Below are 143,343 nucleotides of genomic sequence, written 5' to 3' on the forward strand. Positions count from 1 at the left end.
TACCCAGGTGACAAATGTTATGCAAAACCATGAAGCAATGTGATAAATGGTTTTTCACTAAGTAAATGAACATGTATCCTGATCCAGCAATTACAACTTAAAATAAGAATTGATCATTAAGATTATGAATAAGAGAAAGTACACAAAGCAAGGCATGTGTAAACTTATCTTGTGTTATATGAATCATTCTTGACATACAACTGTAACGGCAGCGTTCATTAGAAAGGGGAACAGTGAAAACTTCTAAGAAATGAAGTAGGAATGCTTCCTAACGTTCAGCGGTTTGGCATTCTTTGTTAACAAGGTGCAAAAAGCGTAAACAGAGCCTGCAGTCATTTCATGAGTCACTTTAGAAATTCAAAGCTTTGCATATGAAGCCATGTCACTTGGAAAAGAGGATGTGATATGTGTGTGGTGGGCATGAAAATACTTAGTACATGTCTTGTTGTTAGATGTAGGCTCTGCTTTTAAAAATAATCATCTTTTACAGGGTGAAATGTCAGAGAAGCATTAATATTTATACATAAAGGTTTTCTCTTTATGACAGGGTATAGCTATTTCCTATAGAAAAGATGTCCTCATTGAAGGTTTAAAGACTCCAGAAGTAAGTGTGTGTAAGAGAGAGAGAGTGTGTGTGTAACCTTGTATGCCTTCTTGCATCAGAAAGTAATTTCCAAATCTACTGGTCCTCCATCTGACATATTGTCTTTGCTGAATATCATTTATCCATATGTTTGGTATTCTGAGGAGTGCCCATATGGCATGCAGTTCTCTGATGGTCTGCTGCAAACATTGCACTGGGAAGGGGGGGAAAGGCAGGGATGCATCTAAACACATATGCACACTTATAATGAGCTCATTTGAAACTTCAAGTGGCAGACGGAGCTCCTTAATAGCAAAAAGTGGAAATGGGCTGTTATCTGCAACCAGCATCTAACTTCTATCCAGTTGATGGATTTTACAGATACTAGTCTGTCATGTCTCCAGCAAATGTATCCCTTTTCATCTCATCAGCACTGCTTTCAAAGCAAACTTTCTGTCCAGATGATAACGCGCTGTGCACAAATGAAAACCCAGAAAAATATCAACTGGTCTTTCAGTTTCTCAGATACTAGTTCCAGATCCCCTAAGACAAGATAGCATCATTTAAAAATGGCTGCTTCCATTGAGAAACTTTTTTTTTTTGTTTGTTTGTTTAATTTAATTTCAATTCTGGGACATTGACTGATTATTCATGTTAATAAATCTCTTTGTGAGCATCGCCTACATTGTTGTTTAAAATAGATTTAAAGACACTGAAGTGAATACTTCCCTCCTAAGCCTCACTCAGTGCTGAGCTGCCAACCACTGCACAAAGCTAAAGTAACAGAGAGAAATATTTTGGCTCTTACTAAATCTTCCTTGTCATCTGTTCTCTCTGCAGGATTGGAGAATGCAGGCAAAGGAGGGACAAAGATCAAATGAAGAATAAAGATGTGCAGTAGCTGCGTTTTGCTGAGCAGATCATGGGCCTGATGTGTTGGGAAATAAAGAGATCACAGAATTGTAGAAGTTGGAAGGCATCTCTTTAGAACTTCTAGATCAAACCCCTGCTAAAGCAGGTTCACTTAAAAACAAAAGCATCCAGGAGATTTTTCAACATCTCTTGAGAAGGAGACTCCATCAATTCTTTGGGCAGCCTGTTTCAGTGCTCTGTCAGCTTCAAAGTAAAGGAAATCTTTCTTATGTTCATAGGGAGCTTCCTGTGTTCAATTTTATACCCATTCCCCTTTGTCCTCTTTCTGGTCACTATCGAAATGAGGCTGCCCCCTCCTCTTGACACCATCCCCTTAGATATTTATGAGCATTGGTAAGATCCCTTTTCAGTCTTCTCCAGGATGAATAGTCCCAGGTCTTTCAGCCTTTCTTCATAAGGAAAATACTCTAGGCCCCTAATCATCTTTATAGCTTTCCACTGGACTCTCTCCAGAAGTTCCCTGTCATTTGGATACAGAACTCCAGAAGTGGCCTCACTAGAACAGAGTAGAAGGGGAGGATAGCCTCCTTCAATCTGCTCTTTTTAATGCACTCCAGGATACCATGGGCCTTCTTGGTCACAAGGGCACACTGCTGGCTCATGGCCAACCTGTTGTCCACCAGGACACCCAGATCCTTCCCCACAGAGCTCCTTTCCCACAGGTCATCCCCTAATCTGTACCAATGCATGCAGTTATTCCTCCCCAGTTGTAAGACTCAGGACTCTTGTTGAATCTCATCAGGTTCTTCTCTGCCCAACTGTCCAGTCTGTCCAGGTCTTGCTGAATGGCAGCACAGCCTTCTGGCTTGTCAGCCACTCCTCCCGGCTTTGTATCATCAGCAAATTTCCTGAAGGTGGTGGACTCTGTCCCTTCATCCAAGTCTCTGATGAAGATAGTGAACAACACCGGACTCAGCACCAACCTCTGGGGAGCACTGCTAGTTACAGGCCTCCAACCAGACTCTGTGCTGCCAGTCACAACCCTCTGAGCTCTGCCAGTCAGCCAGTTCTCAGTCCACCTCACTGTCCACTCATCTATCCTGCACTTTCTAAGTTTCATTACAAGGATGTTGTGAGAGAGTGTCAAATTCCTTGCTAACATCAAAGTATGCAACATCCACTGCTCTTCTTTCATTTGCTCAGACAGACATTCAGCAGCAGGGCCACATTTTCCCTACTCTTCTTTTTGCTATTTATATAATTAAAGAAATCCTTCTTCTTGTCCTCGCTCTTCCTCTGCAGATTTAATTCCAAGTAGGCCTTAACCTTGGAAGAAGTGGTGCTTAAATGTAAAATAACTCTCTTGGAACTCCTCAGTGCTTCAATCCATGGGACACCTCCAAGTAGGAACTTGAAGAGGTCAAAGTTGTCTCTTCTGAAGTCCATAGCTGCAATTCTACTTATTGCCCTACTTGTAATATTCATGACCCCAAACTGCCCCAAACCTTGATATCCCCAACGAGTTCTTTGCTTGTAAGAACAAGGTCTAGCAGCACAAACCTCCTCACTGGATCTTCCACTATCTGTGTCAGGAGGTTACCTTCCATACGCTGAAAGAACTTGCTGGACTGTGTGCGCTTGGCTGAGTTGCTTTTCCAGCAAATGTCAGGGTGATTGAAGTTCCCTAAGAGAAACAGTGGCTGTGATTGTGAGGCTACTACCAGCTGTGCGTAGAAGGCCTCATCAGCTTAATTCTCCTGATCACGCAGCCTGTACCACACTCACAGTGGTATCACCCATATTAGCATGCCCCTTAATTCTTATCCATAAACTCTCCACTTGTTCATCATTCATCCCTAGGCAGTTGCTCTCTCACAGAAAGAACAGCTCCACAACCTCACCTTGCTGGCCTGTCTATCCTTCTATCCTCAAAATTACATAGTTAGGGGTTTCCCTTAACAAGCTCAAGAATCTGGCAGTAGCATCAGATTTCCAGCTTTCACTCTGGGTATTTTGTAAGTCCTCACAGTTGCACAAGCATATTTAATACATGGTCCCAAGGTGCAGAGAACCTGAAGTAACATGAAAGAATGTGTTTCACCACTTCTAAATCAATGTATTGATATTTTGCTTCTGACTTCAGTGCACAGGGAAACATCTTCTGGAGTTGGTAAAGGGTTGTGCACCATAATGCAATTTTATGATGACTATAAGCATCATGGAAACATTTCTGCTTCAGAAGGCTTTCTCAAGCTCATCTCTGTGCTGGGACATCCACTCTGTGAGGCTTCTAGCCCCACAGCTCCACATCTCTCCCAGTAAGAGCACCTCAGGGCCATACCACATCTATGCCTTGGTATAAACTCCGTCAGTTCTGGAAAGCAGAAGAACCTTGGTCACAGAATTTTCCCAGCTGCTAAGAGATGTATTGAGTTTTTGCTGAAAATGAAGTTTCTCTGGCTCCTGGGCTTTGAAATTGATAGCAGAAAATTGCCCTGGGGGACTTTCCAGCCACCCCTGTTTGCCAGGGACATGCTGGGAACCCAGATCCCTTCCCTGGAGAAGCTGCCAAGGGGCCATACCTAGCCATCAACAAGGAGGATTAGCCCAGACCATCAGTGACATTGCTCTGTGAATCTCACCTTCAGCTGTGCAGAGGGGTCATCATGCATCAGACATGCTCAGGCTGACAAGTTAGCTTAAACATGTAACAGATCATTCACAGGAAAGAGATCTGCATGGATACAGATGTACCATGCAGAGTTGTCACACTGCTAGACTGTTTATTAACTGTAATGCTTCTTCCCTGATCCTGTGTTTGACACTAAGTCATGTTCTGGTTTAGGGTTTGGTTTTTTTTCTGCTTTTCTCCTGTTTCAGAAATGTAGCAGAAATAAATGGTTCAGATCCTACAGCTGATAGACACAATTATAATCTTATTTAACTTAACAGGATGGGTTATTTGAGGGTGTACTCCATACCTGGGTAAAACCACAATATATCCGGCCCTCATCTGCTGATAGCACAGAGCACATTGTTTCAAATATAGCTGTAATTCTTTTTTTGGTCCGGGGCTCTGTTACTGTTATTTGAACAAAATAGGTATTCCTTTTTCATTCCCCCTCCGGAAGAAGAAGTTGGGTCTGTGACTCAAAGTTAAACTTGGCCCCATTGAAGACCACAGCCTCTCTTATGAAGACCATGTTGGATGTGACTCAATAACATGACTTTTAGCACATAATTACTGGTTGGTTTCTCAAGGTAGCCTGATGCTGGTAACACATGCTGTCACACTCTCAAGACTTACTTACTCTAATTCTCCTGATGCCACTTGCATAATGTTGAGAGTGGGAGCCCTAGACCTCCTCTTGGCACTGAACCGTCCTTCCTATGTAGCCTTGCTTGCAGCTGTTAGGTTGGAAGCCTGAAAAATGGTAGATTTCATTTTTTTCTTCTCTTCTCTTCTCTTCTCTTTTCTTCTCTTCTCTTCTCTTCTCTTCTCTTCTCTTCTCTTCTCTTCTCTTCTCTTCTCTTCTCTTCTCTTCTCTTCTCTTCTCTACTCTTCTCTCTAAAATTTCAACAGGAATACGATTGCAGTCACAAACATATCGGTTACAATGACGTTGTCTCAACCTGATGCAACTCCAAAAGACACCTTACTTTAAGGCGGCAGTCCCCTGCCCTTCTCAGAGATCTACAACCTCGCTGAGACCAGCCCACTCCCACTTCAGCTGTCTTTATTTACGTATTATTTTTGTATTACATACCTATTCAGACATTTCTTGAATGGAGAGTTCTTGTAAATTAATGAAACTTTTAATGAGTACGGGCTCAGTAAGAGTTATGGTGGAAATAATTTGTTACGTGTACTGGCTTGCTGGCTGCTGTTAATAAACCTTATTGATGATTTAGAGGAAAAAATGCATACCAACGTTTATAATATGCTTTATCTAAGAAATGGAATTCAGTTTCCTGCAACTGACCAATCTGAAGAACACAAGGATGACAATCCAGTCGATGAGTTTGTGTTTCGAGTCGCTCCCCTGTCGATGACATAAAGAACGTATGAACCAATACACCACAATCTTTTTATCTACGTCTTTCTTTTTTCTTTTCTTTCTTTTTCTTTCTTCTTTCTTTCTTTTCTTCTTTCTTTCTTTTCTTTTCTTTTCTTTCTTCTTGATTCTTTTTCTTTCTTTCTTTCTTTCTTCTTCTTCTTCTGTTTCTTTCTTTCTTTTCTTTCTTCTTTTCTTTTCCTTTTCTCTCTTTCTTCTCTTTTCTTCTCTTTCCTTTCCTTTCCTTTCCTTTCCTTTCCTTTCCTTTCCTTTCCTTTCCTTTCCTTTCCTTTCCTTTCCTTTCCTTTCCTTTCTTTTTGTTTGGTTTGTTTTGGTTTTTTGTTGTGTTTTTTTTTTAATCCCATGCCTCTGTAGCAACAACCAGCGCTGTCATTAAGTGGATTCTGGGAGGGAAATATTCATCACTGAACAAAGTACAAAATCCCGTGTACTTTACAGAAACAAAGATCACTGACTGGACATTGACTTCTGCAGAAATTTCTGAACTTGTGTGTAGCTTGTAAAACTTCCCCACCCACATTGCTGTCTTTGAAGCACAGTCTCACAGATCAGCTCCTTCCATTTCTTGCCATAAAACTGTCAGCTGAGTGTTTCATGTTGTGATACAGCTCTCTGTGTTACAGGAAATTGACCGAAGTAGCTTTCCTGTGAGTACAAGTGAAGCAGATAAAATCCATTAACCCTTTCAGTACATGACGTATTGCATCAGTCTCAATGGGAAATAGTAGTGCTTGGAGGGAGATTTTTTCAAGACCCTTTTTTTTTCCACTTATTTGATCATTTCTTTATTTTTCATATACCTGCAAAAGATACATGTGGATGTTTTCATGACAGGCCCTTCTTTATAATATTGCTGTCTCTAACATCTGGAAAATAATTGTTCTCATACTGAACATTAAAATACTCTCTCATCCTGGGGAACAAACATCTGTTTTGCTCCTTGATTTGACAGCCCAGTATGTTGTTGAAATAGAACTGTTTTGTGAACTCAGATTTGGCTCTAAATTTTCCACAGTTGGTAGGCATTTCCAATTTAGTTCTCAGTGAAACCTCTGCTAGATTGTAAGAGTGATATAGAGACTGCAGCAAACTGAGAGCTTTGAATATGGCTAGATGAATGTATAGTTCTTATCTAAATTCCCCTGGACATCAAGGCAAAGTGAAATCCTGGACATCTTTCACTGTGAAATTCTTACTAATTCTTACAGTCCTGCAGATGATGGTTTTTCAAAATACTCACTTCAAAAATATCCTGGTACTTAAGATGAATAAAATATACTTTGCAGTCCAAAATAGATAAAACAGCATGGAGATCTTTAGATTAAACCATAACAGGTGAGCAAGAATCTGAGCCTTTAGACCCCAAGCCCCAGATGATGCAGTTAACTCAATTTATCAAACGTTTTTAGCTACATTCTTCACCAAGAAATCTTCAGTCGGCGCAACATTCTACAGTGAGCAGAATTCCACTGTAAGAGCCACTGAATGATATGCCATAGGAAGAAATCTTATGCTTTGTGCCTTATCTCACTGCATGCGACTACCGTGCAAAATGATTGAACCTTATTTAGCAGGTATTCAGATGCAGCTGACAAAGGAACAGCATGAGAACCACCCTCAGAAGCAAAATATGTTAAATTTTGGGGAAAGGTCTTTTAAGTGGTACTCACAGGTAGCTCTAAATCATGTGACGCATTGCCAGTTCTTCTATTCTGAGGAAATTTCAAGCTAGGCTCACTTTTCTTTTGCTTTGTAATCAGTCTTCTATTTTCCTAAAATCTATGTTGTAACTACTCCTCAGCTCTCCCCTTTCTTCCTGAGGATGTATCCTCCTGCATCTCTTTATTATTATTTATTATTATTGTAACAAGTTCAAACAGTTAGTGGCAATTGTTTCAGTTAACTGTTCCTTAATGCACCTTCACCACCCACCAGCTCAGGCCGCCCAGGGCCCCATCCAACCTGGCCTTGAGCACCTCCAAGGATGGGGCACTACAGCTTCCATGGGCAGCTGTGCCAGCGCCTCACTGCTGTGAAGAATTTCTTCCTAACATTTAACCTTAATCTACCCTCTTTATTGTCTTTTCTTTATAGCATTAAAGTTGGCAAAGCATGGATGATACAGATAACCACAAATAAAGGACTGCTAGAAATTCAGATTACTGCAAGTTGGGGAATAAAAGATGTGAGTTCTACCTCAAGAAAAAAGAGATATCATAATGAACAAATCCAAAAATTACAGGAGCTGCGACTGTAAGCTAAGAACAGTGTTAGAGGAAATGCCATTAGGATACAAATGCAAACTTTATTCTTTGATGTCTAGATACATATGATATAAAGCCCTGAAAAATTACATCCTTAATTTGATATTATTTATACATTTTAATTATATCTGAGTTCAATTCAGTCACACTTGGACTTCTCCAGTATGCATTAAAATGTGTATTCATCTGAACATAGTCCATTCCACCATAAAAAGTTAATCCTAAAGGAGTTCATGATAACATTTGTTCTTTTCTTGAACTGGAGTTCTCCTTCCTAGTTCCAGTTTTCACTGCTGTCCAGGAACACGCCTTTTCATTTCCTTAAATAAGTAGAAGGAACCTGTTTTACCTAGGATGTGGCTTTTTAAGCAACCTTCTCCATCAGTGCTGTCTCCTTCTTCAGCTTTGAGCAAAGGAGCTTTGAGGCTCATGTTCAAAGCCATTCCTTCATCCCTTTTGCTGGCACTGCCTCCAAGCTGCCCTCCAAGGTCTGTGAAGCCTGTTGCTTTGTCAACATCCTCATGAATTCCACGCTGACAGTTTTGACATGGGTGGGAGAGAACCACAAGGAGCTCAGCTGCTGTCTTGTGCTCCTTCAGCTCTGGAGGTTCTGGATCTACTTCCTCAAATCCCTCTGGAAAGTTGGTCACCCAGAACACCCTCATTGTGCAGCAGCTTCAGAAGGCAGAATCCCTACCTCATAGACCAGAGATACTGTGACGAAAGGGAGGGCACTGTTTATCAGTGCTTGAAGCTGTTGCTAGAGCTTAATGACCTTTGAATCAGAAAAGGCAGACGGAGCTGAGCAATCATGTTCTAGCTCCTCTGTGGCTTGCCAATAGGATTTCAGTATCACGGGTGATTGGCACTATGAGAGGCTTACTTAAAGAGTAATTTGAGCAAAAGTTTGGTGCCCCCAAGAAAAAAACTGATTTCCTCTAAATGCAAATCAGTTGCCATTAGGATCCAGAACTGGACAGGTTGCCATGCCATAGGCTGCTGTGGAGGGTTGGAGGAGGAAAAGAGAGTTCATAAAATCTTTGAACGTTCATCTCAAATTATGCTTCAGCATTTCTGTGGCAGTGTGACAAGAACTGATAAACTATAGGATGCCTTTTGGTAATTGAAACATTATGTTTTAAAGAACTTTTATTCAAAACTAATTTATCGAATCAATGTCACAATTTCTGTAGAAGTATTAGAAGTGTATTAAGAATAAAAGTTTACAGTTGCCTTTTATTGAAAAGCCTAATTAAAGCAGTCTTGGAATTTTCAGCTCAGAGAACTCATTAGACAAGAAAATAAACAGTTTATATCAAAGAGTAGAAGAAGATGAGTGTGGAAAGTCTGAAGAGAACTGCAGCTAATTAAAAGAGGATTGTGCTGCATCTAGACTGTTTTTCCCTTTTCCAGCGACCTACACATTAAACTCCCATAGTTACTCATAAACAGACTCTTTTTGAAGATAATACTTCTGTCACTGAACAGCTATAATTAAATCTGCTGTTTCCACCTCTCTCATTGTCTGTTTATTTTCTAATAGAGACCAAATTTTGACTCACTGCTGTCTCTGATAGATATCATTAAGAGTTTTAACCACTATCTCCAATAAAATTGGGAATGTTATGGTTCTGATTGGTGTTAGACTAAGCTCACTCTCTCTTTGATGTCCACAGGTTTGGATCAGAATCTTTTGCTTGTATGAACATAATGCCCTCTTTCAGCCAGGCATATCTCAGATTGTATCACAGAAGTCAGGAAAACTGACCATCAATGTCAATTTGGATATTTATGTTCCTGCATGTGCTAGAGAACTAGAAGACCTTGGGGAATTTAAAAAATACCTGGCATACTTTACAAGACTGAATGTTTTTTAATTACTTTAAAGGTCTTTTTTTTCATATTCTTGCAGGGTATCAGAGCTTTGTCTAAAGACAAGAGGCATTTGTCTCCCCACATTCTATCATTCTGTGCTATACTTGAGTTCATAACCACAGCAACAACTGTTTCAAGATGCAAAAACAAGTTTGGGAGTTTAGAGGAGCAAGGAGTGAGCAAGGCAGAGCAGGCAGAACAGGCAAAGCCTTGATGGGGGGCCCTGGACCATGGCAATGGCACCAGACTGCCTCACAGTCATCATCAGTCTGGGCATGCCTTCAAACACAGATGTGCATACAGAGCCCTAATCAGGAATCAAAGCCTAATTGACAGCTTTCTTGCTAAATTATCCAAGCATATTGTTCATAGTGACTTTAGAACTGTATTTGTTCTTCAAGCTAAAATCGTGTAATGACTGGTGCTTTCATGAACTTAATGTAATCCCTTACAAACCAGGTCATTTTGTGAGTAGCAAAATGAGCATAATCTGGTTGCCTACAGATTTGTAATAGACTTCCCATGTGACCCTGTAATATTTAATAAGAGCAGAAATCCAATTACCATCCTATCCACAAGTGGGAATTTGAATTAGGGCTTTCTTAATCTTCTCATTGTTTTCACAAAAATGATAGGAGCTTCCTATTCTTGAGATATCCCACTGTCAGTGTGGATTCAAAGAGATCCATGACTTCAAATCAACAGAGAAGAGACCAGCAGATAATAAGCACACAGACATGCACGTTTCCAGTGTGGTTGTACATGCCTCATCTTAGGAATTTAAGTTCCCAATTTATAGTCAAATCAAGTAAAAATGCATTTTAAAAAAAAAAAAAAGTGTGGTAAAAATTAAGATTTTCAGGCCAGAAACAATCTCAGGGTCTAACCTGACTGACACAGAGCCTCCCTACTCTTTCCCATGGAAGCTGTCTTCCACAGTGGACTGACACCAAAAAGCACCAATTAACAGGTGCTTTTTTTAATAGCATCGTATTTTTTCCTTTCCCAGGTGAGAGCCTAAGACCACACTCCTGGACAACAGGCATAGAAATGAAATGGCAAGGACAGCTGCCTCTCCCTACCCACTGTCTTCTTTGCCAGAAGCGCACACAGCTTGTCTGACTTAATGGCAACACCGCCGGAGTAAGGCACCTCAGAGGTAAAAATAACCAAGGATCCAACACCCACAGAAATTTGTTTTTCTCAGAACTGCTTTTGCTGAGGTGCTCCAGTGGCAGTTTCAATCTTCTCCTTACAGCCACAGGCAAAACTGATCACTTTGTTAATGAGGCATGAGGGCCTGTTCTAGTCATGTGAGCACAGAATGTGTGGACAAGCACCCAAAGCTTACATAGGTTCAATGGGGTAAATGAAGACATTTCCGATTACACATCTGCAACAAAGAGAAGACCAGTATGTGGAAGATGGACTCCGTCAGAATTTCTTATTTCATTTCAGTGGTTGGCACAAAGAATAATTGGCTTTCAGCTGTCTTAATGAATGCTTAAATGAAAACATTTCTGGAAAAAAAGCATTGAACTTTCATATATGAGACAAAAGGAATTCCATTATTTATAGTGAAAATGGGAAATTTGAGAGCACATAACCCTCAGTGTCTGAGGAAAATATGTTTGAACCAACATATCTTTCCAGCAGTCATCTGCAAATAACGTTAAACACAATGTATAATTTTAATATCCGTGATCCACTATCCCATTTAAAGTCTTGCATATATACCCTAATTTGGCTAGAACCTGTCCTTACTTTTAGATTTCTGCAACTGCTCCACTGCAGCTGAGTCTACAGGAGTTAACTGTGATATAGAAAGTCTGTGAAGAACAGTTGTGGATGAAAAAGTAATGTGGAGAAGAGTAAGTAAAAAGTAGCTCACCACAGTGAACTCCCTCTCCAGTTTAGATCTGTGAAGATACCAGCGTGAGCTCTGTCTCACACGACATACCCTTAACTCCTGTAAGTGTACTGTCGCTACTAAACAGTTGTTTGCATTTATTATTATTACTCAGTTCAAAACCTGATGCCAAGCTGTCCGAGGGAAGGAAAGTACATGGTTGGTGGTTTTTTTTAATCCTCAGTTTGATCGGACTTTTCTGTTTTCGCTGGTTTTTCTCTCCCTCTCTCTCTCTCTATTTTTTTTTATTTTTTTTTTTTAAGCTCTGTTCTAAGAAAAAGAAAGCAGGGGATTTACTCGAGACGGTTAGTTATGAGTCACCTTCATGACTTATAAAGGGTCTCAAGTTGTTTGGAACGGGCTTTCTTCACCTAACTCATGCTGCAGGGATATCGGGCGACCAGCCAGACCAGCAGAATTCTGTGGCAAACGCTGTTGCCTCGGTGGCTTTTTTTTTTTGTTCATTTTTGTTTGCCTTATTTCTCTCTTTCTCTCTCAGAAAAAGAAAAAAAAAAAATACAGCCCAGGCTAAGTGATCATGGTTAACTTGTGAGATGGAACAAAGGAAGTCTGCGGCCTTCTTGCTGCATTGGTTTTGCTTGCATCTCTGTGTAAAGAAACTGCCTCATAGCAGGTAGGTTTTTCAGTTTGGTTCTTTGGCTTCTCTGTTTATTTTTGTGTGTGCTTTTTTTTTTTTTTTTAATGAGAAGATCATATGTTACAGGAGACAGGAGCAGACCAAGGGAAGGGGCCCTAGGACGAGGTTTAGAGACAGCTAAACTTCAAATGTTTACACTCATACAGAAATACTCAGACAGACATCCTTACAGAGATACGCCTTTGGCCATCCAGAATCACACACGGAAAGTCAGTCTTCAGTGAATACAGAACAGTCCCCTTGCTGTCTATGAACTTTGGCAGGCAGCTACACCTCACGTAGCTCAGAGCACATGAGAGAAGTGTCTGCAGACAGCCAGGAGACCATGGGGAATGCATGCTGCCTTTTAATTCCTGCACTCCTCCTTTATTCCTTTTGAGATGGATAGTTTGAAGATCAGGCAATGGGGAATACCACTTCTACAGTGTTTCAGTTAACTCTTGGAATGAGTTTTATGGCTAACCTGCAGATATTCTCTTGCCTACAGCTTTCCAGAGAGATGTTGAAGTGGGAAATAGTGACTGTACTGACCGCTTTGACTTACTTTATTTTGGCCACACTGATACTTTTGGACACAGTCCCCCTTTCATAAATAAGTGACAGAGAAATGCTGTCTTTAAAATGCACCTTTAGACTTGCATCATTTAGGTATGATTTGTTTTCATTCTGTTTAAAATGAAAATATAACTGTGGGCTTTTCTATAACTTTCCTGAAATGCATAACCGTAGTGACACAGCAGCACTCTGTGCCGAGCATTAATACCTGCCTGGTGGAAACTCCGAGATTTAATTTAGTCATACCAATTTGCTCTGCACTCAAATTTGGCAGCTGGTATCTAACATTAATCATTTATTTTATGACTTTTCAACATGGCAATCTTTAATTTATTGAAGAACCAACAAAAACAGCTGAAGTGTATTTCAAAATTTTCCAGCTACTAAGACCACAATGTGAAATAAATCTAATGGGGACATTTTAATTTGGAGGTATATTTTCAGCAATGAAATGCCCCTTCTACCTACATATACATCTTTGTTGCTCTTCTTCCAGTATCTTCTGTAAGAGGTTTATTTCCTGTATTTTTCTGACTGTTTTAAAAAGTATTGTTCTTATTTTCTGACAAGTTAGAGATGACGTACTTCTAAAAATGCATATAGAATACTTGAAAATGGATGTGTGGTGTACTGTTTATTTGTAATGGCCATTGGAAGGTAATCGAAAGAATTAGAGTATGTGCTAATGATATTAGTTGCCAAACCTGATTTTTCCTATTCAGGGGCAACACCTTTCCTGAAACAGGTACATTTCATTTTGATTGTGTTTTGTTGTTTTTTTTTTACAAAAGGTGGTTTTCTCATGGCTGAAAAGAAAAACATTCAAACTCACCCTTTTCTACCATATCAAATTTTAGTTCTAAGAAATTAAAGGAAATAAATACCTCCAGAGGGAAATTTGTCATGCCCTAAGAAAGGTGTAATACAGGTGAATCATGCTGCCCTCTGGCCAATGCCCACTTCTCTCTGTTTCTTTGCTAAATGTTAAGATGATACATAGACAGATAGCACAGGCCAAAGACTAATTTTTATGTAGTTGAAGCCAAGTAGCGTCAGACTTATCCCATGTACCCTACAAAGTTGTTCACATGATCTCAAAACTCAAGTTTCTTTTTCTTACAGAATCAGTCCTTTTGTTACTTTTCAGTAGGTAATCTGGTATTGTGTTTGCTTGCTATATCTGGTATGTATGGAGCGGAATTTAACTAACATACCAGGGCTCACCAGGACTGTTTTAAAGCCTGTTGTCATCAGTGTTGGTATCTATTCTCCAACTTCAAAGCATTAGAAGAGTCTATCATAGTTTGATTCCTCCAACAGGGCTGTGAATATACACACTCGTGTGCATGTTCATGGCAGATCTCTGGCCTTGGTGAATAGCCTTTTGTTCCCCATATCCTCGCACTAAATGGAGGTGACTGCACAACCTAAGCACCTCCACATGAGGCTTCCCACAAGATAGACTTCTAAATTCTTTTTTGTTGTTTTGAGAATGCTTTTATCCTTTCAGAAATGGCCATCAAACACTGCAGAGCTCGAGTTACTTTCCTAATCCTGTTTGTACAAATACTTTATATTGGGAAGTACAACCAAAGATTGCATGTACTCTTGCTGCCAGTCCAGAAACAAAAGGTTGTTTTACTACATATTCATGCTAAAGGATCCCCTTTAGCTGGCTGGTAGATAAATACAAATTTGGTCACTTGGGTTTGTGTGTCAAAGTTGGCTAGCAATCATATAGTCTGACTTAAAGACTAGATGTTTGTAGTCCATCAGTGACCCAGTGCTAGCCCATTCAATCCCTTGAGGTAAAAGTGATGTTCAAGTGGAAAGTTGTGGAAATGAACACTGCCAGAACTTATATGAAGTAGGTTGAACTGTATTTGTGATAGTTCTGAAAAGAATCTGCACTGATTAACTACATGAAATTTACTGATGAAAGCAATGCATCAATTACAGAACAGTGAGCTACGTACATTTGAGTGGACATTTAAGTGCCTCAATAACTCATAGATTAAAAGATATATATACATGAAAATGAAAAGAAACCTATGAATGTGATGTCCATTATCACACATTCTGGAAGATACTGAAAAAGGTTGTTTTATGCCTGAAGGGAAGTGGGGGGAGAATCAAGAAAGGACAAGCCCAAAAAGGTAAGATGGAACACTTTTACATGTCTCCAATTGTCAAACAAGAATAAAATAATCAAGGAGTAGAACATCTAACCTAAGAGATCCATTTTGATATGGACAGAATCTGTGGAGTCAGTAGCAGTGTGAGGCTTGAAAATGAAATTAAAACACATTTATTGTTCCAAGGTCACTAGAGCAGATGAACAAACAGAAAAGTAGATGAGTAGATGGGAGCTGATGACCAAAGAGATCAGCAGATGTGATAAAGAAGAATGTACATGTTACTTTAGTGCTAATAACTGAAGAAAAAGAGAGTGCTGGAGAGAAGGGAGGAAAAAACAGTAGATCTCATGAACTTTTTCTACTTTTTTTTATGAAAGCAAGGTTAGCTAAAGGGAATTTTGTTTAATTGCACTGAAGCATGAGTAGACAATCATCATCCCTTCCAATGACAGTACAGCCACATTTTTAGAAGACAGGTAGCAATATATACGTATTTGTTCATGTAATGGAAATCAGACAGCTATACAAAAGGCTGTTACAAAGGTTCAGCAAGAGGAAACACATGTCATTTCTCACCACTTCCTGATAAAGCATGATTCTTTTTTTTTTTTTTCCTTTAGCACATAGAAGCAGAACAGTTTGCAGCTTTAGAGAAGCTATGCAGCTTTTAAATCCAAAATTAAAATGCTTCGGTGCCAGCTTAGGCAAAACTGTTGCATTACTTAAATTCAGGACCTCGGAGTTGGAAAGCACCAAAGACAAAGGCTTGGCAGTGGCTATGGCAAACCACTTACCCACCTTTCCTAGAAGAGCAGGCTCTCAAGAGTAACACTAAAATGTATTGCTCTCTGAAGTCTCTTGCTTCCCTCACTACTCAACAGTGATGTTAGAAGTAAGCAAGTGCAAATACATTACTCCTTCAGCTTCTTTAGAGAAACAACATATCTATTGAAGTGATAAATTTCAAAAATACTCCTTCTCCAAGACTGAATGTGGTAAAAAGCAGAATGAAGAGGAAAGTGCCATCAACCACAAAGAGATGCTGCAAACCACAGATAATATATTCTCTCTTTTTAGCAAAATCTGTAAGAATTTCTAGTAAAGCCTAAAGAGATATGTAAGAATTAGGTTTTGGAAAGTGTGGTGTAAATAACAGTAATGTGGAATAGTTTTAGGATAATGCATATTTCAGTCATGATAAGTAGTCTTTCGGCAATAGACTTTGAAGTCATAGAAACTTCATGTAGCAAAGTTTCTGTCCATTCAGTGAAGTCAAATGCAGTGTTCCCACTAGAGAAACAGGCATTTTGCATTATGCCTTTCATAAAGATGCATAACCACAAGGTGAATAAGAAGTCTGGGACTTAGAGACATTGAAAGTGAAATAATTGAATGAGAACAGCTTAGGTTGGAAAGGATCTCTAAAGTTCATCACATCCAAAATACTGCTTTAACAGGTTCAATCCACAAAGAATTCAGATAAGCCAATGACTTTATTGACAGAATTAGATTGCTTTCTTCAACAAGAAGAAAGAAAGAAAGAAAGAAAGAAAGAAAGAAAGAAAGAAAGAAAGAAAGAAAGAAAGAAAGAAAGAAAGAAAGAAAGAAATGAAGAAGGAAAAAGGAAAAGAAAAAAAAAAAAAGAAAAAAAAGAAAAAAGATTTCACATTGGATTCCATAGCTTGTATCTCCCATCCTCCTCCTTGACCTGCACCCTTACACTCATAGTTCTCATGCACATGCACCATATATGACTATTGATTTATGGGTTTAGATACAATACTCTTCATTGCCCACAAATGCAAATGCAATCCCACAGGTATCAGTGTCTAATTTCAGTAGAGTTTAGCCTCAATACTCAACAGAGCTCTGAATCATCATTTTAAACTTAAGGTCTGGAAATTTCTAAACCACTTTTTCATGCCTACCAAAATTTTACATTCATCTTGGAATTTTTATTTGCCACTTAACATATCACAACTCTGTACTTCACTGGTTTCATTTAGAGTGGTACAAAGATAGTGGTAATTTCCCTAAAATCTCTAAATTAGATCACAGTCTTACTATGACATTTTAACTTCCTCTTAAAACATGTGTTAGTAAGAGTAGGGAAGTTATAATTATACATAAGTTTCTTTGAATTTACATGCCAAAAAAGTCTCCTAAATTATATATCCTGTCTCATTTCCTATGCATGTTCTCATATCACTTGTTGCTTAAACAATACTAAATAGTTCTTTAAGTGATTACTGGGAGAAGAGAAAGTAGAAAGCACATAAGATTCAACTACACCTGACCTCTGCACCACTGATAATATTTTAGGAGTATAGGAAAAGGAACATATATTTCAATGAAGACAGATTTAGCAGAGGACTAACTGGACTTTACTTAGGCCTTTTAAAATGTGCTTGGAATGACTATCTCAACTATTCAACCCATAATACTGATGTAAGTAACTGAAAACTGTAAAAATTCAGAGTTAGCTATGCAGTGAGGATCCTCTAACCTTTGTTCTGTTGAGTGTATTTCTACCTCATTATGTGATTTCTTTGCAGATTTTAAAAATATTTTATAGTATTAGTAATGTATTTTACTCTTTAGTTCTTAAGAGAGAGCTCATAATATGCTGAAAAGTAAAAAATGTTCAACTTCTGTCAAAAAATATCAGTACTTGTTAATCTTACGGCCAAAGGATCAGATGAAGAAGAGATCAGCAAACAGTGTACATTTGTGGTTATTTATCTTATTGTAGCCTCCTGTAACAAGGTAGAAGCCCTGCCTAAGGATCCTACAGGAGAACTGAATGCATCCAACAGGTCTTCTGTTTTCTCTCCGCAGACTACTCACTTTTCCATAATCCAAAGGAACACTTGCTGGATAATCACAAACTCTGCATACTGAGGAAACAATGCTTATTTCTTAGCAGTGTTTCTCATATCATGTTTAAAAGTCATCTCTTCTGATCATTATTTTGTCTAATTTAGGAAAAATAAAGTCCAGCAATTTGTGTTTGTTTGCACATTTATTTGGAGTTCTTAATATTTTGAGTATCTTAGATTATATGAACTGGGACACAAAGGGATACACAACTGGGTTAGACTGTGCTACAGTATATATTATATATAAATAAAGAAGAAAAAAATGTATTTAAGAGAAGGATGGAAATAAAAGTCCTTAAGTCCTTCAAGAAAAACAGTACTACTACCTCTCTTACAAAAATAACTTGAAATGAATTGCAGGCTTGAAGTTTTCTAAATATACAGCAGATGGTTCTTTTGCAGTTAACTAACTACAGATTTTATCATTTTCCTCTGATGTCTGTACTCTTTATGACATAATTTTTAGATAAATTCCTTTTTCTCTTTTTTTATTCTGTAGGTATCTCAAGGGGGAAAAAACCTGAGGTTTCGGTTCTGTATGTCTCAGACTCCAGTCTCTAGAGTTCTTCTGTAGGCTGTATGTTGTTAATGCTAATCGTGATAGGGGTTTTTACCTCTGAATGACTCCTACACGTTAGCATTAACACTGTATCATGCCTCTCACCAGAACTCATAAGGAACAAACTGCTGCTGTGGGAGGAGAACAAAAGTCATGAATCAGTCAGTACTACACTGAGAAGACCTTCATTCGACATGCACAAAGATGGGTTGTTCAGCAAACAGACACACTTGGTAGAACGTGGTCTAAGTCAAGGGCACTGGAAAAAAAGCAGCTTTATGTATCAATAAATCCTCAGTAGGACATTGAATATGTAATATTCTGAGATCAGCAACTTGGTTCTCTTCTTTTTTTCTAACTTCTTTTCAGGTCTTCTGGTTTCTTGCACAAATGTTTCATTACATTATTTCCTTTCAGAGAGAGATTAATTAAAATTTTGGCATGTGTAAGTGTGCGTTCTTTTCTATAATTTAAATATATTTAAGACAAAAACTAACAAGAAATGTTTCTCTGGGATTGTTACTTTAGTTAAAACACCTTTCATTAAGAGAAAATGAGAATATATTAATTTTACTCTGAAACTCCCAGCACTATCCAAAATTTTACAAAAATCTCAGGAAATGCCCAAGAGATAGGAAAATAGTGAGAACTGTTTTGTGGAAGGTCAAAATAGATAGATAGATAGATAGATAGATAGATAGATAGATAGATAGATAGATAGATAGATAGAATAGATGGATAGATAGATACTCACAAAAACTGAGACAGCGTGGCTTTGAAATATTCTATCTTATGCTCTAATTAAATCTGCTTAATGAGTAGTCACGGGGGAACATAAGGGGAAAATAAAGACCCAAAGGATAGATTATTAAATAAGAAAAGAAACAAGGTCAACGTCTGTGCTCTGTCAATATGTAATATCCTGTCTATGGTGTTTTGACCATAAACCTCCATCATACAGTAGTTACAGAGCACCTTGAGACCACAAACACTTATGAATCAATGGCCTCACCTATAGAATAGTCTCACATATAAACAGTCTCACTGAATACCACTTTTCCACTCAGGTAGGACTGCTGAAGGGCATGACTCTTCCAAAACAGGCTGTGAGATCTGAAGCTCCTCGAGAACACAAGCAGTGAGAGGTAGGTTGTGCCTACCTGAACACAAGAGCCAGCTCACTCCTTCCAAAGTCAAAGCCAAAAAAAGAAAAAAAAAGAAAAAAAATTCTATTAATTTCACTGGATAGTTAACTCTGAAACTGGGAAGAAAATTGTGGTGGGAGAGAACAGTCATTGGAAATTCTCATTTTTTGAGACTAGGGTGAAACAGTGCAGCACAGCCTGATTCCACTGCCAACTTGAGACAAGGTTCAGAGGTATCAGTTCTCTTCATGAAGTCAAGGTGGTCCTGACATACTAGAAGTGGGCAGCCAGCCCCATGTTAGTAGTTCACTGCTGCCCTCCTTGGCCATGCTGTTGCCAGAGAGTTGGCAGCAGGTCCCAAGGCCTGGTACAGCTGCACCACGCGGTGGCAAAGAGGAGTCCTGGCTGTACCATGGGCTTGGGCAGTCTCTTTTAACACAAAGACTTCTGTGAAAGGCAGAAATCTGAAGATAGTACTGAGTTTATCCCCGTAAGTTAAATTCTCACATGGGATGTACAGATTAAAAAGGAGCATTAATTAAGTGGTGATGTTTATTATGTACTCCCAAAAGGAAAATAATACTTGATACACTCCTTGGATCCTCACTCTATTCAATAAGTCTCACTTACTGTGTGGCATCAGTAAGGGATTTTTATCTCCTCTCCCGAGCCTTAAAGCAACAACAGAGCTCTGTACATGGCATACAGTACTTAACTGAGTGATCATGGGTGGCATGCTACTCAAACAATGACATCTTCATTTCACCCTATGTCTCCACTCCCCAACCTGTATTCCCCATTTCTGACCTATATACATTCATGTCAATAGAAGTTACACTTCCAAGGAAGAGAATGGGTCCCAGTCTTCATTGTCATGCTGTAAAAATCATGTGGATGTTCTCATACACTTTGGCTCTTTAAAATATAAATGAAAAGTGATCTGTGAACCTAAGAAATAAATAGCACATAAAAATATTGTTACTTTACCATTTATATGTTTTTTTCTGCATAGCTAATTCCCCATAAAAATGGATGCATTAATCTGTAGGCATAATTTTAGCACATATAAAAATATAGACATGCTTCATACTCTGAAAAAATGTTAATGCTGTCCGTGACTGGGGCTAAATCTTTCCAAATACTACAGCATGACAGCATTACCATTTTCACATGATTGGTGTTCTTCAAGAAATATCAACTGCCAATTCTTCCCATTGAATGTCTCTTTGATATTGAATTCCTGTGTCTGGAATTCTGAAAAATGCCTGAAAATAAAAAGAAAATAAAAGAAAAAAGGGGGGAAAAAAGATAATAATAATGATAATAAAATAAATATAGCTACACTTGCAAGTTCAGATATTAAAAAGGATTGTGACAAACTGAATGGTATAGCAGTAGCTCAGTTACCAAACAGCAGTAGGAGATTACCACTTGCTAGTATCATCTTTTGCACATCTATGTTGGCCTAAATCTCCCTGCCTGCCCCTTTCTCTAAAATCTGTACTTTGCATTATGCTGTCTTCCTAGAGTCGTTTGTACCTCTAGATCAGAAAGAATCATAGAAGCATTAAGGTTGGGAAGAACTTCTACCATCATCAAGTCCAACCATCAAGTCCATCTCCACCACGCCCACTAACCACATCTCTCAGTTCCTGAGCATCTCTAGGGACAGTGACTCCCCCATCTCCCTGGCCAGCCTGTTCCAGTGCCTCACTGCCCTTTCTAGAAGAAATTTTTCATAAAACCTGACCCAAACCACTCCTGACACAACTTAAAGCCATTTCTTATTGTCTAATTGCTGTTACCTGGGAAATGAGGTTGACCCCCAACACACTCAAACCTCTTTTGAGGTGGTTGTGTAACCCTGAGCCTCCTCTCCTCCAGACTGAACAATCCCAGTACCCCCAGATGCTCCCTATGCTGACTTGTGCTCCAGACCCTTCACAGCTTTGTTGCCCCTCTCTGGACACGCTGCAGGGCCTCAACGTCTTTCTTGTAGACAGAACCAGTTTTCTTTTGCAAAATGAAAATATAAAGAACTATCACTTTAAACCCGATAAAAATTTAATAAAAGGGAGAAAGATATCAGGAGGGGATTTTGCTTAATCTTGTAGTCTCTTCTGTCCATATACTCACCTCCAACCCCTGTAGTTTCTAGAAATTGTAGCATTCAGTAAAGGAAAACAATAGTTTGTACTTTTCTTGTCTCTTTCTGAACAGACCTACTGTGGTCTCTTTGGGTTACTTCCAATGTAACCCAAAGTGTCATGGAGAATGTGATCCAGTGTGATGAAGAAGACCTTCACAGCATGCAGGACAGATCTAAGATCTACCCTCAGCTAGAGCTCTCCAAGATCTAACCTCATTTTGTTGTTTTACATTACCAATACTTATATACTACAACCTTTACTTCCTGAAAAGTGCTGTCATTGTGGGAAGTGCTGGGAACATTTAAGTTGTAGGATTACAGAATGACTTAGACTGGAAGGAAGCTAAAAGCCCACGCTGCCCCAGCCCCTGTCTTGGGCAGAACTGCTGCCCACCAGCTCAGGCTGCCCAGGGTCCCATCCAACCCGGCCTTGAGCACCTCCAGGGATGGGGCACCACAGCTTCTCTAGGCAGCTGTGCTAGCTCCTCACCGCCCTCTGAGGAGAGAATTTCCACCTAACACCTTACCTAAACCTCTCCTAACCGCATGTAAAGCTCAGCTGGTAGCCCTCAACAGCTCTTTCCATTATAGTTCCGTACTTCCCTCTCCTTCCCCCCAGAGGGTGCCCCCACATTCCCAGAGCGTGATCTGTTTTCCCGCACCACTACTGCCACCTCGCGGCATGAGCTCTGCGAGCAGCGCAGAATATATATAGAAAGTGGGTATGTATACTTGAAATAAACCTTACATGAGAATGTCATTAAAAAACAAAACCAAAAACAAACAAACAACAAAAAAAAAATAACCTACTACCGTGATAAACAATCATCTGCAATACTAACGTGAGTGGAGGAAGCACACAAAGGTTTTTAGAACAGGGGCTATACATCAAAGATGTGCTGCAGTTGGCAAGAAATGCTATGAGGCCACAATCTGTTAGCATACACACAGACTTCACACCTCACTGTAACCCAGCTAAAAATGGCCCTGGGCACAGAAATGCATAGGAACAACAATGTTTTAATACATTTCTTAGAGTTCTGCAATTTCGAGAGAAGCTACTTTCATCATAGTATCATAGAATGGCCTGGTTTGCAAAGGACCACAATGATCATCCAGTTTCAACACCCCTGCTACATGCAGGGTCACCAACCACCAGCCCAGGCTGCCCAGAGCCACATCCAGCCTGGCCTTGAATGCCTGCAGGGATGGGGCATCCACAGCCTTGGGCAACCTGCTCCAGTCCATCACCCTCCTCTGAGTGAAAAACTTCCTCCCCATATCTAACCTAAACCTCCCATCTCACTTTAAAACCATTCATTCTTCCATCACTATTCACCCCTCATTCATCACTTGCCTTTCTTCTACCTTCTGTCACATTTAGCATTTACTTACTTATTAGTTATTGCAGTTTCATTAGTCAAGGTAAAACTGCCTTACTTAAATGTGTTTTACTGAACTGTTATCCTGTTATGCAAAACTGCATACCAATTGCTGGGCAGGACATGCAGTTAACAGTGAAATAAGTGGGATGAAATTCAGTGAAAATATTTGCACTTCAAATAGTAATAAAATCTCTTCTGGTATAATGAGAGAAGCTCTAATGAGCTATGGATGAAAACACAAAATGTCAGAAACTATCATCCAACAAAAACCGCCTGAGACGTTTAATTGAAGCCACCTTATTTAAATTTCAAAGAATGAAAATGCATAATAAATTTTACTGCACTGGGGATGGAACTAATATACTACATTGCTGGTACTGTTCTGGAAAATGATCTTTAGAAGTGATATTAACTGCTCTTGTATGGCTGACAATTAATAACCACAAAGAACTTTTCAGTACTTACATTCTGCTATTCTTGTACTGGTAAAGCAATGTTAATTATTCAGTGAGATGTTGAATGGAGAGTCTTTTGAACAGTAAAGCCAAAAGATAATCCAATTCCAGTTCTGACAGAAAATCAAAATTAGAAAGTAAGAATCTTTTGTAAGCCTTTATGGGCTTCTGAGAGGTTTTTTTTTGTGGATTTTGTTTGTTTTTAAGACATTTGTCTCAACTTTGTAATGCAGTAGGTAAAGAAGTCAGAGGAATTTAATCAAGAAGCTCCAGCAAGAAACACTCCATGTCAGCAGTTATAAGTTCTTTCTTCATATGAGACTGAACAAGGAGTCCTGAAATTATATCACAGGTGGCCAAACTGTACAAATCAGAGAGGACAACATCTGGATCCATAAAATTGTTATTGAGATAAGAACAAAGGTAATGTGCTTTATTTTTTTGTAAAATTAAAGCCTAACAGTAGCAGAAAACTGAAATTCAAGCAGACTAAAATGTGAATTACTGGCTGTCTAAATCATGTACCCGTGACTCAGCTCCACAGAACTCAAATGAATTAAACCAAAACATTTTTACACGAAACACAAACAAGCCAAAAAAACAACAAAAAACCCACACTATTTTATTGTGTACATTTAGAGGCTAAATTACGTTGATAGAGCTTTTCCTTCTTCAGTTTCATCTTTTGCCTCATGATTTTCTGCTGCTGTTTCCACACTTTTTTCCTCGGTGACCTGCAAGAAATATAACAACTTTGTTACTGATTTTCAATCATGATCTAAGTCTGGATCCTGCAAATCCTCCCCTCACACTGCCAGTCTAAAGAGGAAGGACAGCACACACAGGCAAATGCTGTCTCCAAAATTAAACAATCTGAAAAAGAAGCATCTTCAAACTAATTTCATTAAAAAAATTCATGGGTTAGGCCCTGAGCACCTTCTTGGCTAACAAATTTCAGTAGGTAGACAGTATTTTTTCTTTCTTTTGTAATAAAAGTAAATAAAATAATTGTTCTGAAGGTTCAAAAACTTCTGCTATTTAATTCTTCTGGTGGTTTCCTAGGCTTAACCATGCTTTGAAAGTCAATCTCTGGTTATATGCAAACTTAGATTTCATTGTTCCATTTATCCTAAAAAAACTGCCTAGTACAGAGCAGCTAGATTTTATGTGCATTCAATTTTTCTTCACCCATTAACATTTCCATTCTTAAAGATACATTCCTGACAATATTACTCATCTCCAATCATACAAACATCACAGCATATTATCATGCTTGGAAAGACGAATTTCACCAATGAGACTTACCAGCCTCTTTGATCTTTCCAGCAGTCTGTGCCACACAGTGTGATGAGCCTGCATTAAATGTTATTAAATGTTACCAGAGGCAGAAATAGAATCTTACTATAGATTAGATTCTGACAAGTATATAGAATTTATGGCATAAAAACATCTCAGTCCCTCATCCACACATTACAGCTTATTATTTCAGTGTCCAATTTGCCCATATTGCTCTGATGAAAGAGGACTTATATCAGTTGTCCCTTACAAACTTTCCCAGTGGAGACAATAGCACATGCTCTAGACCATAGGCCAATGTAACAGAAGTCAATAGGAGGGGGAAGAAGGACTCCTGTCTCTAGCTATATTTTTGCAGAGCCCATCCTTAAAACAGATTAGTGCTAGGATTTGCTGTTTCAAGTCCTACACTGCTATAAGACTTAGATGTGGTACCCTTCATCATGAGAGCAAATTCAAAGTTCTGTTATTTCCTGAATCTCAAATGCTGTGAGCTCACAACAATAAACAATTTGCAAAGCTATTGAAATAGCCATGCAGCAATTGCACAAGTGAAACAAAACTTTGAATACTGAAAGATAACATTAAGAGTATGCTCTTGTCAACTTTTCCAATTGATTCCACATTCACAATAGTTCCAAAGAATTTAACCTCAAACATCCACTGTCATCATCATCCTGAGCCACAGCTTTCTGCTACTCAATCTCCTCTTGTCTCTGAATTATCACCAGTATAAAATGAAGATCAGAAAATACAACAAATGCCCTAACTTTAAAAAGAGAAGTAAAAATGTAGAAAATGAAGGGAAAAAAAGAAAAAATATAGTTACCCTCAAATGGATTGGCAGGGATACACCCTGGAACCTCCTTATCAATTCAGATTGACTAGTCTGAAGATTGTGGGCTGCTGTTATCTCATACTGGAAACAGAAACTTGTCCTTGGAATGTGAGGTCCTTCACTAACATCAACAAAGTCACCAAACCTGGTGGAAACCAAAGAAGAAAGAAAATCTGTTATGACAAAAAATATAATCAAGGAGAATTACAATCCTACTTGGTTTTGAATTGCAAAATCCCCTCTACAGAACACAACAAAGAGAATGAAAGAAAATCCACAAAAATCCCAAACCAAATCTAAATACATCCCCAGTTTAGTGTTTCTAAGTTTCCTGAAGCAAAACTACAGGTCACCCAGTTTCCTAAAATGAATTTAGACCTCAAGTCCAAAAGGTAGTCCTGGGTTTATCAAATTTTTGAAGCCATGCTGCCTTCAACAGCGAGTTAAATCTGTCATCAGACCAGAGAAAGGAAGGATACAATAAAAAACCTTGACAAGAGTACAGGCAGCAGTTAAGAGTGATTTTTAAATTAAAATCTGTAAGTAACTTCTTTTTCTCACTTGCAGATATTACTTGCAATATAATTACATATTTCAGTGAAATGTTACAGAAGAATTTAGTCTTACTCACCTATGTAATACTACAATTCCTTCCATGTTCTGAGAAGCTTTCTGTTCTATTACCTCCATTTTATACCTGAACAAGAAAAAAAAAATCTTACCGTTAACACTGAGTTCTTAAAAGATTTGTTCAAGGAACCACTTCTTTTTATCGTGTTTGCATTTATGAGAGCTTTAAACAAGGTTTAAAGCCTTAATTTTATATGCCAATGTGAACTGGCATGTTTTATAAAGCATATATATGTTTTAAGAAATCCACGCTCTCCCAAAAATTTTATTCAGAAAGATAAAATGAATCTACTACTTCACATGAAAGTTTTTCAAGATACTTAAAACCAGCAGACAGTACCAGGTCACACAGACAGGTCATACTCAACATGAGGTCCTATCAGGGGAAAGTCCTTTACTAAGAGAGTGGTGAGGTGCTGGCACAGGCTGCCCAGAGAGGTTGTGGATGCCCCGTCCCTGGAGGTGTTCAAGGCCAGGTTGGATGGGGCCCTGGGCAGCCTGGTCTAGTACCAGATCTGGAGGTTAGTGGCCCTGCCTGTGGCACAGGGGTTGGAACCTGATGATCCCTGAGGTCCCTTCCAACACAAGCCATTCCATGATTCTATGATTTGCAAGACAGCAAAGCGGTCTCTCCTCATACAAGGAAGATATACAGTGTCTAATGCCATTATCAGAAGTCAGCTCCTACCAGCTCTAACTGCTTAGAAGCCAACCTATTAAAGAGATACTTGTCTGTACATCACATTAGTATAATTAAGCTAAAAATACTGTTTATTTTAGCAATAACTTTAGCTTTGAGCAAAATTTCAGTTCACAGAATGACAAATTATTTATCATTTTCCCTACTTCTCCCCAGCCACCGAAAAGATGAGGACCAGGTAATTTTTTCCCAAATAGCAAGCAGTCTGTCAGCTAAAAAAGGTCCATTAGACAGGCTTTCTTTTGTAGCACAGCCCAAAGTATTTTGCCCATTTTCCCCCCCGTAGAGCTCAAAAAACTGCATTTCATCAAATATTCATTTGAAGATACTGAGATATGAAAAATCTACATTTCATTAAACATGAAAGCCTTTCAGCAAAAGATTAAAGCAACAAGCAAACAAGAAGTCTAGTCACCAGAGTTCCAGTTCAAAAATCCTGAAGCTCAATATCAAACTTAGAATCACAGAATCACAGAATTGTAGGGGTTGGAAGGGACCTCTAGAGATCATCGAGTCCAACCCCCCTGCCAAAGCAGGTTCCCTACACCACGTCACACAGGTAGGCGTCCAAGCGGGACTTGAATATCTCCAGAGAAGGAGACCAGTATTCCCATGTCTCACAAAACTATGTCCAGCAAACAGGCTGCCCTCTGGAGAGAACACTAACAATGCAATGAGCAAATGGGACAAAGACAATAGAAGCACGTTCACATGCTTTCACAATAGTGAAAGATGTACCATCTTACTTGAGCTGTCACACCTTATTTTAGGTTTATAAAAGCACACAGGGATTTAAGTGAATTAAGGCAAATTCATACACTTACTTGTTATGCTGAAACATTTCACGTGCTACTTTTGCTTCAACATGCAGTGTTTCAAATGGCAGGTCTTTATCAATTAGCTTACTGGCATCCCTTGTAAGGGAATGGAAATTGTCCTAAAAAGTAATTGATACATATAAATCTGTCACCAATATTCCATGGCTGTAGTGAATAAAGCATAAGAAATGCTAAATATTAGTCAAAACAAGTAACTAGATCCTAAGTGTAAGACTGTTGCTATAGGATTGTAATCCTTACTAATTATCAGCAACTTAATGCTAGAGAACAAATCAATAGGCATTGTTCTACCAGACAAAAATATATATTTGTTGGGAGATGAACTTCTCAGGTTTTCCTAATACAATGTATTTATACGCAGTCTTGACAACATTCGAGATTTATCTGTGTACTCTGATTCCCAGAGTCACGATTCCAATTATTAATATATATGTAAATATCTCCACTCTAGTGGAATCAAAATACTGAATAAGTTAGCATTTCATCACCGAAGGTTTGCATGCTCAGATTTGTTGATAAATGAATAAATAGCTTTTAAGAGAAACTGCATTTATTACATCATTTACAAAGTATTTCAGACTGTTATTTTAACTAAAAGGCCATAACAAAGCACTGTACTAACACTTCTTTGTTAGCCACAAACTCATCTGCTGGTATTTTGGCAAGCAGACAGAATAGAGAAGTAAAACACTTGTGACAACACTGTCTACCAACGTTTGTAGATGATTAGGTTTACTGAAGTGCACGAAATACAAGCTGTTAAGAAGCGTTTTAGCTGAATGTGCTCACAGTTCTTTTACAACAATAAACTGATTATGCTGTACAGCAGCAGGTGAAAATACGCTTATTACAGACACTTTTACTGTCAGAGGGTTTTACTCACACAAATGCTGTAAGCGTACCATAGCACCTACACTACCAGACGAGGTTAGTTATGTAGGAGTGGAGCTGTACAGTAACAAAGACAGCACTGAGGTCCCAACAGCCACCCAAACTGCTTTTGGCATTGTATTTCAGATTGAAGCTGAAAGTTCAAAGTATCTGCAGGACAGCTCCAGATTTAAACACATCTTGAAAGAAACCCAGTTTGTGCACTGAGAGCGCACTTCAGCAAGAGCCAGTATACAACAAATGCAGAGATGTAGTTTTCGAGGCATATTCCTGATGTAAAATAAAATGACCTATGAAAACACATAGCCTCTTCCCCACCAATGAACCACCGGACAACAATGCAAGCTACAAAACATTTTGGGCAAATTATTGCACTTACTTTTGTTGGTTTCCAGTCATTCAGTCTATTGTCCAAGATTACATCATAACAGAAAGCTCCAGAGATCACTGCAGTTTCAAAGAGAAAATATTCATGTTTGTAATTAAGTATGCATTTCATTGCCATACTATACTCATACAAATATAGCAAAATGAGTAAGGAAAACAGAAGAGCAGCCACATAACTTAGCTATTATGTAAAGGTCACTGAGTCAATACAGTTTAAAGCCCAACTACTTAACATAACCAAATACGAATTCTGGATTGCCTCAATATAACCATCATACCAAATACAAAGGCTATAACAACTCCATAACATATACAGATGCTAAGTACGTTCAGTCATTGGAAATGGAGCCTCTGATTTTCTTTTGTAACATTATTAGAACTCATTTAAGCAGGAAAAGACAAGACAACCAACTACAAAGCATTTACACTACCTGGCACTTCTGGATTTTTAACCAGAGTCACAGAGTACTCATCTTTGAACGCCCGCTTTAACACACTTGCCATCATCATAGCACAGGAACGCCAGTAGGCCTAACAGGAGAATATCAGAACACAGCATTATTACTCAGAAAGCAACAGCCTTTGCTATGTTAATGTCAACTGTTTACATCAAAGAACACCAGCATTTCACTGTATTAGGCAAAAACCTCCATGTCAACCCAAGCATTACTTTCATTAGAATTCAAACTTCTGTTTTGTGATGATAAGAACAGACATCAAGAGAATCAAAATTTAAAAAAAAATCAGGAATCTGATTGATGTTTATAAACATTTAAAGGAAGGTGAAAGGCAAATGCATGAGGCCAGGCTTTTCTTGGTGGTGCACAGAAATGGGACCCATCTGGAAACGCCTACCTGTGCAACCTAATGTAGGTAAACTCCTATAGCAGTGGGGTTGGACCCAATGAGCTCCTGAGGTCCCTCCCAGCCTCTGCCAATTCTGTGAAAAACACAAGCTAGCCATTTCTCTGGAGATATTCAAATCTCAAACTGTAAAATCATACAACACAGATTGAAAGGCATATATCACCTTCATATCACCTAGCCCACACTGCGCTCTAAATAACAATAACCACTATATGCCAACCATTAAAAATATCTATAAACTTTCATGACAACAAAGTTCAAGGAACTAAAATAGGCAAACAGAATCAAACGGTTGTGATCAAGGCAATCTGTTATCAGTTAAGATGCAGACTTACTTTGTTTACTTCCTCTGGATCTTCATCTTTGAAGGTGAGGAACTGTATTTCACAAGATTTCATCAGGGGTCTATACATATCCCAGACTTCGCCATCCACAAGAGCTAGAACGGATTTCTTGCAATGCCATTCACTTAAATCTAAAGAAAGTAAAAAACACAGTTATTAACATCATTCCTCAGAGCTGGCAGTTCAGACCTCTGTACTTCTAACACCACACTGCAAGTTTAACTACTCTAAAGTAACTTGGAAAGATGAGCTAATAACAGAACATACAAAAAAATCAACTCAATTTCTACTGATATATTCTGCATCAGTAAAATATATTTCACACAATGAACCATAAAATCACTTTAATTGGAAAGGGCCTTTAAAGGTCACCTAGTCATATATACATAGAATCATAGAATCCTTAGAATCTGAAAGGACCCTTAGAGATCATCTAGTCTAACTCCCCTACATGTAGTCATCTAGTTTAATGTAAACCTTGAGTTTACATTAAAATATATTGTAAAGTTAACACAAATATTCTGAATACACATCCCTTACCAACATCATTAAAACACCACTAACATTAACGTTTCAAGTTTGGATTGTAAATACTTCTTTTGGCAACTCATTTTCACTATCAGCGACATCAGCAAAGAGTTCAAGTCTTATGAAGAGCAGATGAGGGAACTGGGATTGTTGAGTCTGGAAAAGAAGAGGCTCAGGGGAGACCTTACTGCTCTCTACAACCACCTGAAAGGAGGTTTAGGTTGCATTTGAGGAAAAAAATCGTCTCACAAAGTGGTGAGGTAGTGGCACAGGCTGACCAGGGAGGTGGTGCAGTCACTGTCCCTGGAGGTGTTCAAGAGCTGTGTGAATGTGGCACTGAGGGACATGGGCAGTGAGCATGGTGGGGGTGGGCTGATGGTTGCACTGGGTGATCTTAGAGGTCTTTTCCAACCTTATGATTCTATAATTCATGCAGTTTATGAGTCCACTACAGAGTCCATTCACTTACGCATGGCACAATTGTATGGCGTAGACAAAGCTTTGTTCATTACAAACACACTGCCAGGGTGAGATTTTCCAGTGTATTTCACTTCAATTTTCTCAATTCGTGGGTAAAGAGATAACTGCCTCTCCTTCTCTTTGGTAAAGAGTTCATTACGCATCCGAATAACTTCATCTGATGTCAGCCGAGAAGCAGAGCGTGTAGAGCTGAACCCTGGTAATAAAAGACATGATCTAAAATTAGCACAGAATCACAGAATGACCCGGGTTGGAAGGGACCTCAAGGATCATGTAGTTCCAACCCCCCTGCCTGGCAGGGCCACCAAACATACACCTTTACTAGATCAGGTTGCCCAGGGCCCCATCCAACCTGGCCTTGAACACCTCCAAGGACGGGGCATCCACAACCTCCCTGGGCAGCCTGTTCCAGGACCTAACCACTCTCCTAGTAAAGAACTTCCCCCGAACATCCAACCTAAATCTTCCCTCTTTTAACTTAAAACCATTTCCCCGTGTCCTGCTATTGTCAGCCCTTTCGAAGAGTTTACTCCCCTCCTGGGAGTAAGTTCCCTTCAGGTATTGAAAGGCTGTCTTCTCTCAGACACACCAACCGTGCAGACAGCACCTGCCCCTAAGCCAGCACCCGCTCCCCGCTAACACCCCAACAACCACCCCCAGGGCCCAGCCTGCAGATCACCACCCGCTACTCTCCTCAGGCTCGGCCGCTGGAAGCAAAGGCCAAAGGAAAGGCCTGCAGCAAACCAGCCGTCCCACCACCCCGCGACTCCCCAGCCCCCATCCCGCCGCCACTCACGGCGCCCTTCCCGCCCGCCCCGCAGGCAGCAGCGGGCCCAGCACGCCGCCATGCTCCGACTCAGCCCTTGTGCATTCCCCGTCCGGCTCCGCTGGAAACAACGGCAGCGGCAGCCTGGTTCCACACGCCGCTCCGCTACCTGCCGCCAGGCGGCTCCGTGGGATCTCATCAGTCTCGGGCCCTCTGGGCTCGTTTTAGTCCATCTGCCATCTCCGCCGTGCGCAAACGTCCGTACACCAGGAACTTACACCGCCCCCTAAACGGCAGATTGAGGATCCTGTGGAACAGATTGAAACGACTCTCTGCTGTGTTTGCAGGGTTAATAGTTGAGGCCCAGCCCTCGGTTGGAAACGTCTGGTGAACTGTTCACTGCGCTGAGTAACAGCAAGAGGCCAACAGTGTGCAAAAGCAGCCAGGCTTATTTCTCCCAACTTCATGCAGCTAAGCACAAGCCAGCTACAACCCATGGAGTAAAACCATTCAGCAAAGTTAAGAGCGTGAAGCAACTCAGGATCTGTACCCATGTTTTACATTTCAGCTGGCAGCAGTTGTGAGCCAGGTCCCCCAGTAGCAAAGACACAACAGTCACCAAGAATGTCAGTGTTAAAACAGTAACACTCAAATAGTTTCTGTAAAAGCAAGAGGCTGTATCTGAACTCAGCAACACAAAGAAACTGAATGTGTTAATACTGGCCACAGCCAGTAATGGACAGAATTTTCCACTGCGGCTGCAGTCAGCCATGTCTAGATGAGCTGAGGGCTCCTGCTGATGCAACACCTGGCACTGGAGCCCTGCTTACCTGGGCTGCCATCCAGAAACCCAGATGTGAGACCACGGGAGCTGTTCCTGTTCTTCGTCACATTCTTTGATAGACCAAGAATGTTGGCATGTTTTAGTTATTCTTCTTCGTCACACTTTAAAACCTCTTGGAAACTTTGTTAAGGCACATGTAAGACAAGAAAGTGATCCAAGAGAGCCAGCACAGCTTCACCAAGAGCAAATCACACCTGTCCAGTCTTCAATGGAGTGATGGCATCAACAGACAGAGGAAGAACAACTGATGTCATCTACATAGACTTCTGCAAGGTCTTTGACATGGTTCCACACCACATTCTCATCTCCAGATTTGAGAGATGTGGATTTTAAGAGATGACTATTTGGTGGATAAGGAATTGGTTGGATGGTCTCAGCCAGAGGGTTGTTGTCAATGGCTCTATGTCCAGATGGAAGCCGGTGATGAGTGGTGTCACCCAGAGGTCTCGCTTGGGACCTGTGCTCTTCAACATCTTTATCAATGTCATAGATAGTGGGAGCAAGTGCATCCTCAGCAAGTTTGCTGGTGACACCAAGCTGAGTGGTGCAGTTGATACAACAGAAGTAAGGGATGCCATCCAGAGGAATCTGGATGCCCATCCAAATCTTCAAATTGGGCCCTTGAGAAAAAGGCCACATGCAATGTGTTTCACTTGGGTCATGACAATCCCAGATATACTTGCAGATATACAGAAGGAAGTCCATCTGTTTACATGGCCAGATAGTGACGGGACAGGTGGAAATGGGAGCAACATTGCTGTCAGTCTGAGGTTAGTTACAAAGTTCAGTCTTCAAGCTTATTTGTTGTATGTGATGCTACAGCTGGTCCACAACTAGAACATTGTTTATCTCTGTATATTTACTTGAGGCTTCTGTGTTAGAAGTAAAAAGAAAACTGGGCCTACAGCATTAGGGCCTGAGCTGAGGTCAGGCTGAGGATTATGTTCTGCTGCCTGGTGTAGCCCCACCAGCAGTCAACAGGGTCTAACAGGCCTGCTTTAATCCTCAGACTACTGATCTGCCTGTCAGTGCTCAAAAACCAAGACCTTCTGACTGAAACGTACACTGGAAGGGATTTGGATGGAGTCATGACACTGAGAGTTTCTGTAGTACAGAGGAGAAACAGGTAATAAAGGTGGAGAAAAACTGGCCACAGTTAATTGCAAAGTGCAAGTTTTCATAAAGCTGGTTGAATTTCAGGGAAACCATGGATGGTATTTTACAATGATCAGAAAATGATGGGAGATTGCCCAACAAGGCAGCAGGAACCCCAACTCTTCCACAATCATATAAGATGCATTCACAATGTGTACATGAGCAACCATGGCTTCCTATGGCCACGTGGCTCCTAGGCCAGCCCTGGGCTTGCCATTAAATCACTGCAACATCAGCACAGAACTAAAAATGTCTGCTCCTCCCATTGCCCTTCTTCCTCATGTCTCACCACTCACCCTCCAGGAAGACCACTGTAATAAAACCCTACAGTGCACTGAAGATGAGATAAGACACTACAGGATAAATATCTCTGAGGGATTTTGTTTTTATCTGCATTATTTCCATGGCCTTAAAGTTCAGCTTCATACATACCTTATTCTCAGCAACAGAAGTGGTAGCAGTAATCCATGGCCAGCGGCAGTAATTTCTTTGTATGAACACAGTTCTGAATCTACCACCATCAACGCTCCTGGCTATCATACTGTCCACTGTTGCTTACGTTGAATCAGGAAGCATCTGACAATGCTGTCTACTTTGGTGCATTCTTTTCAGCAATTTACTTTTGATTGCTACTGAGCTGTCTGCTTTAAAAGACAGTAATCTTTCAAATTCAGCTAAAAAAAAATAGGATTAGTATGAATCAAAGCTAAAAGCATACAACAGATTGGGGGGATATTCACGGAAAAATCCTGCTGAAAACAATTAATTTGTATTAGTGTTGACTTCTTTCACCTTGATATTTTCTCTTTCCTTATTCTGGTTTGGCAGCCACATTAGATATGCTGTATTTTGATAGTCTCATAGAGATATTATGTTCTATTGCAGCGCACTATTCCACTTCATGATATTAAGGCAACTAATTTATGGCGCATCTTTGTAGGCAACATGGACATTGGGATCAAATGCACCCTGAGCATGTCTGCAGAATACACCAAGCTGAGAGGTGCAGCAGACACACCAGGACAGGTTTCAGAGGTGGGCCCATGCTGACATCATGAGGTTCAACAAAACCCAGAGCAACATCCTGCAATCCCAAGCACAGCTACAGGTTGAATGGAGAATGGCTTGAGAGCAGCCCTGGAGAGAGGGGTTTGGGAGTGTTGGTTGATGAAAGACTCGACTTGGGATGGCAGTGTGCACTTGCAGCTCAGATGAATGGACAGCTGTTAGAGCAATACTCAGAACACCAGGAAAGCGAGGTGCGGTGACAATGAAAATTGCAAAAGAAAGAATGTATTCCTTCAAGTGTAGCTCTCAATGTCTCCGCACACTTACACAGGGCTGTTAACAGCTCCGCTCAAAGGCAAGGCTGCACATCTGATTGATACAGTGTAGTCCAAGCTGAAGGTCTGTCCAGAACCTGAAATACACAGCGAGCTGATAAACGAGTTTCACAAAGAAAGTTTGTGACAGAGAGCAAAATGTGCGCTTTGGTGATTAAGTTGCTTAATTATATGGAATCTATTTTAGCAAATTTATAAATAGATTTCTGTGCCCGTGACCACACCAGAACAGTCCCTCTACAGCTGTTTGCTCCAGTCTTCAGTCCTTAGAAGAACATACAATAGACAACAGCTTGGTGCACTTTGAAAAACAAAGATGCGTATATGGATTCAACTCTCAAGTGGCTTCTTTGACCAACTCAAACATAGCATTTCTCTTTTGGGAAGGAATATAAAAAAAGCTGTTTCTTTCCTTCTAAATATGGAAAAGTATTCAAACATCTTTGTTATTCTTGATCAAAATGTAAGCAGTGTAAGCAGCAATAACAATCAGCCCTACTGCTCTCCTTGTATATGCACAGATATACTTTTGCACAAGACTGGGTTTTTTTTACATGCCTTTCCCTTTGTTCCTCAGTGGTGCTGTATCCTAAATCTTTTCCTTTAGTACTTCTAGTAATCTCTCTGGCCTACCTAAATAAGCTCACACACACACACACACACAAGTTTAAAGAAAACACAGGGAAATTGAAAGAATGCAGAATTATAGTCCTCTAGACTTTACCTGATGCTTCATTCCGTATCCAAGAGATGGCCAGCTCACAGACACAGCAATACTACTTACTCATCAACAGGTTACAAATACATTCCTTCTGGAATGAAACTATCTGGCTGCTCTACTTCAGTTCCACAAGTAGGCTTGAGGCATGTCAGGCTTATGCCTGAATGGGATGCAGCTGGGAAGCGTGGCTTTAAACTTCTTTTCATTTTTTGATGGCAGTGAGAAGATGACTATTCATTAGCTCTTCCATTCATGTCTTCTAGTTTGGTATTTGTAAACTGTGATATATGAGTGATTACAAAGGAATTAAATCTTCCACTTTTAACCATTAACCAGACAGCCAGTTCTCATGGAGCGGTACTTTTCCCCCTGCATTACATGCTTGTAAGTGGAATCATAGGCATCTTCCTCTCTTACCTATCACTGACATGATTATTTGCATTGATTATTGCATATGTACGTGTGTGTATGTATATACATATATACATACATAAATGTGGTGTTGTTTTTTGTTTTTTTGGGTTTTTTTAGCAGAAATATTGCTTGTATTCTACATACATTTTTGCACTTGATTGATAGACTCAGATTTTGATGTGAAGAGTTTCATCCTAATCCTCTGGTTGCTACTAAAAGAGCTGCCGGATACTTCATTTATAAATAATCTTTCCCCATTTTGCTACAGTCTAAAAATGCAGCCAGTGTTGCTGCACTGATCATCAGAAATACTTGTAAAACTTTTCCTGTTACAGAACCATATCACATCACTAGTGTATTTTAAGATGTCATTAGAAACGACTCGGATGCAGAATTGGTTGTGATGAGTTGTTTTCCCCGATTCCTAAATTTAAAAGGCCACTGCACCTCCTGCATATTTAATGAACAACTTTACAAGCCAAGTATAAAGAGCCAAGACAGGAGGCTGCAGAGGTGACCGTGCTGCCCTGCTGTGCTGGCGTACACACGCACACAGCATCCTGCCCTGCACGGGTGTGATGGATGGCTGTGACTGAGCTTTGTGTCTGAAGGTGCTCCCTGCTGTCACCTTGCTCCCTTTTTGCCCAGAGCATCCACCTGCACTTCTATTTCACCATTCACACTGTGACACCCGTTTTCATCCCGCTCCTCTCCATCCTGGATGGGTGTGAGAGCAGAAGCGAACACAAGCAGTGACGGTGAGCTTCTCGAGGGAGAAGTTTAAGCTTTTTGTAATCGAAGCCAAAGTTTATTCTGCCGCTGCCAACGCCCGTGAACTCACACGTAAACACGAACATACGGTCACGGAGAGCTGACAAGTGGGCACGGCTACGAGCCCTGAAGGACGACTCGGGGCCCGGGGTCGCCCCGTACAGCCCGGGGACGCGAAGGACCTGACAGCCGCAAACTTCGGCGCCCACCGCCCGCTCCCCACCTGCTGCCCCGGCGCCGCCTGGATCTGCCCTATCGGCCGGCACCGCCCCTTCGGGTCCCGCTCCGCAGGGGAGCTCCGGGGCGAGCGCAGAGCCCCGCAGCCCTGCGGGGGCCGCCTGAGGCGAGGCCGGGCCGGGCCGCCCCCTCTCTCCCCTACGCTCCGTTCCGTTCCATTCCGCGCCGGCCGGGCCGCGCCCCACGCCCCGCCGCAGCCGGCGTCGCCCCGCGGTGATTATCCGCTGCCGCCCGCGGGAAGCGGCCGCTGCCGGGAAGATGGCGAGCCGCCGCCTCCGCCTGCTGCTCCTCGGGTACTTGGGGGTCCTCTACTGTAAGTTGCCGCGCCTCTTCCCTGGGAGCACGTTCGGTGCCGCGTCTGTCTGTGTGCACGTGTGGGTGTGCGTATACAGTTGTCCCTGCCTCAGGGAGCGCTCCCGCAGCCCCCGGGCCGCCTGCTGTGTTCGGGCTACGCGGGGCGCGGAGGCGGGTGGCGGCCAGGAGCTGCCCCGCGGGCAGTAGAGGGCGCCGCGGGGGGAGCCCGGCTGGGGCGCGGGTCCCTGCATCGCCCTGGGGGGCAGCGACCGCGGGGCTGGCGCGGATGTTGAGTCGCTCCAGCCTTAAGGCGAGCTGACCGCTCTGTGCGGCGCTGCGAGTGTTAGGATGCGGGCTGCGCCGCGTGCCCTACGGGGAAGGGATCCTAAGAGATGAACGGGCAAGTGGCAGAAACGTGCTTTCTGCGGGTAGCGCTGCTTTGGAGCAGACTGATGTTACCAGAGCGTTTACGGTCCCGTTTAACTCGTTGAAAAACCAGGCGGAGAGATGTGAAGTTGGCAAAAGCTGACCCACCCAGAAAGCACATGGAAATAAGTGAAAACAGAGCACGGGGCCGAGTAGCTGCAGAGAAGCAGTGAATGAATATGTGGTGTTCATAGTGCCAGTCATCTGAAGAGGCTGGTGCTTTTGGATCACATCTGACTTTGCTCTTGTGTGCTCTGTGTCTCATTGCTGCCTTTGGGAAAGAGACAATATGTGGAAAGGATGCCCTGGAAAAAGAATTGTATAGGTCATGTTATCTTGCTAACAAAGTGAGAACCTGAGACCTGCCTGTTCCAGCTGCTCAGTAGGGCACTCTTGCATTTAACTTTAATTCCTGCTCATCTAACATAAATTTGTGTGTGGAAGACCTTTTTTAGAGGAGGGCAGACTCAAAGTGACTCTGCTAGTTCTTTGGCTTGGTGGTTGGTTTTCTTTTCCTCTGTCTTCACCAAACTGTTTTCAGTTTTGCCCCCTCCTCCCCAAGAAGGCCCTGGAGTGTGTACAGGGCAATAGAGCTGTGAGGGGTCTGGAGCACAAGTCTGATGGGAAGCAGCTGAGGGAGGGTGGGTTTGTTCAATCTAGAGAAGAGGAGGCTCAGAGGAGAGCTCATCGCTCTCTACAACCACCTGAAAGGATGTTGTGGTGAGGTGGGAGTTGGCCTCTTTTCCCAGATAACAGTGATAGGATGGGAGGGAATGGCCTCAAGTTGTACCTTGAGAGGTTCAGGTTGGAATATTAGGAAAAGATTGTTCTCAGAAGGAGTGGTGAGGTGCAGGCACTGTCTGTGGAGATGTTTAAGAGCTGTGTGGATGTGGCACTGAGGGATGTGGGCGTGGTGACAGTTGGACTTAATGATCTTTTCCATACGTTAATGATTGTTAATGTTCTGAGAGGACAGACCTTCAAGTGATGTACACTATGCTTGTTCTCTGGTTTGGTAGCAGTTTTCCTTTGTTTTTACCTGTACAAGACCTTATGAAGAACCTGGGTTGTTAGGTGGGTGGCTTCCTCTATCACACAGTGAATTTAAGACAAAAAAGGGTTCTTTGATCTTTTTTCTTTATTTGTTGTTAGTTTCGTGGGCATATCTAATTAAATAAGGCTACTGTGTTTTATTTATTTAGTGAGTAAGTGAGTGGGTTTAGCATTTTCAGGCTGCTCATTGTTGGGTTTTGTGTGTTGATACTGCTGGCTGTGGTCAGCATGGAAATGCCACAGGGTGGGTTGAAGGCAGTTCATTAGGTCTGCTGACTGAATTGTTGGCATACACTTATTTTTCTCTCTTCCTGTCACTGTTCCCAAAAAAAAAAATGCCAGGTGGAGAGAACTCAGTTTACCAGCAGTGTGCTAAGATGGAGTTTTTTTGCATGAAGAAAGTGGCTGCAGGTGGGTGTGCAAATGCTGATTGTTTCTGTGAGCTGGAGGAAATCCAGACAGAGAAAGCTGTCGGGAGTCTGCTGCTGTTCCTGGAGCTCCAGTGTGCTCATGCTGACAATAAGTCTGAGTAATGCTGGCTTTCGTGTCAGATGTATGTGTTGAGTTGTTTCTAGTGTGGGTCCGGATCCCAACATGCTGCAGAGTTAGCGGGGAATGGGCAAAAGCTAATGAGGAAAAGAAAGAATTAGATTAATGCTAGAAGAGCATGAGGGTTATGCTGTAGTGCAACTGTACAGAACTTGCTTGGTAATTCAGCTGCATGAGTTAAGAGCTGGATAATCTGGCCATAGGAAGTCAGCATAGCCAAGAACAGTGCTGAGGTCTTTTCAGTGAGAGCCTAGTAAGAAATGCTAATGTTCCAAAGAAGGAGTGGTTTCTCCGAGTTAAAGCCTCTCTCATCTTTAATTTAGGAGAAAGTAAGGGGAGTTAGAGACCGTCAGTCATACAGTCTCAATCTGTGTGAGCTCCATAAAATGATGCTGCCTGTGAATGTTTTCAGAGGTGAGCAGGCTAAGATTTGTGAGCTCTGTTGGTGTGAGTTAGGAAACGTACAGAAGTTGTTGCTATTAATAGTCATGGCAGCAGCTGGGGAGGTGGTACGTACTGATGAACTAGCTCTTCTGTGGAGCTTCCAGGTGTGGGGTTTTTGGTTTTTTTAATTTCTTTGCATTACTGTAAGTTAGAATTAAAATTTAAGCTTATGATGCTGAAAACAAATGCAGTGCAATGTGTCGGGGCGAGGACAATGCGGAGGCAATAAATAGTGATCTTACATAAACATTTTGTGGAGCTCCCTGGGGTAGTTTGATTCAGCAATAAATAAGGCTAGGATGTAGTTTTCTTAGTATTGGCTTTAAAACAAACACTCTTTAGTGCTTGGGGATCTTAGAATCATAGGTTGGAAAAGACCTTGAAGATCATCAAGTCCAACTGCAGCCTAACCATACTACCCTAGAATCTTTCAGACAGATACAGAGGTTCTTGGTCAAAAAAGTCACATCTCCATTCCTCAAAGAACTCAGAGAACATGACTGCATTAGCTGTACAAAATAGCATTGTTTGGAAGTCTTTTAAACTATGTTTTCCCTGTTATATATGATGATATTCTTCAAGTTGACCCCCCGTCTCCTGTCAAGCCCTCTGTGTTTGCTGGATTAGCTTAATAAGGACTTACTCTAATTTCTAAATTAGAGTCCATTTTAAGGTGAGATGGAGTTTCTTAAATTTGCAAGGCTCTGTTCACAGTTCCCTTTTTCTGTTGAAGGTGATTGTATTCGAGTTGGAGTACTTGTTTTTACTGTTTCTTGGCCTCTAAGGTCCTGTTCTCTCAGCTTCAGTGCTGCAGTTATTTGTTCACGTAATAGGACGTGTATTTCTGGTAACTGTGACTACAATAGGGCATATGGCATTGATAATGAGAGCTAAAATTACCTCTGTTAATAGCAGATCTAATTGAGCCTCGATGAGGTCTTCATGTTGGCTATTTAACTGAATTACACCAAGTTTGTTGTTGTTGTTTTTTTTAGTGATAATATAATATTTGTATTTCCTGCTGCAGACTATCTTGGCAGCAGCACGCTGGCAGCTGGATTCTGCTACAGAAATTGGCTGATTGTGTCACAAATGAGTAAGAATGTGTGCTTGAACTTTGACTTCACATCTTCTCTTCAGCTGACTGACTTAAAATCTGCAGGATCATCTTTCACAGCTTAGAGCTACCAAGCTTTTCAGAGGCCGCTGTCTAACTCCAGATATTATTGGGAAAGCACGTGTGCAAACCTGTTTCTAAAGAAGTGAGGTGAAGTTGTTAAAGACAGCTTTTACATATGGCTTCCTCAGGGGGTACCCCCAAGTGCTGGTAGTCATGAGCAAGACAACTCTTTTTAAGTAAGGAAAAATCATCTTGTGTGGCTAATATACAGGAAAATCAGCTCTCATTCCATTTCACGTGAGTAAATAGTAGTGATGCTCTTTCATTAGAGACAGTGACATGCATGTAAATCTTCTGCAGTAGCAGTAAGCAAGCTTTCCTTGTTAGGTGGGGAGGTGAAAGTTTGGACTGTCTGCATTTGGAGAATCAGTAACTAGTAACATAACTCTGAAATTGGAATCTAAATGTTTGTTACGATTCAGTCAGTTTCCATCAGCACTGTAAAATGTCATCTTTCTCTCAGAACATTTCTAAAGATGATCTCTTTCTAATTGATTCCTTGCGACTGGCGTTCTCATTTAACAGTTCTCTCAGAGAAAGAAGGATTTGGTGTCGTGCTTTCTCCTAGCAATAACAGAGGTCAGTTCAGCGTAAAAGCTTACATAAAGGAAGGTTATTAAGCATCCACTCATCAGTTAAATTGTATTTATATCAAAACAATTAAATTTGTATTTGCCATTGCAAGCTTTTGCCAGGGCTTTACAGAATGGCTGAATTAAGGTTTCCCTGAAGCTACAAACCAATATCAAGCACAACCACTTGCCACAGACTATCTTTCTGCTGAAGTTGGTTGACTGAGATTTTTTCCTTGCTGTGAGAACTTAGTAAGTTATCTTAGTTATCTTATCCCTTTCCAATTAAGTTATCCCTTTCCAATTTGGTGGCTAATATCTAGCCAGGTGGTTGCTTTAATGGAAACTTAGGGAAATGTTATGTGGAAACTGAAAGTTTCTGAAACAACTGAAAGTTGTACTGGCAATTTTCTTATTGCTAGTTCACCTTTTCTTCCCAAGAAAAGCTAATTTTATAAGACTGTTTTTTTACTTTCTGGCATGTCTTTTTCCATCCTGATCAATTCTCAGAGAACTATCACTTTTAACATAACACTTCTGCAGAAAAGCCTGCCACATCTTCCTCAAAGTGTTGTACGTTACTTTGCTGTAATTCTACCACAGGAAGCTTTAAGCAAATATTATGGTGTCTTGTAATCCAGACAAATGATATGTTTCCTGAATGCTAGTGTTTGGGAAAGGAGAATGGGATAGAAAATGAAGCTGGAGCAACGCTTGGATGATCATGTGTGCTTGTGTTCACCTGTATTTCCAAAGCCACGCTTTCTTCTGGAAGTCTCCAGTGGCTTACAGAATCACAGAATTATCAAGGTTGGAAAAGACCTAGAAGATCATCTAGTCCAACCATTACCAATACTTCCCGGCTAAATCATATTCCTCAACACCACATCCAAACGTTTCTTGAACACTCCCGTGGTCGGTGACTCCACCACCTCCCAATGCCTGACTACCCTTTCTGAGAAGTAATACTTCCTAATGTCCAGCCTGAATCTCCACTGGCACAGCTTAAAACCATTCCCTCTAGTTCTATCACTGATTACAGGAGAGAAGAGGCCAACCCCCAGCTCACTACAACCTCCCTTCAGGAAGTTATAGAGAGCAATAAGGTCTCCCCTGAGCCTCCTCTTCTCCAGGCTGAACAATCCTAGCTCCCTCAGCCTCTCCTCATAAGGCCTCCTCATAAGGCTTAAGTCACCTTAGTGCTCACAGGATATCGTTGAGCACTTGAGTGCTTATTTTGTAATACTGGCAGAAGGTAAGCTTGGCAGCTGAACATCTGGTCCCGTTCACTTGTCACTTCCTAGCATGCACTGTGAGGTGAAGGAGATTTTGGAGATGCAAGAAGGAAAAAATAGCCATTTCTGAGCAACAGCAAGCAGTGTAACAACAGGAGTAGTTGTTGAACCACTGGTGAGACTGTAGCACCTGTTGGCTAACAGGAATCAAAGGAGGCATCCAGTTTCTTTCAGAATCTTTCTGGATTACAGAATTGCTTTGTTACCAGGTAATGATTAGGTAAGTTATCCCAGAATGCTCAATATGAACTGGGAGAAATTCCTGGGAAGCCCTGGTTTATAACTCAAGCTCTCTAGTAGCTCTGCTGGTGCAAATAAAAAAGCAAAACTACATCATCTTGAACAATACATTTTAGACTGTGTAGATGTGTTTAGGTTTATGTTATGGGCTGTTTTGTGATTCAGTACCCCGTTTCTGTGAAATGGCTTGCAGAAGTAAATATTGGCTGTTGACCATCGAGACTGATTTTTCTGCCCCTTCTCCCAGTCTGTAAGCTGGTCAGTCATGAGGATGAGAATATCTCCCTTAAATTCGTGACTCTTGTTTGTAGGTCTTGTTTCATGAACTGACAGATTTTTGAGAGCATGACAAGGCATCGGGGCACCTTTGGTACTGCTTGGACTGCTGGTGGTGAGCAGCTCCAAAACTGGGCTTCAAGCAGGCTGTCCTGGGTATTTAATAACAATGGGTAGCGTGTCTGTATTTGGGAAGGCAGCTTGGCCCAGTAGTAATAGAGAAGTTTCTCTGAGAGTGCTCGGTGGCACTCTAAGTCAGAAACATGCTTTCTAGCAGTGACTCTTTAAATGCTGCTAAATTAAACAGATGTTAAATAAACACTAAATGCCAGTAAATATTTGTATGTGAATGAATTAATGAAATGTTTTATTTTCAGTCAGTATTTGAGGTTTTCTTTGTATCTTACAGTGAATGCCCCTGCTACTTGCAGCTGACCAAGTTAATGTTCCTCCCAGGTGTAATGTGGTCTACGAATACAAATATATGTTGTAATCACTTGAAAAGGTCCTGAAGGTAAATAAGCGCTGAAATAAATCAGTGTTTGTATATTGAATAGAGCAGTTGAAAATGTAGAAGAGGAAGAGGGAGATTGGGACAGCCTGGTAGTTGTAAGAGCTCAGAAGGTTTTTAAGATGCTGTTTTTGTAGTATTGGATTGACTAGTAAAGATGACAAATTCAGGGACTCCAGTTTTGCTGGTAACATCAGAAGTTTCTGCCTGGAATAGGAGGTATGGAGTAATAAGCAGATGCCTACCACAGCGTATGCTTACACATTGAGAAGCAGTGCTTGAGGTTGCGTTAGCGTAAGCTTTTCCCTCTTGTCATACAGTCTTAAGAAGCCTTCACGTAATTCCATTTTAAGTCAACTACATTTGTTTGTGGGTTTTTTTCCCCTTTTTTGTAGAACATTGACATCCTGGACATTGATTGATTCAAACAGTGCTACTTGATAAAGAAGTCTCCCTAAATGTATTAAGTATAAGAAGCAGATGCAATTCTTCTCTGCATGTTCAGTTCAAGCGCTGTTGAAGGGACGGCTCTGGGGTCCTTCCAGAACTTAATGTACTTCATTTTGAGCCTTTCAGTAAATAATGTTCTGGGGCATAGGAGTCATCTGGAAAAGCTGTTTTTCTACATGGAATCAGCAGCATATATGGAGATAGTGATTAAAAACTGTTTCCAGCTCCTGTTGCTATGACTCTTAATATGAGTTCCAGTTGTATCTCTAGCTGAGTCCTCAGCTCTCTAACAATGCATTGCAGTTGCTCTTCACTTCAGATCTTTATCTCCCCCTTTTGAGTGGGGGGGAAGCAAAAGCATTGCTTCTGAGGCCATGTCCAGATTTTGCAATATGTTACTGGCTTTCTAACACAAATAGCTGCTGGGAGAACATGCTGACTTCTGTGAGGGAGTAAGGAAGTGATATCTGTTTATAAGCATTCAGACTTATTTAAAGCTCGTGCAAACCTCTTCCAAGTTATGTAAATAGAGAAATGGGTCTGGCAGATTCTCATATATACAGCTGAGAGACTTGCAGGTGCAGAATGCTTGTATTGAGTTAAAGCAAACTCCGTGCCTTTCAGGGAACAATAAAGCAGTGCAGAGTTGTTTTTGGTTTTTTTTTCTCTTACCTTATAGGATAGTCTTCAATCCAAGAAAGAAATCCCAGAAAACTTGTGTTTTCTTCCAAAAATATCATAAATGTTTAAGGCAGATACTTCATTTACTGTTAATGAGCTTGAACTAAATATCTATGCAACAAAGTCTACTTTAAAACGTTGTTTTACACTACTTTGGAAAGCTGAGAGCAGTCTTTATGACTAGCCAAACATTTAATAAAATGATTTTTAATTTCATCCAGTTAGTTGGGAAAATGTGAATCTTACTGTCACTTGTAACAGTTGTATGTCAGTGTGTGCTTTATTTTATTCAAATCAAAAGAGCAGTGTGTGGGAGAGTAGGCTGGGTAGTGAGCATATCTGCTGACCATTACTGAAGCAATGTGTGGCTTCCAGCAGAGATTAGAAGCTAAAAGCATTGAACAAAATACAGCAGGAGGGATAGGGAGGGATTTGTCTTTCTTTTGAAACTGAATTGTTTCATGTTGCATGAATACAAGGAGAATAAGACAATATTAATAATAGTAGAACTATGTGTCATTTGTGTGCAATATGTGCATATATAAGTAGACTTGATTTCTGGTAGCCCTGCTTACAGGCATAGTACTTGTAATTGTGTCTCCAGTGTTAACAGGTTAGTGACCTAAGATTTACACTTCAGTTTTGGGATGGGGCTAACCACGTGAAAATCAGAAGAAGAAAAACAAAATAACAGCGTCATTTTGCTGTGGAATGCTGCATTTGAATCCCTGTAGTTTTTTGGAGCCATATCTGTGCGGACAAAGTCTTAAAAGCAGAAATGTGGTATAAATCTGATTGTTTTGGATTCTGAATTCATGACCTATAGCTGTCTCTGCTTTGGGATGGGAAGCGTAAAAAGGTGGGCAGATGGTATAAAAAAAAACCCAACTCCTATAGCTAAATGTGTCATGGGGCTTGGCTAACTGGTTAAATGGAAGGTATATGTAGACTTGGCTATAAGGAGTTGCATATCTGTCAGCCCTAAAGTGGGTACTCTTTATGTGTGTGTGTGCACTTGTGAAAGAGTAATTCATTTTGCCTTGTAAGGTACCTGGTCCTTAGCTGCCATAAAACATAACTTGGCACTCAAACATAAAGCATAATAGCTTATGGGCTTCTTGTAACAAGTGTGCTTTCAGCTAAACTTAGATGGCAATGAGTTCCTCTTATAGGAGAGAAATGCAGGTAACTATCTATTATTCAACAGACCATCTTGTTCCCTTTCTTGGTTTCTTGACCATTCCTAACTGCTGATGCTAGCTGGTACCATGTAGTCTCAATGCAAGCTGAGCAGGCCTGCAACAGCAGTGGAAATAAATATGTAAATATGTCAGATCATCTTCATCTTAACATAGACTGTTATGTGGCTTTAGAAATCATTAATTTTTTTTTTTTTTTTTTTAATTTTAAAATTATCTGATGGCTTAAAAATAATAATGACTACCAGGAGCACATTGAGATAGGAATTAGTTTTGTTTCTAAGTTATGTCAAGATTATTTGTCTTCCATGCAGTTGTTCTCTCCCCAAGAGTGGGGTGGTTTTTTCTGTTACAGAATTGGTGACTTTTTTTTTTTGTGACAGTGAAACAGCTGGTGCTTTCTTAGTTTAGATATCTGCTGACAAGATAGTCAAATCATGTTACGTGAAGCTTCAAACTAGTGAATTGGGAATGTTAGGTTGCTTCCCAAGCTTGCCTTACTGACACAAAGCAGCTGAACTGCTTGTTAGCTAACCTTTCCCAGATATTCTCAAGGATGTGGCTCCCGACACATCTCTTCTGTAGAGAAGCTGTGATGATCACTGAGTTAACATGCGTGCTTGATTTTAAAAATAAATACAGAACAGAGCTGCTCTGTTTATTCCTGTTTCCTGTGTAACATTACAGAGTTGTTCTTCTAATGTTTTCTAATCTGAATACACATATGTTTTTTTGCTTGTGTTGCTTTTAATGGGATGAAGACTTTACGGTGGTTATTATTATTATTACCCTCTTCATTCCCTTTGAGGAAAATTTGGCACCTACTATACTGTGACCTATTGTTCTTAGCTCTACTTTCCGGCGGATTTCTTCTAATCACCCTCCATCTTCCAGCATGCAAAACATCTTATTTTTTTTCTTGCTCTTCTTGACACATTATATGCACGTATTTGTATTGTAAACCACAATATTGATTGAAAGTAATAGCCATCAAACGTAACTGTTAGCTGCTCCTGGCAGGAAGAGACTGTTGAGCAAACTTGGCAGTATTATGGGATCATGTGTGAATGAAAGTTGGATGAGCTAATTTGGCAAACTGCATGCAGATGATTTGGAAGAGATCACCATATTCTTTGGCTGGGAGAGAAGTGGTCGTTGTACTTGCAGCTTGTATTAGCAAAGAAACTGTTCTATAGCGTTGTGAGGAAAAAAGCTGCTGCATAGTCCAGTGCTCCTGATCACTAACAAGATGCAATCCTAGAATTCACGATTCAAGTGGAATTCAGTCAAGTGACACCTCACCCTCAGCTGCTGAAAATGTCTCCTCACAAATCCTAAATTCACAAAGCATCACACAAATCTGACATTTCCATTTAAAGAGTATCCTACTGTTTTTGGAAAGATTCTTATGTATATACACTTTGTTTAATGGACATGCTAGCTAGAATGAAGTCATAGTTTATTCCAAAGTCAGCATAAGTTGAATGGAAGGAGGCCTGTGCAAAGCCCTCTTTAAAAGCTTGCCGTGAGGAGCTGTTCTTGCACCCAATCCACATTAGTACAGAAGTATATTTTAGGTGAAAGTCTGCTTCTGAGACAGTAACACATTTTTTTTAAGCTACAGATTATCATTTCCTTCAGTGGAAGATATAAGGTGACAATGCTGGCTTGATTTTTATTATTAATTTTTTTCTGAAAATGAGATGTTTGGATGTGGTTGGTTTAATTAGCCATTCTACCTGTTACTGTGAATCTCTTTGTAGTGCCTAATTGTGGCTAGTTTGGTACTCATTAAAGTCTGTCTTCTAAAGATAAATAGGTCCTCATCTCCTGCAGTGAAAGTGCTTTGTAGAAATGCTTAGATTATACAAAAAGGGATTGAAAAGCCCTATGTGGAGGGGGGAAAAAAAGCTTTAAACCTGAGGAAGGACAGAGGATGCTTAGGAAATTCCAGCACAAATGGATGATACTACTTATGGAAGGAAACATTCCTTTACTAGAACAGTGTATTTGCTTCCAAGATTTGAAATCCTTGAGACCTGATATTTTTCCTAGGATCTGGAAATATGACCTTTCCATAAGGGAGTTCATTTTCTCCTCTGGTTCTGAGCAAGCGGGAATTCCAATTCTACATGGTGTTTACAGGAGTCATGACTGGTTGGTGCAGCTGGAAAGTAAACTGAATCTGTTTTCCGGCTTTTTTTAGATGTGTATTTGTGGGTTTATATACGACCCAGCTTCTTTAAAGCATTTGTCCTTTTGAAATTGCTTGGCAGCCCCAGCAAAAGTCACTTGAGTGCTGTGCAGACCTCTGAAATCAAGTGTGGAACTTATGTCTTGAACTGAGAGCCCAAATGGTTGTGTGGCTCCTTTGAGGGAGTTGTTTTCTCTTGTTTCCCAGCTCCCTTGTGTTTCAGTGCTGATTTTACGGTTGATGTAAATCAGCCCGGTACTATTGACTTCAGAGGGACATGCCAGTTTGCTGTGGGGGCTCGGCTTTGTTCTGTGAACTCAGTAATTGCACTATGAGATTTTCTCTAGGTATTTGAACAGACAAGCATTTTGGTGAACTGTTAGACCTGTTTCTTCAGCTCACTGCTGCTGAGTGCTACATGAGGTGCATGGGACAGCAGCAGACAAGAAGCTGTGGGAGTGGACGTCCCTCCTACCGGTCTTTTGAAACACAATGGCATAGGACACAAGCCTTCAGCATCCTGATGCCTGCCGTAATAGGGCAGCAGTGGGTGCAGCACCGGCCCTTCCCGTGCCTGCAGGCTGCCTTAAGCCGCCGCCTCGTTGCTGTGGCAACCCGAGAGCGCAGCCCGGCGGGCTCTGGGCAGCAGGCCTTGGAGTCGGGTCTCGGTGGGGCCGCTGTGAAAACGAGAACCATAAATAGTCACTTGGTTAATAACGTATCTCTAAAAGCATATACATTCTTATTTCCCACACCTTGTCACACCAGTAATCAGTGTTGGGACTACTGAAAGCAATTTGGGGGCTGTTTGGTATTCTCTGGAATTCATTTACTTCGGTGTTCAGTTTCTTCATAAAGGCTGACCTATATAATCCCTTCCTGTCTTGTCCCATGCCATTTGTTGTTTTTATTCCCTGCTTTCTCTTCTACAGGCGCTTCCAGTTCTGCCTTGCCAGCCTGCTGTCCTTGGGGCTGTGCTCCAAAGTGATCATGAATGTGATCCTAAACTCTCAGGACTGCTGCTGCTAACTAAAGATAATTGAAAACTGTACTCTTGTTATTCCTGACCTTCAAGTTAAGCAAAAAAAAATATCTTGAGAGTAAAAGCAAAGGCAACGTCAGCTGGTGTGCTGGCCTTTCAGATTTCACTGAACAGCACACACACAAAGCCGAGCATTAAACCGTCCCTAGGCTGGCATCCTGAATGAGAACTGCATTTCTAGTCTGCTCTGTAATTGAGGCAATACAATAAAAGAGCTTTTTCACCCCTGCGAGACTGAGAGCTCTTCAGACCATCTAACACTAGCTTTCAATACAGGTAGAAATCCTGCTCTTAGTGGTACTGACAAAGCTTCTGGTCCCCTATGGAGCAGCTCCCAGCTGGATGTAGTATGATTCTCCGTGCTGCTTCTCACATGATTTCCATCACAAAGGCAGGGCTGCTGACTGATTAAAAACATACTTTCTCTAACAGATGAGTGCAAAGAACTGCTGTAATTTTTGTTTGTATGCTACATCTAATTAAAATAGCACTTCTTATGTTTTTGGATTTTTTTTTTCTTTAGACCTCCAGATCTGCAATAAGTAGTAAATCCAAGAGAAACTTTGAAGTTTCTCTTGAACTTTGAGTGGTGAGGCCATTTAAATGCTTTAACCTAAGTTTTCATTTGAAACTGCCTACTACTCTGTCATGCTTTGAGAACCAGCCTAAAGTACACCTTCCTTTGATGTAAAAGTGGTTTTATAGGTAGGGTACTTTAAAGTCCAGTTGTTATGTCTTGCTTGGGTATCTGTAGAAATGTATGTGTGTATGTACATACATACATGCAGAATTTGACTACCTTTGCTCTTTAAGATCTTTTAATGAAAAAGGATAAAAAGAGTGCCTGATGACTAACTCGGCAAGACATGTAATGCATGTGCATGTTGGATTTCTAACTACCCTACCATCTGGATGCTGGCCTTGTTAGAAGCTTCAAATGAATGGCTCAGGAGAGCAGGCAGAGGAGAGGACTAATTACTGTGTGTGACTCTGAACCTGGTCTCTAACAGGGGAAAATGCCTTTGGGTTTGGGGGAACAGGGGGAAGGTCAGTTTTTGCATGTAAGATTACTACTCAGCTGTAGAGTTGGAATTGTAATTTTGTAATAGCTTCTCTTCCAAAAGGGAAGCCAAACCAGATGTTGGGTTTAGCTGGCTTTTTTTTGTTGTTGTTGTTGTTGTTGTTTTGTTTTGTTTTTTTTCCATTCCCATATTTTGTAAAACTAGTCTGTTTCTCTGTGAATATGAGATTTGTCAGGCATTAGGAAAGGGCTTACAGGAAAGTGGTCAGGGAGAATGAGGGAAAGCAAACAGGTATCTGTATGCACAAATGTAAGTACCTTACAAGGTTCTTCTTGGAATTGTTGATCTAGTAACAGAAAAGACACTGCCTGTAGGAATTCACAGCCTGTGCTAAAGCATAGAAGTTAGGCTGTATTACTCTGCCTATTTTTGTTCCCCCCCCCAGTCTTCTTATCCTTTGTTTCTTCTGAGTATCTAAAAGGTTGCTGCTTTTTATGTACCGGCCATTCCCAAGAGTGAAGATCAAGATACTGCATTCCTAGTACTGTTTATTGAAAATAAGTAGCCGTATGTTTTTCCTTCACCTTGAGACTGTAGCAGCACAGATACAACTTCAGTGACATCTTTGTAGAGCCAGGGAACAAGCACTGTGTCTTACTGAGGAGCAGTTTTTCTTAACAGTTACAGAAGTATTAAAAATTTAACCTAGTAAAGGCCATTTATTTCAAGCTAGTTGAGAAATATCTCATTTGCCTCTGAAGCATAGATAACACGTGTACATGGTATGGGATCTCTAGGTTTTTTTCTTGATTAGAAACATCTGTATGGACTGTGTCCTAATTAGCCAAGAAGAGTGTTTGAAATCTTGCCACATATTTCATGGAGTGTTAAGATACTCTCGGGCACTGTATGTATTACCCACTGGCTCTGGTGCCTGGATGACTAGAACTTACTGTGGTTAAGTCCAGCATTTTCCAAAACATTATAAAATCTGCTGACAGCTACCACCACATAAGCGAAGGGATGGCTAAGAAACCCCTTGAGTTCTTCTGGTGTTTTATACCTTGTTAGTTCACCAGCCCCAGAAGATTCATTATTCCTTGGACTGCTGTGCTTTGCATAGTTGCATCATGCCTAGTAAGATACAAACTTGCTGCATGCATGTGGATTTAGATGGATTCTACAGTCTCCTCTGCAAATGAGACTACTCATGTTTGTTTTCTGTGGTAGAAAAGGTATGCAGGGTGGTTTCTGGTTGTTTGTTTCTTTGTTTTATTGTAAAACAGATAAGCATTCCTAAAGTAAATCCTGTTCTATTATTACAGTTCAAGAATATTCAAGATAAATAAGAGATATAAGTTGAGCTTTTTCTTTTTTCTTTCTTTTTTCACAATGCATGTTATTTTCTTCTAGCCCTTGTCTAAAGTTTGAACTCTTTATGCTATGTTTGTTATATTTCCTAAATGGGGCTGTTTGTGTTCAGCCCAGGCTACATTTTGGTTAATAAATCACTGGTTTCTGGAATTGGCTGGAGGTTCTGGCAAACACTGTGGAGATTCCTGCAGTTGCAATGTCAGCTAATAGTCCCTAGCTCTTTCCAGCATGTTTATTGGAGGCTAGCATTTACCATGTGAACTGATGGAAGACAAAAGCTGCTTAAACACTCATCTGGTGACATAAATGTGTCTAGGAATAGTGGTGGGCCTCAACCCTGGCGCACTGCAGTTAACATTGCCAGCACTACCATGAGCAAGATGATAGTTAACCTATTGGTTGTGGTGACCACATAGAATCATAGAATAGACGATCATTTCAATCCAGGCCAGTTCCAACCCCCTGCTATGTGCAGGGTCACCAACCACCAGACCAGACTGCCCAGAAGCCACATCCCACCTGGCCTTGAATGCTTCCAGAGATGGGGCATCCACAGCCTCTCTGGGCAACCTGTTCCAGTGCATCACTACCCTCTGTGTGGAAAAACTTGCTCCTAATATCTAACCTAAACCTCTCTTGTCTCAATTTAAAACCATTCCCCCTTGTCCTATCACTATCCACCCTTGTAAACAGCCACTCCCCCTCCTGCTTATACTCTCCCTTCAAGTATTGAAAGGCCACAATGAGGTTTTCCTGGAGCCTTTTCTTTTTCCAAGCTAAACAAGCCCAGTTCCTTTGACCTTTCCTGATAGGAGAGGTGTTCCAGCCCTCTGATCGTCTTAGTGGACCCTCCTCTGGACCCTCTCTAATAGATCCATGTCCTTCCATGTATTGAGGGCCCCAGGCCTGGATGTGGTACTGCAGATGGTCCCTCACAAGAGCTGAGTAGAGGGGGACAATCACCTCCCCCTCCCTGCTGGCCACCCCTTTTTTTAATGCAGCCCAGAACACACAGTTGGCCTTCCAGGCTGCAAGCACACACTGCCAGCTCATGTCCAGCTTCTTGTCTACCTGGACCCCCAAGTCTTTCTCTGCAGAGGTGATAAATTTATCTGAAGTGATAAATTCTATCTGAGGTTAAGTAGCTTCATCACTTCTGTCTCTTGTTTATGGACTATGCCATCTGTGGGCTACTTGACTTAGGAAAAAATATGGTAACACAAGCACCAAATGACATGTGAACATTGTGACTGTGATAAGACACGAGGCATCATTTGAGTTCATAATGGTTGCCTTCCTGTTGTCCGTTGGGGGGTTACTGTAAGAGATCTGTCTGTGTTATCTCTTTATTCCTGGGACATTGGACTTCCTAAGCTTTCGGTATCCTTTGAAATCCTTTGTTCAGCTTTCTCTTGGCCACCTGCTACTTAGAACTTGGCAAAACAAATACCACAAGACTACGTTTTTTCTTGTACTTATTACTTTGTTTTGATTCTGTTCTTGTGTAATTTCCTACAGGCACCACAGTTTCCTTTGATTTGGTTTGACTAATACGCTCTTCCTTGATGACTCCTCCAGCTAGTGTCAGTTTACAGCTGCGTGATAGTTAAATGGAAACTGCATTTTGTGGGCCTAGTTTCAAATAAATTAAGTTACTTATGGAAGAGAAGGGGTTTGTTTGTTTTTTGGTTTCAGTGTTTTTCTGTCTGTGTATAAAAGCATTTGATGAATAAAAAGTTTGGTAGTACAGTAATCTGTCATCTTTTCTCTATTGCTTTTCATATGGTGAATTAAAATCCAGTGCTTGAGTATTGGCTTCTGAATAATTGGCAGAAACTTTTCTAAAATGGCATCGTTAGGAAGAAGTGCTCTAGCCTTAAAGACCTCTCCTGCTTGAGCAGGTCTTGATCATCAGCTACCACTGCACCATCTTAGTGTTCAGATGCTAGGGCTTCTTGAAAAGGAGCGTGTATGTGGGTTGTGTGTGACAAGGAAAGCTTTGTGTGTGAGGAGTATGATTTTTATTTTTTTTTTTCCTTTTTTCTCACAAAATGTTTTGTACCTGTCACATTGCATACCAGACTTGTGTATTCTGTAATCCCCTGTTCCAGGAAGAAATACACAGACTTGGTGCAATTGCAAGCTTCCAATCCAAAGTGTACAGAGTAATTTCATGATAACTTCCACAGAAATAAGCAAGTCCACGGTCTTGCTACAAAAGTCATAAAACATTATTTCCTATTAAGTATTCTAGCTCATGAATACTTAAAGCCAGGTCAGGGAGCTTCGTGATCACTGTATTAAATAGGAGAGAGAATTTTCAAGTTTATGAAATGCTGTGTGTCATACAGTGTTCAGGTTGTTCGGTGTGCATACAGAAGGCTGATGTGCCAATAATGTTTATAAATGGCTTTACCCACACACTTAGGGCCTAGAAATGCTTCCTCCTCAAGTTTAGCTGAAGACAGGGCCTCAAAACAAAATGTTCTACCTACCATGAAAATGTGAAGGAAGATGTTATTTCAGTAGGTAATGTGATTTTTTACATACTGGTTTAAAGGATAATTGTTTTTTTAACAATTCTAGGAATGGGTTTGGGTAAAAGTAAAAGCTGATTAATTTCCATAAATCTAAAAGGGCTTAATAGAGAATGTAAAGGAGAATTATTTCAGCCTCCCTTTTAGGGCAAGCTTAGGCAAAATCAGAGATGGGCTGTGTGTGTAGGTGCAGGGGCAGCTGTTACTTAGGGAAGTGCTGGGGGAGAAGAGGGGTTCCCTCTGCCGCTCTCCTCAGGGCTCTTTAGTAGTTTGTTCTGTTTTAATCTTCTGAAAGTCCAACAGGAAAGTTTCCTTTCTTGATGGAGTGGAAAAATTTGCAAGCATGATTTGTAATGGAAATATTTTTTGCTGTTTCTGTAATCTGAGGGAACATAAATAGCATTGCTTGAACTATAATCTTCACTTTGTATTTACTTTCATATTATAAACTTCTGTAACTGTTCTGGGGTGACACAGAGGTGATTAGGACGTACTGAGGACAGGAGAGCTGCACATGAATTTGGATCATTTATTAATCTGCAGATGTGAAAATTCACTTTATTTCCAAGTGTGAAGCTGTATTTTCTGAGAAACAAGGAATGTTGGACGTGCATTTGGATTTGGGAGAGAGAGGCAGTGAGGTACCTGGAAAACAGCAGCTCTGAGTAGTAGTGCATTGAGGCACACTTAGGAGGTTGTGGGACTAATGTGTGAGGCAAGGCCTGGGCTGACCAGTGCCAAACAAATGGCTGGGCCCAGCAGCCACTTTGGTGAGCCTTGGGGACAGTTTGAGGAAGAGACGGCATACAGAACACAGCAGGGAGAGTTGAGGGGAGCAGAAACAGCCCTGCAGGCACCCAGCAGAGAGAAGGAGGAGCAGCAGGTGCCCAAGTATAGTTGCCCCTGCAGCCCTAGAGAGCCCATGGTGGGGTCAGGTGGATGTTCCCTGAGGTAAGGTGCAGCCCATGGGAAAGCCCAGCACTGGAGCTGAGCTAAAGTGTGCAGAAGAGGGATTGTCAGAGAGGAGATGTTCTGACTGACTGCCCTCATTCTCTATTCTTTTTGTACCTTTGTGAGTTGTGCTCACTTCTTCATACCCTTTGTAGCAGTTGTTCAGTGGCTGATATGGACATAGGAAATTGAGTGTGAGATGAGTGTCCATACTGCCTTGAAAATTTATCTAAATCCTCTGAGATGCTTTTGAAAAAATATTAATATAAACCTGTGTAAAGAAATGTATTCAGCTGTTCCTGCAGGGCAGGGACACCCCTGAATCATGAGGCAATGCAGACTGGAGTACTTTCTTGAGTTTCTTGCCAATTACTGTACATATGTTAACCTGGATAAGCAGTTTGTGGTATTCAGGAAAGAAGCCTGCCATGTAACAGAAATACAGTGGAAAATATGCTCACAGGTTAATGCAAGTAACCTGAATTAAAAACAGACTGAGATGTTTCCTCAGTATAACAACACCTACTGCTTACACTTAACTTCTCACATGTAAATATTACCACGGTATTGTTACAGAGAAACATTACTATTATATATATGTGTGTAATTTTTTTCTTTACAGGTGCCAGGTCATAGGAAAATATGTATTGTTCAAGGCTACCCACGTGGCCAGCCACCCTCTAAATCTTAGTCAAGTGCTCAGCAGAAAATATCCAAGCTGTACTGCATAAGGAAGTCTCAAAAACTGCTGAAACACTAAAGAAAAGTACAAGCATTTATCACTGAACTGCTTTTCTTTTTGTCCTTGCAGATCATAAGGTGGCTGGAATTGCTATTGAAACAGATAATAAGCACGTAAAAGCAGAGGAGTTTAAAGGTATAGTATATGCCTTACTCTGATTAAAAATATATGTAATAAATATATGCAAGCTATGCAGACAGAAGCTGTGCAGTTAAGATTGTCTTCCTATTTCCTTGGGTGGTAGGGAGGGTGGTGGTCTCGATCCAACTCTCTGTGTTGGCTGCTCTTATAATCTTTGTTTTGTCTCCATTTTCAGTTGCTTACAGAGTTGGACTAAATGCTCTCCAAAGGTCCTTTTCAACCTCACCTATTCCATGGTTCTTGAAACTTGTTTTTCAGTCTTGGTAGCCCACTCTGTAATGTTAGTTTTATTTCCTTCCACACAAAGTGCTGTGAGCTGGTAGATAGGAAAAGCATTAATCTTAAACAGAGATATGAGGAGTTAGTGAATTTACCATTATTTTTTCTCCGTTGTCAGTAGTAAAATGGCAGTAACTTTAATGACTGTCTTAAATATATACTTTTTATCGTGACTTTTGTCATGGTGGATAATGATTGCCAATAATCAGCTAAAGTAGTTAAGGAGGCAGGGAAGAAAACCTGATGTTAGCTGAATCGATGTGAAAGAGATCCTAGTAATGTATAAGTATGTGAGGTATGTGGCTCGTGTGGATTTTTGTTGTTATTTCATTGTACTTGGCTGGAATGCAAAGCGATGGGAATTTCAGAATTTAAAGAGTTTTTTGCCGAGGTTTTATTCATCTATGAGGTAATGATGAAGTATTTGGTCTCTGAAGCTGTCAGCTCCCTACCCATATGCGTGGCTTGTACTTTGTTATTCTGGTATTTGTATGAGTGTGAGACCAGTTTAACATGGAAATGGGCATAACTTTTGCTTTTTTTGTGCTAAGGGACAGCAGGAGCAGGTTGAGTTAGCTATTAATCTAAATGCAGCTGATCTGAAATGTGTTTTTATTTTCACTTCCAATTCCTATTACTGTAGGGGAGGGCTAATCAAATAATTGCCCTGGTCCAGACATAAATCCAAAGCCAATGCCGTTCAGACCTCTCCAAGATCCCTGAGGGCTCCTACCAGGCTGATAGAGCCTCTGCTGATGAACAGCTTCCTGTAGGTCTATCTTAATGAAAACCAAGTAGATCGTTTCTGGAAAATTCCTCTCTCTGATTCTATTAGTGTGGGAAAAAGCAGGAGAGAACTGTAAGTAAGGAAGGCTTTAGTTATGTTTTTTTCTGTTCTGTGTGCATTCCACTGCTCCCTTTCTGTACCTTTTCTCTGGATAAGATTAGTGGCAGGGCATCAATACGAGACTTTTCTTAAGAGGAAAAAAAAAGTAGCACGAGACAGGCCGCTCTTTCAAGACAGAGGTGACTTGTTAAGCTGAGAACACTTCAGCTGATGTAGACAGCTCAGCCAATATAGACCAACTCAGGGGACCAGCCAGCAGTCACAAGGTCAGTAGCAAAAGCAAACTGAGCTTGAATGATGGCTTTTCTTTGTTAGAGGGATACAAAAACAGAATGGAAAGGAAACTTCAGCAAATCTTAAGATTCAGGAAGGCTCCACCCAGCCACTCAACCTGAAGTCAGGAACCTCAGGCTTCCTGAGTGCACCACATGCATTTGGAAGCAGCCAGTGCATGAGTAACATGTTTCTGGCAAATAATGTCCTCTTGTCTCATTGTTTTTCTTTGAAGTCTGAACATTATTTACCCACGAGAGATCCTTAGGGCTACCAGCCTGACCCCTTTGAAGCTTTTTGTTTATTCACAGGACAGACCTGGGAGATGAAACTTTAAGCATGGGTGTCCAACCTTTTGTTTTGCCTAGGCTGCACTGAGTGAAGAGGAATGGTCCTGGCCTGCATATAAAATTATGTAGTATAGTTATATATATAAATAACCAAACTTACTTTTAGAATATATTTTTTAATTAAAGCATAGAGGGCAACAAACATAAATCTAGCAGACTGGAAATGTATGCAAGTCTATAAGGTGGATGCACAGATCTGTTGGTACCTCTTGATCACCCTGCAGCTTTTTTTGCTGATATTGGAAATGAAGATGCTGGTTAATGCAGACTGGTTGTACGTTTTATCAGTAGGTATTTGCCTCCTGTAAACCAGACAGGCATTGCCAAAACTACAAGGGCTTTTGATATGTGATGCTCTCACCTATATTGAAAGACGAGAAGTCAAAATCAATACTGTATTCGTTTCTTTCACAGAAGATCCTGAGAGATGCTAAATTTCACTTATTAATAGATTCAGAGACAGACAGATGTGTGGTTAGAGACAGTATCAGAGGAAAGAATCCAGGCAATTATTATTAATATTGAAGATTTATTTACTGAAGGGTTTGCTGGTTAGCTTGTTTTTGTTTGTTGCTACCCTTTTATTGCTATTACTTTTGCGCTGAAGAGGTCCTTGGCTGAATAATCTTAATGAAGCATATGCTCATCTTCCACATACCCTTAAAATAACCAAAGTCAAATTGAACCTAAATATTTAAGTTACTTAGAATATTTAAATTACTGGTGTGTTTTTCATTTGCGTTGTTACAGGTAAACTACTGATAATGACTTCAGAGTCAGTATAGATAATAACTGGAAGAGAATCCTTTTAATGGTGTTTGTTCACTGACAAAAGAATTGAAACATAAAATGAGTAGAAAGGAATCTCTGCTCATCCTATATCTGAAGTTTGATCCCAAGGCCACTAAACTATGGGCAAATTACTAGTTTCTGTTTCTCCTTTGTGCTTGGGTAAGTCTGTATAAGGTCTGATGACATCATTTAAATAGATCTGACCTGTGCTGACTGCTCAAGCTCTTTTAAAGGAGAATATTAATGTCATGGAACCTGAATGTGCACTGCACGCAATGCTGAAAGTTCTAACTTTCTCTTCTGTTCTTTGTTCTTTTGTTTTTGTTTGTTTGTTTTCCCTCTCTAGAGGCTATTCTTAGTTGCAAGCACAAATTTTCAAAAGGGATGAGCCTAAGAATAGAATGGAAGAAAATCCAGTCCCAAGAAGTTTCATTTGTTTACTACAAAGGTGAATTTACAGGTATAGTACTATAAGCTTAGACTAATGGCTTAATGTCATTCACTTGCACAGGTATCAACTCGCTTCGGGAATAACATTAGGAAAACGACTGAAAGGGGATGCTCTTGACTTTTGTCCGTTTGAGAAAAATAATGTTTTCTCAGGGAAAAAGAAAACGAACAGCTTTTCTTCAGAAAATTCTCAACATTCAGTTACGTTTTTAAGGAAGTGAAGTATAACAGAACTGGAGACAGAGAAAATCGACAACGCGTGTTCCTGGAGGCTTTTTAAAAATGAAATTACATTCAAACATAAACTCACCAAAAAATAAATGTTGAAAGCTCTGCACTCCTATCCAACAAAGAGGTTTCAGAAGCCTGCTGTAGAGCTAGGGGCTTAGATATGAATAATGCAGAGATGTTTATATACATAAAATATAAACTCAGCAGTACATTTTAAATTATTTGTACTCCTTTTCAAAAGTAGAATCTCAGTTTATACTTTGTTTAGAAGACTTACCTCAGCCTTATCTGTTGAAGAAAGTGTGGTTCTTTGGTACCTTGTACGTGACAAGTAAAGCTTGAGAAGTAAAATAAGGCCACAGCAATTTTCTTAGTTTATAGAGCTTGCAAGATGTGCTGGTCTTGTTGAACTTTTTTTTCCCTGCATATGTTTCAGTTACAAAGACACTAGAACTCCTTGTTCTGCTTGTGCAAGTTTAATTTCATAACAAGCTGTTGAATGAAGAAAAGCTCATTGTAAGAGAAGTGGCCATATCTTTGCTAAATCCATCTTTTTATTTCTTGCTAAGTTAAAAAGTCAAATAGTTTGCTCTAGTCTTGCTCAGAAATCTTTCTGTAAGAGAAGTCAGTCAGTGATTGCCACCACTCTGAGTGGAAAACCATCTTTTCTTTTTTTCAGTCACATGATTACTGTTATACATACTGTCTTGAAATGTCTGCAGAAGAAAAAGTGTTCTATATTCACATTTCGGGTGACTTTTTTTTCTGGACAAAATGGAGAAGTTTGTGGAAGTTTCTTACTGTCTTAGGAGGGGGATTACATATTGCTCCTTGGTGATAGATATCTAGCGCTGCATAAGTTCATAATTTGTTTGGGGTTTCAGAACCAGTCAATAAGAAACATATATTTTCTGTAAGCGATGAACAGAAACCACTTTGTCTGTTTTCTCTTAAAGGTGATCTTAGAGACCGAGCAGAGATGCTGAATACAGGAATCCGTATTAGAAATGTGACTAGAAAGGATTCTGGGACCTACCGCTGTGAAATCAGTGCGAAGAGTGAAGAGGGGCAACACCTGGGAGAGGCTACCATTACTCTCACAGTATTGGGTACAAAGCAAACTTATCACTTAGATTTCTGTAAATAAATTCCATGGTGTTACATGTGTAATTGTCCATGTAGGATGTAGCTGTTGGGTTTTTGGATTTTTCTTGGGTTGGGTAATAAATATATGTTCTTGCTTACATTCATTCAAAGAAATGAACACTTGCATCAGAAAGTAGCATAACTTACTTCTTTATTGACATGAATGTGTGTTTTCATTGTCAAAAATTATCAAGTGTGATGATCAATGAGATGATGAAACCTCCACTTCTACTGAAACTGAAGCTACTCACTGGCTGAGAATCTGATCTTGTTTGACACTGGAAAGTCAGCATCTGTCAACACTTATCAAATATTCCAAAGCAGCAGTTCATTCTAATGTGCTACGGTCTCCTCCTGTTTTTGGAAGGAGAAATTGCTGCAGTGCCTGCATAATGCCAGGTAGCAATCTGTGGACTTTATTTATAGGAGAGATGTTTTTCTATTATGCTTTATGGGTTTTTTCCTTGCTTCTTTTTTTCCCACTTGGGGAAAGGATAGAAAAATGAGTATGGTGCACATGGTGAGGGACCCTAGGAGCAAACCTCTGCCTTCACTGTTTTTGTCAGCTTACAGACCTTAAAGTGCTCCTCAGTAGCAGAACTCTGCCATCCACCATGTCTCCAGAGCCCCTATTTATTAATGTGGTAGCTGTTGAGCACGTACACAAGTGTTCACCTCCTCAGTGACTGTCAAACAGTTGTGGGGTAGACAATACTGATAAGACTGTGTAACAAGTACGATTTTGTTTTCCAGTTCCTCCCACTACTCCAGTATGTGTGGTACCCACCTCTGCAATGACAGGAACAGTAGTGGAGCTGAGCTGCAAGGAAGCTGAGGGGTCTCCTCCATCTGAGTACCAGTGGTACAAGAATGGTGTTGCCTTACTGGAAAAGACAGGAACGGGCACTGCTAGAACAGCCGACATAACTTACACCATGAATAAAAAGTCTGGCACTCTGGTAAGCACAGTAACCAACTGTAACAAGCAGCCATAGAGAAAACCAAATTTCTGTACAGCACAGAAACGCACTGTGGCTTTAATCCAAGGCACAAGGCCTCTCTCAGAAATCAATGTCACACTGAAATGTGATAACAAATTTATAGGGTACGGTTTCTGCCTCAGACCAATGACAAATCATAGAGGTCGAGTGTGGTAGGCAAAGTGGGTGATTTATAAGGCTGTAGTAGTTATAAATGAGAAGAATCTAGCAAATAAATGACAAATTTCACCTAGTTGGTTCTCCAGCCAGCTCCAGGTGGGAACGATCTCACAGTATGTCAACCAAGTTGTATTTGATAGTGCCTTAAAATCGAAAACAGCAACTTAACACACTTCAGTGGAAAATGCAGCAGTCCAGAATCTCTGCAGTGGCATTTAAAGGTTCCAGCCCTGTACTTGATCACATACTGCTAAGCTGAGATCTTATTTATTTCTTTTTAGAAGAGTCAATTTTAGGGACACTCTGCTCACATTTGGAAACCAAATTGTGTCACATCATTTGTGCCTTTACATTCACGGGTGCCATAGATATTTCAGCACACCGTGAGCTACTTAGAAACATTAATCTCTTCTTAAAAGTCATAGTTTTGGTGTATAGGATACATTAAACGGAGAACATTTAACAAATCTGATTATAAAAATAATTACAGAGAAACACAAAAAGTGTTATGAGGTCAGCATCCATTTTCTGTTTTCTCGCTGTACTTATTACATTAGAAGTATTTCATAAATAATGCAGCTAAGCGTTTCTCCATTAGAATAATGGAGAAAGTAACATTTCTGTGGGGGGAAAAAAATCCTTGGGATGTATCTTTTGTACTACATTTTGTACACTCCATTTAGTAAAAATGCCTATCTAGAAGACCCTCGTGTACAAGTAGTTGAAGTTAAGATCTAAGCGTATGAGTAGGGAGCAGGATCGAGATGAACATGAGAGCAGAAGTTCTCATTTTATTTCAGATTTTTTGGAAAAAAGATATGTCAAAATTTCTATACTGCAGGAAATTGGGTTTTTGTTTTTGTTTTCCCATTCTGGTAACAGCTTTGGTCTCTTGTCTTAACAGACATTTAACGCTGTTTCAAAGAACGACACTGGAGAGTATTTCTGTGTAGCCTCAAATGGGATTGGATTGCCTCAGAAATGCTCCATGAAGCGAATGCAAGTGGGTATGTGTCAGAATAAAAAGGGACAGAAAACGGTCTTGCATCTGAACTGATTTCATTGTGCGATACAGTTGAGAAACTAAGATTGAATTACAGCCTTTTATTTGATTACAGTATTATGGGGGAGGAATAATATTCATATATTAGGGAACCTTATATGTAGTGAGGGTGGCTGCTTAAAGCATTCCTTATTTCTTTTCCTTGTGTGTGTGTATGTGTCGCACTGTATTTTACAGAAAAGCAGTTAGTTGGGTACTTTAAAATGATTGCAGTATCCAGCCCTTAATGTTGTTCAGCAGTGAATGTCACAGAACCACAGTGTCCATCTGAGAAGCTTCATGCTTCAGAATGCTTTTGTGGGTGTTGTACAGCATAATGTACCAGCCCGCTGTTAGTTTATCTGTGTAGCTTTATGGTTTTATTTTTTTCTTTCTTCTTTAACTAATAGCCTCACAGGACTTTGAGATGTCAACAGCAAAAACCTTTGGGTAAAATTTACATCAGTGTATTAATGTCTTGTACTCAGGATCCAAATAAGTAATCGGCCTTCTACATAATGATAATATAACAAAGATTAGGTAACAGAAAGATCAATCAAAATGTTTCTGCTTATTGATGGCTTTGTTATTGTTTTGAAAAGGTACCTGTAGGAATTAGGGGAAAAGAATTCCATCTAATGGATATTTTTAAAACTTAAAACATTGTATTTATCTTTTATAATTACAGATGACCTTAATGTAAGTGGTATCGTCGCTGCTGTAGTAATTGTGGCTCTGCTAATGGCACTGTGTGGCCTTATAGTACTTTATGCTCAAAAAAAAGGGTATTTTACAAGTAAGTACAGTAAAATCACTCTTTCTTCGGTTTAAAAAACAACAAAACTAAACTATATTTCTGCTGACCATAACATGTACTTCTCACACTTCACTTCCACGGCACTACAGCTAAAGATTATTACAACAGCAACTTCACTGTGCGTTTTTATTCAGCCTTCTACTGCAGAGAACGCAGCTTCTACTTTGTGAGATGGAGGCATTTGTACAGTTGCATAAGGCTCGCAGACAGCAATCTAGGAAAAGCAGCAAGCAGAACCCTGGCTTCTTGAGATTCTGCTGTAGTTTTGAGAGGGAATGGGAAAGAAAGGTACTGCAAAAAACAAGGCGTATGAGGTTACTTGTAATCCATGATATTTGGAGCAGCTGAGTTCTGATGAAGGAGAACTAACTGACTTGCTCCCTCTTCTGGTTTGTGGTGAAAGAGCACATAGTGAAACACTCGAGGATTACTGGGAAAAAACCTCAAGCCCAAGCAACCTACCTTTCCATAGCATTTATATCAGTACCTGTAGAGTTCAGCACAGCAGTAAGGGACCGCAGACGTCAGTCTGAGAAAGACTGCTGCCCGAAAGTAACAGACCTGATGTTAGCATCCCTGTTCATGTAGAATTTAAGTTACCTTTGAAAGCCACCTGATCTTTTTCTGTTCAAACTCACACCACGCTGAGATTTCACTTAGCAACTGAAGCGATGAGTAAATATTCCAAAGACCTCCCATTACATTATGTCATATAATACATAATATCATCGTATTATATTCTATGTTTTGAAATATATAGTATTTCAAAAATATTCCTGTGCTCATTTTTCTTTTTCTTCCCCCCACCCCTCCCCTCACCCCCAGAGGAAAGCTCTTCCCAGTAAGTACCTTTATATTTTATCCATGTCACTGTAAACTTCATTTACATCCTGATGATTTAATAACTGTGATGTTTGTTTAAGGACCTTCTCTCATACAGCAACATCTTTGAACACTGAAATAAACCTGATCTAGCACATGGACTGATTTCCTCATTAGAACCAGTGTGCTGGTCAGAAAATGGATCGAGTATTATTACTGTGATAAATGTGCAGAGATGTGTCTTTGTTATATTTTTCTTGTAGTCATGTTTTATATCTGACTCAGCTAGAGGTGGTTGCTTAATGCACTTAAACTGCCACTAGTTAACCCTCATTAGCAGGTCAGAATTCTTCTAATCTATTGTAGTGCTCCTACACAAGACTTAAAATCATGTTTTATTGGAGGCTCACTTCCAATGTGTTTTTTTCCCTTTTACTTTTAAAAGATTATTGGAGCACTTTTAGGTAACAGCATGTAGAAGAGCAATGTACTGAAGAATTCTACTTTAACATACGGTACTACTTATACTAGTCACTAATTAGACAAAGTGTACCTGGAAGGCCTGAAGTGACAAGCTAGGGAAGGTAATTTGGCTGTGGCTCATGAGATCATGACAGCTGTCTAAAAGCATCAAGTGTATTTGTTGCAGATTTTGTAGTTCTTACTAAAATGGAAAAAAGCCCAAGGATTACTTGAAATCAAAACAAACACATTCATAGTGTTTTCAAAGGGCTACAACAAACACCTGTTTAACCTAATAATAACCCTTTCCTATTCTATTAACAGGAAGTCCGGCTCTCAGTCTATGAGTGAAAAGGTATTTCACATTTAATAGTGTGTACATTTTCAGCATGTATTTTGTTATCTAGTATGTAGATAAGAGGCCAGCTACCTGGCTGTTTCTAGTAGGAAGGAGCAATATTAAGGCCCTTGTCCATCAGATGCTCAATAGATACTACTACTATCTTTTAATAGAATATTACTTCTATTTTGTGTAGCAGTGCAAATAAACATACAGTCATGCTCCTTTTTGGTTTGCATGCCTGAGTTTTTTCTGAAATATAAATTGTTACTGTGGTTAAAATACTTGAACTATTACTTATGTCACCTTGCTTGTTTCATTTAGGATTTCAAGCACACCAAATCCTTTGTTATCTAGAAGATTTCAGCCTCTGTGAGGGACATCAAACAACTACTTGTTATACAAAAATATCAAAGGGATTTTTTGACCTCTACGCTGTAAATATTGTTTCCATGTACTATGCACTGAAAAGAGGAATTGCTACTGTTTAGTTCTAGTCGACTTAATTGCGTATGATTGTTGTTTCTTTTAACCAGCCACAAAACTGCTTAACTTAAAGATGCAACTAAACGGAATACACAGGTCAATTTGTGTGACTTCTCATTCTGTTGATGTATACATGCAGCTGTACAGGATTCACTCTAGCAGCTCAGAACAGTCTATCCAAGTAGCTTTCACAGATGACCTCCACCACTATCAAGGGCTCAAACTCTCCTGCAACGCTGACTTCATTCTTACTCATGCATCAACGTTGTATTAGGTTAGACGGAGCCATCTAGAAGTGCAGAAGTAGTTGCACAGACTTTAACTCACTATCCAGGCGGGACAAAGCTGCTTGTAATTGAGGCCCAAGCATTGTTTTAATGTCTAATATAAAATGCTTACATCTCTTCTACAAGGAAGTTCCTCTCTCTGTAGACTGCATATGTTACTTGCCAGTACAACTACAGTTGTATTAGCTGGACCCTAAATGTTGAACTATTATAAATAAATAATTCCTCGGAAACTCAAGTGTTTGTGTCAGTAGTTCTTATTGAAGTTTATGACCTATAACATCAGTAACAAGTTTCAGTTGCTTCTGTCATCGCTTTCATGTTCATTGATGTAAAATGAGAGCGTTCGTGGCTATGCAGATCTATCATCTCCCTTGGGCTGCGCTATGAATTTAGAATTGTTTTCTGAATTGTTCCTGCAGAAACTTGAGATGTTATAAACTCAGGAAAATAAAGCTTCTTCTGCACTTATCATTCAGTTTTATAACTTCTCAGCACTGAAATGTAGCTTACCAAAGGGGTTTAGCAATTAACAGTGAGATATGCAACTCAGGTACTTCACTAACTTTAGGAGTAGCAGGTCAGAGCTAACTAGAATCCCCATGCACTTGAGAACTTGTTCACACTTCTGAAATCAAACTGAAACACGGCATTTATTAAGTTACAACTGATGCCATATTCAGCAACTCCATGGATGTACACCGTTGTCTGGAGGATGATACAAAGAAATCACTTTGGAGTCTCCTCAAAGTTGGGCTCTAAAGGAGAAAGAAGTAAACCAAGAGAGACACGTTAGTTTTTTCTTATTCCAGTCTAAAACAAAACAATTCATCTCATATTCAAAGAAAACTAAGCATTAAGCTATTCAGTATCTTTGGTTTTGGTAGCAGTGGGGGCTGCAGGTGTGGTAGCTCTGAAAAGAGCCCAAACATAGGTAAGAGCCAGCTCCCAGCTAGCTCTGAAAGGACCCACTGCTGACCAGAGCTAAACCATGAATGACACTGTGCGTGCCTCTGGGAGAGCAGATTTGAGCAGTGTGAGAGAAACAAACCCTGCAGGCACCAAGGTCAGTGCAGAAGGAGGGGCAGGAGGAGCTCCAGGCACACAGCAGAAGCTCCCTACAGCTCAGGAGAGGCCCACGGTGGAGCAGGCCGTTCCCCCTGCAGTCCAAAGGTACTGTTTGCAGTACATCTCCATCTGCAGCAATGGAGGGGCTCTTGGTGCAGTAGCTGATGAGGCCTGGAGCAGGCACAGCCCAAGGAGAGCTCCCAGAGGATCGGGGAGGAGCACAGTGGAGAAGAGCTGGGGGAGCTGCCACCTGTGGGGACCTGCGTAGAGCACTGTGGTCCTGAACACAGGCCCTGTGGTACAGAGCCGTGTTGGAGCAGCACTTGGAGAACTGCAGCCTGAGCGTAGTGCATGAAGGATCAGTTTGGGAAGGACAGCATCCCATGTGAGGTGTAGAACAGGGGCATAGTGACCACGGAGGAGCAATAGGGATGAAACATTACAGACTGACCACAGACCTCATTCCCCATTCATTTCTGCTGCATGAGGGGAGGAGGTAGAAGAGAACAGACAGGTAAAGGTGTTTTTAGTTTGCTTTAGTTCTCACTAATCTGTTAGTAGCTGCCAATAAATTGCAGTCTGTTTTTGCACATAACTATAATCGGTGAGTGATCTCCCTGTCCTTATCTCAACCCACAAGCTCCCCACTCTGCAATCGTATTTTCATCCCATCCTTCTGAGGAGGGTGGTGAGCACAAAAGCAACATGGTGGTGCTGAGCTGCAAACTGGTTGTTACACCACCATAGCACCATTAAAGGCATCGACTGCACTTTGAAACAAGTCTTATTCATCTCAGAGTTGTGTATATTAGCTTTAAGAAAGACATGGCCATTGGCAGGATTCCACTGCAATGTCTTTTATCAACACCTGAGCTGTTAAAAAAGTCAGTTTTTAAGTTTTCCCAGAAGAAATCGGTCATAATATTAGTACATGTTGGCCACTATTTCCAACTTAGCTTTCAAACAACAACTAATAACCACAGAATCACAGAATGACCCGGGTTGGAAGGGACCTCAAGGATCATGTAGTTCCAACCCCCCTGCCTGGCAGGGCCACCAAACATACACATTTACTAGATCAGGTTGCCCAGGGCCCCGTCCAACCTGGCCTTGAACACCTCCAAGGACGGGGCATCCACAGCCTCCCTGGGCAGCCTGTTCCAGGGCCTAACCACTCTCCTAGTGAAGAACTTCCCCCTAACATCCAACCTAAATCTTCCCTCTTTTAACTTAAAACCATTTCCCCGCTATAATCAAGCTCTTCTTTCCTCCTCGTTAGCATCACATAGCTGATTAAGTGAATGAAGTTTCAACTACACACAGCAAAAGACAATTTCCACGCTATAGAAACCATGAGGTCAAGTTAAAGGAAAAAAAATGCTTATTAATTACTATCCCATGCAAGACAGACTCAAATTGTGGAAGATTCAATTACTGCCAATGAAAATTGAGTAGTGATGAACAAAGCAAAAACACCTTCCCCACAGATCCTGTCTTCCCAGGCTCAGTTTCACATGCATCTCTCTTCTACTCCACTGACCTCGGTGTCAGCTGGGTTGCTTTCTCTCACATCTTTTTCCCTCATTCCTTAACAGCAGCTGCAGTGGTTTCTTTTGCTGTTTACTGAGTGCCTTAACACACAAGTGCCACCAGTGTCACTGTGGGCTGACACCTGTGCTGTGCTGGGTCCACTGGAATCAACTGCAACTGTGTCCAATACAGGGACAGCCCCCTCTGTCCTCACTGAGGCTACCAAAACCTTGTCATATAACTCAAGTCATTGCTGAGTCTCAGCTACCATCTGCTTACAGCTTAGGAGAAAGACACCACCCCAACCTGACTTTAGATAAAGCTGCTTGTGAGCAACGGAGATTTTGAGATGTAAGCAAGAGAAGCAATTAGATGAGCCTGTCATTAACAATGGTTAAGTTTGCCCTAATGTCCTAAAGAAGACAGAGCCGGTGCGGTCCCTTTGCATTCCACGTGAACCAATAATGCCAAGCGTTCCTAAGTAAGTTCACATCTTCACTGGAAAAGCAACGTAATTCACTGAGGGCATCTTATATGAGATAAATGGTTCCAACAAGAACTAACAGGGAATTAACTACAAAGGTTGGTTGGTGAGCGTGACCTTTCTTCAATCAGAAGTTCAGTAACATGATGAACTTACCCTCAAATTTAAATTCTGGAAACTTGGTTAGATCTCCCTCTCCGTACATCCGCTGAAGTCTGGCAAGTGATTCATTCATGTCCTTCTGAAACTCAGGGCCTACATCAACAGGCCCTCCAGCTTGCCTAAAAAAACAAACACACAAAAGAGTTCTCATTAACAGTTTGGTTCTGAAAGTTTATATGGAAGTTCTACATTCACAGAACCACCAAGGTTGGAAAAGACCTCAAAGATCATCCAGTCCAAATGTTCATCTATTACCAATAGCTCCCACTAAACCATGTCCCTCAACACAACATCCAGTTGTTCCTTGAGCACCCCCAGGGTCATTGACTCCACCCCCTCCCTGGGCAGAGCATTCCAGTGCCTGACCACCCTTTCTGAGCAGGGGTTTTCATAGCACTTTATGGATTACCATTCTGATGATCAACTAAAATAATTCAAACCATGTTCAAAGTGGAGCCATGCCACACCGTGAGGCTCAGTGTCACTTACTTGCTTTTTGTGTTGTACTCCCTGATCTTGTCCAGAAAGAGCTTCTGAACCGGATCGAGCTCTTTGGCCTTATTAAAGGCAATGGCAGAGAAACCGATGTTTCTCCTCAGGTGAACGGAGACAGCGGAGCGAAAAAGGGAAGAAAGTCGCAGGATCTGATGCAGGATCATGACGGCAAGGGAGTTTTACCTTCAAAAAACACAGAATCACAGAATTATCAAGGTTGGAAAAGACCTAGAAGATCATCTAGTCCAACCACCACCAATACTACCCAGCTAAATCATATTCCTCAACACAACACCCAGATGTTTCCTGAACACTCCCATGGTCGGTGACTCCACCACCTCCCTGGGCAGTGCATTCCAATGCCTGACTACCCTTTCCGAGAAGTAATACTTCCTAATGTCCAGCCTGAATCTCCCCTGGTGCAGCTTAAAACCATTCCCTCTAGTTCTATCACCGATTACACGAGAGAAGAGGCCAAACAAAACACATAAAACGCACCGATAACCTTCCCTAACATAACCTCCCCCTCACCGCAGCCGACAGCCCAACTCAGCCCTTACCCGCAATGAGGAGCCGCAGTCACCTTGGGACGGGGCGCAGCGCGCATGCGCCCAGCCCCTCCCTCTGGCGCAAGGCACGCTGGGTTATGCCTCGACTCGAACGGGACGGAGCGACGGGCCAACGGCTGCCGGGCTGTCACCGCCGGAAGTGGGCGCTGCGCTTCCGGGTGAGAGGCAAGGAGGGCCGCCGGGAGCTGTAGTTCCCGCGGCTGCGCTGGGGGTGGCGGTGTCGGCGCGCCCTCCCCGGCCGGGCCCAATCCCGAGCGCGCAGCCGGGCGGCGGGAGTGCTGCTGGTGCTGGTGCTGGTGCTGGTGGTGGTGGTGGTTGGTTTGGGCGGAGGGAGCCGGCAGCGCTGTGAGGGATTCGGGAGGAGACGTGGGCCGCTCCGCTCGGGGCCGGTGCGTAAAGGCGGCGGAGGTGGGTGAACGCGACGCGGCCTGGCGGCACGGCACGGCCCGTGTTTTGTTTCCGTTTCTGGCCGCGCGTCTCATTTCCGTTTCGGGTTCAAACGACGCCGCGGGGAAGCGGGCGGGATGGATTCATGGAGAGAACGGGGACGGCGGGGAGCGGCGGCACATGGCGGCTCACCGGGCGGGGAACGGCCCGGCCGCAGCTGGGCGCGGAGCGGGGGCCTCCTATCCGGCCCAGCAGCTTCGCTTGTTTTAGCCGCACATACGGCTTGTGGCCGGCAGCGTGCCAGGGGATTGGGCGTTCCACCTGGGACCTTGGTGTTGAACCAGGCCGCTTTTCCCTGCTTGGGTTTGTTTTCGAACTTTTGTTCCTTGGTAAGGAACAAAAAAACTGAAAATCGGCGGGACTTTGGCCCTCTTAGCATCTCTGTCTTAAACACAGACTGGGTGGTAACTTGCGAGGGGTCCTCTGTAAAGGCCAGGCTGTGTTATTTGCTGCTGAGCACACGTGGAGTTATCAGTGGAAGTAACGCGGGGGTGACTGTAACAAGTGTCCACTGAAGCAGCTGAATCGTGGAACCCTCCTGAGAGCATGAACATCACATCACCAAGGGTGGATGGACCTCCGAGATCATCCAGTCCAACCAACCAACCACCCACCCACCAACACTTCCCCACTAAAGCACGTCCCTTAGTGCAGCATCTAAATATTTCTTGTGCAGTCTCTTCTTTAGGTTTCACTCCGTTTGTTATCCCAAGAGGCTGCCTCTGTTGTTATCTGTCACAAGGCTCCCTACCTGCTTCATGGAACTGATTATGTGAATATTATTTGTATTTCATCTGTATTATATTTATACTACTGTACAACCATCGTGTTTACAGCATCACATGTGATTCTTCTGCAAATCTGGCAGATTGGGAAATATAATTAAAACAAAAATTTCCCCTGAGTTTGTTTTCTCTAATGTTTGGTGAGGTGCATAAGCTCTATGAGCTGCCCCTGCTTTGCAGTTGCCTGGTGGGATGATGAGCATAGATTCTGTTCTTCTTGTTGCTTAACGTTATTTAGTTAGCGGTAGGCAGCTGACATCCCAGACGTCATACCAGATATCTTTCTTTCAGAGAGTCTGCAGTTGGTTCTTGATGTGACAGTCCCTGCTCTATGTAGTCAATATCCCCAGTGAACCGCTCTGCTTGAGTTTGTTTTGTCCCATTCAAACATAGACACGCTTTCAGTCTCTGCACAACCCCTTAGCAGCAAGTTTCATTGGACTTCATGTGAAACCATTGTTTGGTTTGAAGCATGCTGCTTGTTAATATTATCAGGAGTCTATTTTAGTGTAAGAACACATAACTAGTTTTCCCCATTAGTCTTCCTCAAAGTGTTACTGACTTCACACATTTTGGTCATGTTATTCTTCCTCTTTCCACTCTATTCACCTCTTTTTCTTGTGCTTGTGCTCAGTGGAACCATCTTTCTTCCCCTTTCCATGCCTGCACTTTGCTCTCCTCCTCTCCTTCCTCAGGGTATCCAAAGGTATAATGCAGGCAGGAAGATGCAGCCGTGTAATGTTAAGAATACAAAGCCCTTAAGAGGGTGTGATCAGTGCCAGTCCAGCTGCCAATTTGGACTCCAGCCCACAGGGACTCCAAAATATATTGCCTTCATCTGTACAGTTCCAGTTACTGTATTACTATAATGTTTACTCGCCGCATTTACCAATACTGATTATTTTCTTTCATAGATTATTCATTTACTCAATCCTTAATTTCTAAAAGTCTTAATAGTCAACCAGATCCCCTGTAGCAGTGTAGATACCGGTTCTTTGAGAGATTGAATCAAACTTGTCTCTTCAGAAGTGTTCCCCATTTAGCATGAAGACGATACGTGAGATTAGATGAGAGGAGGTTGGGCTCCTTGGGCTGGCACTTCCATGTACCCATCCCATGCAGCTAGGAGAGTTTCATGGAGCTATGTCTGAGAATGAAGCAGGTTCTGGTGGTGAGATATTAATGAGGTGCTGTTTACTTCCTATCCAACCCTGGTGGCTTCTCACACTTTGACATCAGGTACAGCACATGATTTCTTCTGGTAGCACAACTAATTTCACCTAACAGTTTTTGAAGGATGTGGTATGATGAACAGCTTGAATTTCTTTAAACAATTTCTCTAAAAGCTTAATGACTTATTATTCATTTTAATAAAATGAGAACTCGTTACTGATGGTTGGTATGAATTTAGTTTAACCCTGGAAAAGAATGTATCCAGGATGGAATCCTTTCTAGCCTCTTTTGAAGAGAAAGGTAAATGCATAGCTAAATCTAGATGGCAAAATATGAATTAACTGCCCAAGAACTGTAGGAAATCGCTTGAAACCAGTCATGAGAAGCTTTAGTTTGTCTATTCCAAAAGCAGTCAGTAAGTGGAGATGCACCCAAGAAAACAAGACTTCGGCCTTAGTATTTGTTTTTGCTTAGAGTCCTGAATTTGCACTGCGGAACATTTCTTTCTGGAAGAGATACTGTCATCTATTCTGTGAGATCTATGTTAGCTTTTGGTTTTCCTAGTTGTTTAAAGAAAACATTTCGGTATTTGGTTTAAGGAGTGTTTGATAGATGCAAATGATCAGCTTGTTTTGTTCATCTGTGACTTACAAAAAGAATTCTTCTTTGTTCCTAGCTCTGTTCTTAAGACATTTCAGCCATGACTAAGAGAGAAGCAGAGGAGTTGATAGAAATAGAAATTGATGGAAATGAGAAACAGGAATGTACTGAAGAAAGGTACGTATTGTCTTTGCTTTTGAGAGTCATTAGACAGTGACTTATTTATGTTTAGTTTGTTTTACTAATTTCAGAGCTGTGTCAGTTCAGTTACTCTGATTTATTATTGTGTAATGCTTCAGAGATGACTATAATTATGAAATAAGTGCAAGTGTTTCCTAGCTAGGTGAAAGCAGTAACTTTAAAGTGGTAGAAGTAACTGGATCACTGCTATCTCTGTGTCCTTGCGCTTGTTCGCTTGATTGATTCTACAGATACTCAGCTTTTCTTATGGTTATAAAGGTCTTCATTTTGCCTGTGCTCTCTTCAGTTTTTCTGTTCCTCTAATTAAGGAATTTAATGGAACCATAGCTCCTATTGGAAACCAGTGTAGTGCTATCATAAAATATCCCAATTTGGAATGAACCTTCAAAGAGCACTGAGTCCAACTCTGGGCTCCACACAGAACCATGTGAAATTCAAACTGTGGGCCTGAGAGCGCTGTCCAGATGCTTCCTGAGCTCAGGCAGGTTTGGGGCCATGCCCACAGCCCTGTGCATCCCGTTCCCTGCCCACTGCCCTGTGGTGCAGCCCCTTTCCCTGACCCCCAGCTGCCCCTCCCCTGGCACAGCTCCATGCCGTTCCCTCAGGCCCTGTCGCTGTCACACAGAGCAGAGCTCAGCGCTACCCCTCCGCTGACTCAAATACAACTTGACTCCAACAGAAACCTCTGGCTCTTTTCTATAGGGCCGCTCTCCAGTCTGTGGTGCTAGTATGCCATACTATTAAATCTTAGTTGGTTAAATCTCCACACATTTTATTCATTTTATTGCTACAGAATTAATAGTAACTACCTCTTTTCATGTATGTAGGAGTATTTCTACTTGTACTTGTTGCAAGAAGGGAATATATATATTTTTTTTTCCTTCTTTGTACCCTGAACATTAAGTTTTCATATTTGACTTCTAGCGTGAAACTTTTAAATACAATGCATGCATGCAAGGTGGACAGAATTAGTTCAGTCAGCATGCAGGTTAATAATATGCAATGTGCTAATCATAACTTAATATATTGAAAACTCAGGTCTGAAAGTAATCTTGATTTAGCTTAGCTTTTGAACTGTGACACAGCTTTAAAAAAAGTTAGCTGTAAAATCAACAGGATGAAATTTGGTAATTCATTGTACCCAAGTAGTTTCTCTGAATGGTATTAAGATTTCACAGTCAGTATTTGTTTTTTATGTAGCTTATTTCTCACTTTTAAAAAATCTGTTCTATACCTACAATATTGTACAAGCTGTACTAATGTATAATTAATGATTTATTGTGTTCATTTGGTACTTAAAGCATTGTTGAGCAAACCTTCACCACGGCAGAATTTGTGAATCAAGCTATTGACATCAATGAACCAATTGGAAATCTTAAGAAATTACTGGAACCCAGACTGCTGTGCTCCTTGGATGCACATGAAATTTGTCTGCAAGATATCCAGGTAAATTGCAAGGTTATAGATAGAAGCTCTTACCACTGAGGCATTATACTTCATCCCTTTCTTTCATCATGAAATTTACTGCTTTATTTTGTACATTACAATACAGAGCTTAATTTTACATCAACTTCATTATTATAAAAGCATTTGGCATGTACCCATAAATTCTGTATGAATAAATAAAAAAACCTGAGGCGTTGTGGTTTGTGAGTTGGGGGTGACACTCCTCTTACCCAGCCACAAAGTGAAAGAAGATTGAGTGTAATGACAACACTGTCTAAGCAAAAATTCTTGAGGTAGCCCTTGTCATTTGTTGCTGGACTCATGAGAGACTGATCTTGTTTTTTGTTTGAATAAAGCAGAAAGATTTTTATGGTATTCAGATGCATAGATAACATGTTATTTGAGAAAATTCCCCTCCCGCATTTCTGCAGGCATCACAATATATAACTGTTGTTATAACTTTGTGACTAATACATATTTTAATTCTTCAATTTTTTAAAATCCTTTTGCTTTTATCAAGCTGGACCCAGAGCGAAGCCTTTTTGATCAAGGGGTGAAAACAGATGGAACAGTACAACTCAGTGTACAAGTAGTATCCAGGCAAGGTAAGCAGTTATATTTGTCTGCCCTGTGGATCATCTAGTGCTATATGAATGCTTGTGAACAAAGACAATATTTATCTCCTTCTACCTGTAAATGGATGGTCATATAGTGTCAGGATGTATTTTTCACTGTTTACTGTACTTATACGTAGTACCAATGAAAACAATTGTCATAAACTGATAAAAGCTATGCAAAATGTCTTACAAAACTTCATATCAATTTCAAAGTGGGGAAAAAAAAATCTGGATCAAATAGTGAGAGTTATGTGGAGTATGAAGCTTTCTCTAAGAGAGAGTAGTTAGTCATGTCAGGCCAGGTATTAAAGCAGGCAAATGATTTTTGTCTGGCTGAGTGACAGTTGCATCTCTGTGAAGTGTGAGTTTGTGTGTTTTGTGTATTACTAGATTATGAGAGTAGTCGTTGTTAATTGAAAATGAATATGAAGGGCTGGAATCACTTTTAGCTGTTTTGTTTGGATGAGAGCTCTGAGTCAGCTACTGAGGCAGAGCATTAACCAAGTTGGTAACGTTTGCTGATGCATAGTCTTTGTGTTTGAGGTATTAGATAGGGCATTTTTCCCCTTATTGATCCTCAGCAGTTACTAGCTTTACTCCTCTGCTTTGTGTCCTGTTCCCCTTTGCCTCTTCCATATGCCTGGGTCAAAGGACTGCCATCACTTTCACAGAGCCTGATGTAGTTGCAGTTCTCTGCAACATCTACGGATGTACGTTGCTGTATTTTCAAATCCTCTGTGGCACTTCACATTAGTGTAGGGTATCTTCAATTATCTGTTCTTGAGTTACGTCAGCAAAGCAGATGAGTAGAAGTTGGGGAGCACACTTTGTTTTCTTGTTATTTCAGTATCAGTTATACAGAAGAAAGCCTATCTGTTTTAGTTCTACTTAAGCAGCATTCAACAGGATGTAGTTGGGTGATAAGTGCTAGATTGAATCTGCAGTTCTTTATGTAATCAGGATTGAAGTATCTTTCTTGTTTTTTTTGTTAAAAAGAAATATCCTTCAGAGGATTAGACCTGCTGCTCTTAATTCATACCCCATAGCTTGTAGTATTCAGTGCTTATCCTTCCAATTTCAAGAAGATGAAGGTGATACAGATCTTCACGATTAACTTCTACTTTCTTCCTATGCTTTCATTTTTTTATTTCAGTGTGAAACTGAGGTACGTGACAATATACTTCAAGGACTCCCCCCCCACCCACCATCCCCAGTTAGCCATAGAAGAAAATCACACATGCAAAGGGCATGGGTATAAGTAACGCAGAGCAGATGGGTTTGTTATTCTGACAAGGACAGTGTGCCCTTGAGTCGGGGGGGGGGGGGGAGGGGGAAGCAGATTCTTGTGCTTTCCCTCTATTTCTTTTCTTTTTTCTTTTCTTTTCTTTTCTTTTTTTTTTTTTCCCCTATGAATAATGTACCACTGCAAGATTTTTTATTTATTTTTGCCCAAATAATGTTATTTATAGAATTAAGCTAGCAATATTCAGTGATGCTAATCCCTGCTCTGGTTTGAACTCTCTGTTTTCATAAGAGAATAATCAATTCATTGAATGGCTTGGGTTGGAAGGGACTTCAAGGATCAAGTTCCATCCCCCTTGCCAGCAGAGGGAGGATTGCCAGCTGCTAGATCAGGTACTTGGTTGGATTGCCCACGACCCCATCCAACCTGGCCTTAAGCACCTCCAGGAATGGGGTAAATTTATCTTGCTTTAGTTTAAAACCATTCTCCCTTGTCCTGTCACTATCTACCCTTGTAAAAAGTTGGTTTCTTTCCTGTTTGTAAACTCTTTACATACTGGACGGCTGGAATGAGATGTCCCTGTAATCGACTGTTTTCCAGGCTGAACAAACCCAGTTCCTTTAGCCTGTCTTCACAAGAGCGGTGCTCCATGCCTTGAATCATCTTTGTAGCCCTTATTTGAATCCTCTCCAAAAGCTTCACATCTTTCCCATGTTGGGGGCCCCAGGCATGGATGCAATATTCCAGATGGGGTCTCATGAGGACAGAGTAGAGAGGGACAATCACCTCCCTCTTCATACTGGCCACCCCTTTTCAAATGGAACCAGGATACCAGTGGCTTTCTGGGCTGCAAGCGCATGCAGCTGGTTCATGTTCAGTTTTTTGTCAGCCAATACCCCCAAGTCCTTTTCATCAGGGCTGCTGTCAAGAAGTTCTCATAGTTTTTATACATTCCTGGGATTAACTTGATCCAAGTCCAAAACCTTGCACTTTGTTGCACCTCATTAGGTTCTCACGTGCCCACCTTTTGAGTTTATCAAGATCCCTCTGGATGACATCCCTTCGTACTGCTTTATCTACCTATCTGAATATCTGAAGAACTTTTTGGTCTTAAACTTAATGTCAAATGTACTGTTTTCTGCAGGATGCTGTGGGAGAAAAAGTTTGCTCCTGTGTAGACTTGAGAGACAGTGGGGGAAAAACTGCAAACGTTGGAAATAATCCATGTTGATTGGAGGAAGGCAGTAGATGCTTATGGCTTATTTGTTTTTTCTTGTTTTCCCCAGTACGTTTCTTAAAGAGCAAATATTTTGATCTGTGCCAGAATATGAAACTATAACACTGGGACAGTGTGGGACAAATTTGTGTTCACTTTACTGAGGTAGTCCTTATTTAAGGACGCCTGCAGGAATTCAGTGATGGTTCTTCCATATAATGCTTCTTTCCAAAATATGTTAACACTTAACTAATCAATTGTTCTTAAATGTTCTTCGTTTGATCTATACGCAGGGACAGACCCCAAGTTAAATATCCTTGAAATCGTGAAGCCTGTGGAAACTGTGGAGGTAGTGATTGATCCAGATGCTCACCACGCAGAGGCTGAAGCTCACCTTGTAGAGGAAGCTCAAGTGATAACTTTAGATGGAACAAAACACATTGCAGCTATTTCAGATGAGACCTCTGAACAGGTGACACGATGGGCTGCAGCACTGGAAGACTACAGAAAGGAGCAGGAGCGTCTTGGAATACCCTATGGTAATGACACCTGATGGTGAATTGTGTGTGTGTTGGGTTGGGGAGGTGGGGGCTGGTTCATAGAATCATGGGTCAGCCAGGGTTGAAAGGGGCCACATTGATCTTCTAGTTTCATCTCCCCTGTTATGTTCAGGGTTGCCAGCCACCAGACCAGGCCGCCCAGAGCCACATCCAGCCTGGCCTTGGTTCTTCTGTTTGTTTTAGGGCAGGAGACATTTCTTTCTGTAAATGATAATTAATTTGGGTTCTGTAATTCAAGTGTTCAGATAGCTCATAGGCATGTTATGAATAAGTGCAGTACAGATCAATTTAGCTTTATCTTATGCAGAGATAAGAAGAATCAGTGTTTCTAATATTTCTATTAAAATGATGATGCTTTTTGTTCCAGTACGTCCTTTACACTGAGTTTTTAGAAAGCAGTTTTCTTCCTTCTCCGTTAAAATGCACATGATAACTGTAAAGCTCTTCGCATATATCTGAAATCGAATTATACTCAGTAATTGTTGGGGGTTGCTTCTGAATGTCATGAAACAAATTGTTTTGTGAGTTGCAGCGTTGTAAGCTCACGTGTTGCATGGAAAGCCATGCTTGGCTTCAACATAGTGGGGGAGAAAGAAAATTCAGAGAACATAAGGATATTCTAGTAAATCATCACCTCTTCTGAATTAATGTTGATATGAGCAGGTTGCTCGTTTATTGTTGCTTTAGGAAAAGCACCTCTGAACGCCTGCTGAGGATTGAGTTGAAAACTGTAGGGTGGTTTGGGGTTTTTTTTGACCATCATCATGCTCAGGAGATTATCTGGCTGAGTTGCGTGTTCTGACTTGCTGAATGCAATGCACTGTTGAGGTATGTTCAGCAAATGAAACCGTACTCTATAAGCACAACTGCAGAATGAGAGGGTATTTGGAAAAGGAAGTTCAGAAGTGCTTAAAAATTCCAGTGTAGTTACACGTCTTTGCAGTATCTTGCCAGTATTTAAACATATTTTTGATAACTAAAGCAGTGGTCTTTTGATACCTTTTAATTGTTTTCATTGGTGAGTATTTCCAAAATAGCTCTTATTGTGCTCTTTCTGTTGATAGTCAAGGATTTGATGCAGAATGTTTGTAAAGATATAATGCATTATCAGAACAGAGTGACATTTTTCATCAAGTTCTCCCATATACAAAGAAAGCTATTTAAAACCATGTTGTTATAGTGCTCAATAATGTTGTTACTAAGCTTTAATAGTTCTGTTGCTTTAAGTAAAATCCACAACTGTGGCTGTAGAAGTTGAATGTCTTTTGTGTCATGGGAGTGCAGATTTTCCAGGAAGATCATACTAGTTTACTACAGCAGAAATCTTTGTATTAAGAATCATAGAATCACAGAATCACAAGGTTGGAAAGGACGTACAAGATCATTTAGTCCAAGAGTATTAATGTTTGTTTGCCAGTATTTAGTTCCCAGGGTGTAGTGACCCCACTTCTCTGGGCAGCCTGTTCCAGTGCCTTACGACTGTTTCGGAAAGAAGAAATTTTTCCTAACATCCAGTCAGTGTCTCCCCTAGTACAACTTAAGGCCTATCCTATCACACTTACCTGGGACAAGAGGCCAACCTCCACCTTGACACCTCCTTCCAGATGTTTGTTGTGAGCCACGAGGTCTCCCCAGAGCCTCTTCTTTGCCGGACTGAAAAATCCCAGCTCCCTCAGCTGCTCTTCAGACCCATCACAAGCTTTCTTGTCCTTCTCTGGGTGCACTCCAGGGCCTCAATGTCTCTTTAATGACGGGCCCAAAACAGAATACGGTGCTCAAGTTGTGACCTCACCAGTGCTGGGTACAGAGGTGTGATCACCTCCTTACTCCTGCTGATTATCCTCCTTCTGATACGAGCCAGGGTGCTTTTGGGCATCTGAGTACGCTGCTGACTCACATACAGCTGGCTGTCAACTAATAACCCCAGATCCTTTTCCTCTGCACGGATTTCCATCCACTCTGCCCCAACCCTGTAGTTTTTGTGCGTTGTTCTGACTAAAATGCAGAACCCATCACTTGGTCTTTACTGAACCTCATACAGTTAGCCTCAGGCTGGTGATCTGGACTGTTGGAGTCAGCTGTCCTGTGTCCTTTACCAGTCGATTGCCCACCCTTACCTCCTCACTCAGGAAGCTGAGTGAGAAAGAGAAGGACTCGTGCACTTTAAGTTCTGCTTAGCAGTTGCTAGAATGTCAGTCTGTTGTCAACACTTCACTTGGTTGCAAATCTAAAACACAGCAACACATAGACTGCTATGGAGAAAATTAATTCCATCCCAGCCAAACTCAGTACAACTGTGATTTTAAGTGGTTTAGAAACTTGGATAATGTTGAGTGAATGTAGGATTTAATAGTTCAGCATTATCACGCACTTTTATGATGAAACTCAGATATATTTCCTGCAAAACTCAGATATATTTCTTCCATAACTATTTCATATTACAGCATCACGCTTTTTTTCCCTAAGGAAAATCCCTTTCCATCTACCAGCCAAACAATACCATTCCATTAGCATTTTAAGAGAAGTCTGTCTTTACATCTAGTCAAATTCAGTCATTAGAACCATGCCTCTCCTTCATGTTATACAATAGCTTGTCTTAAAATAAATGCATAGTTGAAAACATACCCTCGTTGAATCTTGAATATAAGCACTGACTGGCCTAGGAACAGGCTTTTAAAAATAAAATAAATAAATTGTTGGGCCTTTAAGAGTTGTGTAGAAAAATGATCTCTAGGATGCACTTTCTTGAATCCCATGGCTCAGTGGCCACTTGTATTTCATCGTTTGAAGTTACAGTAAGGACTATGTCTGTAACCTCATGGAGAAGGGACCTCACGTTTCCTGATGGATGTATTGCAGTTTCATTTCTTTGTTTTTCCAGACCCTGTGCAGTGGTCAACAGACCAAGTGCTCCACTGGGTGGTGTGGGTGATGAAGGAGTTCAGCATGTCAGACATTGACCTTAATGCACTCAGCATTCCTGGGCGCGAGCTCTGCAGCCTCACTCAAGAAGACTTCTTCCAGCGAGTTCCACGTGGGGAGATTCTATGGAGTCACTTGGAGCTTCTTCGAAAGTGTATGGGAGATTTGTCTGTAACCGGTTTTATTTAACTCACCCTTTTCTCTTATTTATTCTTAAAATTAGTTGAAGGTAGCTGTTTTTCCTCTGTTTAATATTAGCAGTAAAAATGAGAGCATCGGCACAAAGTAACGGGAGGTGTAAGTAAGAATGTCCGCTGTTAAGAAGCATGTCTGCGTGATGAGCAGTTTCCCCATTGTTCGTCAGACTTCTTAACTAATATGGAAGAAGTAGGGATTGATAAGTCCTTTGTGTTCTTGCTTTTTTAAATTAAGATTCTTAGTTTGTGTGTCTCCTGAGTTTGAGAATTTTATGATTAAATATTAACAAGTGATTTAGTGTGTGTCTCTGCCTCACATAGAATTGAAGAGCATTAAGCATATAGGAAGTTAAATTCTTAGTCTGCACAGCGTGACTGATAAGTGATGCATTTCTATGTGTATAAATATGCCCTCAGACTTACTGTGCTTGCTTGTAACCTGGCAGACCAAAAAGTGTTTCTGTCACATTTTACTTTTTATAGCTAAAGGCTTTTAGGTACGTAGAATGTGAAGGGCTCCTGGAAATTCACTGTTGATGTACTTATTTCTAGAAAATAATTGGTAAAGCGTTAAATGTTTCTGCATACCACACAGTATCGCAGTATCACAGTCTTGTGCGAGTTGGAAGGGACCTTAGAGATCAAGATACCCATAAGACCACGAGCTATGCATGTCTTTTCCAAACTGATAGAAAATGTTGGGCTTGATTCCCCTCTGTGAAATAAGAATTTTTTTGATTTTCAAATGATGATAAAGGTAATGTTTTGAGTAAAGCTCTCTTTCTTTCTGACCTGCAGATGTGTTGGCTAGCCAAGAACACACGGGTGAAATAGCAACTGTTACTATTGATCAGCGTAAGTATTTCTGCCAGAAGTTAATGAATACAATTAACTGCTTGCAAGTCTGACACCATGATTCTGTGCTATGCTTTGATATACAGCACTGTAATGGTATAATGGTAAGAAAGTCACTAGAAAGCGTAGCTTTCTTCAATGAGATGAAGAGAGTGCAGTCTAACATTCAAAGCAATGCATTTGATTTCTCAGTATTCCGTTACCAGCTGAAAAATATTGTATGTTTTGAAGTATGAAAGTTTCTAACTTACATTTCAGATGATAGATTTTTCCACTCTATTGAAATAAGATCTCAAGGGTATAAGTTTGAGGTCTTGATGTTTGTTTTGGTATTTCGGGTTATACATTGTGTTAATGAATGGATAAGTAAAAATGCTTTTTCTTTCAAAAAAGAAAAAACTGTTAAAAAAGGGAAAAAAATTGAAGGTATGTGTGAAAGAGAGGACTTGCTTGGAAAGTAATACAAGAAAAATATAAGAAGCTCCTTTTAGATGTAATATGGTGACATCAGTGATTAAAACTGATGATTTTCAGAGGACTTGTGAGCAGTTTATGCACTAAAAAAATATGTACAGCATCCTGGGTCTGTGTCCAGTTAAATTCACCTAGAATGGGACACTTGAGTCCTCCAGTCTTCGTTGCTTGTTTAAATAGCAGGCACAAAGTGACTGTAGAGAGGAGTGCGTTAAGGTAAATAACGGGAACAGCATAAAAATGAAATCAAAGGCATGAGTTTTATTATGTAAATACATGGAACACATTATAGTAGACTAAAGCCAATGTTTTATCTACAACATGACATATCTACTACAAGTCTTGAAACACAATTTCTAATAGAAGCGATAAAAATTCTTTACATTCTTAGTGTTGTGGTTTAGACAGTGTGCATCTTTTTAGTGAAAGGTTAAAAAAAATTAGAACAACCCTAGCTTTTGCTGTTGTCTTATAGACAATAAATAATACATGCCTATGCATCTGATGTTTCTCTGTCTAGCTGTTTGTAATTGATGTGCTGCAATGTTTTCTGCTTTACAGCTGTGCACATTATTCCAGCATCTGTACAGCCTGCTACCCCGACCACCATTAAAGTAATAAACAGCAGTGCAAAGGCAGCTAAAGTACAGAGAACTCCAAGGATCTCCGGGGAAGATAGAAGTTCCCCTGGGAACAGAACAGGTATTGTCTACATAGTTTCTAAATGCAAACATGGTAAATACTCATGAAGTTGAATCACAGTTTTATAGGATGTGTCTTTGTCACTCTGGTTGCAAGGTTTTTAGAAAAAAAAGTACATACAGATATAAGAAGGGACTGTATCTAGAAGGTACGTTGCAAGCATATGCAAACTTGTTGGTTGGTTGATTCACTCATATGCCATTTTTGCTTTGATATTCTCCACTTCTGTGAATTGATGTTTAAAGTCCCTAGTTCTCCTTACCCTTACATTTTCCTGTTTTGAAACTCTGCATGAGAGTCCATTATTGTCATTCAGGGTTTTTAGGCCCAGAATTTATCATCTGACATCAATGGGAAAATACAGTTTGTCCCTTTAGCATTACATCTGCTCTCTATATCTCATTGAGAATGTTGTAATCTAACTGCAGATAGTTGAGTTAAAAAGAAACCTTAAAGATTGATTGTATGTGCAAGGTGATATATTGACTTAAACTGTGGCACATGGGTCTTTTTTCCCTATTTCTAATATTACATGTAGAAAATGAGCAAAAAGAGGTAATTAAAAATATATATACATATATATCCATTGCCTGTATATATTTATGCCTGAAGCAGAATAAGCAGCTCATGCTCAGACTATTTTAGAATAGATGTGTTTTAAATGATTATTTGTACTGTTAGATAATTTTTTTGTTCCTGAGTTGTAGGAACAAATTTATGAAAAGTCTTAGGTTTTGTATTACTGAGTTTCTTTTTGCATAGATTGATATCAAGGACTTTGCAGGAAAGTATCTCTTTTGTTGTAGCAAAGGTGAAATCAACCAAACACAAGCTCTCTTTCCATTGTGTGTTTTGCGTTGGTTTGCTTTAAATCTGTTGGTTGAAAATTGTTTGCTTTGGTGAGAAAATGAAAAAGGACTACTTAAAATGGATCTTGTTCCTATTTTGACAGGAAACAACGGCCAAATCCAATTGTGGCAGTTTTTATTAGAACTTCTCACTGACAAAGATGCTCGGGACTGTATTTCTTGGGTTGGCGATGAAGGAGAGTTTAAATTGAATCAACCCGAACTGGTTGCACAAAAATGGGGGCAGCGCAAAAACAAACCCACAATGAACTATGAAAAGCTCAGTCGGGCTTTGAGGTAAGAAACTTCAGAAACTGATCAGATGTTTACTTACTCTTGACTACATCACTTTGAGCTGTTTTAATAAAGGCCCTAAATGTTTTTGTAGGCTTTTTTTTAGTAAGGAGTTAAACAGTTCCTGTAAAGCTACTCCTTCCTGTTAGATTGTACTAGTCTTCTCTTCATAGCAGTTACACATCTAGTGGTGTGTAAACAGCACTTGTTAGTGGGGAAAGTTGAAGGAATGTTTGAATACTCTGAATTACTGACTTCAATATTAACTTGTTTCTGTCCTTCTTTCTGATATTATGACAAACATTCTTCTGTAACTATTGGTTACAGTTTTTCTTCATTCCATCGTGACTTCTGTAGTTTAACATTAGTAGAAAGGATTTGTATTATTGAATATCCATAGGTGATACAGCTGAGGGAACAGGGAGGAATGCAAGTAGCTCTATTTCAGACTTTTTTCCCCCAGTTAATTTGGTCTGTAGGAGCACAGGAGAATTCATACAAGCTGTCTTAAATCATTAGTTTGGTATTTCTTATTTGGATACAGTGAACTCTATTTCTGTTGGTTTTCAAGAAGGGTATTTGCAGCATTAAGCAATAAATATTTAAATAGTTTTAGGGTAAAGTTGTGTATTTGTTGATAAGATTGGCTTTTAATCACTTCCACTTTTGGCTATGTTATTTTTCATAAAAGGAAGTAAACTCATCTAGCATTGTTTAAAAAATACCAAATTGTCTTTAAGTATTCCTCTGTGACAAATAATGCTGGTAAATGGCTCGATGTCCAGATGAGTTCTCTCCCTCAGGCATCATCACTGAGTGAGCAGTGCTCTTTAACATCCTAATCAATTATATTGACAGTGGAATCGAGTGCACCCTTAGTGTGTTTGTAGATGACACCGAGCTGTGTGGTGTGGTCAGCATGCCTGAGGAATAGGATGCCATCCAGAGAAACCTTATCAGACACAAGCAGTGGGCCCAGGTTAGCTTTGTGAAGTTCAACAAAGCCAAGTGCAAGGTCTTTCACCTGAGTTGTGGCAACTCCTACTGTCAATACAAGCTGGAGGAAAAAAAAAGGTAGAGCACAGCCTTGCTGAAAATGACTTGGGAGTACTGGTGCTTGGACATGAGCCAGCAGTGTGCCCTTGCAGCCCAGAAAGCCAACTACATCCTGGGCTAGGAGAAAAATAAAAAGAGAGTAACATGGCCAGCAAGTCAAGGGAGGTGATCCTGTATTCATGAGGTCTCACCCAGAGTGCTGCATCCAGGTATGAAGTCCTCAGTACAGAATAGTCACGGACTTGTTGAAGTGTGTCCAGAAGAGGGCCACAGAAGTGATCCAAGGGATGGAGCACCACCCCTGTGAGAGCAGGCTGAGAGAGATGGGGCTGTTCAGCCTGGAGAAGAAAAGGCTCTGGGGAGACATGAGAGTGGCCTTTCTGAAGGGGAACTATGAGAAAGAAGGGGGCAGACTCCTTAGCAGGGTCTGTTGTGATAGGTCAAGGATAAATGGTTTCAAAGTAAGAGGAGAGGTTCACGTTGCAGGTAAGGAAAATGTTTTTTACAGGAAGGGTGGTGAGGCACTGGAACAGGTTGTCCAGGAGAAGTGGTGGATACCCCATCCTTGAAGACATCCAAGGTCAGGCTGGGTGGGGCTGCGAGCAGTCTGTTCTAGCTGTAGGTACCTCTGTTCATTGCAGAGGAGTTGGACTGGATGACAATTTAGGGTCCCTTCCAGTAAAAATGATTCTGTGATTCTCTAAGCTGAGCAAATCCAATTCCTTCAGTCTTCTTGGAATGGAAGTGCTTCAGCCCAAAACTGAACACAGTATAGTAGATGCTCTCATGAGTGCCAGCTGTGAGTCCTAGCTGTGCTTCTTTTCACCTTTGGCTGCCTTTGCTTTCTGGACACCCTGTTAGTCCATGCTGAGCTTGCAGTCAGTGAAGATGTCCAGGGCCTTTCACTTAGTACAGCTGCTTCCCAGCCAATGAATCCCTGGCCTTTATCGCTGCAGTACTATTCCCCTGTTTCCAGCGTGTTTGTCTGAATCTGTGTGGTTATGCATTGAATGTGTATGTGGAATAATGTTCTTATCACTGTGATATTAAGCAGGTGTCTGAACAGTAGTTTCTGTAAGTCAATATAAGAGGAGTTTTACAGATGTAATTCATTAACTGAAATACAGAAATCACATTCCTCAAAATCTTGCCATGTTGCACTTGACATGTTTTCTAACACTTGAATGTCTGAAGGGATCTTTAATGCCTCTTACTACTGCTGAGATAAACACTGTTGCCAAGCTGAACTTCTATGAAAACAAAAAATGGTAACATGTTTTGTTTATCGATGTACTGAAATTACTGTGTCAGCTTTGATTACTGCTGAAAATGATGAGAAACATGTTCAGTCTTGCACCCAGCTGTGGGAAAAACGTTTTTTGCCATGAGAAGTGGAGGAGCAGTTTGTTGTTATTCATGTAACTTAGTAGATTTCCTGCAATCGGCAGCCATTTAATTATGCTGCAGCAAAGTAAGACTTGAAGAAAAATTATTAATGTCTTCTATTGTTCTGAAGCAAAGTTTCCACGTGATTCAAAGCATTCTGATAGCTAATAAAATGCCCATGTCGGTCTAGAGAATTGTGCTTGTGGTTTTTGAATAAGCAAATGCCATAACTAGAAACATATTCAACATATATCTAATCATCATATATGATTAGACTGTGTTGTCATATATCCTCAGTTCTAACTTGCTTGTTTATAGCATGGGATGAAATTTGGTTACCTTCTTAGGAACTTAACCTTTTGTCTTCTAGGACTAGGGGAAAATAGGAAGTCTTCTTACTTGATTTTGCTGGTGAATGAGAAATATCTTTACCTTTTTTCTTACTATTCTGTTTAATACTGTAAAAACCTCAGTGCTGATTTTCAGGCTGCTTCCAGCATAAACCGTTTGTCTCAGAAAAGCAGAGATGAGCAAAGAAGGCAAGAGAAAATAATGAGAGGGGGGAGAGATGATACTTTCTGACCAAGGCAAAGCACTGTATAAACTTCCATCCCTGCTTCTTCAACCACAAGCTGTTTTTGAATTGGTCTAGCTTAGAAATGATGGTCTATTTAGAAATGATGGTTAGTGCATTCTACAGCTCATAATTACTGCGTTGTTTCCCCTTAGTATATCAGGGCGCAAGGGGCAGCTTTCAACGCTCTTCTCTTTTTTCGTGAAAGAAAACACCCAAAGTTTATCTTGATGCGTTAGATTACATGAGAATGTTAATGTGAAAAAGATTCTTCTTTCAGCATCCAAGTGTCCTTAAGTAAATGACTGTATGTGTATGCAAGTTACAGGTTCTGAAAACTTAATTTGTTTGTGTTGTTTTTTTTTCTACAGATACTATTATGATGGAGACATGATATGCAAAGTGCAAGGCAAGAGGTTTGTCTACAAATTTGTGTGTGACTTGAAAACTCTGATTGGATACAGCGCAGCAGAGCTGAATCGGTTGGTCAGAGAATGTGAGCAGAAGAAACTGGCCAAGATGCAGCTTCATGGCATCGCGCAGCCAGTTACAGCAGTAGCACTAGCTACTGCATCCCTGCAAACAGAGAAAGATAATTAAGCACTAGGACCTGAAAGTGGAAACCCATGGCCTTTCCTATATAGCCAGAGAAGTCGCTTTTACTTTTATCTGAAATGGAAGCTGCTTCTTTTTCTTCACAATACAATACCATGCATGATTTTCTACAAAGAACTGGGACTTATGTAAATTTGGATCTTTTAGCAGCATATGTTTCAGTGTAAGTTAAGGGATCACCACAACTTCAGCAACTCTGAGTCAGGGCCTCTATGATACACAGTCTGAAATTGGTGATAAAAAAAAAGTTGAACTGGTCAGTGTTCTGTGTTCCCTCTACAAAATAATTTTTGCAGTGCTTTTTAACAGAAATGAAGTAAATGCAGGCTGATCAGTTGTTTGGATTGGGTTCTTTCTGGGCTTTTTTTTGGTTCTCTGCAGCTTACCAAATTTGAATTTGGTACTTTTAAGCACATTCATCACCCTCGTCTAATCAAGCAGAGCTGAAAGGCACACCAAACATGACAAAGCATCGGGTTCTTCTACCTTTATAAGGAGAGGAAACTAAGACTAGGCAGAACTGAAGATCTGTGCTGAAGAAGGAGATCCAGGTTTAGATCTGGCTTAAATGAAAAGCCAATTATGAGTATTTCATTGTAATATGTAGATAATCTGCATTTATTGAGGGCAAGTACTAACCTGTTAGAAGACCTTGTTGACGCTAGCCATGTAATATAAAACAAAACTTCTTCCCCCACCATCCTCCCATTGGCTGATTTGAAAACTTGAAGAAATCTCCGTCACCCAAAGAGCAGTCTGCTTTGGTGGGTTGTTTTGTTTGTTTGCTTGTTTTTATGCTCTGTTCTGCCAGGTGCTTTATACCTGCATGATAGCTAACCCTAGTGACCGAAGACGTAAGTTAATCACAGTTGTTATCCCTTGCTCTTTAGAAACAAAATATGAGTTGAAAATAGTTTTGAAGAGGACTGAAATTTAATTTCCAAATTATTGTACAGACTGGCATATATAAAAGTGCAAAGATGTGTAATTTTTATTTGAAATTAATTTCTTTCTGAACTTCAAATGATGTTTCTGAAGCTTCATAAGCCAAATGCACGCTCCAGAGCTGGGTACAATTTGAAGTATGGACAATGAATAGAAATAGTTAGAATGTATTTTGAATGTAGAGAGACTGGTATAGAGAGAACTTCATACAAAAGTGCAGTGAAAAGTAGACTGCAATGTTTGAGTTTCTACACTTACGACTATTTCTTTCGATGTCTGAAAATAGTATGGTTTTAGTTCCGCCCTTCTGTGTTATTAAACAGTGTAATTGTTACAAAGGGTATTTCCCAACGTTTTGTAACTGAACACCCTTCTGCCGCTAACATTTCAAAGTTAATTACAATGCAAATAGTGAAGGGAAGACCTTTAATTCAGTTACCCTTAACCCTTAAATAAAAAGTGCTTGTATTGAGACTTTCTAAACATAAAATGTACTTGCATGGTGAGTAGCGAGAGTACTGGGTTGTTGTTCTTAAGCTGAAAAGGAATGGTCTTACTGGTAGTCAGAGGGCAGAAAACACAGAATAATCATCTTTATTTTAAAGATGCGTTGAGGACAAAGCTACTCGCTTTATAGGTGCGTGTTCATTTGCAGACGGATTTTGGTTAATTAAAACCCTGGCGTGCATTTCTAGCTTACCTTTTTAATTACCTCCATAACTGTAACACTTTCTTGACAGATCCTGTCATCAACTCTTAATATTATTTTCATTCTTGGGTGCTTAAAATACTCCATCAGCTAAGCATGTTGATTTTCTTAAACGAAACCTTCTAAGCCATGAGCAAGGTATGTGTTTGTCACGAGAAGTCAACCGTCAGTCCACTTCTTGCTGTTAAAACAGTCCAACTCCGCCAATTGGCAAGTGCTTGAGGTGACTTATGCAAATAGGTGTAGATTTTCTTACTAAGAGTAAGGTGAAGCTGATCGTTCAGTGGCAGCAACTGTGTGTATAACATCATGCCTCTACTAAACAGGAGTCCAATACAAGTCACTAGTTCTGTGTAGCAGAGTTCATGAAAGGCCTTTTTGTTAAGATACAATACAGAAAAAGAAGTTAAAAATAATATATACAGTTCAGTAAACCTAACTGGACTGCGGTAGGATAAACTGCAGTTGAAATGTAATGTCAATTCTTTCTCCCCCTGAATGTTCTTTGTACGTGGTAAGCTCTGTAGGGGAAAGTTCTGATACCACACGTCATTTGTAAATACATCTGCTTGTTGGTTTGAAGCTTTTCATTAGGCATGCAGTTCTTTGGGTTGTTTCGGTCATCCCTTTTTCCGCCTTGTTCTAATTTAGCAAAGAAGCAATCTTTCAAAAGGTATGAAATCACTGTAGTTGAGGGAGAAGCCTGTGACTGACTTAATGTCTTCAATTAAAAAAAGGATGTAGAATATCTTGTCAAGAGTTGTTCTGATGCTGCCGGACGAGAACACAGAAAGAATATTCCCAAATTTTTTGTAAAAGAGAAGGTTTTTTGCATACTTTTTAAATAAAGACACTTATACTCTGCTGATAATTATGTATTTGGTTTGTGTTTTTCATTTGTTTTGGTAATTTTACATGAAACAGTTATTTTTACTCTAAAGTATTTGTGTATAAAATGTCAATATAGTAAAATAAAAATGTTATACAGCCAGCGGCTGCTGACTTGTTAATTTTTCAGAAAGCTGTCTGCAGTGTTAAGGGTGAATATATGCACTGCGTTCTCATTCCTTCTAAGATCACCAATGAATTACAGGAAGAAGGTGGGTTATCACTTCTTGAAGTTGCATTGTGTTTGGCTTGATACTTGCCTGTGTGTTTTCTACTGAAACTCAGCACACCTCGTTACTGCAACAGCTTGCTTTAGCAACTTCATTGCAAGTCTTAAAATGGGGCTGTAGTAGAAATAGTGATGGAAACAACAGTAGGATGAAATGGATCCTGGGGAAGCAGTAATTCTCTTATTTTAGGGATGCTTAACATTGAAAGATCTGTATTAATCAGTGAACGAATGCAGCTCAGCAAGGACTTTTTTTCCTTCCTTCTTGTAGTCTCCCTTCCTTCATGTGGCCCGTGAACTCCACTGTTAGCTCTGTTCTTGTTCAAGGGATCAAATTCTGTTTATGTAGTTACTGCCTTGTTTTTAAATGTATCTTGATAGAAATCTTCTCATTGTACCTCTTGCCTCTTCCATCTAGACTGCCAAGTTCAACACTGAAATATTTGGTCATCTTTGATCTGAACTCATTGCTCAATTTAATATTGTTTCTGTTCCCCTTTTGAGGAACTTTTAGTAATTTGTTGGCTTTCTAAAGTACGTTTAAACATGCTCGGTATCCAGCAAAACGATGACCTTTTATATGCACCAATTGCAATGGGGATTTTAGTTTGCTCTTCAAAATCACACGTGTTGTGTTGCTCATCTAGCAACATGATATTATGGCTTCTGCAATGTATTTAACTTGATGCTCTGTAGCTTGAGAAAGTAATCTGTGATGTGATCTAAAAGTAGCTATCCATGGAAGTTTTATTGCTGAAACTCAAAGCCTTTCCTTCCCCCCACCCCCCAATGAAGTACATTCTCTTTGTCCTAAGGCATGCCAAAGCATTGGGCTTCACAGGAACTGTGTTGTGGGCCTCAGCATAAGAAAGACACAGAGACCTTGGAGCACGTCCAGAGAAGGGCAATGAAGCTGTGGAGGGTCTGAAGCACAAGTCTGATGGGGAGCAGCTCAGGAAGCTGGGATTGTTCGACCCAGAGAAGAGGAGGCTCGGGGGAGACCTTATTGCTCTCTGCAACCACTTGGATGGAGGCTGTGGTGAGGTGGGGGTCAGCCTCTTCATTGTAGAAGAACTCTTGCTAAAGAGAACTGTGCTGCAAAGCTCTTTGCTTTTCCTGTAGTTTTCTGTGGCTTGAGATACTACTGATTATGTTTTTCTTTCAACCAGCAACAGAACTGAAGTTTGGCCAGATGCTGCTGAGAAACAAGCAAACTTCATCTCAACCTAACCCATTAATTGAGAATTACTGGAGATGTTTACTCCCCTGAGCACTTAGTTCCTTCCCTTTCATGATATCACCTTGAAACTCCTTTAATGAGATGAATGAGCTAAAGACAAAATAACTCCATTTCCTGACAGTAGTCCCAGGGAATACACTAGCTCAGCACCTGTCTCTGTACCAAAGGGTGTTGTTGACAAGGAAAGCCCAAGAGTGATGTTCTTCTGGGAATCTCAGCTTTCTCCCTTCTCCCCAAAGACTTGCTATGTGCAGGCCAATTTTTCATGGCTATTTCTTAAATTAGCTCGTGTCTAGAAAGCTTTGTTTCCTCTGACCTTTAGGGGATTCAGCTTTCTTTATGGCAGACAGTGGCAGTTTCCCTCTGCAAGACTTACCTTAGGCACTGAAAATGCCCATCACTTGCTGGGACTGCACAACTTCAGTCACTAAACAAACACAATCCAAAGTCCTTCTGTCAGTGCTGTGGTGGTTCAATAAATCCGTAATAGATTAGAGAGTAGCACACACCACAGGTATTACTAAGAAAGAATTCATGCAGCTTCTTTTCCCAAAAGACGAGCTCAACTGCACCCATGGAGTTCTTCAGCTGCAAAAAATCCATAAAGATCACAGTTTCCTGCTGCAAGAAAAAAACCAAATCCTTCAATATGGATTTTGAGTCTCCAAGGCTTTCATTACCCGTCTTCCTCTCAGAGGAGGATTTCTCCAACCTCAATGATCACGTATTTGAACATGAAGTATACATATGTATGCTTTCTTTCCAAAGAAAATCTTGTTTTTTTTCCACTCATCTGTGAATACCAGAATTATCCAAGGTAATTTACTTCACAGCCATTGTTAATATCTTTCAGAAAGAAATGCGATCCTGATCTATGCCAAGATCATATTAAATATACTACGCTCTTGCATGTAATATCTGTTGCCATCCAGAAACAGCCATTATTACAAACATGTGCTGAATCACGTAGCACTGTGTTGCAGCTGCCTTGCCTTGTAATGAGAAACAGGTAGTCCTCAACTATTAAAATGCAATGACCAAGAATGAAAACCATTGTGCTGAGCAGCTGTCCCTACAGTATGGCCATCGCCAGCTCCAACCTCCTGAGAGCAGGAGCTGAAGATTCGTTTCTATATGACTGATAGTGAAAAATCCAACTCTGTCCTTCCACCAATGTGTGCTTCACTCTTTCTCTCTAGTTTTCTCTTGCTAATTTGATTTATAAAGAATTTATGGTTCACATGAATAATTGAAGTGCTTCATTTGGTATTAATCAGGGTAACTCTTCTGAAGCGGCAAGTCATCGGTTGCTTTCAGATGAAAAGAAGTTATAATTTGCCCAGGATTTTTGGATATTGGAAGAACTGAGACGTTCTGCTTTGGAACCAGGGAGCAATTTGGTTTTGGTTGGATATAAACTTCTTGGAAATGCAGCTCTGTTCCAGTACCAGCTTCTCCCAGCTGATGTCACTCTGACAATGAATTAAAACACAGCAAAGAGAAGCAGCGCTCCATAAAAAATTGATGATGCTCTGAATTGGGAGGACACATCCTGAAGTTATAAGAAGGCAATATATACACACATGGTAAGGTTGCAGGGTGACCTCATTGCAGCCTTTCAGTACCTGAAGGGAACTTACTCCCAGGAGGGGAGTAAACTCTTTGAAAGGGCTGATAATAGCAGGACACGGGGAAATGGTTTTAAGTTAAAAGAGGGAAGATTTAGGTTGGATGTTAGGGGGAAGTTCTTCACTAGGAGAGTGGTTAGGCCCTGGAACAGGCTGCCCAGGGAGGTTGTGGATGCCCCGTCCTTGGAGGTGTTCAAGACCAGGTTGGACGGGGCCCTGGGCAACCTGATCTAGTAAAGGTGTATGTTTGGTGGCCCTGCCAGGCAGGGGGGTTGGAACTACATGATCCTTGAGGTCCCTTCCAACCCAGGTCATTCTGTGATTCTGTGTGATTCTGTGATTCTGTGGTAGAGCTGAACTCTCTGTGTGGGTAGTGTGGGGCATTTCCAAGGCAATGGGACCCAACATTCTGCCCTCATTGGCAGATTACGCTGTCTGATGGCATTGCCCCTGCTGCAGTCTGGCCTCTGCCACTCTGGAGCTGGGTGGGCGATGTCACCCACCAGTGTGGTAGCCTGTGTCCTCCCTGTGAGAGATGGGAGCCTGCTAAAACAAGAAGATCCTTATTGTCCTGTGTAGCGTGGCTGACTCACCCTCACTAAGGCAAGTGTGTCCCAGTGTGCCAATGCAGGCAGCACCACAGCTCAACTGCCAGGGCCTTTGTTCTGCCTTGCACTGGCTTTATGCCCTGAGGGCTGCTTTACCCCTGGGCTGTTGCAGACCCAGTCCTCAAAGCCACTGGGCCAATACAGTGCTGCTCTCAGCAGGAATTGCTAACAAGGGTGACTTGTGTGCACGCCAAGGCAAGGGGCAGGGAAAGTGTCACTGCTGTGGGTGTTTGACAGTCTGATGGGGGAAGTTCCATGTGGTCCAAGACCCAGGGGAATCAGTGGGTGTTTGTAGCCTAAAGGTAGTGATAAGGGTGCTGCCAGCCAAGAAACATGAACAATGCAGACAAGAAAATTAAATCTGGTAAAAAGGCAATGATGAATGGATGCCAATGCTTTGCACGTAACCCGGTCATATTTCACATTAGAACAAAGCACAGAGAAATGTGGTAAGGTGACATGCAAATGCACAGAGAAACACAAGAAGGCTGGAAAGCATGCAAAAGAGATGTATCACGTTGAAAGTAAGGAAGTCATTAACAATAGTGAGCCTTGGCACATGTGGCCAGCATCACATCACAGGCTTTTTTTTTCCCTATGAGAAAGATGCTTGGTTTTGTTACAAAGCTTCATGAAGGCAAGGACTGCAGTGACAAAACACTCTCAGGACCTCTGCCCTGACCTTGCAGGGAGTCTGTTACAACTGCTCTTGAAAGTACAAATCCATTTTTACTGGATTTTTATTTTTCCATGGTGCTTCACAGCGTTGTCACAAAGCCCAGCAAAAGAGAGCTGCCTACTTACAATGCTGGGCCTGACCTCTCCTAAGGTTTGTTGCTTGCACATCACCGTGTGGATTGCATTGCTTCTCTTCCTCCTCACACCATCTGCGCCTGGTGTTTGTGGGTGCTGAGCTTTCACCTTCCTCCCTTCAGACAAATCCCATCTCCCAGAGTACTGGGTAACAAATGCACTGGATCAGCTGGTAGTGACTATGTTCTACCCAGCCCTTCTGGAACTGTGAAAATTACACTCCTCCTATCTAAAAGAATGCTGTGGTTTTCTGCAATGTCACACCTAGAGATCACACAATCATAAAGTTTGGAAAAAACCTCTATGACCATGTAGTCCAACTGTCCACCTTCCATGCCATGCCCACTGCCCACGTCCCTCAGTGCCACATCCACACGGCTCTTGAACACCTCCAGGGACGGTGACTGCACCACCTCCCTGGGCAGCCTGTGCCACTGCAGCACCGCTCTTGCTGAGAAGAAATTGTTCCTAACATCCAACACGAATGTCCCCTTGAGCAGCTTGAGACCATTACCTCTCATCCTATCACTCTTCTGGGAGAAGAGACCGACCCCCACCATGCCACAGGTAGGTGTAGAGAGTGGTAAGGTCTCCCCTGAGCCTCCTCTTCTCCAGGCTGAACAACCTCTGCTCCCTTAGCCGCTCCCCATGAGTTGTTCTCCAGACCCTTCACAGCTTTGTTGCCCTTCTCTGGACATGCTCCAGGTCCTTGATGTCTTTCATGCAGTGAGAGGCCCAAAACTGAACACAACACTCAAGGTGCGGCTTCAGCAGAGCTGCGTACAGAGTACAAGGACCTTCTCAGACTTCCCATGGCAGTGGGGTTCTCCTGCAGCTTTCTCTGCACTAACCTTGGGCTTGTGCTCTCGATCTCTTGCTGTTAAAATCCTGAATGTATGTGTCTGACAAGATGGATGGGGGCTGTATTTTCTCTGAAGTCCATACACAAATTAGAAGGAAATTAATAGAAGATTGCACTACCAATAATTTAAATTAAAAAAAATTAGGATGTCATCTTTAAAATTCCTACTCACTTGTCCTTAATTCCAGCTTCCTAATGAGCTGTTTCTAAAGATTTATGATCTTTTTTACCTTTGGCTTCAAAAGCAGGGCCTTTTTTATTAAAGAGTCGTTTCCGTTTCACTGCCACACAGTGTGGTGTGTGAGTGCCACACCATGGAGATCTCTGCCCCTGAGAGGAGGGGCAGATCGCTCCAGGGCTGCAGCTGAGAGCAGGGCACGCACCCTGACCTGGCTGTTTCTCTCGTCATTTGGTTGCAGACCAGGCAGATGACGGAGGGTCAAAAGGCTGATCGTCTGGGGGGCCATTATTGCTGTTGCCCAGATTTTATGCTCATTGCATTAAATCAGGTTGGATATTAAGAGACATTTCTTCTCAGCAAGAGCAGTGCTGCAGTGGCACAGGCTGCCCAGGGAGGTGGTGCAGTCACTGTCCCTGGAGGTGTTCAAGAACCGTGTGGATGTGGCACTGAGGGATGTGGGCAGTGGGCATGGTGGGGGTGGGCTGATGGTTGCACTGGGTGATCTTAGAGGTCTTTTCCTACCTAAATGATTTTGTGATTCTATGAAATACACTTTTTGTCCTGACCACTGTGTGTAGGCTGCTGTCTCATAAGGTGATGAGATTGGACCAGGGGCTGGAAGGCAATGAAGGAGGCAATAAGAACGAGCAGAATGCATGGCAGAGTCTCTGTGAAGTGGGGTTGTGTTGTTGTACTTCACCAGAAGTTGAACCACAGCAACAAACTCATCTGAATTAGAAATGACAAGTTCTGATGTTTTGCAGCAGATATATAAAAAGTTTACATGCATAAAAGCGTGTATAACCCAACCACATATGATATAATGCATAAGTAGGCATGCCTGATATTTATGTAGAATTGATATATTATTTTAAATAACTCTCACAGTATATTTTGTTAGGGTTATTTTTCAACTGAATTAATTATGTGATCCTTTTGATTATGTGTCCCTGTAAGCTGTTGCACAGACTCAGTGGAGAAAATTGCATGGGGATAGAAGCATATAAACACACAGTGCAAGTGACAAGCCCTGCTTGGCTTGGGTTTGCCGCTGTCTCTGGAATCAGAGCCTGAGACATGGCACGGGACTGAAGCAGTGGGTCAAACTCAGCTCTCATACCTGAAGCTTTCCTTTATTAGTTTACTTGAACTGCAGTTGGAAAGTGAAAGGAAGGATTGGTTAACACCCTTTTGTGATATTAGCATGCAGCGTGTGCAACTGCCCATGCCACCTGATTGCCAGCAGCTGCTAAAATTAAACTGTGGCTCAAATACCTGGGCTGGTGATACTGCTAGGTGACTGGAGGGGATCCTGCTTGTGGTAGGTGGCTCATGGCTATGTGTTGGCATCGTCTCCTGCTTATGCTGTCTTAGAAGTCATCATGCTGTATACATGTACAGCAGTTGGAAGGAAAATACATCCTATTCCCCTCTGATGCTTTCTCAGTTGTTTTTGTTTGTTAGAATTTTTGTTGTTGTGAAATGTCATCCTGGGAATGCCAGAACCTATAATTCAGCAATCAGCGGCAGCCACTTCTTCCAGCATGGTACTGGGAGGCTGGGTTAGTGGATACCTAGGGAAAAGCTACAATGGGATGGCTATTTGCAGAGATTAGTGCAGTGAAGTGCTTTAGTAGTAAGAAGTAATTTAGAGAAACAGGAGTCTCATGTTCTGTGACCATTATGGTTTAAGGACAGATGAGCTTCCCCCCCAGTTGCTTCAACAATCACATTAGTCTTCTATTAAAATGATGATATTTTTCTTTTCAGGAGCTTCCTATGGTGCTTGCAATCATGCTGAACTCATAGACAGTGTATTTGAGACTTTCAAGAATCCTCTCTCTTGAGACAAGCAACGAAATGGAACAGATGCCTGTGTGCATTACTTACACTATTGCTTTCTGTGTGGCTGATGTCAGCACTCTTCTCCAGGCTCCAATGTCAAGCAACACTGATGGACTGAGACCATGCATGAAGGCAGCCTGATGCAGAAAAAAAGGATACTCAGAGAAGCTTTCACAGCATCAGTAGATTCAAGCTGCCTTTGTCAAGGTGAAGTCCATTCTCCTTCAATTCTGACTGTGCAGAGACAGTCGCTATGGCAGCACAGCACAAAAACCAGTTCCTTAGTCACAGGGAGTTAACAGACCCTTGTGATAACTTTTAGTTTTGGGTGGGTTTTTTTGCATGTGACAGCATGCAGATAGAAATCACTGCCCTGCACAGCTGCAAAACAGGAGTCAATATCCAATCAAGGTTATCCCGTTTTCTTAAAAGACCATTATTTCTGACAAGTTTGGTGTAGAGAAAAAATGTCACAAAGTCCCCTGAGGCATTTTTGAGCCTTCCCAGACCATTGCCTGTGTATACCAAAAAGGTAAAGTGAAATATTTTATCTTAGCAACCTGCTGCCATGAGCCTGAGTAAAGACAGCTCAGCAAAATCTTTGCCTCTAACATCTCTTAAAGGACACTGGGATAGCCTGACCTCTCCATTCTGTGTCTTGGGGGTACAAAGAAGCTAAAGTGATAATGAAATATTCTCCCAAACACAAGCTGCCCAGGTAATAATAATTCTTATACTGCAACACCTGGTTTGAAATTCATTTGTTTTGTTCAAAAGAGAGGTGTGAGTGATTTAGATATAAAGGTTTGCGATGAAGATTAAATTAGCATTGACTGAGTAATGCTGAAAGGACTATGTATCATGTACCAGAAGGGTGATAAATGCAGGCTGACAGAGAAATTTCTCCCAAAAACATGTCATCCAACTGAAATAAGAGAGCCCTGTTATGCTCTCAGGCAGCAGCCTGGAAATGAGTGGCTAGGCAACATTTCTTTAGGATACAAACAGACTGGATTTTCAGCCAGTGCTGAGATAAATGGATGAAGTGACCCTCAGCAGGAAGAGAGACCATGCCTCTGGGCTATGTGGTTGCCTTCAGGTTGCTTTTGTGTCTGAGAACTGTGTGAAAGCTGCCATAAGGAATTGCTCACGTGCATCTCCCACCATACTGGAAGGCATGTGGTCATGTGGATGATGTCAGGAATGTTTCTTCATATCTGTCTTTCATTATAAGCATTGAGGAAAGAGAAACAGTGGTTTTATAGGTAAAAGGATTCCATCAGAATTCTCTCAACCAAAGCAATTCATGGATGAGTTAGCTGACCAATTACTTGTGTTTAGTCATGCTGGATATCTATTTCTTCTCTCCCCTCTCACTGCTGTGAAATTTGGCCCCAACAAAGGTGATCCTGATAAGGTTCAAATAAGCTTTGGCTTAAACTTTGAATGATCATTTAAACCTCTGTTGGTATTATGCATGGGATTTGGCCAAATGGGTTAGCATGCTGTCAGTGAAAACAGTGGTCTCCAGTGGGTTGTTTGTTTGACTAATGAAACTGCAATAGAATTTGCTACAATTGCTGGTTGCTGGTCAGAAAAGGCCTTCTCAAGATCAGAAAAGCAGTTGCACCATGACAATTCAAGGACTGCTGCATGCTGCTAGAACTTAAAATGGGAATTAATGCCTGATGCTAATACATCCACTTGTCTCCTTCTGTTCTCAACCTCCAAAGTCACCCACAGTTATTAAAATACAATGCAATTTGTTCTTAAGTGTGTATTTTAAATTCAAGTGGGCATTAAGAGCTTCCTGTGAAACTGATGGATTCCACGTCCATGGTTGTCTGTGGAAACATCTGCAGTATAAAAGGGTCTGTTAAATAAACCTCATTATACATCTGCCTGCTTAAATTTATTCAGGTCTTTGGAGAGCAAGAGGCATATTACACCCCATTTTTCTGAGTTAGAGGATAAAAGGACATGGCCAGAAAGGAAAGAAGAAACTTTTTCATGCCAGCATCAATGCTGGCATATCAGTTTCAGGTTTTCACTAACAAAACTTCCTTCTCAGAGAAGATCACCTTCTGTCCCGACGTCACACTTGATCGGAAGAGTTATTTTTCAGAGGATGACAATTCCTGATCCTACATCACCAGCTCATTGGTACTGATGGATGGGTTAACAATTAAGTATATTTGAAAATTAGTCTTTGAAAGGACTTATTTCACTGTCAGTCTCCACAAATATATCCCTCTTCCCCCCCCCGGCAAAAAAGACCAGAAACAGTAACCACGTGGGCTTAAAAACCACCTTCCTTGCCTCCCTCAGGCCTTTTCTTGACCTACAGAACATTATTTCCATCTCTGTTTTTGCTTTTGCCACCTCTCTGTGGTGCTCTAGAATGCAGTTAAATAGAACGTATCAATCAGTGTCAGGAGTAGTACTCCAGAGCTAGACAGGGCTCCACCAGGCTGTCTCACTTGCCATACTGAGTGCAGTAGGGCAGAGAGGTGACCATGAGGGGCAAAAAGCAAAGAGGTCAGCAGTCAGGAAGTACTTGTTGGAGTTTGACACCTGGCTCTGACCCATCTAACAGCCACTGGATATTAGTTAGCCTACGAGGTAGCTTTAAAAGCTGGTAATTGCAACACAGTGCAAAGAAAGCCACTGCATTTGCCTCTGCCCAGGGGCTATCAGGGCCTGTAGAGACCCAGAGTGCCCAAGGAAAATAGAGTATTGAATAGAAAATAGGAAGTATGTTGTATTTCAATGAAAACTCCATTTTCAGGTGCTCCTCCTTGTCCAAAAGATTTATGTTCCCTCTGCAGCTCTGTCCTTACCCCTTCTCAGGGTGAGTCATTCTAATGCTGGGTTCAATGAGAGTTTTTATGCATTTCAGCCCACATATTTTCTTTGGCTTGCTGTTCTTCATTAGGCAGAGGATAAGCAGTTGTTAGGCAGAGGGTAAAAAGTAAGGAGTGGGCTAACACAGGTGATGCTGTTGGTGTGTACTACAAGCCACCACCTGATCAGGAGAAGGAAGCAGGTGAGGTCTTCTACTAACAGCTGGAACTATCCTCATGTTCCCCAGCCCTGATTCTCATGGGGGTCTTCAGCCATCCTGATATTTGTTGGATAAGCAACACAGCTGGGTACACAAGGTCCAGACCATTCCTGCAGTGTGTGAATGGCTCCAATGAGATGCACCTGCATTTGTTGAGAGAACTGGCAGAGGTGACTGCTAAACCTCTATCACCTTTGAAAGATCCCGGCAAATCAGAGAGGTGCCTGAAGACTGAAGGACAGGCAGTGTCACCCCAATCTTCAAAAAGGGAAAGGAGGAGGATCTGGGAAACTACAGGCCAGTCAGCCTCAATTACATCCCTGGAAAGGTGATGGAACAACTTGTTCTGGATGTCATCTCCAAGCAATTGGAAGAGAAGATGGTTATCAGGAGTAGTCAACATGGATTCACCAAGGGGAAATCACACTTGACCAGTATGATAGCCTTCAATGATGTCATCACTGGCTGGGTAGATGAGGGGAGATCACAGGATGTTGTATACCTTCAGCAAGGCATTTGACATTGTCTCCCACAACATCCTTTGAGTGAGGTGGAATGAGAACCGGCTGACTGGCAGAGCTCAGAGGGTTGTCATCAGCAACACAGAATCTGGTTATAGGCCTGTATGGCGTCACAAAGGTGGAGCTGGGGCCGCACGAATGGCACGGGCAGGTGGTGCGGTGCGGTACTTTGTCTGGGCGGCGTCCCAGGCAGCCTCCATCCCGACCTGTCTCGGTTCCCCAGGTGCCCCCGCATAACGGGTTTGAGGCTGTGGAGCCTGATGGAGAGGTGAGTGAGGATGCGGTCTGAGATCCACCCACGAGGTTGTCGAGTCCGAGGCGGTCGACTCCGCAGCTCCAGGGTGCCCCGGCCGGGAAGGACAGAGGCTGATTGCCGTAGGCGGCTCCTGCTGAGAGCAGCGGAGGGCGCTGTGTGTCGGGCCGGCCGTACCGCAGGGAGAGGAGCAGGAGAGCCCATCGCATAAACACATGGGTGAGAAGCTGGTGCTAGCTTAAGAGTTTTGGTTTTCTTGACTGTGAGGTGGTTTACTCAGCACCTGTCCTGATGGCTGTGGGTGGGTCTCAGCTGTCTCAAAGGGGGAAATGGATCCTTGCCCAGGAGCTGACAGGGCTTGTTGAGAGGGTTTCCAAACCAGATATGGAGAGGGAAGGAAATAAAACCTGGAAGGAAATAAAAGCTGGAGACTAATCTAGGGGAATGGTAACAGGACTGAGGGTGAGGCAAGGGGCTCAGCTGAATTGCATCTACACTGGTGTACTCAGCATGGGCAACAAACAGGAGCTGGAAGCCATTGTGGGGTAGGCAGACTGTGACCTAGTTGCTGGTACAGAAACGTGGTGGGATTGATCTCACAACTGGAGTGCTGTAAGGTGGGCTATGAGCTCTTCAGAAGGGACAGACAAGGAAGGAGGGGTGGTGGTGTGGCTCTTTGTGTTATAGAGCGCTTTGATGTTGTTGAGCTTGGGCTAGAAAGCTGAGTCTCTATGGGTAGGGATTGGGGGGAGAGCCAACAAGGCAGACATCCTGGTGGGGCTCTGTTATAGACTGCCTAGCCAGGATAAAGAGACAGATGTGGCATTCTCTGGTCAGCTGCAAAAGCTGTTTGATTGCCAGTTCTTGTTCTCATGGGGGGCTTCAACTTCCCTGATATATGCTGGGTATACAACATCGTGCAGAAGAAGCAGACAAGGAGGTTTCTGGAGTGTATGGAAGATAACCTTCTGATGCAGCTGGTGAGTCTATCAGAGGAGGTGCTCCGCTAGACCTGCTGTTCATAGAGAAGGGCTGGTGGGAGATGTGAAGACTTTGAGCTGTCCTGGGGAGAGTGACCCTTAAAAGGTAGAGTTCTTGGTGAATTCAGGGTGGGGGGCGGCAAAAACTGCTTCTTTGGATGTCTGGAGGGTAGACTTTGAACTGTTCCAGATGCTAGTAGGGAAAGTTCCTTGGCATTCAGTCCTGAAGGATAAAGGGATCCAGGAAGGCTGGTCGCTCCTCAAGAATTTAGTCTTAAAGGCACAGTAGCAGGCTATCCCCTATGCCGCAGGATGAGCTGGTGAGGAAGAAGACTGATGTGGCTGAACAGGGAGCTTTTCATGAGGCTCTAGGAGGAAAAAATGAATAAATAAATATTTCTTCTATGGAAGAAGGGACAGGCAACTCAAGAAGAGTACAAAGAAGTTGTTAGGATATGCAGGGAGAAAATTAGAAAGGCAAAAGCCCAGCTTGAACTTAACTTGGCCATTGGGTTAACAGACAACAGCAAATATTTTACAAATATATTAACAGTAAGAGGAAGGCTAAGGAGAATCTTCATCCCTTATTGGATGCAATGAGGAATATTACCACTGAGGATGAGGAAAAGGCTGAACCTTCTTTATGTCTGCCTTTAAAAGTCAAACCAGTTATCCTCAAAGTACCCTGACCTGGAAGTCTTGGATGGGGAGCAGAATAAACCCTCTGTGATTCAGATGGAAACAGAGACCTACTTTCCACCTGGACTGCAACAAGTCCTTAGGGCTAGATGGGATCCACCTGAGGGTGCTAAGGGAGCTGCTGGAGGTAAAAGCCAAGCTGTTTTCCATTATCTATCAGCATTCCTGGTTTACCAGAGAAGTCCTGGAGGGTTGGAGGCTTGCCAATGTATTTTCATCAACAAGAAAGACAGTAAAGAGGATCCTGGAAACTACAGGCCTATCATCATGACGTTGGTGCCAGGAAAGGTTATGGAGCAGATCATCTTAAGTGGGATCACGTGGCATGTGCGAGACAACCAGGAGGTCAGGCCTAGCCAGCATGGGTTCGTGAAAGGCAGCTCCTGTTTGACCAACCTGATCTCCTTCTATGAACAAGTGACCCATCTGGTGGATGAGGGAAAGGCTGTTGTTGTAGTCTACCTAGATTTCATTAAAGCCATCAACACTATCTCGCACAGTATTCTCCTGGAGAAGCTGGCAACCCGTGACTTGAACAGATACAGTCATTCCTGGGTAAAGAACTGACTGGAAGGCTGGGCCCAGAGAACGGTAGTAAATGGAGTCACATCCAGCTGGCGACTGATCATGAGTAGTGTTCCTCAGGGGTCAGTAGTGGGGCCTGTCCTGCTCAGTATCTGTATTGATGACTTGGATGAAGGCAATGAGTGCACAGTCAGTAAGTTTGCAGATGACACCAAGGTGTGAGAAAGTGTCAGTCTGCCTGAGGGTAGTGAGGCCCCACAGAGGGATATGGACAGTCTGAATCATTGGATGGAGGCCATTAGGATGAAGTTCAACAAGACCAAGTGCCAGATCCTTCTCTTTGTCCACAGCAACCCCAGGCAACACTACAGGCTTGGGACAGAGTGACTGGGAGACTGTGTGGAGAAAATGGACCTGGGGGTGTTTGCTGTTGCTCGACTGAATGTGAGCCAGCAGCATACTCAGATGGCCAAGAAGGCCAATATCATCCCAGCCTGTATCAGAAATAGTGTTGTCAGCAGAAGCAGAGGAGTGATCGGGGATCTCCTGGAAGGAGTTCAGTGGAGGGCTACAAAGATGATTAAGGCCCTGGAGCCTGGAGCCTCCTGTATGAAGAAAGGCTAAGTAATCTGGGTCTGTTCACCATGAGGAAGAGAAGACTGAGGGGGAATCTGGTAAACCTTTATAAGTATCTGAAGGGAGATGGGAAGCAAATGGATGAAGCCAGGCTCTTCTTGATGGTGTGTAGTGGTAGGACAGGGAGTAGTGGGCTAAAACTAGAACACAGGAAGTTTTGTACTAGCATGCATAAGAACTTCTTTAAGGTAAGGGTGAGCACTGGTGAGGTAAGGTAAGAGCACTGGCACAGATTGCCCAGAGAAACTGTGGAGTCTCCTTCTGTGGAAGTATTCAAGACCCATCTGGATGCCTACCTGTGCGACCTATTGTAGGGTACCTGCTTTAGCAGGGGGATTGGACTCTATGATCTCTTGAGATCCCTTCCAACCCCTGCAAATCTGTGATTAACTACTGCTCCTGGGACAAATGCCTGAGATTATTGCCATTCAAAAACAAATAACAAAAAAAACCAAAAAACACTAAAACCAAACCACATTGGGGGGAGGGAGGGAGAGAGAGGGGGAGAGGGGCTGCTTGCTTGAGGATACTGTGCCATTGGATGAACATACAAGGATGATGGTATACTGCTTCTGCCCTGCCAACCATGGTCCTTGTCCAACCCATAGTGGAGGAGCTGCATATCTCTGCCCAGGACATGATGCTCCCTTTAGTCAGCAAATGGCCTCCTTTGCCCAGAGCAGCACAGTAGCTTCTGCTCCACTATGGCAGTGGAGTGAGAAACTACTGTGCCACCTTACAGTTCTGTTCCTGATATTCTCCCTCATTATCCTGTCATCTTCCTCCTTCTCCCTCTGTGCCCTAGATGTGGAGGGGTTTTATAATGTTGACTACCCATGGCAGTTCATAGTAAGCCTTTTGAAAGGTGCTGTGGGGGAAGACATGCAGCAATGTTCCCTGTCTGCCCCAGGCAATTGTACCAGCAGCACGCAGCAGGGGCTCTGATTCCCTGTGACAGAGCTGCAAATGCACACGCAGCTGCCTACCCTTGGGAGAACATCAGATTTCTAAGGGATGAGCAAAAGGAGTAGCTGGGTCCTAGTGTGAGGACTGCAGAGACTGTACAGCAGTGACATCTTGGTAAATTCCCTACTGTACATGCTTGAGGTGAAGGCTATTGGAGGCAAGGTGCACCAGTGCTCTTTATGGAGATAGACTGTAAAGCTAAGGTGGCATTTTGTTTCTTTGCCTCCCTTTATTTATTTATCTATTTATTTATTTATTTTGCACAGTTGTTTCATTTCAGCGTTACACTAATGATTTTTTATTAATTTTTTTCCCCCAGAGTTTTATATTATTGGTATTGTAAAAGCCATAGAAAACAGAAGAATTTAAACCCAGGGGTGGTCAGGCTGTCTGTATAAGCAGGCAGAAGCAGGAGACAGTCATAGATAGTGCCTGGCATAGCTCAGGGTGACAGAGAGTGGAGAACAGCCCTGGTTAACCTCTGCCCTCCTCCCAGAAAAGCTCAGAGGAAAATTACTGGGTTAAGTCATAGGATTTGGCTATAGGATTTCAAAATGAGCTTTTCTGTAATGATTATTAAATTATTTTTTCCAGATAGAATAGTCCAGCAAGCCTGTTTCCATACCTATTTCTGGCTTGCTTGGTGGTGTCTGAGTCTGCAGCTCCAGTATCCTTGCTGTTGAACCAACCAATGCCTCCATGGGTGACACAAAAGGGAGAGAAGTCTGAGAGACTAGTAAGGAATTCACTTTCCATAGGCCTCTTGAGCAATTGCCTGCTATTCCTTCCCTGAGGCTTATAGCTTCCACATCTTCTCTTGGGACCAGAAAGCTCAGCTGATAGGTCCACCCAGAAGAGAAGAGAGTTAGCTCCTGGCTGGTGCCTGGTATCTGCAGGTGTAGCATCCCACTGCCTTTGGGTAGCACCAGCAAAATGACCTATAGCTGACAAAAAGCCCAAGATATTTCCTTTGTCCTCTTTTTGCAAATCTGCCTTATTCCTTTTCGCTACAAAGAACACTAAAGCACGCATGTCCTAGCTGGGATTTGAACGCCACAGTACTGTAGCAATGGTATAGTAGAAGAAATGCTAAGTCAAGGCTGGAAGCAGTGATTGAGCACCTGGTGGGAAGGCAGGGCCAACCCAGGGGAGCTCAAGTGCACCTGAGTGACTGGAAGGGATAGAGCCAGGATCCACCCCTTTCCAGACCTCATTTAAGGGCTGGCAGTGGAGGTGAGGGTATTTTATCTGGAGATCCTTGCCTGCTTGAGGCTTTCCAAAGGTAAGCAGCTCTTTTCCTTCAGTTCTGCATCCATAGCTGCTGCATTTCAGTTTGTTCTCATTTGCTGTAGCTGAAGATTTTGCTACCCTGCTATTATCACAGTACTTTCCATTCCATTATAGTATTACAGCTATAAAATGGGTATTCCCAGGTCTGAAAGACTCTTTAGTGTGAGATAGCACCTGTGGGTAAAAAAAAGAGCAGGAAGCTCTCAAGGTGAGTATAGCCAGTCATGTCATACAGGGAAGTGATGAGGAAAAGGGGCGCAAGCAAAGAAAGTAGGTCCTTCTCAGATCTTATACTTGGAGACTGGTTCATTTATTAGATTCAGAATCAATAAGGGAAAAATCCTCTAAGGACATTTAGTCCAACAGTCCTTCTTATCTCCAATGTTGCCCACTAAACCATGTGTCTAAGCTTTAGCCTCACAAAACCCATCTGCAGTGGGGTTCAGCAGTTGGTCCCTACCCTTCAGTGTTATCAAATGGTGCTTGTACCTCCCAGAGTTCTGATCACTGATGAAGACGCTGAAGTGCATACATGTAACTATTTCTGGTCAGAGCTTCTTCCTTGTTGGCTCTGCAGTGTTGTTGTTCTGTTTCAGTTCCTTCTCCTGCTCCAGAACTGCTATCATTTGAATTCTCGTATTCATTTTCTAGTACACCTAGAGCAAGAGAAAAGAGCAGCAGAATGACCCTGCCAGTGATCTCTGCTGTCAGCCTACCTGAAATATTACTACCCCAATGTTCCTCCAGTGCTAGCTGGCTGCAGAGAGCCCCTGGGGGCACTGGGTTTAATGGTGTAATTAATGAGCTCCTGAGGTGGCCAGTACTGCTCTATCTCCCAGGAGTGCAAATGCTCTCTTTACCTCTCATACTTTCTGCAGTTACATGGAAGGCTTTGTGCTTTTTTCCATACTTATTCGGAAGGTTATTTGTAACATGACAAATGCCCTGGTGAATCAGATTACTGGGCTATCTTGGCTGCCCAGCATCTTAGCTCAGACAGAGCTAGCAGGAGATGCCATTTACAGTGTGCATGTGAGCCCAGCTACCAGTGGCAGTCCTTCCTCTTCACACTCCCCATGTTCCCAGGCACTGTGTTTGGGCTGTGAGAGCCTACATCCTCATCAGATCAATTTGGTATTTATTTATGGATTTGTTATTGATGAATTTGTCTAGCCTGTTTGTGGACGTAGGGACTGTCTCCATGAGCTCCTGAGGCAGTGAGTGAGGCTGGCTGGTTGTAGTGTGGACAACTGCTTGCTTTTGCCTGTCTGGGGCTAATGGCCCATGGGATTCGGCAAGTGCCCTTGAGCTCCAGCTGTGAACAAGATGGTGGATACAGCAGTCTGTAATGGCTTTGAAAGGCTTCACATACCTCACCCCAAGGCCTCTCCTAAAGTAGATTCCTTTGCTTTTACCAAGCAGTTGATGAACTCTCCATGTGACCTTTAAAGGTCCCTTCCAATTCAAAGGTTTGTATGATTCTACATTCTATATGATGGGAAAGATTGCTGGCTTGTTAGCATACGTTACATAGCTAATGTATGGGATATATAAATACATTTTTAAGAGGTTAGAAGTAGAATTCTGATATGCTGATAATGGTGCATGTTACATTTATTTTTTGTCTGTCTCTTTTCTGAAGTTTCCAAAAGTTGTCATATGCAACCATTTCTGCTTTTGTAGCTCAAATATTAATGTTGATTTGAGGTGTGCTAATCTGAAGTTTTTCCTCTAAGGAACAAGGCAGCAGGATGTGGATGCCTTAGACAGACTTCCGTTTCCAGCTGTGTTTTGGTCTGTTTTGCCCCATGGGCCTCTCTCTACACACCTACACAGTGTGCACTGTTACCAGCATGCAAAATCATTTGTAATACTCAGCATTGCTGTGGGTAATCAGCTAGCTGAAGTGTTTGGGAACTGCAATTCAATCTCAGTGGTTTCTTCTCCTCTTCTGTTTCTCTCCACAGAGAGAATTCGAGTTATCATAGAATCACTTGAGTTGGGACATTTGAAGTCCACCTACTCTGATTCTCCTGCAATGAACAGGAATGCCTACAGCTCAGTCAGGTTACTCAGGGTCCTGTTCAGCCTGATCTTGTGTGTCTGCTTGTACTGGTAGTGGGGGTTGCCATGACCCAGATGCAGCACCTTGTGCTTGGCTTTATTGAACATCATGAGATTTATCTGAGCCCTCTGCTCAAGACTGTCTAGGTCTCTCTGGTTACCTGAAAAGAAGACTCTTATTGGCACTTCCAGCAGCAGACTGGTAGTCAGCTTGAGCCCTAAGTCTTTCTTTCTCCTGCCCCTTTCTCCCACTCTAGCATCTTAATCTTTATACCATTTTGCACATACTCTACAAAAACTGGCAATTTTCCTTCTGTATTTCTAAAACACAGTTGTTATTTAGTTGTGATGGAATTATTTCTGAGGGACCCAGGGCCTGTGATGCTCTGTGCCTGCAGACAGCTGGCACAGAGGCTGTGACTGCCTGGAAAAGCTCAGGGGCTAATCTTTGCTGCAGTGGGGTTCATCAAGTCCAGCTTTGCTGACACATCCCTGGATGCTCTGTCTCATTGCCCACAGGGAGCATGTAGGACAGCCAGCCTCCTAATTTGTACCCTGAACCTTGTGTGCTACAATTTCTCCTCCATTGTGATAAGCAGCACCCACATACCATCTGTCTACTTAGTAGTCCATAGGCATACAGGTAAAGGTGGTGTTTCACAGAATGGAAAAGAGGAAAATGTTGCTGTCTTGCACCAACAAATGTTTATTGTCAAGTGAAGCTTTCTGAGACAGTCATCAGAAGCTTTAAAAATGTCCTCACTCTCCAGGCGTTTTGAGAAAAAGACTTTAAACTGGTGCTTGTAGGAATACCTGCTTTTTCTTTTTTTCCTTTGTCTATCACAGCAGACCCTGCTCATAGTTTGTCCCCTTCTTTCTTGTAGCCCTGCTAGAGCTGCTCTTCTGTCATTAGGTTTAGCAGTTGGGTTCTTTTTGGCTGAGAAAGGCACAGTACGCTTATTCTTGTTTTACAAAGTTTCTGTGCTACCTACTTTGCTGTAACTTGTTACTCCTGCTCCCCTTTCTGAACCTTGCTGTAGAGCTAGTGACCCCTTCTTTTAATAGCCTTCCTCTAAGACAGAGTGGGAAGGAGGGGTGGAAAGGGAGAGGAGGTGAAAACAGGAATGACTGGTTGATTGTGTCTCACCCCCGAAAAAGAAATTGTATTGACTTCAGTGTTTTCATTAAGAACTGTAATGTGGGGCTTGAAAATGAAAAAACCAAAACCCTGGGGGCCTTCATTTGTCCCACTGTATTTGTTTCTCTTAGGAGATTTGATGTATGCATCGTATTCTTGCCCACCTCAAACTGGGCATTGGTTAACTAACTAGCAAGACTTGCATGGAGAAATGCCCAGGGGCAGTAACTCCTCTGATCCCAGGGAGGAGATCCCAAAAGGTGACAATAGGATGCTGGTCTTCACTCAAAATCAATGGCCGTGACTGTAGCCTTTCCCACCCAAAAGTTGCATGTTGACTGGGCACCCCAAGGGTGATGTGTCCACACAAGTCCCCAGACCCTGGTTGGACTCAAGTATAGAGGTCTCAGTACAGTGCTCACCTGAGAGGAGATCCAACCTGTTCTCATCCTTAATGAACATACAGTCTGATGGCAGATGTCCACCCACCATCACCACAGGATCAGCTCCCACCTTCGGCCATTTGCAGGTCACGCTGCCCAAACACGATGGAGGAGGACAGTAAGTCCAGCCTTGTGCCACTCAGGAAGGGCAGAAATAAAGGTTTTATGGCAGTAAGCTTCAAAAGGGAGATGGTATGTATACAACACAATGTGAGCAGTGGCACATTAACACCAGGTGGACCAAAGGATAGCATGATGTTTTCAGGAAATGGCTTCAAGATGGGGAGGCAGAGTTTGGTGAGGTCACTCGGCTCCTGCAAGTGTCAGACTGTATGTACAGTTGGGTTGTTTAGCCCAGAGGGCTGGATTATAGATGCTGAAATAAACACCTTGAACTTGATTTGCAATAAGGACATGAGATGCCTCAGGACCAAGTGCTTTGATCAGCAGAAACACACTTACTACACTGCATTAATTGCTAAGGTAGGCTGAGCCAGATGTCACACCAGCTTTCTCTTCATCAAAAGCAGCAGCATGAAGTTTCCTATGCATCTCAGCACTCATTTCCTTCACAACAGCTTTTATATTTCACGGTTCCTCTCCTTTCTTTTCCGGTTGCTTGAACAGCTGTCTAATTCAACCCTGGAAGAGCTTGCATTGCTTTAGCAATACTGAGACCCAGCTGCTGCCAACATGGCTCCTTCTCATTCACTCAGACTCTTTACTGCTGGTGCTGGGCTGAGCGTTCTTCAACCAGAAGAGGCATAAAATGTAAAATGTGAAGTGTTTACAGAGACAACACCTTGCTTGCTTTTGCAGTAATCAAAACCTCTGCTCATACAACCACACAGCCCTTGAACACCTCCAGGGATGGTGACTCCACCAACTCCCTGGGCAGCCTGTGCCATTGCCTCACCACTCTTCCTGAAAAGAAATAGACAAAGAAAGGCTAACAGTGCTTGCTGAGGTCCAACTATTTGTTATTGAAGAAGCACCAATTTTAGACCAGCTAATTTCCATTAGAACAAGGAAGAATAAAGGATACTTTGGAAGAGTTTATAGCTTATGCTGTCTACAGCCAAGTTGGAAAAAAAAGAAATAATCAGAGCAGAAGTCTAAATAAACCCAAGGTTTTGTGTATTGCAAATGGAACTGGAGTTTGTTCCTGAGTATGTAACAGTCCACATCACTGCAAAAACAAAGAAGACATTAGGCAGTAGCAAGATCTTAAGGACTTTATTGTTCACATTTGCACAGTAGCTTAGTGAAAAGCATATGGAGCCATTTAAAATGCCATTCAGCTAACGCTGGCTTGCCTACACAGTGCATATATTTAGTATTTATTGTAATTATAGGTTCATAGAGATGCATCTACAAGTGTGTACTCTTAATATAGTTGACTGTGTAATCAAGGCTTATTTTTATTATGGACTTACAAATTTCCTGAGTTGTGTATTTAAATTAATTTCAACTCATCAATGGAAGGGTCTATGGTAATGAGAATCTTGTGCGTTTTATAAAGTCACAGAGCTGTAATCCTCAAACAGCTCCCAATTATTTCAAAATAGAAATAATAGCAACATTTTCTATCTTCCTTCTCAACCAGCAGGAAAAATTGATTATATTTCCGTCTTTGCATACTGGTGGGCTACAAAAGAGAGCTTATGGGGGATAAAGTGAATCTTCATGCTTGCTTCTGAGTCTAAGTCCCTGACACTTGGCATCTTGTCTGCGTACAGATATAACATTTTTAACTGTGCATTGCTAACTTACCAAGATTACAAACATGAAATCAAATTGCTTTCATGAACCACATAATCACAGAGTCAGTGAGGCTGGAAAAGACCTCTGAGATGACAGTCCAGCTGTGAGTCCACCCCCACCATGCCCACTGCCCACATACATCCACACAGCCCTTGAACATCTCCAGGGACGGTGACTGCATCACCTCCCTGGGCAGCCTGTGGCACTGCATCACTGTTCTTGCTGAGAAGAAACTATTCCTAATATCCACCCTGAACCTTCCCTAGCACAACTTGAGGCCATTCCCTCTCATCCTATCACCTGGGAGAAGAGGCCTACTCCCACTTTGCCACAACCCCCATTCAGATAGTTAAAGAGAGCAATAAGATCTCCCCTGAGCCTCCTCCATACTGAACAATCACAGTTCCCTCAGCCACTCCCTGTCAGACTTGTGCTCCAGACCCCTCACAGCTTAGTTGCTCTTCTCTGGACATGCTCCAGGGCCTCAATATCTTGTAGTGAGGGGCCTAAAACTGAAAACAGTACTCGAGGTGTGGTCTCTCTTGTACCAAGTAACAGAGGACTGTCACCTCTCTGGTTCTGCTGACAAGGAAGGTTTTTGGTGTTTTTTGTCTGCTTGTTCATATATCAAGTTTGTAACCCCAAGAGAGCAATACCATCTTTTGTTCTGTCAGTCTCAGTAGCGTTAGGAATTTCACTGGGGCTAGTGATGGACTGGAGCTCTCAGTATTCTGCTTCTACCACAGCATCACAAACAGGTTGCAATCCATGTGACTGCAGCTGAGAGCCTGGAAGTGAGATGTGAGTTTATCTTCAAGATTCTGAAACTAGGAGGCAGATAAGAATGCATAACAAATTGAAGTCTCAGAAGCTTGTGCTGCTCAAGCGCATGTTTGGAATGCATAGGACTGCTAATGCTGCAGAATGCTCCTTCTTTCAACCAAACATGGCACTGCTTTCAAAGCTGTATGACAGGGCTTCTGGTTTTAAGCAGATCAATAGGAGGCTGATGCACATAAAAGCTGGGAGGGTTTTTTAAGGTGCTTGGCTCCTGAGCCTCTGATGAAATCTAAAAGTCAGGATAACAAGTGGAAAGCCCTCCAGAGCAAGCCAGCAAGAAAAATGAGGATGTGGGTGTTTATTCCCTATCCTCAGGGGGTTCAGAGCTCTGACTCTGCCTCGTCTTACAGGAAAGCAATAAATCCTCTCAAGAAAGTAGGTTTGTATGCCTCCTTCTGCCAGAAACTGTGCAAGATTTACTGTTTTGCTCATAAAATAGAGCTGAAGTGGTGGTTTTGCCCCTTGTTTGTTTTACATGAGAGATTTTTGACACAGAACACCATATCTACCCAAATCCAGATGAAAAACCCAACCCCAAATTCTGCCTTACAGCAACCTTCTTAGGTTCTTTTTCATTCATATCAGCCTCATATAACTGGATGCTATCAGATGGCACACACTATCCTCCTCCTACTGAGGAACATCCATCTCACTGCATAGGCCAGGATTAAAAGTGTCTGAAACCACTCCAGGTGAGAACTCAAGCCCTCTTGTGCCACATGTACTGAGAAAGGCCTACATCACAGGGCTTATCACTAGAAAATATAAACCACACTGAGACAAAAATCTTCATTTGCTGAAGTTGTGAATAGTTGTATCGCTGATTTACAGTACAGTGAATGGATGTCAGCCAGTACATAGGCATGGGGCTGAGCTTACACTTCAGGGAAGATACCACAGAAGGTCCAGCTTCCTTAGCATGTCTGCCTGCAGCAAGGCTGGGATGGTGGGCAGGGCCTGCTTTCATTGCCTCTTTGTCACTCTGTTATCCCAAGGGCAGTGGTGAAACCACCACTGTTATCCTGCAGAGTGGGTGACATGGTTTTGCTGCAAGGGCAGCGGGTATGTGCAGGTCAGCAGGATGCAGCTAGAGGCAGCAGGGTGGGTGAGTTGGGGTCTAGCAACTCACTGACCCTGAGCCCATTCACCTCACTGCACTCTGAAACTCAGCACCTGTAGGCTATTCTGCTTTAATTCTGTGTGTAATGCTATAATGTGATGGAAAACACAGCAATGACAGCAGTGTAGGAGAGCCCCAGACTGCCGCAAATGAGGACAAGCCCAAATACAGCAGCTTCAGCAGAAATAAAGGAGAAGAGCTGCTTACCTTTAGGAAGGCCTCAGGTAGGCAGGGATCTCCAGACAAGACACCCTCACCTCTACTGCCAGCCTTTAAATGAGGTCTGGAAAGGGCTGGAGCCTGGCTCTACCCCTTCCAGGCACTCAGGTGCATTGAATACACTTGATCTCCCCTGGGTTGGCCCTGCCTTCCCTCCAGGTGCTCAATCACTGCTTCAGGCCTTGACTTAGCATTTCTGCTATACTGTGACATCAAATGAATCAGCCGTCCAAGATTCTGAATTTCACATACTTTCTTAACATGACACTACAGAGAGAAATCCAAAATCCATTTACTAACCCGCTTCAGTACTGAAAGTACTCTTCCCTTCTTTCTCTTTTAATTAAAACAGAATGAGGACCAACTTTGTTAAAAGAAAAATAAACCCAGCTTCTTCAGTATTTTTATTCCTTCTAGGGTGCTTTTTATCAAACGGCTTTGGAGATCAAATGCTGCTGCAGGAGCTTTATTTCCTCCTGTTGCCTGGCTGGGAGCACTGCTGCCACAGGTTGTGATCTGTGCAGGGCTGGAAGGGTGCAGAGCTCTCTCTTCAATGTCTTTTAGATAAGAGTAATATGGGGTGGAAGTGGAGTTTTCTCAGTTTATCCCAACCCCCTCACATTCATTAAATGGAAGAAGGGTGTTGCACATAAGTGCTCCCAGAGTGTTGGCCAGAAGCAGTATTTGGGTGTTGTGAAGGACATGTGATATGGCAGCCAGCAGCCACAAAATCATAGATTCATGAAGGCCGAAAAAGATCTCCAAGATCACCCAGTCCAACCATGAGCCCACCCCCACCATGCCCACTGCCCATGTCCCTCAGTGCCACATCCACACGGCTCTTGAACACCTCCAGAGATGGTGACTGCACCACCTCCCTGGGCAGCCTGTGCCACTGCAGCACTGCTCTTGCTGAGAAGAAATTGTTCCTAACATCCAAGCTGAACCCCTCCTGGCACAACTTGAGGTCATTCCCTTTTGTCCTATCACTGTTAATTGGGAGAAGGGGCCAGCCTTACCTCACTACAATCTCTTTCCTGGTGGCTGTAGAGAGCAATAAGGTCTCCCTTGAGCCTCATGAAGACTGAACAATCCCAGTTTCCTCTGCCACTCCCTTTCAGACTTGTGCTGCAGACCCCTCACAGCTTAGTTGCTCTTCTCTGGACATGCTCCAGGGCCTCAATGTCTTTCTTGTAGTGAAAGGCCCAAAACTGAACACAAAAAACGTCTGCCCTTTGACTTAGGTGATATTCTGTTTAAAACTGCTCTGGATGCATTTCTCCCAATGAGCCATTCTATAGGAAACGGATAGGGGACACAGGAGGCTGAGGGCACACGTTTGCTGATGCAAGGTCCAAACTCAGCTTTAACTAAGAATCCAATTAAAGTCAGAATATTTTATTACCTCTGAATAAATCCCTGTACTTACATTTGGAAGCTTAAGGGATTTTCCCGTGCAATCTGCCAAGTGAATTTCCCAGGGCTGTGAGAAGTTGGAGGAAAGGGCTCAGCGCTGACTCCTTCGAGGAATGAAGCCAAAAGGTGGGAATAAGTTCTGCGGGCAGCAGCAGGACATGGGGCTGCTGGCAGAGCGTAGACGCTCCCCTTCTCCTGTTCTCCTGCAGAATTACGCAGAGCACAGCAGGACGCTGGGCAGCGCTGTTTGCTTCCGTCCTCATCTGTCATTAGGGTGTTTTTCAGTCCTGCTGCCCGGAGGCATTTTAACAGCAGCTCACCCACCATCAACAAATCCATTAGTTTAAACAACGAGGATAGGCCACACGGTAATGGAGCTAAAATTGCTTTGGTAAATGCAGCTATAAGGAGGATGGTGATGATAGGGCTGTGTGAGGAGCCCCATGTTCTCCATAAACCATCCTGCAGTCAGCACCCCTGGCCCCAAATCGGCCAATGGATTCCAGCCTGCTCCATACCCTGTTTCCATCAAAACAATGATACAACTTTCCCTATCGCTGATACCAGCTCAGCAGACAGTGATATGCTTATTTTGCTTGTTTCTTCCCTTCCCCCAAGCATTATTTCCTCAGGGCTGAGGAGAGGAATTTTGCTCCCAGTCCATGGCTCAGCTCATTGCTGGAGCAGCTCATACTCATCCATCCTGTGTTGATGCCCAGCTGCCTTCCTGTCAGCCTCTCTGCTTTATGGGCCCGTCAGGCTGTTTTTATTCACTTCTAATATAATCTTTCCACAATAAGCAGCGTGCATGGCTGGAGACAGGCAGGAAGGCTGCTGCTATTACCTGGGAGCTGTGATAAATTGCTTTCAGGCTTGCAGCAACTACAGGAGTGTTAGTGCTGAAGTTTTAAGGAACGTTCTTTGCTTCCTGTGCTTTGTGTGCACATCAAGGCGTGTATTTATTGCCTTTCTTTCAAGAGTGTGCCTATGTGTAAAAACCGACTGCCTGATCAGTGCAGTAATGCTATGATTAATTTAAAGGTGGTCCATGAGTGGGAAGAGCAGTACTGGTGTCTCACCAGCCATGTAACCCTGCACCATGAAACCCAACTGTCTGACAGTTACTGTTGGAATCATTTTTCTCTACCCAGGGTTGCACGGGATTACGGTATTATAAGTGGGATTTGCTCTAAAGGCTGGTGGCCCTCTGCATCTTAGGGATTACTCCAGCTTCTTCTGAAAGGAATACTTGATAATGCTCCTCTTATGAGACTGCATTCAATTGAATTACTTCCTGCCTTCCCCCTGAAGCAGGATCTTCTTCTGTGATAGCAGACTCATGCACTGAAGGCAGTCTCACGCAGGCCTTTCTAGGGGGCACGTGGGATCTCCGTTACAAGATCTACAATGGCAAAAAGAGAGTTTTGCCCCCAAAATGTGTGAAACAAAGCATTTCTGGTTCTGGTGGCTTTCTTTGTGCCTGAGGGCCCCTCCCCACCACCACCTGCTGTGTGGCCTAAACCGTCTGGCTTTAAAGGGAGAGCTCTGCCAGCAGATCTCTAGGCGCACCTGGAGGGCTCCATGCCACCCAAAGGCCACCTGGAAGCTCCCTGGGTCTGTTTGCTGTGGACTCACTAAATAAAACAGTCTTGTCCCTCCAGGCAGGTGGGCTCTGCAGTGTAGGGTGTGCTGCCTGTGCTGCAGGGCTGGGGATGAAGGGAGACTCAAAATCACAGAATGGTTTGGGCTGGAAGGGAGCTCAAAGCTCACCGAGTCCCAGCCATGGGCAGGGCTGCTGCCCACCAGCTCAGGCTGCTCAGGGCCTCATCCAACCTGGCACCGAGCACCTCCACGGATAGGGCACCACATGCTTCCAGGCAGGCTGTGGGTGGTGCCAAGCTGGGGCTGACATACCAGAGTGTGGCTGATGGCTTTGCTCTGTTCCTGTGGCCAGTGAGAACTGTAACATTGGAGGGCACACAGCTGAGGCCAGTGCCCCTCTGCCCCCCCCAAGGCTTACTGCGGTTTCCCCCCACACCAGTCAGGCCAGGAGTGCCGCTGTCCTTGCAGGAACATCTCTTTCCCACCCTTCCACCCAGAGTCTCCCCAGCTTCAGTGGCTTTCAGAATTCCTTGTTTCCCATCTCCAAAGAAAACTCACCCAGAAGTTCTTTTCTTAATTTATTTATGTAACACAGTGTAGAAAGCTATCAATTCATAAGCAATGGTTCTGTACAATCATCCTGCAGAGGATCCCTGTTAATTTTCGACCAGCAGGCACTTTTCCCCCCCCAAGAAGTGCTCACAATTAACAGGGATTCTTTTTTTAATATTATTATTATTATTTTTTTTTCTTTTAAAGATCAAAAAGATACATGGAAAAGAAAAGAAGGTTTACCTTCCAATGCCTAAAGTGTGCACATAAAACAGGCACAAAGAAACAAACGTGTATTCCCATGATTTCTACGTCACTAATACAGCCAGGAGCAACAATCTGTACAATAAAATGCAACTGCAGAGGAAAAGAATTTCAATAACCCATCCGGAATACTTCTTAAAAAATGTGGTTTTGCTTTAAAATGCATAGTGATCGGAAAAGAACGTGCGGCAAAGAGAAGCAGCTAAACCCCACAGACACAGAAAGCATCCCCCATCCATTCTTAAAGCATATTTCAATTAGGACTTCATGGTTGTTTGTTTGTTTTTCTTCTGTCACGAATCACAAGAATAATATACAACTGGCTAAGGAGCTACGTGATAAATAATTGGGAAAGAGAAGCTATCCATGCACTAGTTAAATACAGCTAAACTCTTTACAGTTCACAAAAAACATTCATTAATAATGTAGTGTAAAGACGGAAATGTAAAGAGAGAGAGAGAGAGAGAGAGAAAATACATTACTGATTTTATTAATTCAAGTTCAGGCATCTACTTGTGTTACAGCACAGCTGTCAAAAGGCGATAATGAGTAAATAATAAAACAAGAGTGTTTTTGTTTCTCTCCATATTATTCTATAACTGAACACCAATGGGCAGTGAAGCGATCGTTCTGCTGTCCAACTCATGAGGCTGCTGTGGTGTCCTAATTCTGCATCTGTTCGAAGAACTTGTAGGTGGGGTTTTCGTAGCCGTTCTGCTGCATCTTGGAGAGGTGGCGCTCCTCCGGTGTCACTGCAGCATCCACCTGTTGTGGGAAGAAGGAAACCAGCTCAGATCCTTGCTCAGCTCACAGCATACCCTGCACTTCCTCAATGCCAAGATTAATAGCCAGGAAAAGACAGGGAGATGAGAACCAGTCTGCAACCTAATTCTTTGCTGGGATTGCAAAACAGGCTGACAAAACTCATCAGCCTATGGATTTTGTTGCTTTTAAGATCTCCAACCATCAACTCATCCACACAAACCACGTCCCTCAGTGCCACATCCACACGGCTCTTGGATACCTCCAGGGATGGTGGCTGCACCATCTCCCTGGGCAGCCTGTGCCACTGCATCACTGCTCTTGCTGAGAAGAAATTGTTCCTAATACCCAACCTGAACCTCCCCTGGCACAACTTGAGGTCATTCCCTTTCACTTTCACTGTTAACTGGGAGAAGAGGCCAGCCGAACCTCACTACAATCTCTTTCCTGGTGGCTGTAGAGAGCAATAAGGTCTCCCTTGAGCCTCTTCTTCTCCAGACTGAACAATCCCAGCTTCCTCATCTACTCCCTGGACTTGTGCTCCAGGCCCTTCACAGTTCCACTGCCCTTCTCTGGACACAATCCAGGGCCTCCATGTCTTTCTTGTAGTGAGGGGATATGTTTCAAGTCTCTCTGCTAGTCCCCTGTCATTACTTTTTTTCCTCCTGGAGTACATACAGCATCTGCACTTAGGATCAACTGGTCACAAAAGGAAATAAAAAGCTCACAAAAAAAAAAAAAGAAACTAGAAGAATCAGAAGTAAGGGTTTTCTATTCGTGCTGTAGTCCGATCTGCTGCAGGTGCTCTAGTCTGAAGGCTATTAAAAGTTAACTGGCAATAACAAAAAGAGAGTGTGAAGGAAAAGCCAGAGCAGCCAGGCAGAGGGTGAGCCAACATCTTGCTGCACACTCTGAAACCAATTTCTCTGGCTCCAAGGTCATATTTGGTTAGGTTTAGCGACCAGAGGCCTGACATGTCTTCACTGCTTAAGTACTTCTACTTAACAGAAACTGACCTTTCTTGATTACCTGCAAGACAGGCATAAAGACAGCTCAGTCAACACTTCTCCACTGAATATCTGCTGCTTCACAAATTACTTCCTTCTTTACTCAATATTACAGTAATGTAAAATGCCAATTAGAGTGGGCAAGAGCTGACTCTAAATGTTAATTAGGTATTCTACCTCTGCTGGGAGCTCAATATCTGCTGTGTACAAAAACCCAACCATGGCACAGCCATCTTACCAACCAACAGCAGCTATTAAAACACACTTGAAGAAGTCTGCTTGTCAGCTATTTTGCTTGCTCTCTGAGCTCGGGTTTTTAACAGCTCTTAGAAGGCAGAAAGTGAATTTTACACTGTCAAAAATGTAACATGAGGAAGGTGCCTCAGCCTCTAGGCTCACATAAAGGGTATGGGCATTTTACTGTAGAATTCTGTAAGCAGTGACCCTTAGGAAAAATAGCCATTTCTTTTGGGCATAAAAATAACCTTTTGTGTAATGGAAAGTATATTCTCTTAACAAGTCTTATATAGCAGACAAGCTAACCCTGGCTGCCTAATAATAAAAAAGTAAAGGAGCAGTACTTATATTTGATACTCACTTTCAACCTACTCTACAATATTCACCTCAAGTAAGGGCAGCCTATGACTGTCTGCGAGTTGGCACCTGATGCCCTGGAGGAATATAAAAGCTGTGTTCTTCCATGCTTGAGACAAGGCAAACTGCTCAGCTTATTTTTGTAGCCCTTCCCTTACTGCGATGCATTATATGATCATACCACCTTCCTGCAGGGCCGCCAGAAAATGGATCCTCTCAGAGACATTTTCCATCTTGATGGTCTTTTATTACTTAAGGGAAGAAATGCTTCTGCATGCGGCAAGTACATATGACTGCTCAGATCAGCTGCCAGCCCTGAACCCATTTTTCTGTGCTCCCCTTCAAAATTTCACCCATGTTCCAATCAGCGCTGCATCTTCTGTGAACTCTCTTTCTTGTACAATAATTACACACTAAGGTGAAACATCCAACTTGAAAGGTCACACGCTGTTTTCCCTTGCAAGCTGTGGCAAACAGCCTCCCCCAAATCAATTTTTTCACCTCCTGCAAAATGGGCAGGAAATCACTCCCCAGATTTCCCTTATGCTAGAAATCAGGGGGAGAAATTACTGCCTTCTTCCCTTCCTCTCCAGAAGCAAGAGAAGGAATTATATTCTGCTGATAGAATACACACTCCCCTTGGCCCGCTCACATGGGCAGAGCGCTCAGCCTGGTTGCCAACAACCATTTCAATCCATCAAGGACAGGAGAACCCTGGGAACTTCACAGTTGCGTCCTCTTCAACCTCTATATGCAGATCCCCAAGGCACCTCTGCACAGCCACTTGCTCAGCAGCCAGGGTGAGACCTCACACTCGCATTTCAAAGCCAACTTTTCCCTCCATGTTGATACACCATCCACAACCACGTGCACTGAATCATCTTCTAGCGATGCCTTGACACTATCACCGTGCTGCAGACCGCTTGTTTTCAAGTAAGTATTTCACTGTAACAGCACTAGGGTCACATAAACCCATTCAATACAGGTCTTGTATAAACACAAACAAGGCCTAATCTTTGCCCTAAGGACCATGCAAATTTAACAGCATTAACTATTTCCATTGTGGCTGTGTCACTGCACACCATCTGCCACTGCTGCTGTTGTCACCAAGGCGGCTGTGATGGAAAGAGAACAAAGCAGGGAAAATTACACGTGCTCCAGTTGCTTTTTTTTTTTTTTAGCACTTACAGAATATAAGAATACAATGCAAATGTACAGGAGAAGGAGCCCTTCCTTCTGCTCTTGAATGGGCTGCTATCATGCTGGGTCAGCCATGGTTCTTGTGCATAGCAATGCTGCACTACAGGAGTTCTGGTGCCTGTCCAAATTGAGAGATCAGAGCCTCATAACTCACAGCTAAACCTACTGACAGCTCAACAAGATTCTCTTCTAGCATAAAACCAGTGTAATACGGAGCTGTGGGGGCTGAGAAATCAGAGATCTCCAAACAATACAATCAGGGATCTTCAAGCATCAATATGTGCCTGAGGGCATTTTTCTCTCTAACGGGATGCAAAGGAAGGGTGTGCCAGAACCTGTGCTGTACTTCCTCCCATTTAAGCTCCAAACAAACACTGGACAGAACTCTGTAACCTGTTTTATAGCTTAAGCCTCCCACTCATCACTGCTTATTCAGGAGTAGGAGATATGATAAGCACACAGCATAACCTGCTTGTGAGAAAGAAACAAGGAAAGGTAACACATCATAAATAAAAATGAATCAAAGGAAGAGAAAGCAGAAGAGACAAAACAATAGATGAGAACCCTGGAAGAAAATCAGGGAGGAAGAGATTGGGAAAAAATATGAGGAAGGATGGTAGAAATCAGAATTTTTAACACCCTCGAACAATATTCTGTACCAAAAAGACCCACTTTTCAAACTTGTTCACAGAGGAAGCCCAATAACCTCTGAAATATGGCATTTAGAGATGAAAGGATTTATTGAGGCTTCCACTTGCAGACTTACTCGCTTCTTCAAATTTCCCCTTTAGCCTTTAAAATGACTAGTGCTAGTGCTACCTCTCCTTCCTACAGCTGACAGCCACACACTAATCCATCTCACTGCCAACCTACTGCACTATTGCTCATCCTGAATGTCTCCTCTTCTACTCACTTTTACCCATTTTGACTGACAAACTGTTCCTCTCTTTTCCTTCAGCCTTTGTCCCAGGTATTGCTCTGTCAAACTACACGCTTTTACCTTGGCTATCTCCTTGTCAGTAAATCACTAAAGCCCTTTACCATTTCAAGAAGCTTTTTGCACCCATTATAGAGGTGGCAGAAGTTGAACATGGCATTTAAGAGGTGCGGGTGCTTTCATGCTGCTGAGAAGCAATCTAGATGCTTCTCTGTTCTACAGCGTGATGTCTCCTGAGAAAACAGCTAGGTTAAGTAGATAACCTCTTTAAAGAATGTCCATCTATCCCCTCCTGCTCCAGCCTATAAATCTTCCACACAGAAAATCCTTGTGTGGAGTCAGGAGGATGGCAACAGTGTGGGAAATTTGCCATGCTGCCTCTACACATGTGGGAAAGGTGAAACTCCCAGACAGGACGTGCTGCCAGCACTCAGAGATGCGACAAATAATACTATGCTGTTCTTTAAATGATGTTAAATGGATGCTGCCTAATACACATCTGCAGACTGGTCATTGAGATGTGGACTTCGGAGTATTACAACAATTGCAATGGCTCCTTTGCTACTGCTGTGAGCCCTCCATCACTGCTTCTCCCCACAAGCTGCTGCTGGAGGTGCTGCTGCTGTGACAGACAACAAATGAGCTTCCAAGCTGAGATATCGAATGAGTTGTGACAGCTGGCTGCAGTCTGGAGCACAGGAGGAGGGAACCTCTCTTTCTTCTACCTTCTTTTACAGCGATAGCTGAGGTGGGTGCACCAGCAAAAGCCATTCTCAACACGTCTGCTGGAGTGCAATGTACACATATAGCAAGTAATTTTCAACCATGCAGTCATTCATCATTTTACATCCACTGTCACAGACAAACTCTCACAGTAACTTCTGACATGCATCAAACGGGTTTCAAGATCTGTCAAAACATACTCACTCAACCCAGAGCTCACATACAGTTATTTTTACATCACGTGTTTTTGCTCTTTCGTGCTTTTTGTACTTGTCATATCGAAGACGCACTAATCCTCTTTAGAATGGAAAAGCTTAATTTTGAGAGCATTCTAATATTAAACATCAATTTTACACATCCTTTGCATGTTGTGGTCTTCTCAAAGTGCTTGCTATAAGATTTTCTACAACTTAGCACAATAATAGATGTTGTGTCCTTTTGGAGGTAGAAAACTCATGCAATGAAGCTATAAAATCTACCAAGACTACAGAGCAAGCCTGGCAGAATGCAGAATCAATCTTAGCTATCAACACCAAACACTACACAGGAAATCTACAAGGCAAAACTATCTATGGTGTGCTAATAAATATCAGCTAATATTTTCAGTAGCACCTCGTGCTGTAGGTTTTTATATCCAAAAAAAAAAAACCAATCCAAAGTTCATTTGACTCAAGGCTGAAACCAGTGTTAATTGCTGACAAGAACAAGACCTGGTTTCAATCTAAAATTTAAAATACCAGTCTTGGAAGATAAAAGCATAAATGTCTCAAGTGCTGATATGAGCATTACCTGTAAATCAGGTACTGACACAGCAAGTTGATACACATGTATTGATACACACAGGGAAAAACACTTCAGGACTCCCTTTCTGGGTCTTATAATTCAAGTTTTGTTGTGTACAGAGATCCTTTCTTAAAACCAAGCAATATAGGAGGCATTTTATATGCCTGTAAATTGACCACAAATGCATTTGGTAGATTGGGAAGACACAAGCATTTTCATCTTTTATATCCCACATAGGAGTGTTGTATTTTATTTGTGTTTCCCAAATCTGTGTGCTTCAGATTACTCATAAATCAAAATCTGTTTGTGGCAAAGGTAAATCTGGTTTTGAGAACAAAAAGCAATAAAGTATCTGTACAGGGAAAATTCTTGTAGCTAAAGCACAATCCACAGCAGATCTACCTCATACATTAATCTGCAAACTAAATGAAGAAAACTGGTGCATAAATTCCCACCAACAGTATAAGCGGATCTTTCCTCTTCTGCAATATCTGATTATTGGCTAGTGTAACATTTCCTAAAGGACCAACTTTTTCATTACGAGGTGACTGGTCTGGGACTGTTCCACAATAGATTCCTGTGGTTTTGCGCCCAACTTAGCATGGTTTATATTGTGTCTGAATGTACAAAACGAAAGAATTAAATTCCACTCTGCTAGATGCGACCTCTCAGGCTGTGAGTGTAAGGCCAACCAAAGCAGAGGTTTCTTTGTAAACACATTCTGACTACTGTACATGTGACACCACTTGTGCTTGGCTGTCATTTCTTACCTCCACAACCCCATGATGAATAGACGTGTACTGCTTCTTCTTCAGCATCACCAGGGTAATGACAATCACTGTTGCTATGACAACACCTCCCACCATTAGTCCAATGATGGCACCTTTGTTTGAACCCACATCTTCAGCAAAGAACACCTACAAAGAAAAATAAAAGAAGGCAGGTAATAAACACCTGAGTATTTGGTTAACTTCTCCAGTGAACACAGCAATAAAAAGCCTAATAGAGTACCAGTAAATAAACACTGCATATTATCTGAATTATGCAAAAGTGGTTCACCGCAAAGCGAAGCCCTCATAGTTGGAGAAGACATACAAAAGCAATTTAGAAGAACTATCTGGCCTTTGGTGTAGTAGTACTATGGCTAAGGGGAAGGCTCATCTCCAGTTCTCTGCTTTGCATGGGACTTCATGACAACAGAAGTGTAAGTAATGGCTTTTTTGGTAAGCTAGTGATGATAATTGCAAAATATGCTTGCAGAGAACTGACCAGGGAGCGTATAGATGTCTTTGTATTTAGAATGCAGGTCGTGAAAGTGTTCATAAATCGGCATCTGCTCAGCTTGTTTGGATTACATCTGATGGCCTTCAGTAAGGGAGCGGTGAAGATCTGTAGTGTAACAGTGAAACTGGCATGCAATCAGCTGGGAGAAAATTCTCACACCAAAGGGACAAGGGTCCAGCAAACACAAGCATGCTGATCTAAGCGACCAGGCGAGATTTTGCAGAGCAAAGGGAGAATCAGCTACATCTGGATGGAGACAGTACTCTTGTGTGACCTACACGATGTGACAGCTGTGTGAAAAACAGAGAAGATTCACTTGAGCTGTATGTACTGATAAGGGAAATCAGCAGACAGCAAGATGTTTTACTACGCATTTAGTAAGACTGGCTGTTAGCAACAAGAGCAGATCTGAAATGCGAGCAATTGTTTTCACTGTCCTCTTTTGTATTCAAAGTAAACACTGGATTATTTTACATTTATGTGCGCTTTACAAACCTTTTGTCCCCTTGTCAATATTATACTTTTATTATTATTTACCAAAATGTGCAAAAAGGATTAGAGAATAAATTACATTCACAGAATTGTAAGACGACCTCACTCTGCAAGACTAAATACTTTGACAAGTATTTAACAAAAATACAGAGGGAAGCAGGAAACCAGTCGAGAATTATAATGAGCTGTATAATATTTGCAGTCTTTAAAAAACACAATCTTCCTCAGAGAGGTATTAAAGCAGCAGTATAAATATTTATATTGTTCCTAGTTGTAAGCAAGAAATACACTGCGACAAAGTTAAGAATTCACTGCAAAGTATACACAGTACACAGTGTTGGCATAAGTTGATGTGAAGTAATAATTTCTCCTCACAATTTCACCTGCATGGGAACGGAAGTCTTACCATGCTATTTCAGAGCACTGTGAAATACCCCAGCTAATATACGTGTGCAACAGAGGAAGGCCTTGAGCACTTCAAGTCAAGAAAATCAATTTAACTTACTGCTAAAATGTGAGCACCCACAAAGGAGAAAATAACTGCAATTTCAGAAGTTTGCATGTAAAATACAAAGCTGAATTCAAGGCAATATCCTAAGGAGACTGTTTCAGTAAATCTTCCCAGGGCAAAGAATAAAACACAGATGAAAGAATTTTATGCTTACTGCTTTTAAATTAAAGCTAATGGAGAAGGGGATCAGCTAGGATATGGCATGCAGTAAACAAGCAGTGCGCTCCAGTACTTTCTCAACAATACCAGACTCCTTGCTTGGTCTCAATGAAAAGATAACCTAGAGGACTGCCTGCTGATTTTTAAATAATGGCTGCAGCTATCAGCAAGAAGCACGGCATTAAATGCTTTAAAAAGCGTGAAAGGTCCCATTTTAAGCATGACACAGATTGCCCGAGTGCATGGCCTACCGCGCACTCCCCATCCGCTACCACAGGCAGGGCAGCTGGCAGCTCCAAACGGCAACTATCAAACCACTTAAATGCTGAAGGCTGCTGCAGGGAAGTGTATGTGATGCAGGATCAATAACTAACAAACAAGAGCCTGAAAATGCACTTCTTCAAGCTCCTTCCCTTCCGTGAGCTCACACTGTATTTCTCCACCAGGATGTTTAACTCATCTGAGCTAAGCACACCAGAATCTCCCAAATTAGCTCTAATGCATTTTGGATTAGCTCATCAAACTGGGAATTCTCAGTTCTCAGCATCAAAGAGACAGCAGAATATCTTTTCACACAGTGATTGCCTAGTTCAAATGCAAATCTGAGTCCCATGTTAATTTTAATTTTCAGCACTACTTAGCTTTAAGAATATATTAAGAAAAAAAGCTTTCAAGTTTAATACGATACTGAAAGTCATGGAACCGAAATCTCATCATGTAATGTACCTTTACAAAAGAGGAAGCAGAAAAGTCAACACTGCTGTACTTCATTACTTATTAAGGAACTGAAGAAAAGCTTTTAGAAAATGCTCATTCTTACTTACATTGAATTTGGTTGTTATTTTTGTATGCTTAAGAAATACAGTTCAAGGGAGGAATGGTATATTTATCCTATTTGCCCTTAATCTGTTAGTAATTCAGTACAGCTTATGGAACCAAATGCGCAGATGCACAAAGCTAAGGCAGCATCCTCTTATCCCAAGCAGGGGATCTTATGAGAGGTTGTGCTCCATGGAGTTCAGCTCCTCCATGCATCGCTCCCATCTGTTTTGAGAGAACAGGAATCTATTCCTGAATAGGTGTCACTCTATTTCTAGCCGCACCATGCTGTGTCTTCATGCGACTTTTTTCTTTTCATTTTAAACTTGGGTAGCATTTTCTTTCTCTGTATCTCTTTACTTTAGTTATGTGACAAGGGCAGATGAACAGCAGGACAGGTATTGCCCAGATACACGTCTGGCCACGTGGTGGTGTGAGGGCAGGAAGGGACAGAATTTCCTCACACTTATGTAAGAATTACTGGCTCTCATCTTCACTACTGAAATTACTCCAGCTTTACTTCCATGTTAGAGACAAGCACTAGAATCATTAGCTATTCACATGTTGACAGTTTCAGCATCCTCCTAACCCAGAGGAAACAGAGCCACAACTGGCTCCCATGTTCAGCAGTAACCAGCAATTCACACCACACGTACAGAGCACCATTTGTTCACTCACCAGCTTTTGATGATGCACTTCATATCCTGAGTCATGTCGGAACTCCGCATCCATTTTTACTTCAGAAACCTCTTCTGTTTTAACATTGGTCAAGCCAGAACCTGCATTGCAGCACAGCGACATTCTGTTACAGTCATCATTTCATTCGCACTCTGCTTATCTCCACCATTACAGGAGCAGAAGGCAATGGTATCATTCACACGGAGGAGGTGTGATGCAGTGTGAAAGGGAACTGGGAGGAAAGTGAGGTACGTCTGACATGTCAGTCACTGAGGTGACACAGAATGAGCTGGTAAAATTTCTCCTCTGTTAGTGTTCCTTAATTCTCTGCAGCTATGCTGGTACAAGCATCAAAGGCTTTCAGTATGAAACACAGCAAGAGCTAAGCTGCCAGGGATCAACACGGTCTCCTGAACTGGCTCAGAGGGTGCAGACGGATCTGCTCTGACAGCCTCTTTAGCCATGTCAAGCACATTTAGCGTTCAGGCTGAAGTTGTTTTCCTCCCTAAGCTCAGGCCGCTGTGAATTAAAAACACATACCAACAGCATGAGGTCGGAAACTCCATATGTGTTATTTCCTTGCTTCCTGTGAACCTGCATCTTATATACAAACACGCATAAATAACTCACTATTAATATCTGTGAAGTTTACACAGTTCCTACCCGTGTATTTCAAACTGCTCAGAATTGACTCCTGCCAAGGAGAGTACTTATCTCATGATTAGAATCATAAAGTAAAGCAAGTAATGACAGCTTGAAGAGATTTTAATTGCAGTTTTCACACCTGTTTTCCCCTTAGGTGCAATGGGAAGATGCTGCGCTTGCCTAACTGGGAAGAAGGGCAGGATTTTCTCTGTAAGGTAGACTTTGGAGAGTGCACCAGACTTAGAACATCTGAGAAGTGCATCCTTTACACGTACCTATGAATGTTCTGTCCCAGAAGGCTGGCTCTGGCTAGCAGAAAACATAGAGATGTTCACATAGCCGGCTATTCCCCTTCTCAATACAACTGATTGACATTTATATTGCTTGGAGGTACAAAGATTGCAGAAACATGGTGTTTATGACAAGTTATTTCCTCATTGTCCAACGTGATGAGAACGAACTAGTTCATATTCCTTGCCTGCACTTATTTTAGCATTTCACCAGCCCCCTCTAATTCCTAGTATTTGGGGCTGATCATAAGCTCTGATGCAGAAGAAAAACCTCTTCTAAAATTCTTAGCGATACCGATTGTGTTCCATCACCTTTCCAGACTGTCAATACAATCCCATGATGTGCCAATGAGCCTCACAGTCTGAAGTAGCACTGAATGAAAGCATTACTCCTCTCCTACTGCCTCCTTTGCACATTTTTTTTCCCCACTAAATGACTTAGTTTTGTATTATGAGACAGAGAGAACCTCCCCAAGAACTTCTACAGGCTGCACTGACCATCGCATTCTGAGGTACTGATCTTGTTTTTCACAATAAACCATATGAAGGTTAAAACAAGAATAATCTTCACACAATAGATTATTTATGGTCATTTTCTTGAACAGCCCAACTGCCCCATAAAGTTTATCATCTTTTTAAGAAATAAAGAACTTCAAAGATCTCTATCTTTTTCTTTTTTTTCTTTTAAATTAAGCATCTGATTTTTGATGCCACATTACACTTACTGACAAGTATATTATGACACTTATACATAAGAGGCCATTTCTAAATGCAAGAACAGTGAAGTACTTAAGGAGCTGCAGTTTGAAAACAAATCATGATGATCTGTCAATGAAATGGAAATGAAGGAAATAAAATCCACGTGGTGCCTGAAGAGAGGTTTAAATGTCTACAGCTATGGTTAGATTTCCAAACTAAGAACATGATTCACTCTTCTTTTGCATCATCTAAAAATAGCCCCTATACCTTCATTAAGGAGTGAAGAAAATGAGAACACGTGTCTGGACACACCAAGGCTCCCATCTCTAATCCCTCCGCTTCTTTGTTCTTAAGATTGAATGGGGGAAACAATAGGGAGAAAACAGTGTTTCACACAGTTTGAATTGCTCCCAGGTGCTTGCTGCTGTCCATGGCCACACTGGATGCTCCTCAGGTACAGTAGCCAAACCACCATGTGTAAACTCCCCCAGGGCAAGGACTGGGGGAATTGTACAACTCTGTTGCTACAGCTGGCAAATTCACTGAAAATACTGATGTGAACATATACAAACACATACACACTGAATCAACTTGAGTTTTGTAGAGAGAAGCCCTGCTCCTGAATCTCTCTGAGGTCCCTGAACAGCTAGCAAGCATATGGGAAACAGTGACCTGGCCCAGAGTGAATCTCCATTTCCAAAACCAACTGAGAAGATCCCTCATCAAAGCTGTGGCAGAAGCTAAGATGGGAAGGATTACAAAGGAAAGTCCTACTTGACCTTCCATAGCCAATTAAAAGACAGGAAAGAAAGTGTAAATACACAGTCATTTTTTACAATGGAGGAAGGTTACCAGCTGGGTCTCACAAGGATTTGTGTTGTGATACTTGTAGAAGTGACCTGGATAATGGAGCGAATGGTGCAGTGACAAAGTTCATTGACAAAAATGAAAAAAAAAAAAAGTCAAAGTAAAACCAGTTGCAAAGAGCTGCAAAAAGATGTTACGAATTCTGAGTGTGCAATAAAAGGAAAAGGATATTTCATACTGATATAAGGGAAAATGGTGCACAAAGGCATAAAAGGCCCTAACTATACATACACAATGGGCTCTATATTGGCTCTGTTCCACCCGGGACAGAGACCTTGGAGTCACTGTGGATAATTTTCTGTGAGCACTTGTCTGAGTGGCAGTCAAAAAAGCAAAGAGAAAGATAGAAGTAATTATGAAGGAACAGAGAAAACAAAATGCCATTACACCTCTATACAAACGATGCAACCTCATTTTACATATGGTATCAGTTCTGGACACTCAACCACATGGGAATACAGAAGAACTAGTAAAGATACAAAGCAGGGAGACAAACACTGGTATGGGATGGTTTTTGGACAAGGAATGACTACACAAATCAGGAGTATTCAAACTGGAAAAAGACACTACAGACATCCATATGACTGTGAATAACAGGGAGAAAATCCACAAGAAGTGAATCAATATTTCTCCTGTGGAAGTACAGGACACCAACGTAGTTATGAAACAGTGGATTAGAAACTAACATAAGGAAGTGCAATGAAAAGCTGGACTGTGGAACTCATTGGCACAAATAATAAGAACATTTGAAATACAAAAGAACAAATGCAAAGACGAAGGGTTCATCTAGGGTTACTAACACAATGGTAAAAATACTATTTCCAGTCCTGGAAGTCTGTCAAATGCTGGCTGCCAAAAGCTGGATGTGCTAGTAGTACTAAGGCAGAGGTGAAATCCCTAAGTAGTCTGTAGGCACCAGTGCCAAAGACATGATAATGGACTTGGGTACCACTGCTCCCAGACTCTGACCACAGTTATTGGAAACAAGTTACGAGACCTTAGACAGTGGGTCTTTGTTACCTTCAGTTAAGCAGAGCCAAACACCACAGGCAGGAATTACGGAAGCACTTCAGATTTACTTTTCAAAGGTAGTAGGAGGAAAAGCTTTAGGGTCTTTCTGAAAGTCTTACTGGAGATATGAGATGCAAACAGCTGTCTAAGATCGCTGTACACATTCAAATACAAAAGCCAACATAAAAGAAGAAAAATGGGAGCAGCAGCCTCACTGCGAACTCACAACTAATGATAATTATTAGTGCTTTTTATTCTAAATTACAGACTATCTTTAGGGAGTAGCATTCCTAATTACTCCAATTTTAAAATGCCACAGTGCAGCTGGTAAATATTTTAACTTGCATCTTCTTAGTAAAACTGACAAAAACTATTTAGCCATCAAAACCACAGTCTTAAAAGCATTCAGTAAAATCCAACAAAATGGGTTAGTTAAGATTATACTTTGATAAAATAAAACCGTTTATTAACAGTAAACGTGTGCCAAGCAATTGTATATGAAACAGAATAAGATTTAGCGCTTTTTTTCTTGTTTTCCTCTTGAATAATTAGGTTTGTTGAATAATGGTCTTTCAATTATATTGCTGTTAATTAGCAATGCTAGCTGCTTTTAAACATACACACGTTTGTACATATGCACACATATACGCTTGGGCATATATGCACAAACATACATTCCGAACATCAAAAAGCAGTGTACATAAGCTTAATTATTCCTTGCCCTTACAGGAAACAAAAAAAGACTAAACAATAAAACACGGAGTTAAAAACTACTCCAATGAAAAAAAATAGCATGGCAGCTGCTTTGAGGAACATTGTACTCTCACACAGATGAGCTTCTGTTCATGTAAATCTATATTTAAGCTTTAAGAAGGGCAAGAATGAACATGGGCTACACTGCCTGTGACTGGTTCACCAACTGGTTAAACAGCAGATTTGTAAGATTTTGTTCTGCAAGGATCTGAAACAATCTTAGCTGTGTCTAAGGCCTTCCAGGTTTAGAGTTAAAAATCAACCTCCAAGTGAATTACAGTAGAAACTGCCAGAATTAGATGGTCTCTACATAGAGGGGGGAAAAGGAGCACATTTTAAAATAGTTTATGCAATAAAGATCTAAGTACAGAATTCAGGAGAACATTTAACTCCACACCCATTAACCATATTTGAGGAGTCTTAAGAAAAAGAGATTTGTTGAGACAGAATCTATCATTTTCTAATTAAAAACTCCACTAAGGATTCTTATTTAGTAGCTGAAGATAGTTGGTTTAAGAGCACTGTATTGAACTAACATCACTAAGGCCAGAGAAAGACCTAGCAATTTCTGACAAGAAAATCATAAATAATTGCCTAAGCTGCTCTATGCCCTCACCTCATGCAGACTGTAGCATATGTGCTAATGATTCTACAGAGCAGTCATAAGGCTTAATAGAGTCTCTGCAGCTGTGCAACACGTGAATATGATCCGCCCTGACCAGAGCTATGGCTATTTTCTTTATCCCTGAACTTCAGGAAATCTGTTGCTATTAAGCAACATCCATTCTGATTCAAATCTTCTAATTGTTCCTCTATTCCTCTATCTTCCTCTGTTTCCATAGATCAGACCTGCTGAGTTAACGCGAGTAATAGGGAACTTGCATATAGGCATCTGGATGTGCTTTCATTTATGTTTTTACATCTCACTCTACATATAGAGACAAAACAAAGTTACCAATAATTACTCAAACAAACAAACAAAAAGAATAAATTATCCTGCAAAAGTGACAAGAGGGAAACCCTACTGAAAAAGCTCTCACAGTAAGACTGTCAATGTGGTATTCATATTTGCAGCTCTTCCTACGGAAGCTTCCATGTTTTTAGACTAGACTGAATTCTTCTAACTGTCTTCCTATATAAAGCAATTTCTAAATGGCAAGAAACATGCCATAAGCCTCTTAACATTTCATGGCATATTAATAAACACAGCTCAATGATGACTGCTTAGTACACCTAGATATTTGCCTTCTCTTTGACCTTTTTATTATCTCTGTTTATTTCTTAATGGGGAAGGAGATGAGAGTAAATAGATCTAGGCGTAGCTCCACTTTTGTTAACATTGTTTTGAATTGAAAAGGGAAAGCAAAATGTGTGGAAGTTTTATGCTCCTTTTCAACACCAGTGTGAACCACTGCAGATGTTGTGTCTACACTAGAAAACAGGGACTCAAGCTTCAGCTGCTGCTAGGCAAAGTGGAATGTAACAGAGGTGGAGATTCACACCAAGTTCTGCTTGAATCTTAGTAAACACTTTACACTTAGTCCTTCCTGAATAAGCTTTCCTGCTATGGATTGGGCATGCTCCTTTATGGTGTTTGGCTATTTCTTTTCCTATTTTTTTTATTTTTTTTTTTGGAAAGAAAGAGGAAAGAGAATGGTGAGATGAAGTAACAAGACTCCAGTTACCATGAGTACTACAGACAACTCAGAACTTGCTGTGCTTGTCCTTTCTGTCCTATGACCAAACAACCTCTCTTGTAGGAAAGGGACAAATTTCATCTGTGTGATCTTGAGCTGTTGCTAAGAACAGTGTAGTTACTGACTACACTAAAAATACAGTGACGACAAAAAAAAAAAAGCAACCTCTTTTCCTTTTTTAACCTCTAGCATAGATGTGTTATTTTTAATTAGCAGGTACAACAAATCTAAAGCACAGTAATTTTTACGTTGTCAGAATCTCTCTGTATTTCACATTATTTAATAAAGCGACCTTTTGTTCTCCACAATTGCTAGTTTATGACAGCTACTCAGACTGATACCAATTTTTTTTTGTTAAATTGAAATTCTAGCACAGGTAAGTTGCTACTAAAAGATGATGGAAAACCAGATGGGGCATTTATAGCCAGAATTGGTGTCAGAAAGGACAAATTTGCAGAAGCTGGACATGGTGATTAAAGATGTAAGGATGAAGGTCTACCAGGAATGATGACAGGAGTACTTTTTGCATCCTATTACAATATATGTAGCTCTACTGTACGAATTTTGATGCTGGGAAATTTGCAATGCAGGCACAACAGCCAGGGATTTCAACCTCTCCAGTAAGTGACTATTCATCTTCACAGAGGAACATTCATGTTTATCCTTGTTCACCCGGAGGAATTGAGTCTTCTTTGCTGAACAACAGCCTCTGCATCACTTAAACTGTGCTAAAATGCAACAACTGCTGCAAAGGCCTCTGGATGATACTACTTTTAATCTACGTGCCTTCCTCAATGCAAAACTTCCTGTATCTGCTGGAAATTTCAAGCCATAATGCCCACATGTTAAAATATTTTTACAGCTTAATAGTCTGTCCTACACATTAACAAATTACCACTCAGAGTACACTAGCCATGCTTCTCATGCTGTTCGTATAACCCCAACCAACAAGGTGCTTTGACACAATGGCCTAAAAAATCCTATTTCCTTCTGAAACTGGAGTGTGGCAGCATGAGAAAATTCTTCCCCTAGAGAAGTGACAACAGCAATTTACATCACTTGTATGTGAGGGGGGGTGGTAATAAAGAGAGAAAGGAATAATTGTTTGTAATAAATATTGGCCTCATAACAGGGGATTCTTCATGAAGACTGAAGGTTAACCATCATGAGCTTGAATACTTGGAGAGCTCTTTAACAAGTTCCAGTCTCTCTTCACAAAACTGGGACTCTATGCACAAGTACAGGTATCAGACTCCTAGAACAATGCTATGAACATGTCATCTGGCCAGCCTCAATGTGCATCCCAGTTGCTCTAACATATGGCCTTATTTCATTCCACACTACTATTCACTGTAGTCAGTAAACATCAGTGAGTTATTGGAAAGATTTAAACACATTAAGGTGTTGAACACAATGCTTTCCAATGGAAATTTGGAGGAAAAGACAAGGGGGAAAGAAAGACAGATTGAACAGTTTGATCTGATCTGAAGAAAGGAACAACACAAAAAAAAAAAAAAAGGTGATGTGACACTGAAATAATTCTGATACTGAAATAAATAAATCTATGAGTTGGAAAATAATCTGAAATTAAAGCTTGTTTGTGCTTGCTCTCATCAGTCATTTCTAGGTATTCCTAAATGGGAGATGAGGGGAAAAAAAACCTAGAAAGCAGAATATTAATACGAAAAACAATCTTTTACTTTTGAAAAGTGAATTTATCCAGCAACTCTAAATGTCTGCAACCCAACTTGAGCTAGTCAGACTAGGAAGACACAGGTACCTATGGTACTTCAGGCAAACAATCACCTTTTTCTATTCTATAATAGCATGAATAATTGTCTCAAGGTGCCTTAATTGAATCCAGAGGGACAATACACATATCAACTCTTAGATGTCTACAGTTACCTAAGATAAATATCACTTAAAAAAACCTCTTGATGTCCCATGGAATTCCTGAACTATATTACATGAATTAGTCACAATTTACACAACACAGCAGACTTGCACCAAGCATTAGACATTTCTGTCATATATTCCAAAACTGAAAGTGCTCTCTGCAGTCTGGCAGCTTAACAAGTGTCTGCTCTGGGTCCCACTCCTGCACACATGCATACTGAACACCTGGGATACACACAGCATTCAGAGTCCAGCAGGGTTTTGTGTGCAAACACTTGTCTGAAGTACCAACTGCTGGTCTCTGATACAGCACTACATTTAAATGGAGGGTTATACCAAGGAAAAGGTGGTCATTTCAGCACAAGCAGACCATGCTGGAAAAACACAGGTTAGATAAAGGTCATGCAAGTTCTATACCTGGTCGTGTGGTAAGTCCTCTGTCTGCAGCTGGGCGGGCATCAACAGGCTCCACTGGGCAAGTGCAGAAAAGAAAGAAAAAAGAAAACAGAAAATAAGCAAAATCCAACAAGGTGATAAATTCAACTTCTATTGGGATTGTGTAGGAGAGACATACTGCATAAAACAAGTTACAAAAGCAATAGCTAGAGAAGATCCACCTTCAATTAATGATGGAAATAAAAGGAAGGGATGCACACAACTTTCAAAGAAAGTTCCACAGCTATGCGACAATTTCACATCATATTCTGGTTACAGCTTAAAATGAGAAACTACTGAGATCAAAGACTTTCCGTCTGAAGAGTCAAACTGTATTCCTTACTTGCAGACATCTCTCAGTCACCTGATTAGAAGTGGCAGCAAGAACTGACACCATGAGCTCTTGCAAGCATGTCTTGATCAATGCTGACTTGCAAACCACTGAATCCTGGCTCCTTATTCCTTTTAAGAGGGATTCTGTACAGCACTAGCTGTAAGGTAAAAGTAAAGTGTGTTTTAAGACTACACTCAATATTCCATTCCAGTATGCTCTGAGCTATGCTAGTCTTTCAATATCTTTAACTCATTAGGAAAAAGAACTAGCATAAAACTGCTTGCATGAAACTTGCCCTTTTATCTAAACATGAAGTTTAGATGAGGAAAATTTCAAACAGATTTATGAAACTTTAAGATTATATGGCAATTTATCAATCCAATATGTAATTAATATTTCTGAGTGAAACCTGGGATTAAGTCATAGAAGAAAACAGGCATGGGAAGAAATGACAAATTTGAGGCATGTTTGGTACTTTATCACTTGTATGCAGGTCACTGGATACTTTGAAATTAAGACTTTTTGGCTGCATTACCTTCCACTTTTTTTCCACAATTACATTTTGGTTTAAGTATTTCATGCATGGTTCATTTAAAGCAAGCCACACTGCTGTGACTGTGGAGAAAGCGGACCACAGGTCTTAACCCTGCTAGTTCCTGGATCCAGTGAGCTTGCTTCTCAGATATCAACGGCACCATTGGAAATTCTGACAGTAATCTGAAATGAGGCAAATGATTGTGCCAGATTAAAGAAAACTATCGCTTTTATAGTGTAGCAATTCTTCACGCTGAGGAAGACTGAGCTCTCAGCACCCTGGATTTGTGTTCAAGAGGTTTTAAAAATGTAAGGCTTCCAAACTGGAGCAGCATCAACACCTGAACTGGCAACTTGCTGATGTCCTCTGGTAGTCCATGTTAAATATACCGGAGCAACTGCTCAGAAGTTTTCAGAGGCAACAGGCCCTTCCTTTTAAACACATTGTGATTTTCCTGATGGTGTTGGTACCCTCAGTCCTTACCGAAGTTGTCCTTGGTTCTCTGATCTTTGCTTCCATGCTCAGCATTTCCCAGCAACCTGAGGTGCTGACCATCATTAGTATCACAGCAGTTAGTCACTCTACAGTATTTGAGGTTTCTATAGCACAGTAATTTTTAACTCACTTGACTTGCTCAGTACTGCATATAACACAAAACACTTCCTGCACCAGTGGATCTTACTGTGTTAAAAACAGATTATGCAAAGAAAACCCAGGAGAGGGAAAGGAAGGGAGAAAGGAGAAAAATGTTTCAATTGTTATTTACTTTGTGCTACTTTCAAAATTATAACAAGACAAACACCGGTTTCTGAGAGCAATTTAAACAAAGCCTGAAACTGGACCATGGACATGGAGGAAAACAGGCATGGGAAGTGAGGACAAATGGTGCAGTTTGTCATGTCATTCTGGAACAGTGAGATGGGAGTCGAACACAAAGAAAAAATATAAGTGTGAAATTCCAGTTCTGATACTATGGGCAAGAGAAGACATCTAAGGAGAAAAAGAAATTATTGCAGAAATAATGACATGAACAACACAAATGCTATTTGCCAGTATTGTCTGGATAGATGACAGAGAAGTCAAATGGGAAACAAGAAGGATTTGCAAGGGTTTAAGTCATGAGATGATTTCTAACTGTGCAGACTTAAATGTTAATAATGATTGAACTAATGAAATTGTTTGCCTGCAGGAGCTTCATGAGAAAAACAATCCTGGTATCAAAAAACCCAACAACAACCAAACTCATTTTTAGTCATAGAAGCCATAAGATGTTCCCACAGTAAACATTAAGAAGTGCTGCATTGTGTAATGAATTAAAATACACAAGTATTCATAATTAAACAGTACATCATTCATGGCAGAATAATTTTTATTCCTATTTGCTGTCATACATTTTAAAAAGGTAACTACACTCAGAAAACCTGCCAAGGGAATTCAGCATCACACTTGAAGACCATACCTTTCATTATTAAATTCTGGGCTTAGTCTGGTCCCTGAAGGAACAAAAGGGATTAAAATGTGATATGTCTGAGTGCACCTGTATACCTCGTAACTTCTTAATTGGTGACTGACATTAGTACATTTAGGAAGGGAAGGTGGGCAGACTTCAAAAGCTGTTCTTTCTTTCCCCCTCAAGTTTAATGAAGGCAGACAGTGGGCAGAGAATGGATGTCCTGTATGTCTCAACTGTGGGAAAAGTTGCAGTGAGATCTGCTGGAAAATTCCTACAGGACAGATGCCACCAGCTGGACCGTAGTCTGCTCCTGGCAGCCAGCCTCAACAACTGCACTACAGCGAGCCACAGCTGATTCACTAGGAAACTGAAGTTTAGCATGTCAGACTGGTCAGTGGTTTGTACTACTTGCCAGTACTTCATGCAATCCAGCCATTTGCTCTCATCCAGTCAGCACATTGTGCATCTGCAGCTGTCCTCCAGATACACCCAGAGTCCTCATCACCATCTACTTTCTTCCAGTTCATGCAGCTGGACAGTCCATTCGAGTTTGTTTATCTCCTTTCTGCTGCTTGATGTTTTAATTTTAGCCCCACTCTCTTCCCCTCATATTTGGTATGCTTCTATTTAACTTATTAGTTGACCTCTGCTTACACCTTAGCATGGATATTTGGCTTGTCTGACACCTGGCTATTATCCACTTCGATCATAAAACTGGTTCTAGCTTCACTGCAAACATGAAACAGCCCACAGATTCTCACAGATCATGTTGGAGAGAGACTAAGAGGAAAGCACTCACTCACAGAGAACTGCACAAGGTGAGTGATTAAAACTTACTTTCAGAGGAGGTAGAGCCTAAACCAATGGTTTCAAAATATTTCTGGAATACCTCACTGTCTGCACAGCTCAGCTACGCTTGATCCACAAAACACAGATTTACATGGAAAAAACTGTAGCTCTGGCCTTTGTGAAACTAGCATTCCTGCAGAAACAAACCTTCACTGCTGGGATTAACACAGCACTAATGAGGATGGATTTGAAGTGGTAAAGGAAAACAAGCACAAGAGAAGGAACTTGATTCAGAGTTCCTTATGTTTTTAATTAATTGGCTCTGGCACACAAGTGAACCACCAATTCCAGATTATACATTAATTATTAAAATATTAGGCAGTCACTTCAATAGATTTGCCCATGAGCAACATAAAGTATTCCTCAGGGAAGGTATCATCGCTAGCTAGCTGCATTGCTGCGCATGCACAAATATCTCTGCAGTACATTCTATATGACCAAAAAAACCTGAAACCAACCCCCAAACCTCTCAGGCTAGGAATGTATTAGATCTGTATCATTTTAATGCCAGCAATAAAAAGCTCTTCTTTAATGAAAACACTTATTCTATCATGGCACATGTCTGACAACTTATCTCCCTTGGCTCACTCTCATTATAAGACACTCATAACATGCTGGAACTTATTCTCATCTGCCTTTAAAGAGAAATAAGGTAAACCCTGAAATTTATCGTGTTTTTACACTGACAGTTAAGTCAGAACTCTGTTTAATCCAAGAGACACAGCAGGCAGACCAGCTCTAAAACTTACCAGTTGAGACTTCTCACACCAGAAATATGCTAATTTTCAAAGAATAAAATGAAAGAATCATCATAAAATACAACTGAGAATATTCCGTGCCTTCTCCTACTATTGTTCCTACCTTCATTTTCAGTATTGGCTGGAACAGAATCAACACCAAAGGGATGCCATGGCTGAAGGTCATCTAGACTGAACTCTCCATCCACTGGAAGAAGTTCAACCGTGGTCTTAGTTTCCGTCAATGAAGGCATGAGAGCATCATTTCCATAGCTGATTCTAGGTTCGCTGATCATATTGGCCAGAACATCATCAGAGTAGTTTTGCTCTTTCTGAAGCAATTCATCTGCAAGGAAATGGACACAAAAATTGTCTAAACAATCCAGCATTCCTGGGCACCTATTCCCAGGGCTATTATGGTAGAAATTTACAGTCATGAGATCCTATTTTATTATGACAAAGAAAAACATCAAGAGTTGGAATAGTTGAAATTCTGAGAAGTACCACTGCCAAGTAAAGCATTTTTTAAACATCAACCAGAACCGTTCAGTACTCTTTTCTACCTATGCAACATCACAGATCACAGGGTTGCCCTTTACAAGTCCCTGGATTCTTCCCCTCTACTTTTATAAGAAGCACAGATCGGTTCCTTTCAACTCAATGCATTCTTGTACCTTAACATGCAAGAGGTCCACAGGAAAGAATATCTTTGTTATTTTCCCTTCTTCTGAAATATTCACTAACAAAAGCTCAGTATTGCTCTTAAATCCTGTATCACCACAACAGTTATTGTATTAATTTGGGCTTGCTATAACACTGAATCTGAAGTTTATTCTTTAAACAATGTAACTTTACTAAAACTGAAGTAGTTCTTTTCTAACAATCTTATGTGATATTAAGCATCTGTAAACAAACTGGGTTGTTTTTGTTTTTGGTGATGTGTAGCTGTTTCCTGCTTGTTGTTGTTTTTGTCTTTATTTATTTATTTATCTATTTATTTATTTATGTTGTGGTTTCTTTTGGGACTACAGCAAAGTGAGAACAATGAAAGCACTTTCCAGCTCCAACAGAAGTATAGGACAGATTATTGAACTCAGTGTTAAAAATACGCCTGGAGGTTGTTTGGGTGTGCATCATTATTCCAACTCCTTTCTTAGATCAAAGTTCATCCGCTCTTGATCTTCTCCTTTCTTGTCTTTTTTTCTTTAAGTAGTGGTACATTACTTGCACACACTCTGAAGGAACTTGGTACACAAGACTGCTTTCGAGTAAGCTAGTAAGTGCTATGAAGAAGGTAAGTAATTGCTAATAATACATCAATGTAATTAGTATGCAGATGTTAAAAGTTCTAAATAGTTCAGAATTGAAGCCAGTAAGTGTTAACACTAGTAGAATCCAAGTGTTTGCACACGAGTACAGACACAACTGTTGATGATCCAAAAGCTTTTCTTAAGACTGGCTTTTCTTTTCACTTCATTAATGATTACGTCACTATTACTGCTCCACATCCACATCTGAAACACTTAGCAATTCAGGGACAAGAATCACCACTGTATTTGCTAGACCCCTTATGTAGTAACTCTGTAGGGGTTCTCTCATTTCCTAGCATCATCAATGAGAAATTGCTTCTGCATTTCTAAGCACACCAGAGCTTTACAGACACGAGTGAAATCCTTTGAGTCATATTTCCCTCGAGCATACACAACAGCACACCACCACAGCAGAACATAGTACCTACATAGTAGCCCCCAACAAGGATCAACACCAATTCAAGAGCATTAGAGTTGGCACTGCTCCACTACCTCTCTCAGTGATGATACATCTGGGCTCCGCTTTGTAATATGCCTCTGAGAGCTGAT

At 41.5% G+C, this 143,343-nt stretch overlaps 5 protein-coding genes and 1 long non-coding RNA gene across 13 annotated transcripts in view; 3 read left to right on the plus strand and 3 right to left on the minus strand.

The window, feature by feature from the left end:
- Positions 1-23,894: 23,894 nt before the first annotated feature.
- On the minus strand, positions 23,895-32,300 carry MRPL39 (mitochondrial ribosomal protein L39). Its single transcript, XM_015880741.1, has 10 exons — positions 32,100-32,300; positions 31,293-31,499; positions 30,287-30,426; positions 29,516-29,615; positions 29,077-29,144; positions 27,792-27,904; positions 26,269-26,334; positions 25,629-25,782; positions 24,809-24,856; positions 23,895-24,237 (listed from the first exon to the last, which is right to left on the minus strand). The coding sequence occupies exons 1-10, from the start codon at positions 32,266-32,268 to the stop codon at positions 24,151-24,153; spliced, it is 1,152 nt and encodes a 383-aa protein (XP_015736227.1). The 5' UTR covers positions 32,269-32,300; the 3' UTR covers positions 23,895-24,150.
- Positions 32,301-37,399: 5,099 nt separating this feature from the next.
- Positions 37,400-66,749, plus strand: JAM2 (junctional adhesion molecule 2). 2 transcript variants are annotated; one of them, XM_015880793.2, is made up of 10 exons: positions 37,400-37,867; positions 56,656-56,721; positions 59,615-59,716; positions 60,906-61,058; positions 61,849-62,054; positions 63,160-63,262; positions 63,986-64,093; positions 64,940-64,955; positions 65,723-65,753; positions 66,063-66,749. In XM_015880793.2, the coding sequence occupies exons 1-10, from the start codon at positions 37,813-37,815 to the stop codon at positions 66,093-66,095; spliced, it is 873 nt and encodes a 290-aa protein (XP_015736279.1). In that variant the 5' UTR covers positions 37,400-37,812; the 3' UTR covers positions 66,096-66,749. The 2 variants fall into 2 exon arrangements, with proteins under 2 accessions (XP_015736279.1, XP_015736270.1); XM_015880784.2 differs by having other exon boundaries at positions 37,575-37,867; positions 59,615-59,728.
- Positions 66,750-67,140: 391 nt separating this feature from the next.
- ATP5PF (ATP synthase peripheral stalk subunit F6) lies at positions 67,141-70,926 on the minus strand. 3 transcript variants are annotated; one of them, XM_015880806.1, is made up of 4 exons: positions 70,811-70,926; positions 70,245-70,433; positions 69,750-69,874; positions 67,141-67,269 (listed from the first exon to the last, which is right to left on the minus strand). In XM_015880806.1, the coding sequence occupies exons 2-4, from the start codon at positions 70,412-70,414 to the stop codon at positions 67,241-67,243; spliced, it is 324 nt and encodes a 107-aa protein (XP_015736292.1). In that variant the 5' UTR covers positions 70,415-70,433; positions 70,811-70,926; the 3' UTR covers positions 67,141-67,240. The 3 variants fall into 3 exon arrangements, with proteins under 3 accessions (XP_015736292.1, XP_015736301.1, XP_032304463.1); XM_015880815.1 differs by having other exon boundaries at positions 70,749-70,820; XM_032448572.1 differs by lacking the exon at positions 70,811-70,926 and adding an exon at positions 70,782-70,800.
- On the plus strand, positions 70,873-91,675 carry GABPA (GA binding protein transcription factor subunit alpha). Of its 4 annotated transcripts, none has more exons than XM_015880763.2 (10): positions 70,873-70,977; positions 73,901-74,001; positions 75,327-75,471; positions 75,992-76,076; positions 78,841-79,086; positions 81,989-82,183; positions 83,025-83,081; positions 84,117-84,257; positions 85,210-85,402; positions 88,787-91,675. In XM_015880763.2, the coding sequence occupies exons 2-10, from the start codon at positions 73,925-73,927 to the stop codon at positions 89,013-89,015; spliced, it is 1,368 nt and encodes a 455-aa protein (XP_015736249.1). In that variant the 5' UTR covers positions 70,873-70,977; positions 73,901-73,924; the 3' UTR covers positions 89,016-91,675. The 4 variants fall into 4 exon arrangements, with proteins under 4 accessions (XP_015736249.1, XP_015736242.1, XP_015736258.1 ...); XM_015880756.2 differs by lacking the exon at positions 70,873-70,977 and adding an exon at positions 71,114-71,227; XM_015880772.2 differs by lacking the exon at positions 70,873-70,977 and adding an exon at positions 71,114-71,208.
- A 27,408-nt stretch (positions 91,676-119,083) lies between these two features.
- APP (amyloid beta precursor protein) overlaps positions 119,084-143,343 on the minus strand; it is a 195,840-nt gene continuing 171,580 nt past the window's right edge. For both annotated transcript variants that reach the window (XM_015880829.2, XM_015880839.2), the window contains 5 exons: positions 141,609-141,830; positions 137,559-137,612; positions 129,284-129,384; positions 126,111-126,257; positions 119,084-120,099 (listed from right to left, as the gene is read on the minus strand). In XM_015880829.2, coding sequence (XP_015736315.1) covers positions 119,998-120,099; positions 126,111-126,257; positions 129,284-129,384; positions 137,559-137,612; positions 141,609-141,830 — 626 coding nt within the window. In that variant the 3' untranslated portion in view covers positions 119,084-119,997. The remainder of the gene's footprint in view (positions 120,100-126,110; positions 126,258-129,283; positions 129,385-137,558; positions 137,613-141,608; positions 141,831-143,343) is intronic.
- On the plus strand, positions 123,609-136,914 carry LOC107322631. The gene is made up of 2 exons (XR_004309394.1): positions 123,609-124,582; positions 129,458-136,914. It is a non-coding gene; the product is annotated as an uncharacterized LOC107322631 (long non-coding RNA).

The sequence above is a fragment of the Coturnix japonica genome, chromosome 1, assembly GCF_001577835.2.
Source record: "Coturnix japonica isolate 7356 chromosome 1, Coturnix japonica 2.1, whole genome shotgun sequence".
Taxonomy (NCBI): Eukaryota; Metazoa; Chordata; class Aves; order Galliformes; family Phasianidae; genus Coturnix; species Coturnix japonica.

Excerpts from the sequence above, each read along its gene's own strand:
- ATP5PF (XM_015880806.1), bottom strand. The coding sequence starts at position 70,414 with ATGATCCTGCATCAGATCCTGCGACTTTCTTCCCTTTTTCGCTCCGCT. Across the intron at positions 69,875-70,244 it reads GAGTACAACACAAAAAGCAA|GCAAGCTGGAGGGCCTGTTG; the intron begins GTAAGTGACACT and ends TTGTTTTTTTAG. Across the intron at positions 67,270-69,749 it reads TCCAGAATTTAAATTTGAGG|AGCCCAACTTTGAGGAGACT; the intron begins GTAAGTTCATCA and ends TTTCTCCTTTAG.
- MRPL39 (XM_015880741.1), bottom strand. The coding sequence starts at position 32,268 with ATGAGATCCCACGGAGCCGCCTGGCGGCAGGTAGCGGAGCGGCGTGTG. Across the intron at positions 29,616-30,286 it reads ATCCAGAGGAAGTAAACAAA|GCCTACTGGCGTTCCTGTGC; the intron begins GTAAGTCTGCAT and ends TTCTCCTGTTAG. Across the intron at positions 24,857-25,628 it reads CCCTGCCAATCCATTTGAGG|GCTCATCACACTGTGTGGCA; the intron begins GTAACTATATTT and ends CATTTAATGCAG.
- JAM2 (XM_015880784.2), top strand. The coding sequence starts at position 37,813 with ATGGCGAGCCGCCGCCTCCGCCTGCTGCTCCTCGGGTACTTGGGGGTC. Across the intron at positions 56,722-59,614 it reads AAAAGCAGAGGAGTTTAAAG|AGGCTATTCTTAGTTGCAAG; the intron begins GTATAGTATATG and ends TTCCCTCTCTAG. Across the intron at positions 63,263-63,985 it reads CATGAAGCGAATGCAAGTGG|ATGACCTTAATGTAAGTGGT; the intron begins GTATGTGTCAGA and ends TTATAATTACAG.
- GABPA (XM_015880763.2), top strand. The coding sequence starts at position 73,925 with ATGACTAAGAGAGAAGCAGAGGAGTTGATAGAAATAGAAATTGATGGA. Across the intron at positions 79,087-81,988 it reads GCGTCTTGGAATACCCTATG|ACCCTGTGCAGTGGTCAACA; the intron begins GTAATGACACCT and ends TTGTTTTTCCAG. Across the intron at positions 84,258-85,209 it reads TTCCCCTGGGAACAGAACAG|GAAACAACGGCCAAATCCAA; the intron begins GTATTGTCTACA and ends CTATTTTGACAG.